General features: G+C 45.3%; 5 protein-coding genes and 1 long non-coding RNA gene across 10 annotated transcripts in view; 3 read left to right on the forward strand and 3 right to left on the reverse strand.

Annotated features, from left to right (window-relative positions):
• The first annotated feature begins 43,884 nt into the window (after positions 1 to 43,884).
• GHITM (growth hormone inducible transmembrane protein) lies at positions 43,885 to 59,919 on the forward strand. 2 transcript variants are annotated; one of them, XM_003828215.5, is made up of 9 exons: positions 43,885 to 46,362; positions 48,231 to 48,398; positions 49,427 to 49,526; positions 50,766 to 50,877; positions 51,644 to 51,785; positions 55,489 to 55,597; positions 56,809 to 56,997; positions 57,466 to 57,637; positions 59,004 to 59,919. In XM_003828215.5, the coding sequence occupies exons 2-9, from the start codon at positions 48,270 to 48,272 to the stop codon at positions 59,086 to 59,088; spliced, it is 1,038 nt and encodes a 345-aa protein (XP_003828263.1). In that variant the 5' UTR covers positions 43,885 to 46,362; positions 48,231 to 48,269; the 3' UTR covers positions 59,089 to 59,919. The 2 variants fall into 2 exon arrangements, with proteins under 2 accessions (XP_003828263.1, XP_054949059.1); XM_055093084.2 differs by having other exon boundaries at positions 46,352 to 46,604.
• On the reverse strand, positions 59,541 to 80,067 carry LOC129393228 (uncharacterized). Its single transcript, XR_008619975.1, has 2 exons — positions 79,685 to 80,067; positions 59,541 to 76,685 (listed from the first exon to the last, which is right to left on the reverse strand). It is a non-coding gene; the product is annotated as an uncharacterized LOC129393228 (long non-coding RNA).
• Positions 80,068 to 81,761: 1,694 nt separating this feature from the next.
• GPR15LG (G protein-coupled receptor 15 ligand) lies at positions 81,762 to 93,400 on the forward strand. The gene is made up of 3 exons (XM_003828214.5): positions 81,762 to 81,882; positions 84,449 to 84,538; positions 92,787 to 93,400. The coding sequence occupies exons 1-3, from the start codon at positions 81,813 to 81,815 to the stop codon at positions 92,870 to 92,872; spliced, it is 246 nt and encodes an 81-aa protein (XP_003828262.1). The 5' UTR covers positions 81,762 to 81,812; the 3' UTR covers positions 92,873 to 93,400.
• A 9,297-nt stretch (positions 93,401 to 102,697) lies between these two features.
• Positions 102,698 to 124,708, forward strand: CDHR1 (cadherin related family member 1). 3 transcript variants are annotated; one of them, XM_003828213.5, is made up of 17 exons: positions 102,699 to 103,010; positions 103,684 to 103,779; positions 104,694 to 104,839; positions 105,975 to 106,025; positions 107,218 to 107,307; positions 108,785 to 108,871; positions 109,990 to 110,103; positions 111,163 to 111,306; positions 112,708 to 112,786; positions 113,999 to 114,099; positions 116,339 to 116,542; positions 116,894 to 117,046; positions 119,168 to 119,332; positions 119,815 to 119,882; positions 120,346 to 120,574; positions 121,257 to 121,514; positions 122,247 to 124,708. In XM_003828213.5, exons 1-17 carry the CDS (start codon positions 102,956 to 102,958, stop codon positions 122,784 to 122,786), a joined length of 2,580 nt encoding a protein of 859 aa, XP_003828261.3. In that variant the 5' UTR covers positions 102,699 to 102,955; the 3' UTR covers positions 122,787 to 124,708. The 3 variants fall into 3 exon arrangements, with proteins under 3 accessions (XP_008951806.3, XP_034786902.2, XP_003828261.3); XM_008953558.5 differs by lacking the exon at positions 119,168 to 119,332 and having other exon boundaries at positions 102,698 to 103,010; XM_034931011.3 differs by lacking the exon at positions 105,975 to 106,025 and having other exon boundaries at positions 102,698 to 103,010.
• Positions 124,709 to 127,469: 2,761 nt separating this feature from the next.
• Positions 127,470 to 133,765, reverse strand: LRIT2 (leucine rich repeat, Ig-like and transmembrane domains 2). 2 transcript variants are annotated; one of them, XM_003828212.6, is made up of 4 exons: positions 133,587 to 133,765; positions 132,509 to 133,290; positions 131,004 to 131,033; positions 127,470 to 130,859 (listed from the first exon to the last, which is right to left on the reverse strand). In XM_003828212.6, the coding sequence occupies exons 1-4, from the start codon at positions 133,694 to 133,696 to the stop codon at positions 130,099 to 130,101; spliced, it is 1,683 nt and encodes a 560-aa protein (XP_003828260.2). In that variant the 5' UTR covers positions 133,697 to 133,765; the 3' UTR covers positions 127,470 to 130,098. The 2 variants fall into 2 exon arrangements, with proteins under 2 accessions (XP_003828260.2, XP_003828259.2); XM_003828211.6 differs by lacking the exon at positions 131,004 to 131,033 and having other exon boundaries at positions 133,587 to 133,720.
• A 3,283-nt stretch (positions 133,766 to 137,048) lies between these two features.
• The window catches only part of LRIT1 (leucine rich repeat, Ig-like and transmembrane domains 1), a 12,592-nt gene continuing 7,325 nt past the window's right edge, over positions 137,049 to 142,315 (reverse strand). The window contains exons 3-4 of the mRNA XM_034931756.3: positions 142,249 to 142,315; positions 137,049 to 141,080 (exon numbers count right to left, since the gene is read on the reverse strand). The exon at positions 142,249 to 142,315 is cut by the window's right edge and continues 239 nt beyond it. Of these exons, the coding sequence (XP_034787647.2) occupies positions 140,104 to 141,080; positions 142,249 to 142,315 (1,044 nt within the window). The 3' untranslated portion in view covers positions 137,049 to 140,103. The remainder of the gene's footprint in view (positions 141,081 to 142,248) is intronic.

Raw genomic sequence — 142,315 nt, forward strand, 5'->3', positions numbered from 1 at the left:
CTGAAAATGTCCTAATCTATTCGGTTTTCCAAGGAAACAGAAATCACTGTAAGTATTTAAACTGGGGGACTTAAATGGAGAAAATCAGTTGCATAAATAATGGAAGAAATGAGAACCAAACAAGGGTGAAAGGCAACACAGGCATTACAGACAGTGGACATTCACAGCCTTCCTTAGGCTTGAGGGACAAAGCAGGAGGCAATGTTAGCAGATCCCAGACATGGGCCAGGTCACCTAGAAGAAACTAGAGCCACAAAGAAGACACAGCCACTGTCGGATTCGACTAGAGGCATGGGGATAGGAGACTCATACCCTGATTTCTTCATTCCTCCTGTATTTCATTGATTGAACCCGACCAGAAGCCAGTAAAACAGAGGCCTAGGAACTGCAGCACACATGACCAGTCCCCTGCAATGCAGAGAAGAGGAAGGGTGAGGAATCATCCCAGAGAAAACAGGCTGAAAGGAAGAAACAGTTTTTCTCCTCCTACTCACACACTCAACACAGAATGCTTCTGTGACCAGATGTGTGGAGGGTTTTCTTCCCACACCAAATGTCCAGTAGACACTGTAGGAGAGAAAACATTTTTTTCTTTCTCTTTTGGATTCTTAGCTGAGACACTCTCCTGAAAGTATAGAAATCAGATTAACAAAAGAAAAACATGTAGAAGGGTATTAACACATATTGTACTCATCACACGGGAGAGGCCTCAGTTCAAGAGCATTTCTCTCACAAGGCAGTGGCTTGACGCCATGCTTGAATAGCATTTTAACAAATAACCATAAATCTATATAGTGACTAGTCATAGTAGACAGCAGTTCCAGTCTTTTAAAAGGCATTCAAATATGGGCAAATAGTAAAACCTGTTCCCAGATTCCCCTGGTGTTTGTGGGTCCTTCTCTGGGTTAATAAGCAAGTACTGTCTCCAGTAAGGAAACATTTATCCACTGGGCAAATAGAGGCTGGGACAGTGTTCCAACACCTTTTCAGTGTCTTTAACTTAACAATCTTCAATATTTGGGGGAGAAATTTTTTAGTTTCCTTCAGACCCATTTTGAAACGTTACTTTCAGAAAGTTTTACATATGAAAATCTAAGTTGGTAGCTTTGGAGAGATTTGAGTTAGAGGTTTTGAGACAAGGGATTGGCAAGTAGGGAAAAAAACATGTAACCAGAAAAAAGAACAAGTTTGGGTACAGTGTCCCATATCCTATTGAAATAATCTTTTAGTCCTGAGAACAGTCAGATTCAGTTGAACAGCTGTGTCTAATTCCAGGAGGTGATGTTGTAGGTGGGTTTTCATCACATTAGTTTTCTATGTGGTACAGGCAAACAAACATTTAGAAAGCAGTACTCCTATAGAAGCAAAAGAAAAACAAAGGTTAATGTCTGAAGCGGTCTACAAACTAGTCTGATTCTGGAGGGCAGTCAGCTGAGAAGATTTTTAGATTTGTGTTCAGAGTATCTTGTTGGAATGGAGGTAAACAAAGGTAATCTGACAGATTTTCTTGGATTGTAGTTTGTATGAGATGTTTCAGTGAACTTTCCATCTAAAAATAAATTATGTCATTTCTCTGAAGTTTATATCAAATTGTCTAACTTTAGCTTACATGGCTTTAGGAAAGGTGTAGTTTAAATTTCTAGTGATTTTTAAGACAGAAGAGTGGGAGAAAAATTAGAAATGCTAGTTTGGAGAGTTGTAGCCAAATATTGGAGAAAACTGAAAGTTCAGGATTTAGTCTAGATAATTAAATTCAAAAATGACAGGGCTAAAATCTAATGACAGATGTACTATAGTTTTCTTTTGAGTTATAACTTTTTACAATTATCCCCATTTTTACTAAAGATATTTATAATAAGACTAATTTAATTGTAAAACAAGTTGTAGTCTTATTCTACTTGGCCTGATTATTTGTATAAAGTGGAACAAGAGTAGTAATTAGCTATCCAGGCTCTTTTTAAATCTGCTTTGCTGAAGCTTATCATAAGGAATCTCAGATAAGACCTTTAAAGGCCCCTCCAGGCTAGGAAGCCAAGCCATGAATTCACCATTTGATTTTACCTGTAGTACCTGGGTTAATTTTTTTGAGGTCCCCAAAATATTCTGGGGTTCCTTGGCCTGTCAGAAAGTGACATTTTTACTTACCCCAAGGCTAGAAACCTTGAAAGGGAATCGTGGAAACAAGGTCTCAGGAGGGTTCTTCTAAGAGCTTCAATGGCTCTTTAAAGTTGGCCTTAATTCCTTAAAGCAGTATGGTTATACTTGAAAATATGACATCCCAGTCAAAATGTTGGTAATGTAACCTGTGTTTCCAATTGTTCTGCAATGAAAAAAGCAAATATTTATTGAACTTATACAAATAACTATATTGTCATAAAACAAAAATATTCACAGATAATTTCTAAATTCTGGAGAGATCAGGTAGAAAGAAAGGTAAATATTCTAAGTTTGTTCAAAAAGTATAATTTACCCAAATTTATAACTTTTTAAAATAGCTATAAATAGCTTTAAAAAATAAAAATAAGTTTCCTTGACTATGGAAAACAAACCATAAAAGGAATCGACAATGATTTAAGCCAAAAAGAAGTCACTAAAAAAATCATTTTGGTCTTTTGTTGGTTAAGTCCCATGTAATTAACTCTTGTTTTGCTCCACATTGGATTAGTAATCTTTATGAACCCATTAGTTTCTTTCTGAAAGTTTTTACCTAGTCTAATGATATGATTTCTAAGCTTATTGAAAACTATCTTCAAGAGTACTTGTCATGACCCTTTCCTATGAATTTCCTTGAAGAAGAAGCAAATTTTAGAAAGTAGCCAACTGTAAACTGCCTTTTGAGGAAATAAAGTAAAACAATAATTGCCTGTAGATGAGAAAAGACTTAGAATAGCTATAAAGATGCAATTGACAAGGAAATTTGGTTAATTCTGTGGCACATAATTTAACTTAACAATCAGAATTATAACTGATAACATATACCAAGACATATCATAATTTTTTTGTTTTAGAAAACTCATACTTTTGTGTTTGGGAAAACATATTAATAACACATTTATGCAAATATAACTCAAAGAAAGTTAAACATTATTTGTATTTGACAATGTCTCCTGTACAATTTAACATACTAAATAATCCTAATATGTCTCTTTTGACTTCAAAGGGCTCTTTTTTTGAATGTTTAAAAGTTAGTTTGAGGTCAAAAAGATCTAATTTATAATTGGATATTTGATTTTAGGAAGCCTGTCAAATATATCAGAAGTTTAAAACACTTGATCAAAATAGGATTACAGGTTGCTGTGGAATAATAATCATTCATTTAGCCAAAGTGATAATTAAAAGGTTTCAGGGCGGGGCGCGTTGGCTCACGCCTGTAATCCCAGCACTTTGGGAGGCCAAGGCGGGCGGATCACAAGGTCAGGAGATCAAGACCATCCTGGCTAATACCGTGAAACCCGGTCTCTACTAAAAAATACAAAAAAAATTAGCAGGGCGTGGTGACGGGTGCCTGTAGTCCCAGCTACTCCGGAGGCTGAGGCAGGAGAATGGCGTGAACCCAGGAGGCGGAGCTTGCAGTGAGCCAAGATCATGCCTCTGCACTCCAGCCTGGGCGACAGAGCGAGACTCCGTCTCAAAAAAAAAAAAAAAAAAAAAAAAAAGATTTCAGAAAGTGAAAACCTTCACTCTTTGATAGAGAGGAGACTCAATTTTTTAAACAAAAGACCTAATGCAAACAGCATGAGGCAAACACTTCCCTCTTCTGTTTTTGCGGTTTACTCAAAAGGTGAACCTAACTTTTTTATCTCATTAATTATATATATATATATAAATCTTGTTCAAAAGAAGAACCTAATTTTAGCTTTTTATCCGTATATTATTAATATTAAGTCTAATTTTAATAAAACCTTACAAACAAATTCATCTAATCTTTTGTTTTTGTTTTTGTTTTTGTTTTTCTTGAGACAGGGTCTCACTCTGTCACCCAGGCTGGAGTGCATTGGCACAATAAGGGCTCACTGCAGCCTCGACTTCCCCTCAAGATATCCTCTCACCTCAGCCTGCCGAGTAGCTGGAAGTACAAGCATGTACCACCATGCCTGGCTCGGTTTTTGTTGTTGTTGTTGTTGTTGTTGTTGTTGTTGTTGTTGTTGTTGTTTTGAGACAGAGTCTCACTCTTGTCACCCAGGCTGGAGTGCAATGGTGCAATCTCCGCTCACTGCAACCTCTGCCTCACGGGTGAAAGCAATTCTCCTGCCTAAGCTTCCCCAGTAGCTGGGATTACAGACGCCCACCACCATGCCCGGCTAATTTTTGTATTTTTAGTAGAGACAGGGTTTCACCATGTTGACCAGGCTGGTCTCGAACTCCTGACCTCAGGTGATCCACTCACCTTGGCCTCCCAAAGTCCTGGGATTACAGGCGTGAGCCACCACACCCTGCCTTGTTTTTTTATTTTTGGTAGAGACAGGGTTCCACCATGTTGCCCAGGCTGGTCTCAAACTCCTGGGATCAGTCTGCCCACCTTGGCCTCCCAAAGTGCTGGGATTATAGGCATGAGCCACCACACCCAACCCATCCAATTTTAATGGACATTGACCAGACAAGATAAGATGTCTATAAACTCTTTATAACCTCTTATAAATTTTTGATTCTCTTTGTTTGTTTAACTTTTTATATCCATGTAGTTTATTTATGTCATTTATATCTATTTTATTTATTTAACAATTATGTTTGAAAATTCGTATTACACAAATCTAGCTATCACCTCAAGTTAAATTTTTCATTAACCATTTGCATATGACTGCATGTTAGGCAAATATTATAAAATCAAGAACTTTAAAAGTTAAATACATGTATGTTTTCTTGATAACCCAGAAAACATAATTATCCTTATTAACCCAACAATACTAATCTAATCTCATTTACCAAATAATTTACCTAAGTCATATGAACTTAAAAAATATTTGAGATTTTTTGTTTTTTTTGTTTGTTTCTGGTGGGTTTTTTGTTGTTTTTTTCTTTTCTTTTGTTTTGTTTTTTGAGACAGAGTCTTGGTCTGTAGTGCAGGCTGGAGTGCAGTGGCGCAATCTCAGCTCACTGCAACCTCTGCCTCCTGAGTTCAAACAATTCTCATGCCTCAGCCTCTCCAGTAGCTAGGACTACAGGCACACACCGCCACACCTGGCTAATTCTTGTATTTTTCATAGAGATGGGATTTCACCATGTTGGCCAGGCTGGTCTCAAACTCCTGACCTCGTGATCCACCCGCCTCGGCCTCCCAAAGTGCTGGGATTAGAGGCATGAGCCACCGTGCCCGGCCAAACTTAAAAAATATCCGGGTCTATTTATTTAATTTATAATACTCATTGTATTAGTCAGGGTTCTCTAGAGGGACAGAACTAACAGGAGACTTCATATATATATGTGTGTGTGTGTGTGTGTGTGTGTGTGTATATATGTTATGTCTACATGTATGTATATGTGTATACATATATTTGTATATTGTCTATATGGTACCAAATTAAGATAAATGAGTGCTTATCAATTAAAATAAGCCAAGATTTTTTTTAAGTTCAGCTGGGCATGGTGGCTCACTCCTGTAATCCCAGCACTTTGGGAGGCCAAGGCACGCAGATCACTTGAGGTCAGGAGTTATATAAAGGGAGTGCTTATTAAGGAGAATTGACTGACACAATTACAAGCTAAAGTCCCACAATAGGCTGTCTGCAAGTTCAGGAGCAAATAACCCAGTGGTGGATCAGTCCAAGTCCCAAAACCTTAAAATTAGGGAAGCCGATAGTGCAGCCCTCAGTCTGTGGCCAAAGGCCAGAGAGCCCCTGGCAAACCACTGGTGTAAGTCCAAGAGTCCAAAAGCTGAAGAACTTGGAGTCTGATGTTTGAGGGCAGGAAGCATCCAGCACCGGAGAAAGACGAAGGCCAGAAGACTCAGCAAGTCTATTCCTACCACATTCTTCTGCCTGCATTATCCTAGCCATGCTGGCAGCTGACTAGATGGTGCCCACCCAGATTAAGAGTGGGTCTGCCTCTCCCAGTCCACTGACTTAAATGTTTATCTCCTTTGGCAACATCCTCACAGACACACCAGGAACAATACTTTGCATCCTTCAATTCAATCCAGTTGATGCTCAATATTAACCATCACACATATGTGTGTACCTAAAAGCCAACGAGGTCAAGGAGTTCAATGTAAAAGACAGTGGAGCTTTAGACCTGAGAGAAATCTCTCCACTCACAACTCTTGGGATTCTATGAGGAAAAACAGAAGTTCTCCTAAAAAAGAAGAGTCTGTGGAGCTCTTTCTGTTTTCTCAAGGGGTACCAGGGCTTTTAGAATCTTCTTTAGGTCCCCTCATGTGGCACAAACGGTGGCAAGAGGAAAGAGGGACAGACAGAAGTAAATGGAAGAACAAGTCTTTGAGGCAAAAATTATATTACCAAGAGGAGAAACAGACAGAGGAAGCATATATGATTGGCAATGGTTTAAGAAGAAAGGAAGTTAGTCTACAGAGAAGCTTTTCTAGAGAGAGAACGGAGGCCTTAAGAATATATATGTATGCATATATAGTCTAAGTATCAGCTTTTAATAAAGTCAACTTTTAACTATAGAGTTCCTTAAAAAGTCTTTTTATCAGATTTTAACTGGGCAAAGAGAAAACATTCCCATTTCTTAGCTTTTCCTTTCTTAAATTAACTCTTGTTTTAAATTAGATCTCAGAAGGAATGCTGCTTAGCTAATTCCCTGGATGTTAACATTGCAAAGACATGGTAAGATTTACATCTCCAGGCCAGGCGCGGTGGCTCACACCTGTAATCCCAGCACTTTGGGAGGCCGAGGTGAGTGGATCACGAGGTCAGAAGATCGAGACCATCCTGGCTAACATGGTGAAACCCCGTCTCTACTAAAAATAAAAAAAAATTAGCCAGGCGTGGTGGCGGGCAGCTGTAGTCCCAGCTACTTGGGAGGCTGAGGCAGGAGAATGGCATGAACCCTGGGAGGCGGAGCTTGCAGTGAGCCAAGATCGTGCCACGGCACTCCATCTTGGGCGACAGAGTGAGACTCCGTCTCAAAAAAAAAAAAAAGAAAGAAAAAAAAAGATTTACATCTCCAAGGAACTGAGGGGGCTTTCTTTAAAAAAGAAAAAAAAATGCTTTTAGACACAAAAGCCTAAATTCCCAAGGAATATTTGATTTAATTGTGACTTAAAACCGGTAAGCTTTTTATGGCTTATAACCAGACACAACAATTATGTCCCCAAAGAGGGTGGAAAAATTCAGTCTCTTTCAAGATCTCAAGTTTTTCCAAAGATGGCCTAAGAAAGTAAAGACCCTCATTATTAGCAAGGCAATGAAGGTTGAGACAATTAAGACAAATTCCCAAGAGCCAGCACATTTGGACAGACGTTTTGGTCCCCCAGCTGGACTCTCAGCTGGCTGCCTGACAGAAGCCCAGGAACTTATGCTGACAGAGTGGCAGAGACTAGAGAATAAATTTGCTGGTTGCAAAGCCACACTTTTCAAGAAATAAAAGAAGACAAAAGAAGAATTTTATTATGATTTTCCTCCTCATGACAAACCACACAAAGAGACAGAGACAAGGAAAACAAAGACCATAGTTAGAAAACTAAAAACCCCGATAACCAAGTGGTATTTGCCAGTTCTCCCAGGATTCTATCCATAGGTCCTGAATTGAGTGGAGTCGTTCCTGGACAAACAAGGTTTGGCTGCTTGTTCTCCTGGTCTAGTAACAAAAAGCAAACAGACTGGGTAAGAAGGGAGTTTATTTCTGCAACTGGTTACAGGGAGAAGATCAGGGAAACTCACCAGGCCAATTCAAAATTACAGGTTTTGCTCCAATACTTATGTACATTTTAAGTTCTATGCCAACGTGTGGGAGTGCATTACAAGCAGGAGTGTTTCATTCAATCTACATCTAATCTTTAACTAGGGTTAAGGGAGGAGACCACCCCTCATATTGTCTTATGCCCAATTTCTGCCTCCAAAGAAAGAAGTAAAAACTAAAAGGCAGAAATGAAATAAATCCACAAGCAGACAGCCCAGCGCCACACCCTGGGCCTGGTAGTTGAAGATCGACCCCTGATCTAATTGGTGATGTTATCTGTAGATTACAGACATTCTATAGAAAAGCACTGTGAAAATCCCTATCCTGTTTTGTTCCGATCTAATTACCAGTGCATGCAGCCCCCAGTCATGTACCCCCTGATTGCTCAATTGATCATGACACTCTCAAGTGGACCCCCTTAGGGTTGTGAGCCCTTAAAAGGGACAGGAATTGCTCACTCGGGGAGCTCGGCTCTTGAGACAGGAGTCTTGCCAATGCTCCGGGCCGAAAAAACCGCTTTCTTCTTTAATTCGGTGTCTGAGGGGTTTTGTCTGCGGCTTGTCCTGCTACATTTCTTGGTTCCCTGACCTGGAAGCAAGGTGATTAACGGAAGGTCAAGGCAGCCCCTTAGGCAGCTTAGGCCTGCCCTGTGGAGTATCCCTGCGGGGGACTCCAGCCAGTTTGAGCGACCGGGATCCTGAGCACGCTCCTGGGTAGGCAATTGCCCTGGTGGAATGCCTCGGCAGAGCAGCGCATGGCAGGCCCCCGTGGAGGATCAACGCAGTGGCTGAACACTAGGAAGGAACGGGCACTTGGAGTCTGGACATCTGAAACGTGGTAAGACTAGTCTTTGGAACTTGCCCACTCCATTTGAGTGGAAACATGGCCTGATCACCCATGGCGTGCCTGTAACTGCACTTTGGTTTTTGTTTTTGACTTGACTTGGATTGCTTGATACTTTGGTTTTGGTTTTGACCTGGCTTGGATTTCTTGATACTCTGATTTTGGTTTTGATTCTGGTTTGGTGTAAACTGTAAAAGTGTGTGTGTGCCCTTTTTACCCGTTCTTTGTTTTGTGGTGTGCGTGTGGTGTGAGCGTGGTCTTTTGTGTCAATGAAACATGGGTCAGGCACAAAGTAAGTCCACCCCACTAGGAACTATGTTGAAAAATTTCAAAAAGGGATTTAAGGGAGACTATGGAGTCACCATGACACCAGGAAAACTTAGAACTTTGTGTGAGATAGACTGGATAGCATTAGAGGTGGGTTGGCCATCAGAAGGAAGCCTGGACAGGTCCCTTGTCTCAAAAGTATGGCACAGGGTAACCTGTAAGCCAGGGCACCCAGATCACTTCCCCTATATAGATTCTGGGTTACAGCTAATTTTGGACCCCCCACAGTAGTTAAGAGGACAGGCAGCAGCAATACTAGTAGCAAAGGGACAGGTAGTTAAGGAAGGTTCTCGCTCCACCCGCCGAGGGAAGTCAGCACCAAAAGTCCTGTCTGATCCAACACCAGAAGAATCATGGCAGGAATTGGTACCAGCAGTACCCCCTCCTAATCAAGAGGAAGGGCTCCCCACCCCTGAGCCCACAGCACCTACACCTCCACCAGATAACCACACCCCTAGACCACCCAGAGCAGACAAATGAGGAAGTGAAGCCGCGGGAGAAACTCCTCCCTTGGCAGCTCACTTACAGCCCAAGACTGGAATCCAAATGCCCCTGAGAGAGCAGTGATATACTGGGGTAGATGAGGATGGACACATGGTGGAAAGGCAAGCCTTTGTGTATCAACCTTTCACCTCTGCTGACCTCCTCAATTGGAAAAATAATACTCCATCTTACACTGAAAAGCCTCAAGCTTTAATTGACTTGCTCCAAACTATTATACAGACTCATAATCCTATTGGGCTGATTGCCACCTGCTGCTTATGTACCTCTTTAATACAGATGAAAGGTGAAGGGTGCTCTGGGTGGCAACTAAGTGGCTACAGGAGCACATCCCAGCCAATTACCAAAACCCCCAAGAATATATAAGAATTCAGCTGCCAGGAACAGACCCCCAGTGGGACCCAAATGAGGGACGAGATATGGAGAGGCTTAGACGGTACCATGAAGCATTAATAGAAGGTCTAAAGAAAGGGGCTCAAAAGGCTACAAATGTAAATAAGGTCTCTGAGATCATCCAAGGAAAAGAGGAGAATCCGGCACAATTCCATGAAAGACTGTGTGAGGCTTACCGTATGTACACTCCTTTTGATCCAGATAGCCCTGAAAATCAGTGCATGATTAACATGGCCTTAGTTAGTCGAAACGCAGAAGATATCAGGAGAAAATTGCAGAAACAGGCTGGGTTTGTGGGTATGAATACCTCACAGTTACTGGAAATAGCCAATCAAGCGTTTGTGAATAGAGATGCAACAAGCCCCAGAGAAAGCCGTAAGGAAAGCGAACGCCAGGCTAGGCAAAACGCCGACTTACTGGCCATGGCCATTAGGGGAATTCCCCCAAAAGGAGAGGGAAAGGGGGGTTCCAGGAAGAATACCCAGTCTAATTGCCCACGCTTGCAATGTAAGCAATGCGCCTATTGTAAGGAAATAGGACATTGAAAAGATTAGTGTCCCCAACAGAAGGAAAAGCAAGGTGATTCGGAACAAAAGACCTCAGATAAAGATGAGGGAGCTTTGTTCAATCTGGCTGAAGGGCTACTGGACTGAAGGGGACTGGGCTTAAGCGCCCCCAAGGAGCCTACAGTCAGGATTACAATTGGGGGCAAGGACATTAAGTTTTTGGTCAATACTGGTGCTGAACATTCAGTAGTGACCACCCCGGTCATTCCCTTCCTTATCCAACAAAACCATTGATATAATCGGAGCAACAGGAGTTTCCACTAAGCAAGCTTTCTGTCTACCATGGACCTGCTCGGTGGGGGGACATGAGATAGTTCACCAGTTCTTGTAAATGTCTGACTGTCCCTTGCCCTTGCTTGGAAGAGACTAGCTTAGCAAGCTGAGAGTCACCATCTCTTTACAAAACAGGGCTCTTTACAGCTAAAGTTACCAGGAACAGGAGTTAGCATGGCCCTTACCATCCCCCGGGATGAAGAATGGAGACTTTTTCTAACCAAGCCAGGCCGCCAAGAGATAAAACCAGCTCTAGCTAAGCGATGGCCCCGAGTATGGGCAGAGGATAATCCTCCGGGACTGGCGGTCAACCAAGCCCCCATACTCATAGAAGTTAAGCCTGGGGCCCAATCAATTAGACAAAAGCAGTATCCAGTTCCCAGAGAAGCTCTCGAAGGAATCCAGGTTCATCTTAGGTGCTTGAAAGCCTATGGAATTATAGTTCCTTGACAGTCTCCATGGAACACCCCCCTCCTACCTGTCCCTAAGCCAGGGACCAAGGACTACAGGCCAGTACAGGACTTGCGCTTGGTCAACCAAGCTACAGTGACTCTGCACCCAACAGTTCCTAACCCTTACACATTGTTAGGGCTGCTGGCCAGCTGAGGACAGCTGGTTTACCCGTCTGGACTTAAAAGATGCCTTCTTTAGCATCAGACTAGCTCCTGAGAGCCAGAAACTGTTTGCCTTTCAGTGGAAAGATCCGGAGTCAGGTGTCACTACTCAGTACACTTGGACCCGGCTTCCCCAAGGGTTCAAGAACTCCCCTACTATCTTTGGGGAGGCCCTGGCTTGAGACCTGCAAAAGTTTCCTGCTAAAGACCTAGGCTGCATCTTGCTCCTGTACGTGGACAAACTTCTGCTGGGACACTCCATGGCAGTCGGGTGTGCAAAAGGGATGGATGCCCTACTGTGGCACCTGGAGGACTGTAGGTATAAGGTGTCCAAGAAGAAAACTCAGATCTGCAGACAGCAGGTACACTACCTGGGATTCACTATTTGGAAAGGGGAGCGCAGCCTGAGGTCAGAAAGAAAGCAGGTCATCTGCAGCCTACTGGAAGCTAGAACCAGAAGGCAAGCAAGGGCATTCCTAGGAGCTGTGGGGTTTTGCAGATTATGGATTCCAAACTTTGCAGTACTCGCCAAATCTTTGTACGGGGTTACAAAGGGGAGTGACCGGGAGCCTTTTGAATGGGGGCCTCTACAACAGCAACCCTTTTGTAAGTTAAAGGAAAAACTTATGTCTGCCCCAGCCCTAGGACTACCAGATTTGACAAAGCCCTTTACACTTTATGTGTCAGAAAGAGAAAAAATGGCAGTTGGAGTTTTAACCCAGACTGTGAGGCCCTGGCCACCTGTCTCTCCAAACAACTAGATGGGGTTTCCAAAGGCTGGCCACCATGTCTAAGGGCCCTGGCAGCAACAGCCCTGTTACCACAAGAAGCGGATAAACTAACTCTTGGGCAAAACCTGAATATAAAGGCCTCCCATGCTGTGGTAACTTTGATGAATACCAAAGGACATCATTGGCTAACAAATGCTAGATTAACCAAGTACCAAAGCTTGCTATGTGAAAATCCCCGCATAACTATTGAAGTCTGTAACACCCTAAATCCTGCCACCCTGATGCCAGTATCAGAGAGCTTGGTCAAGCATAACTGTGTAGAGGTGTTGGACTCAGTCTATTCTAGCAGACTTGACCTTCGGGACAAGCCATGGGCATCAGTAGACTGGGAGTTATACATGGACGGAAGCAGCTTCATCAATTCACAAGGAGAAAGATGTGCAGGATATGAGGTGGTAACTTTGGATGCTGTCATCGAAGCCAAACTGTTGCCACAGGGCACTTCAGCCCAGAAGGCTGAGCTCATTGCTTTAACTCGGGCTCTAGAACTCAGTGAAGGTAAGACTGTAAACATCTACACTGACTCTCAATATGCCTTTCTATCCCTCCAAGTGCATGCAGCATTATATAAGGGAAAAGGCCTGTTAAACTCTGGGGGAAAGGACATAAAATATCAACAAGAAATTCTACAATTATTAGAGACAGTGTGGAAACCTCAGAAGGTGGCAGTCAGGCACCGCAGGGGACACCAGGGAGCCTCCACCTCAGTGGCCTTAGGAAACTCTTGAGCTGATCAGAAGCTTGAAAAGCAGCATCTACCCCTTACCAGGCATTGGTAGCAGCCCCCTTACTCCCTCAAACACCTGACCTGGTACCTACCTCTTCTAAGGAAGAAAAAGAATTCTTCCACCCAGAAGGGGGGCAAGTAATAAAAGGAGGATGGATCAGACTGCCAGATGAGAGGGTAGCTGTGCTACAGTTGCTGGGAGCCACAGTCATATTGGCCATGCATGAAACCACTTATCTAGGGCAAGTGTCACTTGAAAAATTGTTAGACCAGTACTTCTACGTCTCACACTTGCTAGCCCCTGCTAAAGCAGTAGCACAACGATGTATTACTTGCTGACAGCACAATGTGAGGCAAGGCCCCACTGTTCCACCCAGCATACAAGCTTATGGAGCAGCTCCTTTTGAGGATCTTCAGTTGGATTTCACAGAAATGCTGAAATGTGGAGGTAACAAGTATTTGCTGGTTCTTGGGTGTACTTACTCTAGGTGGGTGGAGGCTTATCCAACACAAACTGAAAAGGCCTATGAGGTAATCCGTGTGCTTCTCCAAGATCTTATTCCTAGGTTTGGACTGCCCTTATGAATCGGCTCAGATAATGGGCTGGCGATTGTGGCTGACTTGGTACAGAAGACAGCAAAGGCATTAGGAATCACTTGGAAGCTACCCGCCGCCTACCGACCTCAGAGTTCCAGAAAGGTGGAGCAAATGAATCAGACTATCAAAAATAGTTTAAGGAAAGTATGTCAGGAAACAGGATTAAAGTGGATACAAGCCATTCCTATGGTATTGTTTAAAATTAGGTGCACTCCTTCTAAGAAAACAGGATACTCCCCTTATGAAATACTGTATCACAGGCCTCCTCCTATACTACGGGAGCTTCCAGGCACTCCCGGAGAGTTAGGTGAAATTGAATTACAGCGACAGCTACAGGCTTTAGGAAAAATTACACAAACAATCTCAACTGATAAATGAGAGATGTCCCATCAGCTTATTCCCCCCAGTTCACCCTTTCTCTCCAGGTGATCGCGTGTGGATCAAGGACTGGAACGTAGCCCCTTTGTGGCCACGGTGGAAAGGACCTCAGACCGTCATCCTGACCACCCCCACGGCTGTAAAGGTAGAAGGAATCCCAGCCTGGATCCTCCACAGCCATGTGAAACCTGCAGCTGATGAAACCTGGGAGGCAAAACCAAGCCCGGACAACTCCTGCAAAGTGACTCTGAGGAGGACAACAAGCCCTCTTCCAGTCACACCCGGAAGCTGACTGGTCTACGCACAGCCGAAGCATGAGGAGAATCATCATAGGACTCATTTTCCTTATAATTTGGACTTGTATAGTAAAAACTTCCACTGATTTTCCCCACATGGAGGACTGCTCTCAGTGTATACATCAGGTTACCGAGGTAGGGCAACAAGTTAAAACAATCTTTCTGTTCTATAGTTACTATGAATGCCTAGGAACTTTAAAAGGAACATGTTTATATAACGACACTCAGTGCAAGGTATGTAGCCCAGGAAACGACTGACCAGATGTGTTTTATGACCCCTCTGAGCCTCCCATGTCCACAGTTTTTGAAATAAGATTAAGGACTGAAGACTGGTGTGGACTCATAAATGATACAAGTAAAGTATTAGCCAGAAGAGAAGAAAAAGGGTGCCCAAATGCATAATCTTGAAATTTGATGCCTGTGCTGTCACTAATAGCAATAAGTTACGCAGAGGATGTGGCTCTTTTAGTTGGGAAAAGGCTATATGACCGAAAATAAGTACATTTGTCATGAATTAGGACTGTGTGGAAATGAATGTGGATACTGGTCTTGTGTCACTTAGGCCACTTGGATAAAAAATGAAAAGGATCCAGTCCACCTTCAGAATGGAAAAAATAGCCCTTCCTGTACTAAGGGACAATGTAACCCCTTAGAGCTTGTAATAACCAATCCCCTTGATCCTCACTGGAAAAAAGGGGAGCATGTGACCTAAGGAATCGATGGGGCCGGACTGGATCCTCAAGTAAATATCTTGGTTTGAGGAGAAGTTTACAAACACTCTCCTGAGCCAGTGTTTCAAACTTTCCATGATGAACTAAATGTGCCAGTACCAGAAATTCCAGGAAAAACAAGAAACTTGTTTTTGCAATTACCTGAGCATGTAGCCCAGTCTCTCAATGTCACTTCATGTTATGTATGTGGAGGAACTGTAATGGGAGATCAACGTCCATGGGAAGCCCAAGAACTATTACCTGCAGACCCAGTTCCTGATGAATTCCTGGCTCAGAAGAATCACCCTGATAATTTCTGGGTCCTAAAATCCTCAATTATTGGAAAATATTGCATAGCTAGAGAAGGAAAAGAATTCACTCACCCCATAGGATGACTTAGTTGTCTAGGACAGAAACTGTATAATGGTACCACAGAAACAGTCACTTGGTGGGGTTCAAATCAAACAGAGAGGAATCCATTTAGTAAATTCCCAAAGTTGCAAGCCATGTGGACCCACCTGGAGTCCCACCAGGACTGGACAGCCCTCACTCGATTATACTGGATATGTGGGCATAGAGCTTACACCAAATTACCTGACCAGTAGGCAGGGAGTTGTGTTATTGGCACTATTAAACCATCTTTCTTCCTACTGCCCATAAAAACAGGCGAACTCCTGGGTTTCCCTGTCTATGCTTCCTGTGAAAAGAGAAGCATGGCTATAGGAAATTGGAAAGATGATGAATGGCCCCTTGAGAGAATCATACAATATTATGAGCCTGCTACTTGGGCACAAGATGGCTCATGGGGATACCAGACCCCCATTTACATGATCAACCAAATCATATGGTTACAAGCTGTCTTAGAAATAATCATTAATAAAACCGGCAGAGCCTTGACTACTCTGGCCCAGCAAGAAACTCAGATGAGAAATGCTATCTATCAAAATAGATTGGCTCTCAACTACTTGCTAGCAGCAGAAGGAAGAGTCTGTGGGAAATTTAACCTTCCTAATTGCTGTCTACACATAGATGATCAAGGGCAAGTAGTTGAAGACCTAGTTAGAGATATGACAAAACTGACACATGTGCCCATGCAAGTGTGGCATGGATTTGATCCTGGGGCCACGTTTGGAAAATAGTTCCCAGAGCTAGGAGGATGTAAAACTCTTATAATAAGAGTTATAATAGTAATAGGAACCTGCTTACTCCTCCCTTGTTTGCTACCTGTACCTCTTCAAATGATAAAAAGCTTCATTGCTACCTTAGTTGACCAAAATGCTTCAGCACAAGTGTACTATATGAATCACTATCAATCTGTCTTGCAAGAAGACATGGGTAGTGAGAATGAAAGTGAGAACTCCCACTATTGAGTGAGATTCTCAAAGGGGGGGAGGAATAAGGGAGAAGACTACCCCTCATATTGTCTTATGCCCAATTTCTGCCTCCAGAGAAAGAAGAAGTAAAAACTAAAAGGCAGAAATGAAATCCACAAGCAGACATCCCAGCACCACACCCTGGGCCTGGTAGTTAAAGATCAATCCCTGACCTAATCGGTTATGTTATCTATAGATTACAGACATTGTATAGAAAAGCACTGTGAAAATCCCTGTTCTGTTTTGTTCCAGTCTAATTACTGGTGCATGCAGCCCCCAGTCATGTACCCCCTGATTGCTCAATCGATCACAACCGTCTCAAGCAGACCCCCTTAGAGCTGTGAGCCCTTAAAAGGGACAGGAATTGCTCACTCAGGGAGCTCAGCTCTTGAGACACGAGTCTTGCTGATGCTCCCAGCCAAATAAGCCCCTCCCTTCTTTAACTCCATGTCTGAGGGGTTTTGTCTGCGGCTTGTCCTGCTACAGGGTCTGTGGTCTGGAAAGTTTTCTGTTGTTAGATATGAGTTCTAAATTTATTTTCAAAGAATCAATATGTCAGTATGTTCAATTCTTTACCTTCTACTTTTAAACTTAACTTCCTCAAAAAGTAACCTTTTTCGATTACCTGCTCCACCCTGACTCCTTTCAATCATCTGCTCCACCCTGACTCATTCCAATTACCTACTCCACCCTGACTCATTCCCATTACCTGCTCCACCCTGACTCATTCTGATTACCTGCTCTGTCATAACCATTTTTCCTGCCAAACTACTCACCCTGTCACACTCTTTAAATTAGCCAATCGGAATTAGTTTAGCCTGTGTGGTCTAACCCTATCCAATAGGGAAACAGCACAGCAGCAGGGGCCATGCACATCAAGGATGAGAACCCCTTCCCCTCCCTTGTCCAAGTGTGCATTCACCATTGTTCCATCTGTAAGGATGCACACTTCTATAGAATTATCTTGCCTTGCTGAGAATTAAAAAGAAAATTTTACATTCAGGTGCTATTTCTTTTGCAGCACTGAAACTTTATATAAAACACTCTAGAGCTTTGGAAAGTTTCTTAGTCTTAAGTGGGCTATGGTACAAGGTGTGTGTGTCAGAATGCTTTTATCGTTCAATCAGACTTCAGGGTCTGAGAAAACCCAGATGGGGTCTTAATGTGCTTGTTTTTTCATTACAGCCCTCATACTCAGGCATCAGTTTCTCTAGTTCTTTAATGTTTAACTTATGCAGTCATCAGAATTATAGTAAATGGTTAGTGGTAACTGGCCGCTCTGGTTGCTAATGGAAACCAGGCCTGCCACAGAGTTTCTCTGTTTCTCCTGGCTGGATTGCCAAATTGTAGGGGAGAAAACGTAATTTTTTTTTCTTTCCCTTTTTAGGTTCTTAGTTGAGACACTCTCCTGAAAACAAAAGTCAGATTAACAAAAGAAAAACAAGCAGAGGTTTATTAACCTCTGCTGTTAAAGAATCATAAATCCTGCATAGTGACAAGACAAAAAGGAGAGAAGTTCCAGTCTTTTAAAGGAAAAGAAAATGTGAGAAGATAGTAAAATGTGTTCCTGATTCCTCTAGTACCTGCTGGTGCCTTCTCTGGGCTGATAAGCAAGTGCTGTCCCCAGTAAGGAAAGATCTGTGTCCTGCCATCAGGCAGATAGATGCTGATGCAGTGTTTTCCTTTAACTTAACAATTCTCAATATTTGGGGAGGAAATATTTTGCTTTCCTTCAATACCAACTGAGTGTCCTATAATTCAATTCAATTATGATACTGTCTCCCTGGAGACAAATACTTCTGACTGACAAGCTATAAATTGGGCTTCCCACAACCCTCCTTCCGTGGGTTTGATAACTTGCTAGGTGACTCACAGAACTCAGGGAAACACTTAACTGTTATATATAAAGTTTTGGTGCTGCAAAAGAAAATAGCACTCGAATATAAAATTCTTTTAATTCTCAGCAAGGCAAGGTACTTCTATAGAAGGGTGCACCCTTATAGATGGAGTAATGGTGAATGCACACTTGGACAAGGGAGGGGAAGGAGTTCTTATCCCTGACGCACATGGTTCCTGCTGCTGTGTCGTTCCCCTATTGGCTAGGGTTCGTCTGCCCAGGCTAAACTAATTCCAATTGGCTAATTTAAAGAGCATGACGGGGGGAGTGGTTTGGCATGAAAAATGGTTATGACAGAGCAGGTAATGGGAATGAGTCAGGGTGGAGTAGGTAATTGGAGTGAGTCAGGGTGGAACAGGAGATTGAAAGGAGTCAGGGTGGAGCAGGTAATCGAAAAAGGTTGCTTTTTGAGGAAGTTAAGTTTAAAAGTAGAAGGTAAAGAATTGAAAATACTGACATATTGATTCTTTGAAAAAAAATTTAGAACTCATATCTAACAACCCCTCCCCTTGTATTTCCTTCCAGCTTTCTTTTCAAACTTTTTTAACATATCTTGGCTCAGTTGTTTTGCTTGATTTTTCAAAAGAAGAAGCTTCTCTGGGTAAGGTGATGGATAGTTAAGGGAGGTTTTAGTAAGTGCCATTTTTATAAGCCTCTGCATTGACCCATGGATGCATGGTATGACACAGTACCCGACAAGAATAAGTACACCCATTACGGCTGTGAGGGAAGTAAGAATTGAGGCTATTACTCCTTTCCATTTACTGAACCACTTTTTTAGCCATCCTGTAAAGGGGTCATTTACCCCTGAGTTGTTGGCTAACTCATTGGATACAGCAGTCAGATCTAGCAATGCCTTTGTTATACTTCCATTAGGGACGGTATTGTTTGGGATGAAGATGCAACATTGAGTTTTAATCATGATGCAAACCCTCCTCTGTCTATTAATATCATGTCTAAGGCTATCCTATTTTCCCAAGCCATCTGGCTAGTAGCCCTTAATTGTTCAGCTATTCCTTTAAGAGCAACTTTAGTGTAGTTAATAAATCACTGTTGGTTGTAGTAGATATAGTTTATCCAATCTACATTTTTATTAATTGTCACCTACCAAAATATTGACTTAAATCCTGTAGCTATTTGATTTCGGTCTTTAAATTCATCTGGTATTCCCCTTGGGACTCCAACTGTGTCTAAATAGACGTGAAAGTTGAAAGACCCATAAGGGGCTTCTCTAGCTTTACAACATCTTATTTTTCCTTCCTCTGGTTGATGAAATGCCAGAGTGAAAGGGATAGCCAATTGGACCAAAGCACAAATAAAGCCACTCCAGTTATTTGGCAGAGTGTTCAGTAAAGGTCCTCCACAATACCACCACACATCTGCTCGGGGACGAACAAACGCTGACTTATTGATAAGCTCTTGAAAATTCTTAAGCTTACTGCATCCCTTAAGGTCTCCAAAAAATGCTGTTTCCTCCCTGTCATGAGAGACATGAATTGAACTTAGTGTTGGGAGATGGAAGCTGGATGGCCCTCAGGGGCTGACCCTCGGGGTGCCAGACTTCAGGATATAGCAGAGAGAGAGCTTGTCATGACTTATTACTCCAGGCTGTAGAATCCTGGAAAAGAGCTATCATGCAGCCCACGCCCAGTTGACTGGAGGACCACCCTGGTGGAAAGGGGACAATCTGGGCCTCTGGCCTGCCATGCGCACAAGCATAACAATTGCTTTTGTTTAACACGGGGGAAGGAATATTTGATCCATTCCAACCAGGCATTTGCCTCTTGGTATCCTGTCTTAATTGCCAAAGTTTGTTTTAAGTCTTTAACTTTTATGATAGCTATCTTGGTCTTGTTGTTAGATGGAAGAAGAGCAATTGTTCCATTGTGAGAGGTTTTGGAAGAAGGCTTAGAGGAAGATGCAGTTGGTGGGGGATCAAAGAAACGAATCTAATAGGGTTTGTCTCTGAAACCTCAGCCCCCATACCATAAAACCGGCTTAAAGAAGGGAACCAGCTTAGAAAAGGGGAAGACTTTGGGGGTTTGAGATAATAACCTGTATAGAATTACACTGGTTTAGCTGACAGTTAAGGGGAAGGGCTGTCCCTCTAGTAAAATGAATGTATGGTTTTAGGAAATTACAAAAACCAGTTGGGACAGTCCATTCTTGCTCTTTAGTGGTCCACAGAATGTTGGACCAACTATGGCACAAAAGCACCACATCGGGGAGCAAGACTCCTGGTTGACACTGGGGTCTTTATTGAAATCTCCTCAGATTAAATGATCCTAATTCACTAATGCCCAGTCTGGGGAAAGTCAGGAGAAACAGAGGTACTTTTCTGAAGTAGAGAGCTGTCTTTGACCTGGCAAGTCCCCACAGTGTATAACAAGGCAAGCATTAAATGCAATAGTTTGAGGTGAAATTGACTTGGTTTGTTATGCCTAGACCGTTTGTTCTTCAAAGAAGACTACCAGAGTCTAGAGTCAAAGCCAAGCGGCAAGGATCTTTACTACAAGTTCGAACCTGGTCTTTCCATTCTACCGCATACAAGAGGGCCTCGAACAATGCGAGTGTTTGCTTTTTTATAGCCTGAAAGTTACAGGGGAACAAAGGAATTCTTTTGGTTCCTGCTCTTTCAGTAAAACTTTGAACGGCTGTCCCCTCATCTGTCCTCTTATCGGAGACTTTCCTGGTGGTGTTTTTTACTGGGCTTGTTTGTTTTGAGCCTGGGGGAAGTTTAAGAGATATATGGTGATATGTGGTGAGATGGGAGGATGGGATGTGTTTGTACTGGGCTTGTTTGTTTTGAGCCCGGGGCTGAGGAATGTGCACGGCTCTTTTCATTTCCTCCTTTTCTTTTCAGGTATTTTTTTAGAGCCAATCTTGGGTTTTATAAGTCTGATTCTGTTTCAGCGTTTACAGGTTGGTATTGGGCTCTGAGGACTATGAGTTGTACAGTGTTAAACTTTTCTTTAACGAAACGCAAAATTCTGTTAACAACACAAGGTCTTACGGTAAGCAGAAATAGTAGACTTAGCAGGGGTCTAAGGAAGGGGGCTAACAGAGCAAACATAGATGAGTTCTACTATTGGTCTGCAGCTGAAGCAAACTGCCGTGTTCTTACTTCTGTGCTTAACTTGCGTAACTGTTGGACTCGGTCTTCTATGAGTCCTGATTCATTTATGTAGAAACAACAGTCTTCTTTTAGAAACATACACGTTCCTCCTTTTTCAGCAGTGAGTAGGTCTAAGGCCTTCTGGTTCTGCAAGGTTACCTGTGCTAGGGACGTGAGCTGCCGCTGGAGGGAGGCAAGGGACTTAGCTGACTCTTCTATAGCAACGGCAAATTGTTGGTACAGCTTGTTACTTTCTATAAGGGTGTGACCTAGGGCTCCTCTAGCCAGTCCGGCCGCTATGAAGGATGCGGTGAGGGAGATTCCTGCAATGAGGGGGAGAAATATGGCTTGTGCAGGTCTTGGTCTAGGGTCTGGGTGAATAACAGCACTAGTCCAGTTACTGGTATACCTTAGGAACTTGCCGGCAGTAAGTAGAGTTAACCGGCGAACTAATGTGACAGGAAGACACAGTAGGTTGGTAACAGAGGGGCTTGATAGGTTTTTAGATAATGTTCTATTACACCAGAAGAATATGCCTGACGGAGCCTTTAAGGTGATGTTAGGGGGCATTGCAGTGATGTTGCAGAGGCTGGAATTAGTTCTTGAGAAACAGTAGGGAAACTTCTCTTGACTGGGGTTTAGGTATAGTGGCACGTTAGGGATAGGGGCATATGAGAGGTTTTGGTGGTTGTTAGCTTGGGCAGAGGTGGATGATCCTTATGGCAGGTGGACAGCGGTTAGCGGTGGACGCCTTAGAGAGGCACATAGAAAGCAGCCAGACAGGCTGTGAAGTCCTGTAAGGTTGGCAAGTTCTAATCTTTCTTGCAATAATTTTAACCAGGAAAAAGGACGTAAATCTTGTGTCAGGCGGTTTTCTTGTCGCTGGATATTTCCATGGACCAGGGGCCGTACCTGCACTAGACCTCGCCACAGATAGAGGTGACTGCTAGGCCATGTGGAGGCGGAGGAGTAGTATACAGCCCTGCGTTGAGGCGTGGTCCAGCGGGAGTTCCAGGGGTCTTTAACTATCTATGTATATGAAAGGTCTCTATCTCGTCTGCAATGGAAGGGCCATCTGGGATCTATCTGTTCTTCTCTACCTTACTATTGGTATTTATGGATGTTACAATAGTTATAAGGGCAGCCGGCACTTTGGTGCCACTAATAGTGCTTACAATTGTATTCAGTCTGATCATACTTGAAGCATATTATTTGTGCCACTGGTTTGGCTACTGGGAAATAGGTAAAATTTAGTAAAATTGGGCTATTGCACTCTGAGGAGGGGCAATCTGCACTGGCCACTAATTTCCTGGGCTTATGAGGTTGCCTAGGGTGGGTTTGGTTTTCATAAAGCCAGAATCTCCAGACAAAGGGATTAGGAGCTGGCTTTATGTTTTTTTCAGCGGCCACTAGGGCGACTAATGTTAGAGTTAGACTACTTAACTGCATGTTTGCAGTGAGTTATGCTGCCGGCGCAGGGTGAGTTTTAAGGGGTTGTTCTTAGCTCTGTCCACAGTCCACGTGTCCGGTGCTTCAGCCGCCGCTGCTGTGATTGGCCTCAGAAGGTCGGAGGTTGGGTCTACTGGCTTGACATGGGTGTAGTGGATCTACGACGCAATGCCTTCTACCTTCAGGGCGGTGGGTGTGGTCAGGAGTACTTGGAGTGGTCCTTTCCACCTGGGCTCTAGGGTCTCTTGTCGGTGTCGCTTAACTAGGACCTAGTCTCCTGGCTGGTACGGATGGGGTGTCGGTGGGGGACTGGTCTTATATAGTTCTTTCAGCTTGGGCCAGATTTCTTGGTGAATTTTCTGTAAGGCTTGTAAGGAAAATAAGAATTCAGAGACATTTTCTGTTTCAGACTTAAGCAGGTCATCTTTTAAGCTAGGAACCAGGGGTGGAGGTCTGCCATGCATGATTTCGTAAGGGGTGAGGCCTGGTTTGTAAGGGGTATTACGGGCCTGGAACAGAGCATAGGGGAGAAGGACTACTTAATTAGCGCCAGTCTCTATAGTCAATTTAGTTAAGGTCTTTTTTAAGGTCCGATTCATCCTTTCTACCTGTCCTGAACTCTGGGGCCTGTAAGCGCAATGTAGTTTCTAATTTGCCTTAAGGATGGAAGCCAAGTCCTGACTTACTTTAGCGATGAAAGCGGGCCTATCATCTGACCTTATCTGGATGGGGAAGCCATACCTGGGAAGGATATCTTCCAGAATTTTCTTTGCTACGACCTGAGCAGTTTCTCTTTTGGTTGGGAATGCTTCAGTCTACCTTGAAAAAGTATCTACAAAGACAAGTAAGTACCAGTACCTGTACTTTCCTGGCTTTATTTCAGTAAAATCTACTTCTTAGTAGATACTGGGCCTGGTTCTTCTGAGCCTTGTTCCTGCTGCAGCTTGAGATTGGGGGTATGCGTTGTTAAGCTGGCAGACTTTGCAACTTGTCACGATACTGCTGGCCGTCTCAGCTATATGTCTGATTTTGAGCTTGGAGCGTCTGATCAGGTCTATCATCCCCCGGGCCCCCAGGTGGGTGGTTCGGTGGATGTGTTCTAACACTTGCTGTCTTAATTTTTCTGGTAGGATGGTTTGGTCATTAGTATCAGTCCACTACCTATTCTGGATTTGTTTCAGGGGAAGTTTGTCAATCTACTGGAGATCTTGTTCTGAATATTCAGGGAAATATGGCAAGTCCCGGGGGCTCGGGTCAGGGAGCTGGAGTGCAAGGAGTTGGCTGGGAGCCTTCGCCACATTTCTTGCAGTTTGGTCTGCCAGAAAGTTGCCTTGAGCAGTTGGAGTAGTTAGTTTCTGATGCCTTGGGCAATGTACAATGGCTAATTTTTCTGGCCTTTATAGGGCTGTTAGCAGGGCTAGGATCTCTTGCTTGTTTTTTTATCTCTTTTCCTTTAGCCGTCAGTAACCTTCGCTCCTTGTAAATGGCCTCAAGTATATGCGCCGTTGCAAAAGCATATCGGCTGTCTGTATATACTGTCAGCTTTTAGGTAAGAGCTTGGGTGAGCGCTATCAGTTCGGCCTTCTGGGCCGATGTCCCCGGGGGCAGGGGTTCCGCCTAGATTACCTCAGTCTCTGAAGTTACTGCCGCCTTAGCGTACCTCTGGCCTTGATGCATGAAGCTGCTCCCATCAGTGAACCAGACGAGGTCGGCGTCAGGAAGTGGGCGGTCCTGCAGGTCTTCTCGAACTCCGTGCACTTGAGCTAGTATCTCGGTGCAGTCATGGAGTGGGGCATCTAGGTCCGGGTTGGGCAGCAGCGAGGCAGGGTTTAAGGTCGTTGGGGGCAGGAAAATTATCCTGAGAGGATTTAGTAGTAGTCCTTGGTAGTGGGTGAGCCGGGCGTTACTTATCCATCGATTAGGTGGCTGTTTGAGTACACCTTCGATGGCATGTGGAGTAACGACCTGCAATTCTTGCCTTATGACAAGTTTATCAGCATCTTGCACTATCAGAGCCGTGGCCGCAATTATTCGGAGACAAAGGGGCCACCTGGTAGCTACTGGGTCTAACTTCTTTGACAGGTAGGCAACTGGCCTCTGCCAGGGGCCTAAGTTCTGAGTTATTACCGCCTTGGCGACACTTTTATTTTCATCCACGTATAAGTGGAAGGGCTTGGTAACATCAGGTAGTCTTAGTGCAGGCGCGGAGAGTAGGGCGGTTTTAATCTGTTGGAAGGCCAACTCGGCTTCGTCTGTCTAATTAAATGGTTGTTGCCCCCGTGTTGCTTAAGAACTGGACTGGGGACCCCTCCACTTGCAAAGTTACCTTAGGTTCAGGGAGGGGGTCCGAACCCCGTCTTCCTTAGTCTTCGTCTTCGTCTTGAGTGACTAGTACGGGTGTAGACCTAGGGGGTCCGGGTCCCTGTCCTCGTGGTTTCTTTTTGGGGCAGTCTTTTACCTAGTGGCTAGCCCCTTTACAATAGGCATATTGGTCTTTGCTCAGATTATCATGCCGGGGGGGCCGCCTAGGTTGGGTGTACTCTGGCTGTAGATGCTTTTTCTGTACTACTGCTGCCAGGACCTTGGTCATTTTTTCAGTGGCCTTAAATTGCTTTTCTTCTGGAGTATCTCTGTTATTGTAAACCTGCTGGGCTATCTGAAGGAGGTCCTGAATCCGCTTTCTTTCTAAGTCTTCTAATTTCTGGAGTTTTCTCTTAATATCTGGGGCTGCCTGATTTACGAAAGACATTACAATAGCTGCCTGACTTCCTGGAGCCTCTGGATCTATGGGGGTGTACTGTCTAAAAGCTTCTATTAATCTTTCTAAGTAGGTAGCTGGGCTCTCTGTCTTTCCTTGCAGAATAGAATATACTTTAGCCAAATTAGTGGGCTTGTGAGCAGCTGCCTGGAGACCCGCCATTAGAGTCTGGCGATAAAGGTGTAGCCGTCCTCTACTTTCTGCCGTGTTGTAGTCCCACGCCGGCCTGGTCAGAGGAAAGGTTGCGTTTATGAGGTCGGGGTTGGCAGTCGGTTGACCGTCGTCCCTTGGGAGCAGCTTTCTAGCTTCTATCTGTATTCTTTCTCGCTCTTCCGTGGTGAACAAAATTCGGAGGAGCTGCTGACAATCATCCTAAGTGGGCTGGTGGGTGAACATGACACTATCTAGTAAAGCCAGTAAATCTTTGGGATTGTCTGAAAACCGAGCACTTTGAGTTTTCCAGTTATACAGATCACTGGTGGAGAATGGCCAGTACTGGAGCCTGGGGATTCCTGTGTCATCCGGGGGTCCTATTTCCTGAAGGGGTAAAGCCACCGTGGAGTCAGGCGGCTGAGGGGGGCTGGTCCACGAAGTGCACCTTCGCGTCCTCCCCGCCGGCCTTTCAAAGTTACTTTCCTTTTCAGCGGGCCCGTGAGTGCCGGCCGCCTCCCGTCCGCCTGCTCTTTCCTGCAGCTCAGCCAGGGGGGCTGGGGCCTGGGGCCCGGAGGGGTACGGAGGGGGTTCTGTGAACAGTGGGTCCTCGCTGTCAGGTAAAACAGGATGGGGGGGGCAGTTGGTTGCTTGGATTTTAGTGGTCGAGCAACTAGTGCCTTACAGGGTTCAGAGGCCAATTGGAAAGGGGACAGCCAAGGAGGCGGGTTCTTAACAAGGTCCTGCCATATGAGGATATATGGGATATGATCTAAGTGGCCTGCACGCCCAGGTAGGAAAATCTTGGACTTTACCTTAGTGATGACAGCAAGTCGGAAGGTCCCTTCGGGCGGCCACCTCACATCAAAGGCAGGCCATTCGGAGCGACACAGAGTAATTAGCTTTCTTTTCCTGATTTCTATACTAAGATCATGGCCTCTTGCTCTAACTTCTTTGAAATTACTCGTAAGGAGAGATAGAGGAGTGCTCTGGGTATTACTTATCCTGTAATAATTTGTAGTCTCTTCCTGTAAAGGAATGTGGGTTTGAATCCTTGTAAAGGAAATCTGATCTGACTTACTTATTAATGATATCTAATCGCAGGCCTACTTTGGCAGCCCTGGTCAGAGGCAGCTGCTGCCCGCCAAACCGGGGCAGTTCAGATCGCAAGCGCGCACTGGAAGCCCGGGTCAGAGTCAGCTGCCTGGATCGCGGTCGCGCTGGGGCAGCCTAGATTAGAGACAGCTGCTGCCCGCCCAACCAGGTAGCTCAGATACGGCTGCTGCCCGCCAAACTGGGGCAGCTCAGATCGCAAGCACGCACCGGAAGCCCGGGTCAGAGTCAGCTGCCTGGATCGCGGTCGCGCTGGGGCAGCCTAGATTAGAGACAGCTGCTGCCCACCCAACCGGGCAGCTCAGATACGGCTGCTGCCTGCCAAACCGGGGCAGCTCAGATCAGGGACAGATGCTGCCCGATCAACCGGGCAGCTCAGATACGGCTGCTGCCCGCCAAACCGGGGCAGCTGAGATCGCAATATAGATCAGATGAGAGCCAGGGGACGTCTCCTACCGGTCTCCGCTGGCTGTCCTATAGCGCGTCCGCCAGGACTGTGCCAGCTCCAGTTTCAGACCTCGCGAGTCACAGATTCGGATTCAGAACAGACACGGACAGACAAACGGAGACGAGCCAGCTCACCTATCAGTAGATCGATCCTAGCAGATCCATTGACCAGGGGTCTGGTGGGCTTGGGGAATCCCGGACGAGCCCCCAGATGTTATGCCTAGACTGTTTGTTCCTCAAAGAAGACTACCAGAGTCTAGAGTCAAAGCCAAGCGGCAAGGATCTTTACTACAAGTTTGAACCTGGTCCTTCCATTCTACTGCATACAAGAGGGCCCCGAACAATGCGAGTGTTTGCTTTTTTATAGCCTGAAAGTTACAGGGGAACAAAGGAATTCTTTTGGTTCCTGCTCTTTCAGTAAAACTTTGAATGGCTGTCCCCTCATCTGTCCTCTTATCGGAGACTTTCCTGGTGGTGTTTGTACTGGGCTTGTTTGTTTTGAGCCTGGGAGAAGTTTAAGAGATATATGGTGATATGTGGTGGGATGGGAGGATGGGATGTGTTTGTACTGGGCTTGTTTGTTTTGAGCCCGGGGCTGAGGAATGTGCACGGCTCTTTTCAGGTTATGTTAATAACTAGATGGTCAGCAATAGAGCAAAGAAAGAAGAAAGAGTAATAGAATAGATGAAAGTGTTAAATTTTTCTTAGCTTTAATTTGGTAGGGTTTTCCCCTGGGACTACGGCCTACAACTCTGGAGGTGGTGGCACTTTCTTGACTCAGGTGTGATGAGTCCATCCCCTTTTCACTGTATGAACAGCAGTCTTGGTAGTTAGCAGCACAAGGTAGGGTCCTTCCCAGGCTAGCTCAAGTTTTCCTTCCTTCCACCCTTTGATGAGAATGTGATCTTCAGGCTGGTGTTGGTTTACTGGAAGTTCTAGGGGTGGTACCTGTGCTAAAAGACTTTTAGTTTTGAGGGAAAGGAAAGTGGAAGATAAACCAAGTATATAATTTCTAAGAAATTGACCTTTTGTTTTAAATGTGGGGACATCAGCAGTGGACTTTATAGTCCTTGGTGCCTTCTTACTGAGAAATTTCCTTTAGCACCTATTTTTATTAGTTTTTAGACTAAAAAAAGTCAAACACCATTTTATATTCAACAATGGTTCCCGTATGATTTTTATACCAGATAAGCTAAATTTCAACTTTATATTAGTGTGTTATTAATGTTAAACTCAATTGTAATAAAACATTGTAGACATATTTATCTAATTTTAATGTCTGACCATAAGGTAAGTTTTTATAGACTCTTTTTAACCTTTTATATTTGTGTTAAAGAGCAGGTTAGTGCTTTAAGAAAAACCTGTTGTGCTTTTATTTTAATGTCCAGTTCACAGAAAAACTGGATGATATCTCTTTAACTTTAGCCAATATGTTTACACACAGAACTTCCTTTACAATTAACATTTTAAAACTTGTTTAAACCTTTAAAACAAAAAATTTTTAACCTTTTAACGTAGGTAAAAATCCACATTCTTATGCCTCCTTATAATCCTTTTACCAAAGGTATATTTTACTTTCCTTATACACCTTGCACATAAACTGTTTCTTCAATAGTTTTACATTCAGGAGGCCTAAATACTTTTAAATTATACAACATTTCTTGCATAAATTCCCTTTTATAATATTTTTTCACGACTTTTACAGACAATTCTTTGACATGCACCAACTTTCTGACTTGTTGCAAACATCCCTTTTTTTAAACAACCAGTTAATTTATTTTTAGGACAAGAATTTACCATATAACATTCCTTTTTACATACATTCTCCCCCTCCCCCCCACCTTTTTTTTTTTTCTCAAAGATGATAAGCATTCTTTTCCAAAGCGAACTTTCTTCATTTCTGTGGACTATACTGTCTAAGGCCAAAAGATGAGAAGTTAGGATAATATATGTTACACTGTTAACTTTTAGCAAACTTTACTTTTGTCGAAAACCTTGTAAGTTTGGGATTTCAATTATTCTTTGCTATTAATAAGACCTTGTTCAGTCCATATTAACTTAGTATTGGTATAGATGGCTCCTTCCTGATTCTGTAAGTACTTTAAGGTTTGGATGAGTGCAAACAGCTTGCATGTTTGAGCAGCCCAATTATTAGGCAATTTTCCTAACTCTGCTTCTACAAGAATTTCCTTATCACTCACTGAATACCTATTGTGTCTTTTTCCCTCAATCGCCCGGGAGGAACCATCTATTGTCCTGTCCTGAAGGGAGTTTCTCCTAGGTCTGGTCAGACCTTTGTATGGTAATTAATTAAGATTTAGATCCCCTGGGCCTGGTGCAGTGGCTCGTGCCTGTAATCCCAGCACTTTGGGAGGCGAGGCGGGCGGATCATGAGGTCAGGAGATCGAGACCATTCTGGTTAACACGTTGAAACCCCGTCTCTACTAAAAATATAAAAAATTAGCTGGGCATGGTGGTGGGTGCCTGTAGTCCCAGCTACTTGGGAGGCTGAGGCAGAAGAATGGCATGAGCCCAGGAGGCGGAGCTTGCAGTGAGCCAAGATGACGCCACTGCACTCCAGCCTGGGCGACAGAGTGAGACTCTGTCTCAAAAAAAAAAAAAGATTTAGATCCCCAGTTAGGAAACCTGCTGAGTTAAGGGAATTATCAGTGGTTAATGTTAAATCATCTTTTTCTAACAGAATAGCCCCATACTTTAAGATTTTGGGGTTAGTAAGCTACCTTTTTGCCTTTTTTTTTTTTTTTTGACTTAGGATAGTTCTGAACTGGTGAGGTGTGCTCACAATGAAGTTTCCTCTAAAAGTTATTTTTCTACTTTCTTCTGCTAGGAAAGCAGATGCCGCTACAGACTGAATGCATTTGGGCCATCCGTGGGTTGCTGGGTTAAGGTGGTGGCTTACTTTGATAGGAAGGCTATGGGTTGTCAGTGGCCTCAGTGCTTTCGGGCTATGCCCTTGTTTACACTGACAACAAGGTGGTATTGGATTGTTATAGTGTCATGGAGAAGACCTTCAATTATCAATTATAGGTTTTAAATTTACCCAGGCTTTTAAAGGAATAGGGTACATTGTTTTCTCTTTACCACTTCTCTTTCTCTCTTCCTTTCTCTCTTTGACTTTCTGTGTCTTTCTCTCTCTCTCTATTTGACTCCTTCTTTGTCTCTTTGTCTCTTCCTCTCTCTTTCTGCCTTTTTCACTCTCTTTTTCCTCTCTCTCTTTTCCCTCTATCTCTCTCCCTTTCCTCTCTCTTAGTTCTGGGATTCTTTAACCCTGCTTCCCCATAATTTTTAGGGGGCCTGGTAGACAAGGACCTTGGTCCTCCTGATGGAGGCTGGGGTCGTTTAAAAGATGGTTCGGACTCTTTATAGTTTCTGGCTCCCTGGAAACTCTGCCTAGAAGTACCTGGGTTTGGAGCCATCTGTTGGAAGGTGGAAGACATAAGTTTTGTCTTTTGTTTCTGTTTTCCTTCATCCCTTTTCACGTATACTTTCTGAGCTTCCCTAAGAAGCTCACTTAGGGGATGGTCTTCCCAATTATCTATCTTTTTTAACTTTTTTGAAACGTCTGGCCAACTTTTAGTGACAAATTGGAGTTTCAACATTCCTTGCCCAAGGGGATCATCCAAATTGAGGCCTGCATATTGCCTCATTTGCTCCCTCAGTCTGTCTAGGAATCTCATAGGCCCTTCATCCTTTTCCTGTTGTATATCAAATGCTTTAGAAAGATTTCAGGTTCAGGGTACTGATTCCCGAATTCCTTTTATTATTATCTCCCTTAGGTCCTGCATATTTTCCCGGTGATCTGCATTGTCATTGTCCCACCAGGGGTCTTGGGAGGGGAATTTCTGGTCCATGGTAGGGACATTTATACCGGGAGGGTGCTCACATTCCCAAACTATCATAGCAGCCCTATGAATCATACTCCTTTCTTCTCCCTGAAAAGAGGATGCCTAAGATGGACATTAACTTGACCCAAGTGTATAACTGAGAGCCTAAGAATTGGTCAGTTTGGTCTGCCACTCTGTAAGGGTTATCTAGTAGCAGTTTAAGCTCCTTTTTTAAAATTCCAGACTTCTGAACTGGTTAAGGGAGCATTTACAAAGCCAATGGCCCCCGCTTCTTGTAGTACCTCTTTCAAAGGGAAGAGGGTCAGGGCTGACCTCTTAGGTAAGGAGGGGAATGGGAAATTCTGAATATCTTTTTTACATTGTTCTACCTGACGCTGGAGTCCTTTTAGAGAGGAGTCTTTAGGTTGGGAGGGGAACAGGCTGGTGGAACAGTAATTCCCAACAGTCAGGGTTATAAGGAGGAGGGATAACGTGAGTAGAGGGAGAATTTGGAATGGGATCTGTGGTGGCAGTGGCTGTCTGAGGGGAAAGATTGGGGACACTGAGTGGGGGAAGGTAGCCTAGGGGATCCCATGTGCTGGAGTCTTTAGGCATGAAAGCTGGCTCCTCTGACTTTTCATTTTGAGATGCCAGATTGGATTCTTCCCAATTTGTTTTTAAGGGAAAAAGGAGGGCAGGTCCTCGCCTCCAAAGAAGAGCATAGCCTAGTTCTTCTTGAGACACTGGACTTTTATCATTAATATATCAGATTACAAGCTGAGACATAACATCCTCATTCGACCTAAACTTTGGCTGAAAGATTGAGGGTTTGAGGATGGGTCCCTGAGTCCAAATAAAACAGCAATTTTTATCATTTGTTGCTTTTTCCTATGTTTAGTCCTTTCTTTATCCTTCCAGTGTTTTAGCATGAGACCTAGGGGGGTACCTGGGGTGATATCTTTGTTACCATCTTTATCCCCTTTGTTACCTGTCTTGCTTGGGGTATTTCCCATCTTGATGGTTTTGGGGTAAGGTTCAAGGTTCAATTTCCCTTACTGGAAATTTCTCACCTTTTGGGGTGAGGCTCAATTTCCCCCACTGGAAATTTCTTGCCTTTTGGGGTGAGGCTCAACTTCCCCCACTGGAAATTTCTTGCCTTTTGGGGTAAGGCTCAACTTCCCCCACTGGAAATTTCTTGCCTTTTGGAGTGAGGCTCAATTTCCCCACTGGTAATTTCTTGGCTTTTCTACTACTGGAGGTTCGTGTGAGGTTCAATTCCCCCCAGTGGGGATGTCTCGCATCTTTTTAACCTCTAAACCACCCCAACCAAGGAGTACTTCACCCCCCCTCCACACCTCCTCGCCGCCCCCCCACCCACCCCACGACTTTCTTACCTTGGTCCAGACCACCAAGGAAATACTTTTTTTTTTTTTTTGAGACGGAGTCTTGCTCTGTCGCCCAGACTGGAGTGCAGTGGTGTGATCTTGGCTCACTGCAAGCTCTGCCTCCAGGGTTCATGCCATTCTCCTGCCTCAGCCTCCCGAGTAGCTGGGACTACAGGTGCCCACCACCACGCCCAGCTAATTTTTTGTATTTTTAGTAGAGGCGGGGTTTCACCATGTTAGCCAGGATGGTCTCGATCTCCTGACCTCATGATCTGCCCGCCTCGGCCTCCCAAAGTGCTGGGATTACAGGCGTGAGCCACCGCACCCAGCCCACCAAGGAAATACTTTACCAGCTCCCATGGCTTCTCCTTCCGTGGTCTGTGCACAGAGTTGTCGCCACAGTATGTGAGGATCCTTTAAGCTAGGTCGCTGGCCAGTTTTTTTTTCCGCATTGCTGAGAGCTTGGGTTATTCCTCACACTGGGTGGGCCTTGATTTCTCACCCCTGAGGCCGCCACAAGGGGGCAGGGCACACCTCCTCATGAGAGAGAACCAGAGAGTGTCCCCAGAGGAGAATGTAATCACGGGCGAGCCCCCAAATTGTTATATATAAAGTTTCAGTGCCACAAAAGAAATAGCACTCGAATATAAAATTTTCTTTTAATTCTCAGCAAGGCAAGGTACTTCTATAGAAGGGTGCATCCTTCCAGATGGAGCAATGGTGAGGGCACACTTGGACAAGGGAGGGGAAGGGGTGCTTATCCCTGATGCACGTGGCCCCTGCTGCTGTGTCGTTCCCCTACTGGCTAGGGTTAGACCACACAGGCTAAACCAATTCTGACTGGCTAATTTAAAGAGAGTGACAGGGTGAGTGGTTTCACGGGAAATATGGTTATGACAGAGCAGGTAATCAGAATGAGTCGGGGTAGAGTAGGTAATTGGAATGAGTCAAGGTGGAGCAGGTAATGGGAATGAGTCAGGGTGGACTAGGTAATTGGAATGAGTCAGGGTGGAGCAGGTGATTGAAAGGAGTCAGAGTGGAGCAGGTAATCAAAAAAGGTTGCTTTATGAGGGAGTTAAGTTTAAAAGTAGAAGGCAAAGAATTGAACATACTGGCATACTGATTCTTTGAAAAGAAATTTAGAACTCATATCCAACATAAGTTACATTTACTGGTCTGTTATAAAGGATATTATAAGGAATGCAGATGAACAGCCGGATGAAGAGATACATAGTGTGAGGTGTGGTGGGGCAAAACTCTCACATCCTCTCTGGGTGTGCATCCTCCCTCACTAGCACCTCCAAGTGTTCAGCAACCTCCGTGTGTTCCACAACAAGGAAGCCCATCAAGTCTTGCTCAAGAGTTTTTATAGAGCTTGATCTCCACCCTCCCCGACTCCTACCTGCATCTCTGCCCTTTCCAGAGAGTGGTAGGTAGAGCCGAAAGCTCTAACTCTCTAGTCCTCTTATCACTTGGTCTTTCCAGTGACTGGGCCTATCCCAACTAATCTCATAGCATAAACTGAAGAGTCATCACAGGGGCTCATTAACAGTAACAAAAGATACTCCTATCATTCAGGAAATTCCAAGTGTTTTAGGAGCTCTATGACAGGAATGTCGGACAAAGACCAAATAAGTATATTTCATATTATGCCACAGAGGCCAAAGACTGGCATGCCTGCTTGTATTCTTGCTTGTTATACAATTCTAGGTTCTCAATTCTATTCCTTGAAAGTTTTGAAGGCATTGCTCCACTGACTTTTAGCATCCTATGCTGTGGATAAGAAATCTGACATCAGTCTGATTCTTCTTCCGTTTTAGGTTGCTTGTCTTTTCTCTTGCCCATCAAACTACCAGAGAAAAGTGGAAATCCCAAGCTACCTTTTCCAAGCAAGATATAATTCCTATCAACATCCATTCCTTCTCATTCCCCCTCTACCCACACAGCCTATCACACTGCTTTGCCTCCAGAACAGAAAGAAGCTTGGAGCACCTCTAATTCCTGGGGTTCCCAGGAGGATGCACTTGCTTACCCTTTGGCCACTAAACCATTCATATCCATATCAGAGCCTCCTCAGAGTAGGTATTTAACAAATATGTGTTGAGTAAATCTACTAGACACCCCCAATCCTCAGGGAGGCATGTTCCAAGACCCCCAATGGATGCCTGAAACTGTGGATAGCACCAAACCCTGTATACAGTATGTTTTTACCTATACATACATATCTATGATAAACTTTTCATAAATTAGAGACAGTAAGAGATTAACAATAATAACTATTAATAAAATAGGTCAATTATAACAATATGCCAGCTTAACTACTCTTGTGCTTTGGGGCCATTATAAAGTAAAATAAGGGTTACTTGAACACAAACACTGAGATACTGTGACAGTCAATTTGATAACCTAGACAGTTACTAAGTGACTAATGGGCAGGGGGCATTTACAGCATGAATATGCTGGAAGATTCATGTCTCAGGCAAGACAGAGTAGGAAAGCTTGAGATGTCATCATGCTACCCAAAATGCACCCAATTTGAAACTTATGAATTGTTGCCAAGTGCAGTGCCATGCACCTGTAGTCCCAGCTACTTGAGAGGCTGAGGTGGGAAGATGACTTGAGGCCAACAGTTTGAGGCTGTAGTGTGCTACGATCACACCTGTGAATACCCCTGCACTCCAGCCTGAGCAATGTAGCAACACCCCATCTTTTAAAAAGAAAGATAAAAGTATAAAGTGTTGATTTCTGTAATTTTCCATGTAATATTTTTAGAATGTGGTTGACCTCAGGTAACTGTAACCTTAGAAAGTGAATCCACAGATAAACAGGGAATACTGTAAATGAAACTACAGTACTTGGAGCTAAAAGACCCTCTGGGCTCTTACCTCTCTCCCTTGTTTATCCAGATACAACCAGAAACCCAAACTCCCCAGGTTCTCTATCACCATAGTTCTATGGCTACCCTAATCTGATTAATTTTCCACCCTTCCCAAGTCTTCCACCATGACCCCTGGGACTCAACTGTAAAATTCCTTCCTCTTTCTACAACCCCAGTAACATTTCAGTGCAGGGGTCAGTCATTCCCTCCTTAGTTATGTCATCTACCACCCGTGCCATCCCTACTACCATCCCTCTCCTTATTGATGATTCTATAGTAATACCTGCTGTATTGCTGCTGTGACAAATTATGACACACTTACTGACTTAAAACAATATAAAGGTATTATCTTACAGTTCTGGAGTCTAAAATGGTTTCAGCCAGGCCATGTTCTGGAGGAGAAGAATCATTTCTGTGCCTTTCTAGCTCCTAGAGGCTGCCCACATTCCTTGACCCAAGACCCCACATCACTCCAACCTCTGCCTCCAGGGTCACATCTCCTTCTCTGACTCTAACCCTATTGCCTCACTCTTATTAAGACCCTTGTGATTAAATTCCCTCTCCTCCTTCCAGGTAAAGCCAGGATAAACTTCCCATCTGAAAATCTTTAACTTAATCACATATGCAAAGTCCCTTTTGCTGTGTAAAGTAACATTCTCAAGTCCTGAGGATTACAACATCTTTAGGGGGCCAATATTGTGCTTACCACTCCCAGCTTTTCTTTCCACCCTGGCAGTGTCACCATTCTCTGCTTGAAGATCCTTCCAACACCTAGACCTCTCAGCTATTTGTTCTGTATAATTATCTCTTCCTCTATTGTACCTCACTCACCTATCCCTTGGTCATACCCAAGATCTTGCCATTACCAACAACTACACTTCTTCCAAAATCTGAATTTCAGACATCTAATTTTTGTTTTTACTACAACCTCATTTCATTGAAATCACCAGCTCAAGCAATTATACAAATTTGAAAATGTCCAGTCCACCCACCAAACCAGCTTTTACTTTCTCTCATCCTTCTCCCCTCCATTCTGACCCAGCCTAGACCTGTGGTCCATCATTGTAATTCCTCCCTTGAAAATCCTTAATTTGGTGGCCCTTTTTGCCCACCAATGCACATACCTAAAAAAGCCCTGTCCCTGGTTAAATAAATAAAGCCATTTAAATTCTTGTAGAGGTGGACAACAGGGGAAGGGCAAGCCTCTGAGACCATCTTAGAAGAGTACACAATATAATAAACGCAAAGTGACCAATGTACTAGTAATGTCTGCCCAGAGTGGAACTCAATCACCCATAACTATGATTAAACTACTCTTTTGGCCTACTTCCTGTACTATTGCTAAAATGGTGTAACCTAATAGCTAACAAACTCATCATTATTATCCTTTTTATTTTTTGTAGAGATGGGGTCTCATTATGTTGCCCAGACTGGCCTTGAACTCCTGGCCTCAAGCAATCCTCCTGCCTCAGCCTCCTGAGTATCTAGGATTAAGGGCATGAGTCACTGCATGCAGCTACTACTATCCATCTTTTAAAGATACTTGCAGGCTGGGCGTGGTGGCTCACGCCTGTAATCCTAGCACTTTGGGATCCCAAGGTGGGTGGATCACCTGAGGTCAGGATTTCAAGACCAGCCTGGCCAACACGGTGAAACCTCATCTCTACCAAAAATATAAAAATTAGCCAGTCATGGTGGCAGGCACCTGCAGTCCCACCTACTCAGAAGGCTGAGGCAGGAGAATCACTTGAACCCAGGAGGCAGAGGTTGCAGTGAGCCAACATCGTACCACTGCACTCCAGCTTGGGCTACAGAGCCAGACTCTGTTTCAAAAAAAAAAAAAAAAAAAAAAGATCCATGCAGTTCCCACACTTGTGCGTCTCTGATCATGTGGCTCAGAACTGAAATGTCCAGATGACAGTGCTTTATTACAAGCACACCCACCATTCCAGTACATCTAAAGAAGTCTAGTGCTAAAATATATGAAATTTTTTAACTAAAAAGATTTTCATTTTTTTAAAAATTATCAGTGTGCTTGATGCTTAAAACCGACATATAAGGTAATATAAAATGAGTGCTTTCCACCCATAAGCATTTATGTACTAAAAAGACAAGCAAGGCAAGATGTAAAACATAGAAGTTAAAAATGAAAATAGTGTTGGGGCTGCTATTTGACAAGAACATTTTCAAACATGGCAGGTGAACTTCAACAGGGACTGATACAAAATAATTCACTCTGAAAATAAATATATAATCTATATTTACAGAGTAATGAGCTCAGAACCATCTGTTATAAACCAGTAAGGAAGACATTATAAACTACTGAAATGAGACACTAATTCAATATGATAGAGGGTGGAAAAAGTGAGACATTAACAAAAGCAGATTACAAGTAGAATATAAAAAGGTATCCTAGACCACATAGTATCCATAATGTATAAAGATCTATTTTATTCACCTCAAGAAAGATAATTGAATTTATAAAAAGAAAAAACAGAGAGAGGGGTAACTAAAAATCATGAAATGAGACTCCGGTTGTTTAACTCTGAATGCCAATAATAAAAGTAATAAATATTAGCAATTATCATGCACGTACTGTATTTAGAAATCTAATCCATGTTATTTCATGTAATCATCATAGGAATCTCATGAGACACATGTTACAGTCTTCATCTTATAGATGATGCATTAGTCTGCTCAGGCCGCTGTAACAAAATACCACAGACTGGGTGATTTAAACAATATACATTTATTTTTCTCACAGTTTGGGAAGCTAGAAGTCCAAGATCAAGGTGCCAGCCAGGTTGGTTCCTGGGGAAAGGTCTTTTCCTGTCTTATAGAAGGCCAACTTCTCACTGTGTCTTCACATGGCAGAGACAGAGAGAGATCTCTGGTTTCTCTTCATCTTCTGATAAGGACACCAGTTCTATTGGATCAACCCCCAACCTTATGATCTCCTTTAACCTTAATTCTATCCTTGGAGACCCCATCTCCAAATTCAGTCACATCGGGGGTTAAGGTTTCAATATATGAGTTGTCTGGGGGACACAATTCAGTCCACAACAGATGAGAAACTTGAGATCTACTTCTCTACCCTACCCTGGTCCCTGGGAGGCTGACCCCTGGGAACTGTATTGTCCTAGCTCCTTCTGTGTTAGAGTTGGGTTCAGCCATCAGGAGGAAATTAGAGGGTGAGAGGTTGAGATATTTATCCCTTTGGTTCCCATCCTGCCATGCCATGGTTGAATGGTGGCTATGGCACCTGTTTGGTGATCCTTCTCCTATACCTCCAATCCCTGCCAGGATCCACTAACTGTTCCCACCCATTGTTCCTCTAGGACCAACATGGTAATGGCTTCCCACTGCTGCTAATTCCAGGGTGCTTTACTATCCCTTCTGTTTCTGTTATCCCAGCATACACATTTGTCAATAGTGATTTTGTTAGACATTCTTCAATCGCCTCTTTTTGATGTACCATCTGTTTCCTACCAGATGCTAATAAAGTAAGTGGTACCCAGGAGAAAAACCTTCAAAATAGGATTCTAAAATTGCTCACACATTTGATTAGAGGACAGATCACCTCTTTTGCAGACATGTGGTGCCATCATAATTACCCAAATTGTTACTGGTAGTGACGAGGGATGAAGTGTAGGTCCAGAGAAATTAATTGGGAGATAATTGTGGCATCTAGTTGCCAAGGCAAAAAGGTGGCACCTGTTTGGTAAGGCAGCAGAGGTCATGAGTACATGGCCAAGGAAAACCAAGTGACTTCAGGACCCAGGATCATAAACTGGGTGTTGCCTGATCCTCCAAATCAATAAGATTGGACATTCTCAACATTATTCCTTTGTTAATGGAGACAGTATTTACAGGAACAGTCTCAAGCAGGTTTTGAGGACACAAATAACCGCTTGGGTAAATGCCTGAGACTCTCATGGTACCTTTTGTTACTGCTTTGCCACCTTTTTCTCAACCCAAATCTATGATTTCATGGACCTTTTTCTATTACCAGTTAACCTAAGAGCATAAGCATGGGCCTAACCTATAGTTGGGTCTGCATGTTGCTATATTACAGCCCTAACTCAGGGACAGCCTTGAAAGACAGTGATGAAAATAAGTCTTCCCAGTGGGGAAGAAAGAGCTTAGGAGAAAAGACCATTTGAAAGTTCAATTTGCACTAAAGGAGATAGGGACTAAAATACAGGTCTATACTGACTCTTGGACAGTGGCTACAAGATTGGCCAACTGGTAAGAATTTGAAAAAACAAGATTGGCATTGGGTGATCTGGGAGAGAGGTATAAATGGACTTATAAAAACTGGCTCAGAATATGGACATATTTAAGTACCATGTGTATGCCTACTAGAGGACTCTCTCAATAATCAGGTTGATGTGATGTCTTACTGTATCGGTGGTTTTCAAGATGAACTCCAGATTTGAAGATTCACTAGAAGGACTCACAGGATTCGGAAGGCATTATAGTCACAGGTATAGTTTATACGCAAAAAAGATACAAAACAGGGCCAGGTGCTGTGGCTCACGCCTGTAATCCCAGCACTTTGGGAGGCCAAGGCAGGTGGATCACGAGGTCAGGAGTTCGAGGCCATCCTGGCCAACATGGTGACACCCCATCTCTACTAAAAATACAAAAATGAGCTGGGTGTGGTGGTGCACACCTGTAGTCCCAGCTACTCAGGAGGCTGAGGCAGGAGAATCGCTTGAACTCAGGAGGCAGAGGTTGCAGTGAGCCGAGATCATGCCATTGCACTACAGCCTGGTGACAGAGTGAGACTCCATGTCAAAAAAAAAAAAAAGATACAAAACAGGATCAATAAAGAAAAAAATCCCTCCCTACATGGTTCAGAGTTAGGATTGGCTGCAAGAGAAACTTGATAAGACTTAGGAGGCAGAAGGAAGGCTGAGTAGGTGACGCTCACCATTGATCATCATTGATCAAGGGCCATAAGGGAAAGACTCAGAGGTGCTAGTGGTTTCCAAGTCATCCCTGCCTGTTCTCGCTCCACATCCAGCTCACCTTCCTGTCAACCTTGATAGCACCAAGTCTTGTCAGTGAATTTTCTCTGATGCATTTTGGATCTTTACTTCCTCAGATCCTGCCACAATTACATAAGGTTTTATTTCTCTCATGTATTCCTTATTTCATAATATTAATAGTCCAAATTCTCTGATTAAATCAAAGCTGATACAGGGATTGTGTTTCCTGACTTTCCAGTTCTTGACTTGAGTCTTTATGGTACCCAGCTGTACTTCCTACCCTTGGAGTTTGAGATATTTCCCAGTAATAAGTGCTTTCTAATCCATTTCAGATTCCAGGCTATAATTTGGTTTCAAATATGCTAGATAGAGATGTCCTCAGATATGTTAGATAGAGATGTCCTAATGTAGTTAGAAATATGATACTGGGGCCAGGCACGGTGGCTCATGCCTGTAATTCCAGCACTTTGGGAGGCCAAGGTGGGCAGATCACCTGGAGTTCAGGAGTTCGAGACCAGCCTGACCAACATGGAGAAACCCCGTCTCTACTAAAAATACAAAAATTAGCTGGGCGTGGTGACACATGCCTGTAACCCTCCCTACTCAGAAAGCTGAGGCAGGAGAGTTGTTTGAACCCAGGAGGTGGAGGTTGCGGTGAGCCGAGATCAGGCCATTGCACTCTAGCCTGGGCAACAAGAACAAAACTCCATCTCAAAAGAAAGAAAAAGGAAAGGAAAGGAAAAGGAAAAGGAAAGGTGATACTGAAGCACAAGGGATATAGTTATGGAATATTTATCAAGAGGTTGTAGGACCCAAGGGAAGATTCTTCCTTCACCCTCTGAAGTTTTGCTGAAAAATAAGATGACAAAAGGCAGATTAATAAAGAGAAAAGACACACAAGTCTGTTAACACGTATGGGGGAAATCACAGAGGGATAACCCCAACCCCACAATGGGGTACAAAAGCTTATACATCATCTCCAGGTTACAGAAAGAATGGGGGCTCAGGGTATGGCCAAAAATAGATTATGGTGGTAAGTCAGGTTACAGCGGCAAGACAGGTTATGGGAGAGAGAGAAGAGGAGGGTTGGCTAGCAACAGCGATCCTGTTATGCAGATGTAACTTCACAGGTAGTAGCCTTCAGAGAGAAAGATGGTAAATGTTTCTTTCAGACCTTTATGGTGCCGGACTCTCAGTCTTTCCTAGATCAGACAACAGAAGACCTTCGGAGAATGCAGGACTTTATCAATGCAGACTTTTTCTACAAATGCTAATCTCTCCCACAAAAGACTGCTTTTAAGCTATTATTTTATTTCCAGCCTTTCTGAATAGTCATCTTGAACGATGTCAAGAAAATATATTTGGGGGTGAAATATTTTCATTTCCTTCAAGATCACAAAATCACCTCAAATAACAACTCACTGATAGAGTCATAGAGGGTAACACCAAAAATTTTTCTGATGAGCCTGACATCAGAGTGAATCACAGAAATCCTGTATTCTAGGCCAGTGCTCCTCAGCTTTTTTTTTATTATTGCTTCCCTAAGAATTCATTTCAGATGTTTTTGCCTGATTCCCTCCCCCATGACATCTTAATGTCATAGCTTTACTAGCACATGTGCTGTCTGCATATCCATGCATTATATATTAAAAGAGAGATTTTTTTTAATCCCTCAAGCACCAGCTTTTGCCTCTATCGCATGTTCTAGACCCAGATCTACCATTTACGTTGCTATGTTTTTGATATAGTTTGTATATTTGTCCCCACCCAAATCTCATGTTGAACTATAATTCCCGTTATTGGAGAAGGGGCCTGGACAGAAGTGACTGGATCATGGGAGTGGATTTCTCATGAATGGATTAGCACTATCCCCTTGGTGCTGTCCTTGAGATAGTGAGTTCTCAGGAGATCTGGTCATTTAAAAGTGTGTGGCCCTTCCCCGCCAACTCTCTCTCTCTTGCTCTTCCTTTTGCCTGTGATGTACCTGCCCCTCTTTGCCTTCTGCCATGATTGGAAGCTTCCTGAAGCCTCCCCAGAATCAGATGCCACCATGCTTCCTGTATAGCCTGCAGAATCATGGGCCAATTAAACCTCTTTTCTTATAAAATACCCAGCCTCGGGTATTTCTTTATAGCAGTGCAAGAACAACCTAATACCTTTTTCTTAAGAAAAGCTACTACAATTTCTGAGTGTTGGTTTCCTCTTGGAAGCCTGACCAGAAAGCATGACACTAGTCTCAATTTTCTGCCAATATCTGTCCCTCCACAGATACTACCCCACTAATGACCTTGTCCTTTGGCCCACTTACAGCATTTAGTTGCACATATGTGAGGGGTGTATATAGTCAGTTAGGTGAATGCAAAATTGAGCTACACTTTTCTTTAAACTGCCATCGATGTCACTTTCAAGGCCCCAGTCAGTTTAGAGCAGACAGCCTATTTATTCCATTTTGCAAGCTCAGAACAGTCTGACAATTTATCTGTCAGTTTCAGGATTTATCACCATCAGTCACATTGGAGTTCAAAGTCCTTTCTCCTCTCCTGGGCCACAACTGGATTAGAAACATTTACATTAAACAGGAGGGGAAAAGTGTAGCTTCTCTGTCCTTCCACTCTACCTCTTAGTCATTGCATTGTCATGCAGCTGCCGTTCAGCAAAATCTAAAGGGAGTAGTCCCCATGGCTTCATTGTCTTTCTGTGGCTGGCAGGATATAACTTTTGAAGTTGGCACAGTTTGATCTCTCACCCAAGCAGAGTCAAATGGCTCTGCCTTGTCGTACACTAAATGGTCTGTTGGTGCCCATCTGGGCATCTCACCCACACATACTTCTAGTGTCGCCTCACTACTGAGCAGCATCTCGAAGGGTGCAGACAAGCAGGTGCGTGCTCACAATCACATTCTTGTGTTTATCTAGGCCTTGGGGATTCCAAGGGAAAACAAGGCCAAGATGGAGAAGATCTTGTAACTTTCCTACCTGCTCTGTTGTCTGCCACTTAGCAACCACATGAGAAGCAGGTGCCAATTGGTCCCTACATTCAGAAACATCTGCAACCTTTCAGGAAGAAGCACCTTCCCTTTGTTGGGAGACTCCATCAGGGAGGGCAGAGGTTAGAGCCCCAGCAAACTCCCTTTCCAACTCTGTTTCATTCATACCACATCTTCTGATGCAAAAGCATAGTAGGGCAAGGTGAGAGCATTTGTTTTAACTGAAAGTAAATAAAATATTTTATCTTTTGTCCTTGGCTCTGAGTTTTCTCCACTATAATGCAGCATATCTCACTTAGCCAGCAAGTGGAGAATAAGGAATTCATCAGCAGCCTATAATAAAAACTGTGACATATATATAGTATTGGAATTTATGAATCATGTCTTTTCCTTTTTATTTACTTATTTATTCTTTTATTTTTTATTTTTTATTTTTTTGAAGCCGAGTCTTGCTCTGTTGCCCAGGCTGGAATGCAGTGGCACGATCTCGGCTCACTGCAAGCTCCACCTCCCGGGTTCCTGCCATTCTCCTGCCTCAGCCTCCCGAGCAGCTGGGACTACAGGTGCCCACCGCCATGCCCTGCTAATTTTTTTTTTTTTTTTTTTTGGTATTTTTAGTAGAGACGGGGTTTCACCATGTTAGCCAGGATGGTCTCGATCTCCTGACCTTGTGATCTACCCGCCTCGGCCTCCCAAAGTGCTGGGATTACAGGCGTGAGCCACCACACACAGCCTACTTATTTATTTTTAAAGACAGCATCACCCTATGTTGCCCAGGCCGGCCTTAAGCTCCTGGGCTACCTCCCCAGTAACTGGGACTACAGGCATGTGCCACCATTCCCTGCTTGTCCTTTTCTCTCTCCTACGCTCTAAGAACTTAGAAGCAGAGAACTTAACAATTTAACACTTCAAACTAAGTTTTATGTATCTACTTCCCCTCACTTGTATCTCTCCCTGTATCCTATTGCTAAATTAATGATAAAATTATCCACCCAATTCAGAAGGATTACTCAGGGAGCCTTCCTCATTCTTATCAGCTATATTTGACCCATCATTCAATCCTGCAAACTCCACTTCAGCAATATATCTCTGTCATAAACCCCTCTGTGTCTTTCTACTGACTTAATTCCAGCCTTTATCGCCTTTTGGTTGAACAACTACAATAAATTCCTAATTGGTCTCCTGGTCCATGGAACCTCTCCCTTCCTACACTGCCACAAGAGCATATATTTCCCAATGATATGACCAGATTCCTCCCCTGCTTCAAAATATTTGACCCCTGTGGAAACAAGAATACAAGCCCTTTACTTGAGAAAGGAAAATATGAAATCAGACATTTTTCTTCCAATATGGAGAGAATAAGCTTTAATAGAAATCTTGAAGAAAGCTTGAGTCATTGACTTCGAGATCTTTATTCTGGTACTGTGTTGTAAATCCTTTCTCTTTGCTGATAACAGAAGCTCTAGAAAAAAAGACTATCACTGAAGGAGCCAAACAGAAAACCTATTTGCTAGCTAATAAAATTGGGCATAGATCAAAATAAAAATTAAACTGATCATGCTTGATCTGTTCAGTTTCGTGAGATTTCTCTAGTGTTTTCCTGCCATTCTCAGCGTAAAGAGATAAGAATTGTGTTGCTGCCAGACTCTTTTATTATCCACATAGAAGGCAAGTCTTTATATTTGTCAAGGTTTACATGATTAGGAATCATAAATCACAATTAACTACTGCTTAGGAGATAAAGGTTCATGAATTTTGCATGTTGTTAATCACCTTATCACCCTTTCAGGGTTTTAATCTGCTCTTCCTTCATGGTATTAAGTTATCACATTATATTTTTTCTATGTTCTGTCTCTACCAGAAAGTAAAGCCACAGAGCAAGGACTTTATTTTGTTAAAATAGTGGTAGCACGCACGGGTTTAATTCATTTGTTGTTTTTTTGTTTTTGTTTTTGTTTTGGTTTCTTTTTTTTTGAGACTGAGTCTCCCTCTATTGCCCAGGCTGGAGTGCAGTTGCGGGATCTGGGCTCACTGGAACCTCCGCCTCCTGGGTTCAAGTGATTCTCCTGCCTTAGCTTCCCAAGTAGCTTAGATTACAGGCACCAATCACGCCCGGCAAATTTTTGTATTTTTAGTAGAGACAGGGTTTCACCATGTTGGCCAGGCTGGTCTCGAACTCCTAACCTCAAGTGATCCACCCGCCACGGCCTCCCAAAGTACTGGGATTACAGGCTTGAGCCACCACGCCCGGCTGATTAATTTGTATATATTTCTAGAACAGAGCTTGGTACAAAGTTGAGCATTCAGTAAATATTTGTTGAAATAGAGGGAGAGTGAAAAAGAAAGTAACTCCCTCGCGTATTCCACAACTAGCTCTTCACCTATCAAATTACGCGCAATGGAAACATCTTAGTCCTCAGAGCAACCCTGGGCGCAAAGCAGAGGCGGCTGTTATCAGGCCTATTACACAGGTTTAGGGTGAAACTTGAAAATGTGGGCGGGAAAGTCACAAAGCAATGAAAAAACCATCTAGAAAAAATCTTTTCTGGATATCACCATCTAACCTTTGGCGTGAGACCCCAGAAACCGGATGACTCGGCTCAGAAGCAGACACATTTGGAAAGATATTTATCTCACGATAAATTAAGGGACAAAAAGGCCTTCAAAAAGAAAGGAACGGAATAAACGGAATAATTTTTAACTCTAACATTACTTTCTTTCAATTTTTACATAATTCTTATAGCTGCGGCGAGTGAAACGACTAAAACAAAAGCAAAACAGAGCTCCACTGCCCAAAACAAAGATGGCCGAGACGACTCCCATGCCCACACGCAAAATGGACGCTGACTATGACGTTCCCTGCAACAATCCTCAACTGGCCCCGCCCCACCAATTTGGAACCCCGCCTCCGCAACCCGGAACCCCGCCTCCCCCAGTGTGGCCGCTTTTCCGACAGAGGCCTGCCCGTGATTGGCTGCTCGTACTATTTACCTCCTTTCGATGTTGCGTCATGCAGTGCGCCGGAGGAACTGTGCTCTTTGAGGCCGACGCTGGGGGCCCGGAAGGGAAACTGCGAGGCGAAGGTGACGGGGGACCGAGGTACTGCTCCGGCTGGCCGGCGGGCGCCCGGGATCCCCGGTGGTCCTGACAGCCGCCCTCACGGGACCGCTGGGTGCGGGGGGAAGGGCTGGAAGCAGCGGTGCTGCTGGCTGCGTCAGGGCCGGCCTGCGCGTTGGGGTCGCAGTCCTGTGGGTGACCTGGTGGAGAGGGCGGCGGCCACAAGGCCCTGGTCAGGCGGGCAAGGGCTCAGTGTAGCTGTGCTTCTGTCCTCGGGCAACAAGGTGCTGAGTCATCCTTGCAGCGAGGCCTTACAGCCGCTGCGCTGGTAGCGGCACCTGGGGCAGGGGCAGAGGTGTTGTGGGTTGACAGGGAAGTTTGCTGCCGGGTTCTCATCTGAATCTAGCGGGCTGGGTGAACTTTCTCGGGGCCAGGCACCCAAACTCATCAATGCTCACGGAGGCATAAGCCCTTGGATTAGGGTCGGTAGTATTTTCCCCATTTTATAGCAACGACATCTGAGTCTTAGAGATCCACACTCCTCACAAGGTCACTTCTAACGTGTCAGAAGCGGGATTCCCACGCTGGGCTGTTACGCCACATGGAGGTCACTCTGAGCTGGACCTCTTCGGCCCCAACCAGTGGACTGAGTACTGAGGAAGATACAGGACAGCCATAGGTTGAGATGATGTAATGGCACGAAAGTTCCAAAAGCGCTGGGTGTTTTCCCAAAGGCCGGGTGCCGAATTTTAAGACCCTTAATCGTTCAGTTGCAGAGCTCGGAGGACGGTTGGATATCTTAAAGCAATAGTTCTTAGCTTTTGGAGTGTTCGTTAAAACACATATTCTTGGTCTTATTCCTAGGGGTAGAATCATTAGGAGCAAAGAAAGACCCAGGAGCCTACATTTTAAGATGCATCCGGGGCACTTTCAAGCAGGTAGTCTAAGGGTCAACGCTGTAGTCTGAGCACGGAATCCTTATGTTACAGATGGGGAAATGGACCCAGAAATATATCACTTGCCTAGAATTCGCTACAAATCATTGGCAGAGATGGGCTGGTAGCCCCAGTTGGTTTACACTCGTCATTTCATTCTGACCTATCGTAGTCACCTCACCTTAGCATTACAGAAACACTGTCTGCTGACTTCTGGTTGACCACCCATCTAGTATAATGTGCCCTGGAGCTAAGATAATCCAGTTTTTAGCATGCTTTTCTTTTGAAGACACCATCGAGGGAGTCTAATGTAAGGGAAACCTGGTTGGTAACTGAGTTTACTTGTTTACTTTGAAAGACTAAATGTCCTTTACGCATTATAGTAGGACATATAGAATAGGTTAACTTAGAATATTTTTATATCTCATGTTGAAGGAAAGTAATATTTGGTATGATGAGCTGAAATTCATATAGTTGGCTTCTTTTAATACCTTTTAGCTTTGTAATGCAGTATAACCTTGAAGAGCTATTCATGTCTTCTTTGGATGACGCTATTCCTTTGCCCAAAAGTTATGTAGATTCTTTTAAATTTTCCCACTGGATGCTGGTATAAATCTTAAGCCAAAACTACATTTGTAAAAACCATCACAAACTCTGTAATCACGTCCAGTTATTAACAGCCATTCTGTGTTACACATAATTTTTGCAGTCATCTGTTTTGATTGGTCAAACTGGGACTTAAACCTAGTTTGTTCCTCCATCTTCAGCTGTGTTCTCTGGGATGGGTTTCTTGCATTACAGTGGATGGTTGGGCAAAGAATTCATCGCTGAAAATTAAAAAGGTCGCTTTATTTCCTGTTCTACTAAAAAATAGTTTGTTCCTTGACTCTGACTCTCATATGTCCTTCTCTTAATTGGTTAGTAGGTTGTTTTACTTATGTTTTTTTGGTTGGTTTTGCCTTTTTTTTAAACTAGCATTTCAGATCTGCTCGGTAGACCTGGTGCACCACCACCATGTTGGCTGCAAGGCTGGTGTGTCTCCGGACACTACCTTCTAGGGTTTTCCACCCAGCTTTCACCAAGGCCTCCCCTGTTGTGAAGAATTCCATCACGAAGAATCAATGGCTGTTAACACCTAGCAGGGTAAAGATAATCTGAATGTTATTATATTGCTGCTTTTTCCATTTGTGCGCTTTCTTTTTGGCAGAGTATGGCTGCTCTGCCTTTAGTGTGTTATACGTCAGTTAGCCCTGATAATATCCCCAATCAGCTCTTTCTCCCCATTAGTTTTTGTATCATTCTGGTCCCTCCTTATCCCATATGAAATAGAAAATGAGTTTCTGTAACTCTGTCTTGGCTTACAGCTTCTGGAGTTTCTCATTTAGAAAATTTAGAGTACATTGTGAGGGATTGAGAGTTACATAGCGTAACGGAGATCTTGCAGTACATAGTCAGAAGTTTAAGAACCCAGGGATATTACCAGTTGGCCAATAGCTTATTAATAAATTACTAAATATATTATCTCTTATTTAGAGATTGATAATATCTGTCAGGTTAGAAAGAAACCCATCTTTATAATAGATTTATCTTCTGGCATTCAGATCATAAGGTTTGAAGTGTGAGGTAATGAGGACAATATACAGAAGCTAGGAGACATTTTCTCTTTTAAATTAACTGTTCCACTGTTGAAAAAGAGCCACAATGGAAGTAGTAGTCTTCCCTCTTCTTGGCTTCATGTTAAGGAAAGATGCTGTTCTTGAGTCCATATCCCAGATGACAAAATATAGCTAATAATGCTTGTAGAATGCATATCTTAAAAATGCTAATAGATTCTCACCTTGGTATTTGGTTAGGATTTAAAATATAACAATTCTAGGTATGTAAATCTGTAGTTTGTGAAAGAAACAATTTTTCTGAAATTGAAACTAAGAATAATATAATGAATTACTAACTTCCAAAGGTGGAGCACAGGTAAGGTCTACATTTATTTATTTATTTTTACATTTAGTTTTTTAAGTTGGCTAATAAATTTCCATAGTGAAGTTAGGTATATAGAAAGTACCAAGTTTCTTTAACTAGAGTTTTCTAGTGTAAAGGGATCTTGCATTTTATTTTATTAATGTTCTGTTTTCATGTGGGTGGTACGTGTCTTTGTTTGCCATGTGTGTCAGGAATATGCCACCAAAACAAGAATTGGGATCCGGCGTGGGAGAACTGGCCAAGAACTCAAAGAGGCAGCATTGGAACCATCGATGGAAAAAATATTTAAAAGTAGGTGGCTATCTTTAGTTTTTAACCTAGAACCTATGGATATGTTTTAAGAGGTCCATGAACAACTTCCTAAAAATATATGTGTATTTGTGCATTTTCTGGGAAGACCACATTATTATTCTGAGATCTGACGACCCAGAAAAGATTGGTACTTTGCACTGGATTCAGTGGTTATCAATCATATTTCTTCCGGTGGAAATTTTACTTTCCTTTTTTTTAAAGGATTATTAATATGCCATGGTCCAAAAGGTATACTCTGTTGAGAAAGTTCATTTTAAGTGTGTAGAATCCTCATTCAAGCATATAATATTTGTGTATGTTTCAGATTAAGAATAAATCACCAACACATAGATGTTAATAAAAGCCTAGCTGTCCAAGAAGAATCCTTTAACTCACTGCTCACATAGGGCCTCAGGAGGGCAGTACTTTAATATATTGCCAGTTTGGTTCAGTTTGGATATCAACTTTGCAAGTTCAGAAACTAGATTGTTAATCATCCTAAAGCTATTCAAAGAATACCACTGCTCCTTAATAATCTTGCAAAATGTCTTTACAGTGGGAGACAGCCCTAATCAGTATCCTTCAGGTCATTTCTTTCTGATTTGACCCTAGAGACCAAATCATGCAAATTATGTAGTGACAGCCTAGTAATATTCTTAGTAAACGAATTAGACTAAAAGAATAAGATGCCCTTTATGAATACCTCTATTGAGTTAGAGTTGATTAGTTGCCTCTCAGTACCCTAAAACGGGAGCCTCCTCTCACTTGATTCTGCTGCATAAACACTGATTATATTTTCTTTCTCTTTTTTCTTGATTTCCACGTAAAGCATCATTTGTGTTAATACCATGCAGTATGGTATGACTGTTAACATTTCCTTCTCATTTTTTACTTTCCATGAATGTCATGTGAATATACTTCAACCTCTTCTTAGTTAAATAATATGTATCACAGAAGTAGCTCCACGTCTACAGGTATACTGCTCCCTCAAATATTGTTGGAGGGAGGTTGAAGATTCACCAAGCCTGATCCTTTCTTTTTTGTACTGATTTTTACACCTTCGTTTCAGGAGTGTTTGTTTCTACTGGTTACCTAACATTGAGGCAATTTCTGTACCCCATATGCACTGATTATGGCTTCTATTAAATATGGTACATGATTTGATTCCCTTCATAAATATTTTAAAGGCTTTGTCCAGACGTGCCAGTACTAACCTGCATTTCCTTCTGTGTTCTGCAGTTGATCAGATGGGAAGATGGTTTGTTGCTGGAGGGGCTGCTGTTGGTCTTGGAGCATTGTGCTACTATGGCTTGGGACTGTCTAATGAGATTGGAGCTATTGAAAAGGCTGTGTAAGTAAATTGTTTTAAGTAAACTGTTCCTAAACAACTCCAGCCTTAAAACAAAAATTCCAATTTTCTTCTCATTCCTATCTTTAGTCACTTTGGAATGTTTTGTGTCTAATCTTTGTGTATATACACAAATAGAGAATCTCTTTTTGCTTCTTTGACATTTATTTATTCAAATCTAAATAAAAATCTTTTAGCAAGGTTATATGTGTTTAAGCAAAGAGAAAATATGAAATATGTTTTTTGTTTGTTTGTTTGTTTTTTTGGAGAGAGAGTCTTGCTCTATCTCCCAGGCTGGGGTGCAGTGCCGCGATCTTGGCTCACTGCAACCTCCGCCTCCTGGGTTCAGGCAATTCTCCTGCCTCAGGCTCCTGAGTAGGTGGGATTACAGGCACATGCCACCATGCCCGGCTATTTTTTGTATTTTTAGTAGAGACGGGGTTTCACCATGTTGGCCAGACTGGTCTCGATCTCCTGACCTCAGGTGATCCACCCACCTCAGCCTCCCAGAGTGCTGGGATTACAGGCATGAGCCACCGCACCCAGCCAAAAATATGTTGTTTTTTATATGTGCTTGTATGTTTTATCTCATTTAGTCCTTACAGTAACTCCCAAGTATGCATAATTATCATAATTATTTCCATGATAAATGAAGTGAATAAGATTTAAAGTGTAAAATGATTTATCCCGAGGTCGCCCAGCTAGTGTGTGACTCAACCAGAAATCAAATCTGTAATTTCATAAATTAATCATGTCATGTTTCTTACAGAATTTGGCCTCAGTATGTCAAGGATAGAATTCATTCTACCTATATGTACTTAGCAGGGAGTATTGGTTTAACAGCTTTGTCTGCTATAGCAATCAGCAGAACGCCTGTTCTCATGAACTTCATGATGAGAGGCTCTTGGGTGGTAAGTCAGCTGTTTTTGTTTTCCTTTTTCATCTAAAGATCAAAAGGTTAGATAAAATATATTGGAGGGAAGGGTTATTAAATGGAAAGCATACTGTATTGAACAAGTTTTTGTTCAAATAATGTATGAATTACAGGTTGAGCATCCCTAATTTAAAATCCAGAAATGCTCCAAAATCCAAAACATTTGTAGTGTCAACATGATGCTCAAAGAAAATTGTAGCATTTCACATGTTGGGTTTTTGAATTAGGGATCCTGAACCCTAACAACAATGAAGTGTAATGATAAATAGTCCGAAATCTGAAGTCTGAAACACTTCTGGTCCCAGACATTTCTGATGAGGGTTACTCAACCTGTATTAGTGCAGCTGAGATAAAAGTAGGAAGTTCATTCTAGGTAGGTCAGCTATTATTCTTTATTAAACATGTATTCGAATAATACCAGAGGAGTTAGAAATCAAACTTACAGGGACAACATTTTTGTCTAGCAGCAGAGATCAGACAGCCTCTAATTTGTAGCAGTTTACTAAAAAAATAAAGCAAATGCAAAATCATCTTAGAAGTCAGAGGGAAATGCCTATGCACTTAAGAGCAGAATAGTGCTGCTACTATTATTCCTAAGATTCTTGACCTTATAGAAGATTTTATATTTAATCGGTTTCTCTGGAGCCCTTGTTATTTTGCTAGATAAGAGATTTTGAATATGTGTGCCCTATTCTCCTGCTATTTGGTAGAAGAGATGAACTGGAATAAGTGGCACAGATACGCAATAAGAAAGTGCAAAGTCAGTTGAGAGTTTCTGTCTTGGACTGTTAGGCAAGTTCTATGAAGGAGACATTTATTTCATCAGGGTTGTTGAAGGCTAACATGTCTCATTTATTTTAGAAGTAGACAAGAGGGCCAGGTGCAGTGGCTCACACCTGTAATCTCAGCGTTTTAGGAGGCTGAGGCAGGAAGATTGCTTGAGCCCAGGAATTTGAGACCAACCTGGGCAACATAGTGAGACACTGTCTGTAATTTTTAAAGAAATAGAAAATTTTAAAAATTAAAAAAAATTTTTTTTAAGTAGACAAGGGCGGTCCAATTTTACCAAACAGTTTAAGGGAAGAGGAGGTAGGAAAACCTAATTTCAGAGGTGACTTACAATCCCATTAGAGGGAAATTCAAGTGTTTGAGGTCTGGAGGGTAAAGAAGACGTGGTTAGAAAGGATACAGTTGTCAAGCTGAGGAGAGAACCTAAGCAGTCGGAGGCCATTGGAGATACTGGAACAACAAAAGCGTGATTTATATTTGAGTTTTTAGAACCAATGTGGAAGAGACATGGAGCAGGTGTACCAGCTGTGCCTTTGTAAGATCTGAAATGAGGGATGATAAGAACCTGAACTAGAGCAGAGTGTGATACTGGAGGGGAAGGAGAGTTCATGTAACACTGATTCCTCACATAGGGACGAAAACCATATTATTTTCACTGTGTTGTACTTTACTAAAGGATAACCATTTACAGTAGCAGCCATTTGGATATTTATATATTCTTAGGATCATGCTTTTTCACATAGACATCATGAATCTCCCAGCCCAGAGGTTCACAAAGGCACAGAATGTTTCACTGGGGATGTCAGTTTTAATCAGATGCAAATAATTTAAAACAATACTTTTGTAATAAACATGACAATATTTACCTAAAATTTTAGGCCCTAAAATGAGGCTTCAAAGAAGTTTTGTGTTTGGGCCATATCCTCAGTCCCTTCTGGGCAAAAGATTACCCTCTTCCACTGTTAGTAATATAGAAAATAGGAAAGCCAAAGACAAGTGCTACAGAGATGAAGATGTAACCTTTTGGGTGTGACAGACATATATACAAACACACACATAGACACACAGATAATGTCAAAGTTTGTCCCAAGTGCTTCTGAGGAGAGGTATCTGATCTTGCTCTTGGGCAGCCAGGGTACCTACTAGAAAAAGCTTTTGAGATGAGACAGTACCAGAGTAAGTCGACCAGATATGGAAGGAGATATTCTTAGGCATGATGGATTGAATTAAGGAGGCCTGAAATTTTGGGGCATGTTGGCAGCTGTGCCAGTTCGGTATAGTTGGAATGCAGAGTTTGGAGTGAGACTGGATCATAGAAGATCTTAAAAAAATTTAATTGCTGCTGTCCACAGAGGATGTGTGAAATAGTTTGTAGTAATTATTTCTCGTTAGAAAATGGTGGAGTGGAGCTCGATATGCTTTTCTTTTCTTTTTAATGTTTTTTAAAAATAGAGACTAGATCTCTATGTTTGCCTAGGCTTGGCTTGAATTCCCAGGCTCAAGTGGTCCTTTCACCTCAGCCACCCAAGTAACTGACATTACAGGTCCATACCACTGCACCCAGCTCAGTATGCTTTTTCATGTTAAGGTTTTCCCATTCTTGGCAAAACCAGCTATTTGGTTTACCTGTACTTTATATTAGAGGTTGAATATTTTGATGTTCATAGGTGAGACAGATAATACAGATGAGTGAGGAGGCCTAGTGTGTCACACAGGAGATTGTTGACATCTAGAGGTTACTGACATCTAGAGTAACCTTTTCAACTAAAACCATTCACCATGTTCTTTTTGTTTGTTTGTTTTTTTAAACATAGTTTGCCAAACAAAACATCTGTGGCCTGATTCCAAGGGCTACAAGTTTGCAATCTCTGATTGAAATTTCTTGGAGATTAGCACCGTCTTATTTCCATTACATGTTAATACATTCTTCTTGTCATACACAAGCAATATTTAATTATAACACTGGAAATCTAAGATAGGCAAAGAAAAGGAATGAGGACCAAATTAGCCATAAACCTGGAAGGGTAGAAGTGTAGAATCTTATTTCTCATTTTTCTTTTCCATGTGCTGTGATAATCTACTTTCTATTTTTCAAGTCTTCATTTAGCAAATATGGAGTTCAAAGTGATGTGCTATATATATTTTTTTAAAAAATTACTAATTTGTAAGCATCACTGATTTTAAAGAAAATGCTATTTGTGCTATACAAAAATATATTTTTTAATTAAGAGTTAATTATCTTGGGATCCCTAAAGGGTTTTTGTTTCACCTCTGTCCAACAAGAGTAAAATTGTTAAAAGATGTGTTGCCAGTTCAAGCTTAAGACATGCATTTGAAGCTGTCTGCAAAACCTCATATATGGCAGTAGGGGGCACTCGTGCTAACTTAGCCAAAACTCTGAAATAAACCCAGAGCTTTTAATGTGCCAGAAAAATTAAAGTTTTTATTTTTTATTTTTTATTTTTTTATTTTGAGATGGAGTCTCGCTCTGTCGCCCAGGCTAGAGTGCAGTGGCACGATCTTGCCTCATTGCAACCTCCACCCCCCGGGTTCAAGTGATTTTCCCACCTCACTCAGCCTCCCAAGTAGCTGGGACTACAGGCGCGCACCACTGCGCCTGGCTAATTTTTGTATTTGTAGTAGAGACAGGGTTTCACCAGTTAGCCAGGCTGGTCTCAAACTTCTGACCTCAGGTGATCCACCTGCCCCAGCCTCCCAAAGTGCTGGGATTGCAGGCGTGAGCCACCACGCCTGGCCTTAAGCTTTGATTTATTATCTTTAATATTTTTACAACTAGTTTATTAGAAGTAACTAATTGTACTTCAAACCTGTGGGTTTCTGCTTTGTTTTCATATAAAGCTCAGTTTTTCTTAATAGTACTTGTCTTTCAGACAATTGGTGTGACCTTTGCAGCCATGGTTGGAGCTGGAATGCTGGTACGATCAATACCATATGACCAGAGCCCAGGCCCAAAACATCTTGCTTGGTTGCTACATTCTGGTATGTTCTGTTTTAAATTGTTACGAGACAACCTTGACTACCACCTTTTTTGGGTGGCTCTTCACAGTTGTAAATGACCTACATGGAATTTAAACCTCATGTTTAGAAAACACCATTTTCTTCAGTCATTACTGGCTGCATTATTGCCAGACCTTTGCTTTGAAAAGTTGATTTTGCTAAGACCATGGACATCTTCAATACGAAACTTGTATCTTCTGACAGTCTAGTATATGCAGAGATTTACTTTTGTGTATTTTGTTCAATACCAGGAGGGTTTTATATCTAGTATGCGTCATTTGAGAGTTGTTTTTGTCTGGTATGTTTAGAAAAATTAAAAACTGAGGATAGAGAAAGTTGTGCTAAAAATGTTGCTGCGAAATAACAAAAAACTGAGAGGAGTCCTAATAGAAGTGTTCTGTGTAGAAATTTCACCCACTGTTTTGCCTAGAGCAAAAAGTATTTTTAAATTATTCATCATCATGAGATAGTATACCTTATTAACCATATAACTTGATCTAGCTAGTATTGAAAATTCAGTGTAAAGATAGCTTTGTGCCTAGTCTATGAGGTAAACGACATTTAAGAAAAAGGTAACTTATTCTGCTTAGCACTGAAATGATGCATTATCTAAGTTTTTTTTCAATTAAGGAGTTCCATTTACCTTTGTTGAATTACTGGTAAATTTTTTACTGTAATTTTTATGAAATTGTTTATAAATATCTGACAACTAAAATTACTTATTTATAAGCTGTTAGCAGTCCTTACTACATAAAGAAACAGCAGTGTCTGTCTTAGAAGTTCCCACATTTTAAGTTTATCATCATGTGCTTTCCCTTTTGACAGCAGTAGGTTTGACCTTGAGTTATTTGTTTTAAGCTTGTTTATCTCAATTATTATATGAATGTTGTAGAAACTAGTGGTAAGCTCAGATTCAAATAGCTACATGGAATTTGATGGTTACTAAATAAGTAGATTAGTGTTTGCTTGTGAGTGTGATTGATTAGGAATAGTGTTAATGTTGTGATATAGAATTTGAGTAGTCACCAGTTTGGGCTGTAGAATTTGGTGGGGGTAGTATTATCTAAAGGCAGAACTTTTTGAATCATAGTGCTTAAACAGTAAGGTATAATATAAAGTGGCATGTTAGCAGTGATATTTTCCTTTTGCTTGTTATTTAGTAAATACTTAATGAGCACTTGCTCTTTCTCCAGGTGTGATGGGTGCAGTGGTGGCTCCTCTGACAATATTAGGGGGTCCTCTTCTCATCAGAGCTGCATGGTACACAGCTGGCATTGTGGGAGGCCTCTCCACTGTGGCCATGTGTGCGCCCAGTGAAAAGTTTCTGAACATGGGTGCGCCCCTGGGAGTGGGCCTGGGTCTCGTCTTTGTGTCCTCACTGGGTAAGCTGCTGTGTTTTAACACTTAATTCTTGGTGCATAGTTTCCTGTAACCTGAAATACTCCAATATCCTAATTGATTGAGTCATTTATTTTTAAAGTTTTTTTAAAGATTTATGCTAATTTGACTGGATTTTACTACCTGACATCATATAAAAATCATGGCAACATGGTCAACCGTTATTACTGGCTTTACCAAACACATCTAAAATGGGAAAGTTGGTCTGGAGAACATGAATATTGCTCTGATGCAAGAACCTTCCTGTGAAATGGGCAAGTGGCTCATTGGAGGAATGAGTATCATGGATTTTGAACTAATGTAAATAAGATTAGACAGTACATGTACCCAGATGTCGTCTTACCTACACAGTATACCAAGGAGATTTTTTCTTAAGTAATATAAATCATAAACTCAGTTATCAGAAATCCTTTTTTAAAAAAATCTTAATTGTTTTCGCATTTTGATTTCAGGATCTATGTTTCTTCCACCTACCACCGTGGCTGGTGCCACTCTTTACTCAGTGGCAATGTACGGTGGATTAGTTCTTTTCAGCATGTTCCTTCTGTATGATACCCAGAAAGTAATCAAGCGTGCAGAAGTATCACCAATGTATGGAGTTCAAAAATATGATCCCATTAACTCGTAAGTAATGCTTTTTATTTAACACTGTTACTCTGTCACGTAAGGATGCTTGTGTGTATTTGACCTGTTTTGGTTTATGGCTGTATTAGTTTTCTAGGGATACTGTTAACAAAGTATCGCAAACTGGGTGGCTTAAAACAAAACTGGATTCTCTTGTAGTTCTGGAGGCCAGAAATCTAAAATCAAGGTGTTAGCAGAGTTGTACTTCTGAGGGCCCTGAGGGAAAATCTGTTCCCTGCCTCTCAGCTTCTTGTTACTGCTGGCAGTCCTTGACATTCCTTGGCTTGTAGATGGATCATTCCAGTCTCTGTCTCCATCTTCACATGGTGCTCTTCCTGTGTACCAGGGATTAGGATTTCATCATATTTTGTTGGGGGGCAGAGGAGGGTCACAGCTTAAACCACACCAATGGCTTTGTCAGATTTCCTGTTTTACTTCTGTTGCAGTTTTGTCTGTTCTCTCTTTAGTAAACTATCCAAAAAAACCTCTTGATTTTATTGCAACTTAGTGTAATACTTAGGTATTCATTCCATTATCAGAATATTTTGTCTATTTTTGTGAGCCAGTGTCAGGGTGCAATAAATAATGTGCTCTTACTGCTCAGTTAATTTTTTTGGTAGTGTATTTTGCAGACTTTAGAACTGAATCAAGTATTATTTATTGGAAAATGTATATAATTGACATGGAATTTTTAATAGAAAAGCCTATTTTATACTTCTAGAAATTAGAAACTCTTCAGTATAAAGATTCTAGTTTCAGAGATATGCAACTTTAGTTGGTATTAATTGTTATTATGTTTTTTTCTTTTTTCTTGGAGTCGACCAAAGTGGGTTATTTAAACAATTTTCTTGAGTTTCATTGTGTTTGTCACATTTTTTTAAAGTAATTTGATTTTATCTAAAAATAAAACTTAATGTAATGGTTTAGGGGGAAGAAAAAGTTGCTGTACTGTAAAGCTTACAGATTTGTAGAAGTTTTCTTTAGAGGGGTGAAGTGGGTCTTTTATATTAAAAAATGCTAGACTTGTGTCTAACAGGTTTTCATAAAGGTGTTTCTTTGGTCTTGTTTTGATTATTTCATTGTCTGCCACCTAGTTTTCTTTGCAAGTTGATATATGCAGAGTGTCAGAGAATAAAATAATGATTTTTTTAAACTGCTCTTTAACATTTAAAAGATGAGTCTGCCAAAAGGAAGACCTTAACTATTTTCTAGTCTAGGACTTCATTAGTTGGCAGTTAAACATCTTATTTTTAATTTCCATTTTATATCACTAAGACAAATAGTATTTTTCTTCTTTTCTATATTAAGAATTCAACATCGCTATTAGAATTGCATCATATATAATGGGCATAATTTTCTTTTCTAGGATGCTGAGTATCTACATGGATACATTAAATATATTTATGCGAGTTGCAACTATGCTGGCAACTGGAGGCAACAGAAAGAAATGAAGTGACTCAGCTTCTGGCTTCTCTGCTACATCAAACATCTTACTTGTTTAATGGGGCAGATATGCATTAAATAGTTTGTACAAGCAGCTTTCGTTGAAGTTTAGAAGATAAGAAACATGTCATCATGTTTAAATGTTCCGGTAATGTGATGCCTTAGGTCTGCCTTTTTTTCTGGAGAATAAATGCAGTAATCCTCTCCCAAATAAGCACACACATTTTCAATTCTCATGTTTGAGTGATTTTAAAATGTTTTGGTGAATGTGAAAACTAAAGTTTGTGTCATGAGAATGTAAGTGTTTTTTCTACTTTAAAATTTAGTAGGTTCACTGAGTAAGTAAAATTTAGCAAACCTGTGTTTGCATATTTTTTTGGAGGGCAGAATATTGTAATTAATGTCATAAGTGATTTGGAGCTTTGGTAAAGGGACCAGAGAGAAGGAGTCACCTGCAGTCTTTTGTTTTTTTAAATACTTAGAACTTAGCACTTGTGTTATTGATTAGTGAGGAGCCAGTAAGAAACATCTGGGTATTTGGAAACAAGTGGTCATTGTTACATTCATCTGCTGAACTTAACAAAACTGTTCATCCTGAAACAGGCACAGGTGATGCATTCTCCTGCTGTTGCTTCTCAGTGCTCTCTTTCCAATATAGATGTGGTCATGTTTGACTTGTACAGAATGTTAATCATACAGAGAATCCGTGATGGAATTATATATGTGTGTTTTACTTTTGAATGTTACAAAAGGAAATAACTTTAAAACTATTCTCAAGAGAAAATATTCAAAGCATGAAATATGTTGCTTTTTCCAGAATACAAACAGTATACTCATGATTGCTAAGTGTTTTTTTATTTTTGCATATTTATTGAACTGTCTAATTGAATACAGCTTGCTCTTGTCACCTCTTCAAGCTTTCAAGCCTTTATAGAAAAGCTTCTTTGTGGCTTACACTGGAAATTATGAAAGCAGTTTTTCTCCTAAGACTTTTGGTTTCTCGCATTGCCTCTCAGACTAAGCACTAAAAAGCAAAGCAAAACAGAACTAGTTCTGTCTTAATGAAATATATCAACCCAAAAGTGTAATGAGGAAAATGCTTCATTAGTTTCCCCTAGCAGACTTTTACTTCTCTTACACTGCTACACCATTACTTTCTTGAGACATTTGTAAGTTTTTTGATAACAGAAGAGTTATATTTAGAAGTCTTTAATGAAGGGAAAGAAGTCTGTATGATGTCTGAGGTGATTGCTCTTTTTGACAAATGTTTATTACAGTAATCCAGAAATACTGTTAATCATCTCAAAGTATATAGGAGGCTTATTTCTGAAACAAAGGTTTCAGCCAGATGTTGATTCGTCTAATTTTTCCAAGTGAATCATATGCATGCCATTTGAATAGGGATTTCTTCAAGAAAGCAACTTAGTTTCTTGCCAGTATAGTATAGTGCAGTGTGATAAGTACATGATACTTGTAGCTAGACTACCTCTATTTGAATCTCAACTCTTATTTCTTATGTGACCTTGGGCAAATTACTTAACCTCTGTGTGCCCTGTTTCCTCTCCTGTAAAATGAATATATTGGAACCTGTCTTACAGGTTTATGGTTAAACCTGCAGGCACTTAGTAAGCATTACATAAGTCTTAGCTATTGATGCTTTTTTTTTTATTAGTAAAAAATGTAAATGCCAATTTTCTATTTTTCTTCTCCCCATCCTGATACCCATATCAGTGTGATCTTAAAGTGCCTGTTTTCCTTAGTCACCTTTTAGAACCCAAAGTTTATGTCTTTTTTAAATTAATATCACACACAAAATGATATCATTTCAGTGATGGTATCAGGCAGTTTATCTAGAAAACCAAGGATTTTTTTACTGTTTTACTTTTTTTTTAAATAGAGGGGTTCAGTTTGGTCTTAAATTGGGTTCAAACAATCCACTCACCTTGGCCTTCCTAAGTGTCGGCATTACTAGCTTGAGCCACCGCCCCCATCCTGGGTTGTTTTGTTGTTGTTGTTGTCATTGTTGTTGTTAATTTAATGACATTATGTTATTGGACTTCTTCTGACTTTGCTAAGACAATGAAGGCTATGCAAAATAATATATAAAATGTGGCCGGGTGCGGTGGCTCACGCCTGTAATCCCAGCACTTTGGGAGGCCGAGGCAGGCAGATCATGAGGTCAAGAGATGGAGACCATCCTGGCCAACATGGTGAAACCCTGTCTCTACTAAAAATACAAAAGTTAGCTGGGCATGGTGGTGTGCACCTGTAGTCCCAGGTACTTGAGAGGCTGAGGCGGGAGAATCGCTTGAGCCAAGGAGGCAGAGGTTGCCGTGAGCCAAGATCGCGCCACTGCACTCCAGCCTGGCAACAGAGCAAGACTCCGTCTCAAAAAGATAAATAAATAAATAACATATAAAAGGTAAGCTGATATATAAAATGTGATCATTTGTAAAATATACCAGTTGTAAATGGTAATAGAAAAAAATCACTAGTTTCTTGGCTCTTAACATACCACAGAGTTTTTGTTTTTGTTTTCGTCATTCACAGCGAAGAGTAATGACCTGCAGAGTGATAGGCTTTAGGTAAAAAAGTAAATGTCCATTTTTCATTTTCTGACATCGTCTGAAATACTAAAGGATAAATGAAACGTGTTTTAAAATAATCCCGAGAAAAAAGGCCCTTTGAGTTGTTGCTTAAAATGGCATCTACTGAACAGTCAGAAAACATGAATTTTTTATGTAACAGGTGCCATGCTAGCTGGGCCCAGGGGAGACAATGATGAATAAAAGTAATTGCCTTCTAAAGCATATCAAATCCGTGTAAACACGGCCATAGGCCATTGGATGAGTGTCACAGAAAGGTAAGCAAAATGGAAATGCAGACTGAATAATAAGTTTCTAAGATGGCCCAGGAGGAAATTTTCAAGAGTAAGCATAGTAGGTAAAGCACACAGAAAAAGGTAGTATGGGCATTTCATACAATGGATGCTTGATGGGGGAGGGTTGCAGGGAGAGATGGACAAAGTGGAAAAAGATGGTAAGAAATGGAAATTCTCTTGAAGCTGGATTTCCCACTTGCTGCGGGTGTGTGCTTTGCTTAACATGTTAAAACCTCCAGGCGTGGTGGCTCATGCCTGTAATCCCAACACTTCGGGAGGCTGAGGCAGGAGGATTGCTTGAGCCCAGGAGTTCAAGACCACTCTGCACAACAAAAAAAACCCATCTCTACCAAAAATTTAAAAATCAGCAGGGTGCAGTGGCGCATGCCTGTAGTCCCAGCTACTCAGGAGGATTGCTTAAGTCTAGCATTTCGAAGCTGCGATTGTGCCACTGCACTCCTGCTGGGCAAAAAAAAAAAAAAAAAACTAGGAAGACAGGCAGGCATGTTTACCTTGAAATTGTATCTGGGTAACGTGTCCAGGTTAAAGGTACTAAAACTGAGTGATACCCAAGACATATAATTCCAGTGGGGTAGGGTGGCCCAGCTACACTAGTAATAGCTGCTGTTTGAATTGAACTCTTTGCCCAAAGTTTGATCTTTGCACAAGGTCATATGGCTGGGAAGAATAATGAGACAAACTCCCTAACCAATTATGCCGGGAGGATAGATGATAGATCTAAAATCGTGTTTGACATAGCCATATAAAAGAAAGCAAGCTTGTCCTTATAGAGTTAGCTGGAGGCCATCATCCTGTTACAAACAACAAATTAACCCAGGAACAAAAAAACAAATGCCCCATGTTCTCACAAATGGGAACTAAACATTGGCTACTCATGGACATAAAGATGGTAATAATAGATACCTGGGATTCCTAGAGGAAGGAGTGGGGCAAGGGTTGAAAACCTATTGGACACTATGCTCAGTATCTGCGTGATGGGATCATTGGTACTCCAAACCTCAGCATCATGCAATATACACAAGTAACAACCTGCACATGTATTCCATGAATCCAAAGTAAAAGTTGAAGAAGTAGAATTTTGCTTGAGAATCACAAAAGCACTATACAAATTAAATAGGTTGAGATTGTATTAAAGTGTAAGTCACTTTTAAAATCTTGGGAATCAGTATTCTGAGTAAATTAAAGGAAATAGAACAGGAACATTTTAGTTTTTTGTGAAAAAAAATTGACCTCAGTGAAGGATACTGGAAATCATCGTGCCTTCCTCACATCTATTTCTTATGGTACAAAATAGTCCTTTTTTGTATTGCCCAGTTCACTCCGAGCTACAAATCAAACCATCTTTTAAGGTCAATTTCATCAATAAGATGAAATCCTAAATGCATTCCATTTTTAACTAGCACAAAATGGAAATGACTTTTCAGGAATAGATTAGAAAGCTATGACCTTGAGGACTTTCCACCTTTAAAGTAAGATTCTTTTGTGAAGCAATTCAGGAAGATGGACAGTGAACATTCAATTCATTAACATCTGAGAACCATGAAGAGAGTATTTTTTGCCACAAGCAAAAATGAACCTAAATAAAAGACTGGTGGGGGAGGAGAATCATAACGACCATTGTGGCCCGCATCTCATGGGCTGCTGCGCAGTTAGCATGAGGGGAGGCCTTGCACAAGCTCTTCCCCTCAGCCTCAGCATCCTGTTCTGCCTCATTTGTGGCTTGCGTCAGACTGAGTCACCCAGCGCAATGTCACTCTTCCTCAGGGGACTTCTCTCAACTTTCCACCTTCCACAGAGAGCTTGATGGATGGTGAGGTTGTTGCAACCTCACTGGATACAGATAGTAGAAGTGCGAGGATCCGTGTGGCTACACTCAAGAGATAAAATTAATGTGTTCTGGCAGGACTGAATGGACGTTTTTCCTCACAACCGTATACGCAAGTTTAGTAGTTTTTAAACATTCAATTTATGCTTTCCACTGGGCAATTTGTAAAAGCAGCATGATGACCCACAGGTATGGTGTCAGTGGGCCATCATTCCTCCAAGTTAACCCTCCATATGCCTGACATGGATTTTCTCACCTGTGTCCCCAGAGTGTTTTTACACAGTCAACAGAGAAAACAGGTCCATGGCCATCTCATTGGAGGAATGTTACAGGTTTATTTTATTTGCTTAGTAGTTGAATTATCTCATTTCTAAGATACAGCATTTTTTGCATTTCATTTCTGAAGTGCATATTCTATTTCAGGATTTTTTTTTTTTTTTTTTCAAAACTAGCATGTCTTAAAGTCAGTGGCATTTTAAAATGGAAAAAAATTTGCCGGTGGTTTTCTTTTTCCCATGATTTTCTAATACTTCACTGTCCTGTAAGAACAGATATCTAAAGCATTGTCTTTTGATAAATGACCTCAGTAACTAATTATTACTTATTTATGATTCAGAGGGGATCTTCTGAAGTACAAACAAGCTCACCCCACCCAGTTATGTACTTTTTTGAAGATTTTTTCTTTTTTCTTTTTTTTTTTTTTTTTTTTGCTTAAACAACAAAAATTTATTTTCTTACAGTTCTGGAGGCTAGAAATCCAAGTCCAAGGTTCCAGCATGTTCTGTTTTTGGTGAAGGATCACTTTTATTTTTCTGAGACCGAAGTGCTGGGATTACAGGCGTGAGCCACCACACTCAGTCAAGGATCACTTTCTAGCTTGTAGATGGCAGCCTTCTTGCTGTGTCCTCACATGGTGGGGTTGCGGGAGGAAGAGAGAAGGCCCAGTTACATACTTTTAAGTATGCAGGCTGAACGGACTGAGGTCAGCAACACAGAATGACTCCCAAACAGGAATATAAATGGAAGTTAAGAGAGGGCACGTTACTGGTTTGGTAAGATCTGTTAGTAGAGTTAGGGATTTAATAGGTTCATTCCATTTGGTACACCTTGAGGGAATGAACTGTTAGCACCAGCTGTGGGGAAACACAAGGATGAATGGCTGGAAACCCATCATTCTAGAAGACAGCATCCAATGAGCAGTGGGAGTGGGTAGTTGCTAGGAGGATCTAATTCTAGTGAAAGAAGGCAGTGCTGGAGGCAGAAGCCTTTACTGTGGGTGGGGAATGTTAATCATTAGAAGCCACTGTTTTAAGAGATTAAATCAACATTTATTAGACACTCTAAAGTACGAGAGTAGTTAAATGATAAGAAATAGCAACACACACTTCAATGATTCAAGGTAATTATAAAATCATTATCCAGAAATTACAAGAGGTTTATTCAGACTAATTGCCACAGGAGTTCAGAGGACGGAAGCAAATATGAGGAGTGCATATAGGGACATTTGAGTCCAAACGCGCCAGCCCAGAAGGGTTGGTACTTTGTGGAAAGGGGAATGTCTGGCCTGGCTCGCATGTGTAGCATCATGGGGAGTTCCTGATCTCCTTTGCAGAGAACCTAACCTTCTCTGCCTGCAAGACCCTGACAAAAATGTGGGTATTCTTGAAAAGCTATAAAATGTCCTTCAGGACTCTGCTGTGTGACAATGAAATGACGCCACCCTTAACCACACTGTTTCTCAGAAGATGCAAGCATGATTGCCTTCCTCATTTAAATAGAACAGTTATTTAAAAAGAAGTTGGAGACATTATGACAAGACTTTCACTGTTATTAATTCTGAGTGGCAGAAAAAAATGGGCATTTGATAAGAAAATGGGGCTTTTGGTATCTTTTTTAGTACATTATAGCTGCCCTTAAGTAATTTTGTAAAAGGCAAAGGACACATGGGGAGAAAATGAAAATTATGGAAACACTTTACAAGGAGCTTTCCAGATCTTGGAACTAGTGGAATGGCCCAGGAAAGCAGTCTCTCCGCCCTGCGGAACTGAACCCAGGGCCTTCAGGGTCCTCCTGGCCTGGCTCCTTCTGTGAGGTTGAAGTTTACCCCGGAGTACATGGCCCTAGCTGCACCTCCCACGTCCCTGCCCTTTCCTGGGGGTGCTAGGTGTGGGGTTGAAAATGCGGAGGCAAGGTGACACATGTCTGCTGGGAAGCCTGCTGTCAAATTGCAAAGTACAGAACAGACGCTGACAAACAGGATCCATCCCAGCCCTACCTGCGGTTTTCCAGCTCTAAGCACCTGCAAAAGAGGAAAGCTTTGGCACTGCTAATCCTCCTTTCTACACAACCTCCCTCCCTCCTGCCCGAGTTCCTCCTCGCACTTGCTCTGTTTGTCCTCTCACCTTTCTCTGTCAAAATCTGCGCTTGGATATGGGCCTAGGATCAGTCATTTGGACCTAAATTTCAGTGTGTGTGCTTCCTTTGCCTCAAATTGTGGCAAGAAAAATAGTCATTCCTCATTAAAGCAGTATCAGCTATCCTTGAGCACAAGTGGGAGGTTGGGTATTTTTTGGAGACAGATTGCTGTTGAAAAAGAAAGGAAGATCAGCAGTCCCACTACTGGCTATATATTCTAGGGGAATTTAATCAGTATCTCGAAGAGATATCTGTACTCCTGTTTATCACAGCACTATTCATGATGGCCAAGATGTGGAATCAAGCTAACTGTCCATTAACAGATGAATAGATAAGGAAAATGTGCTATATATACACAATGGAATGCCACTCAAAAAATGCCTTTAAAAAGAATGAAATTCTGTTACTAGCAACAACAAGGATGAACCTGGAGGACCTTATGTTAAGAGAAATAAGCCAGGTACAGAAAGACAAAAAATGCACATTTTCATTTCCATGTGGGATCTAAATCAAACTCATACAAGCGGAGAGTAGAGTGGTGGTTACCAGGGGCTGGTGGGTGGGGGGGAATGAGGAGGTGTTATAAATGATGTGTATTTATGGTGATGGATATGGTAATTAGTTTGATTCCATGATTCCACACTGTGTACATATAACATCACTGTGTCTGCCATGATAATATATTATTATAATTTATCAAAAAATTAATTTTAAAATATACTTCATTATCATATTATAAATTAAAAATGAGAATTCTGCAGTAACTGGAAATCTAAGCCAGTGGTTACGACGTTAACCAAAAAGATCCAGAAGTTTAAAAAAAAAATTCCTGGGGAATAGTATTACATTTTGGATCAGTGTTAAGTTCAATTTCACTAGAATTTCAGGGTCAGAATGGCCTTGTTAGTTGAGTGTTCTAAACTCTTTTATCTGTAGTTAGGTACGATGGCATGTGCCTATAGTTCCAGCTGCCTGGGAGGCTAAGGTGGGAAGATCACTTGAGCCCAAGAGTTTGTTGATGAAAAGAATCCAACTCTGTAAAATATTTGAAGAGATTTATTCTAAGCCAACTATGCATGACGATGGCCCATGACAGAACCCAGGAGATCACGAGAACATGTGCTCAAGGTGGTTGGGCTATAGCTTGGTGTTGTACATTTTAGGGAGACTTAAGATTTCGATGAATGCAGGTAAGATGTATATTGGTTCAGTACGGAAAGGTGGGACTACTCAGAGGGCTGGGGGACTTCCAGATCATAGGTGGATTCAAAGATTTTCTGAATAGCAATTTGTTGAAAGTTTATCTAAAGATCTAGAATCAATTGAAGGGATTGTGTGGGTTAAGATAAGAGGTTGTGGAGACCAAGGTTCTTCTTATGCAGATGAAGCCTCCAGGTGGCAGGCTTCAGAGAGAATCGATTATAAATGCTTCTTATCAGACTGGGTACTAGACTCTTAGTTAATTCTCTCCTGGATCTGGAAAAAGACCTGGAAAAGGATGAAAATCAACTCTACAGAATGTTGATTTTCCCCTCGAGACAGCTTTGCAGGGCCATTTCAGAATATGTCAAAGAAATACATTTTGGAGGTAAAATACGTATTTTTTTCAGGGCCTGCTAGCTGTAATATTGCTACAAAGAGTCTTTTGTCAGTCTTCAGGTCTCTATTTTAACGTTAATGCTGGTCAGCTGTGCCTGAATTCCAACGGGAGGAGGGGGTAATGAGGCCTGTCTTCCCACCCATTCCCATCATGCCTGAACTAGCGTTTTAGGTTTACTTTAGAGTGTCCTTGGCCCAGAGGAGGAGTCCACTCAATTGGTTGGGGGTGGGGCTTAGAATTTACTTTTGGTTTACAAGTTTGAGGCTGCAGGGCACATAATGTTATTGCACCTGTGAATAGGCACAGTACTGCAGCATGAGCAGCATAGCCAGAGGAGACCCTGTCTCAAAAAAGTAAAAGCCTTTTATCCTTAACTATTGTAATACTCAATTATAATAAACGTGGGGGGTAAGAAAAATTGAGAAAGGAAGGGAAAGCTATGTACCCCATTTCTGAAAATTGGCCACCTAAAATAATAAAAAATTATGTTCATATTGCATGGCACTTTTAACATTACACTCTCATCCAGTGAATCTGTTCCTCTCCAGCTGCATCTACTATTTTACATCGAAAATAACAAAGGCACAGAGAAGTTGAGCAACTTGTGCAGGTCACACAGCTAAAACATAGGAGAGCGCTGGTTAGAGCATGGATCATGTGGCTGTAGAGCCTGTGCTTTTTTAACAAGTGTAGTGGAGGTAGAAAGACACCAAATACAAGGGTCCTGAGTCCCCCACTTTAGGCTGAAACTTGGGCTGGGTATGAAGGGGTGGGGGCAAAAGACAGAAACTCCAGAGAGAGAGAGAGCAAGGCCAAACATGAAGGGGGTATGCTTATCAAGAGCTCAGGGACTGGTTTCACACATGCTTCAACACCAACCTAGAGTGGCCATGGGAGAATGAAAGACATTGCCTTCTAGTCTCATCTTTGTGGCATAGTGGAGATCATGACATTTCAGCACATTCCCTGCGGAGGAGTCTGCAGGCCTGCTAGCTGCTGCCATAGTGAGGCAGGGTAGCCCTACCACCAATGCTATGGTGGACAGATCAACCCAGGGTACAGGGAGACAATAAACAATGTAAACCCCAAATAATATTATAAGCCCCTCAACTGACTGATGGACTCCTTTGCTCTTGGCCAAGGGAATTCCAAAGTAAACCTGAAAAAACTAGTTCAGGCCATGATAAGAAGAGGAGGTCGGATATGCCTCATTATACTCTCCTCCTTTGGAATTCAGGCACAACTAAACAATATTAACCTTAAAACAAATCCCAGCATTTTGGGAGGCCGAGGTGGGCGGATCACAAGGTCAGGAGATCAAGACAATCCTGGCTAACACGGTGAAACCCCGTCTCTACTAAAAATAGAAAAATTAGCCGGGCGTGGTGGCAGGCGCCTGTAATCCCAGCTACTCAGGAGACTGAGGCAGGAGAATGGCGTGAACCCGGGAGGCGGAGCTTGCAGTGAGCCGAGATCGTGCCACTGCACTCCAGCCTGGGGGACAGCGTGAAACTCCCTCTTAAAAAAAAAAAAAAAAAAAAAATTAAAACAGAGATTTAAGACTAATAAAACAGACTTTTTATAGCAATAAGATACCAAATTCCAGCCTGACTCTAGTGTAGTATCACATGACAGATAGTAAGCCCTGAAGGAAATTGAAATATTTTACCCCAACATATACTTCTTCGACGTATTTTGAAATGGTTCTGCAAAGCTGTCTCTTGTGTGGAAAATCTACCTTCTGTAGAGAATCCCCACCCTTTCCAGGTCTTCTCCCTGATCCGGGACAAAATTAACTAAGAGTCTGGTGCCTTTAAAGGTCTGACAAGAGCTCCGAAGCCAGCTACCTAGAGACTTCATCTGCATAATAAGAACCTTGGTCTCCACAACCTCGTATCTTAACCCAGACATTCCTTTCGATTAATCCCAGGTCTCCACCTATGACCTGGAACCACCACCCCTTCGAATTGTCCCACCTTTCTGTACATAACTATTACTTGAAAGCGGTCCCAATCCAGACTCCAAGAGAGGGTTCTTGGACATCGTGCAAGAAAGAATTCCAGGTGAGTCCACAGAGTAAAGTGAAAGCAAGTTTATTAAGAAAATAAAGGAATAAAGAATGGCACCACACCCTGGGCCTGGTAGTTAAAGATCGACCCCTGACCTAATCGGTTATTTGCATAAAAAAGCACTGTGAAGATCCCTGTCCTGTTCTGTTCCATTCCAATTACCTGTGTATGCATCCCACAGTCTCGTCCCCACTGCTTGCTCAATCGATCACCACCCTCTCACATGGACCTCCTTAGAGTTGTGAGCCCTTAAAAGGGACAGGAATTGTTTACTCGGGGAGCTCGGCTCTAGAGACAGGAGTCTTGCTGATACTCCCAGCCGAATAAACCGCTTCCTTCTTTAACTCAGTGTCTGAGGGGTTTTTTTCTGCGGCTCTTCCTGCTACATCCCTAAAATGTATAAAACCAAGCTGTAGCCCAACTACCCTGGGCACATGTTCTCAGGATTTCCTAGGGCTGTGTCATGTGCTGTTGGTCACTCATATTTGGCTCAGAATAAATCTTTTCAAATATACAGAGTTTTACTCTTTTTGTTGATAAACAGTGGGAAAATTCACAGCACCCACAAGAGCCAAGGGTGTCCTCAAAAGGATCGGGGGTTGAGGGAACAGATACTGGACAGACATACCAGCTTTGACCTCAGCAGCAGGATGCCCAGAGGCGGTAGGCTGGAGACTTACAAGGAAGTTCGGACTAACTAAAAATAGAGGAAACTATTGGGTTTTTGTACAGGTTGTGGCGAGTGTGTGTACACTGAACATCAATGTTGTGAGTTATTCTCAATTGTGCATGAGCTCTCACGGAACTCTGGAAAGAAACTTTGGAGTCAGACAGATCTGGTTCCAGTTGAAAAATTCCCATAACCTTTTTTATGGAGTGAAGGGAAGGTTCCCTTTCCCTGTTGAGTAAGGTAACAAGTAAATGCCTGTCTCCCTGAAGTGGGGAGATAATTAAATGAGGGGACAAGCAAAGGATGGTGCCCAGGCCTGGTGCCTCCCTTCATTATAAGCTGAGCTGCAGTTTGCTAAGTAAATAAGGTGGGAGAGTCATTTCTGATCAATGTTGGGGTCTATAAAACACTTTTGAAAGAAGAGCATGGTGACTGGGAGTGAAGTGTGGGACTCATGCCCAGAGTGGTTTGCCAGTAAAGGGTGGAGATGCTCCAGGCAATTTCCTAACTGGCCTTAGAAATTACAAATTAAATTGAAAAAAAAAAAAGTCTTCCTTACAAATTCCCCAGGGTGTCAGGTGTGTCTCTGGAGAACTTTTCTTCTCAGGAAGGGAGGCAAGTTTTCAAAATCACCTTTGGAAATCATCTAAAGCCTCAAATTTGAGTATTTTTTGTACCAAAACTGCTTATGCTCAAAACTAACAGGTGTTCCTGTTAAAATGCCTCTCATTTTCACCTTTCTCAGCTCAACATGAGATTTTGAATTTTCTAAAGAGCCCGAGGTGTTTCTTCCTTTTTTAAAGCAAGAATTTGACAGCTCTCTTTGAAATGTTAAAAGCAGGTGAAAATCTGTGAACAGTGATTGTCCCTGGGGAGTGGAGTTGAGGCAGAACTTACACTTTACGCCCTGTGTTATTTAAATTAATGTGGCATGGATTGCTTCAGTCATTTTTCTGTAAGTGTTTTAAAAGCAGGTAGAATTTTTTGACATCTGAATCTTTTCTTCCTTAGAAATATATGGTCCTAGGAAAACCTGCAAATCTGTGAATTGTATGTGTGAGTAGGGAAGGAAGAGAGCCCCTGAGATAGGAAATTCTTCCTGCTCTTAGCAGAGACTAGTGCCCTTAGTCTCTGTTCTTCAGTGAGAAGAAGAGCTGTGTTGAGAACCTAAAGTCTTTCTGACTCCATGGCTGAGTGGTTGAGGGATCTTGAGAAAATGACCAAAGACCTGGTTCAGTTGATCAGTGGATCCAGATGAATCTTTCTCTTCACTAACCTCAGAGTCTGCCCCTAATTCCTGCACCACTGCTAAGCGATTACCGTGAGCTTTAAGAGTTGGCCTAGTCCGTAGCTGAACTCTGTCAGCTAGCTTGTTCTTTTCCCCTCTGATAATGGTTTGCCAAAAGCAGCAAGGAACTATTTCAACAAAAAACAGGTAACAGGTGAGTGTTAGCTGAAGATGTGATGCTGCCCAGAGAACTCATGACAACACCCTCAAATGAGCCCTGAGAAAAATAAAATTGTGGTGCTGATCCTTGATATGGAACATGGATGTAATTCTAACCTTAGGAAGCACCGTTAGGGAATGTTGCTGAGTTTATTAACCCTTACAGGCATTCCAAATAAGAGCAGTGTCCCAGCTAGCAATGCAGCCTCAAGAGGAACCCCACCTCTTCCTCGCCCTCAAGCCTCTCTTGGGCTCCAGCTCTGCAATTGTCCCTGGTAGACTCCTGGGGTCTTCCTGCCCCTATCCTCTGCTGTGGCTGCTGTCCACTTCGCACAGATATCAGGACTCAGAGCATAGTCTGCAAAGAGTCTCTCTGGGGCCAGTCAGGTAACTGACATAGCATGATGTGTAGTTCAAAGAAACCAGTTTATTTATGTGGATCAATTTTAGTTTTTGCAAATGCATAAAAGCATGAGGGCAGCCCATCAAAATGTCTCCTGCCATTGATTTGCCCACTGAGCAGCCTGAGCACGTGGTTTAAATTGCTTCTCTAATCTGTGACAAAAATAGAAGACCAATGAAGTGCACCATTGGCCAGTATCTGGCAGTGGGCAATGTCTGAATTGGCTTCCAGGAACCAGGGAGATCCTGAAGTGTTGAACCAGGTACTGGCATCTTCCCATATGTCCTTCAAGCTTGGAACAAGCATCAGATTTTTTGGTTAGAAGTTCATCCTTAGGCCGGGCGCTGTGACTCACACCTGTAATCTCAGCACTTTGGGAGGCCGAGGCGGGCGGACCACCTGAGGTCGGGAGTTTGAGACCAGCTTGACCAACATGGAGAAACTGTCTCTACTAAAAATACAAAATTAGCCAGGCATGGTGGCGCATGCCTGTAATCCCAGCTACTCAGGAGGCTGAGGCAGGAGAATCTCTTGAACCCGGAGGGCGAAGGTTGTGGTGAGCTAGGATCGTGCCATTGCATTCTAGCCTGGGTAACAAGAGTGAAACTCTGTCTCAAAAAAAAAAAGACGGTCATCGTTATTAAGGCAAAGGACAGGTGGGCACCACATTGCAAGGGCAAACGCAGTTCTGTGCATGACACAAAATTCACATTTTTTCTTTTTCTTTCTTTCTTTTTTTTTTTTTTTTGAGATGGAGTCTCGCTCTGTCACCCAGGCTGGAGTGCAGTGGCATGATCTTGGCTTACTGCAAACTCTGCCTCCCGAGTTCAAACAATTCTCCTGCCTCAGCTTCCTGAGTAGCTGGGATTACAGGCACGTGCCACCATGTCTGGCTAATTTTTGTATTTTTAGTGGAGATGGGGTTTCACCATGTTGGTCAGGCTGGTCTCAAATTCCTGACCTCATGATCCACCCACCTCAGCCTCCCAAAGTGCTGGTATTACAGGCGTGAGCCACTGCACCCAGCCAAAATTCACATTCTTTCTTCAGCCAGGGGCAATCCCCAACCCATGCTCAACAACTTGGAAACAACCTCCCACACATCTTAGCATTGTCATTGCTGGAAGAGAATTTGCATGCTCCTCAATTCTTATATCCTCTAGGCATTGGGCTTGCTTTCCTCCTCTTGCTCAAGTCTGACCTTCCGGATGACAGCTTGCTGGGGCCAGGTGGGCAGGTGTCACAGTGGACCTTCAGCACACCCAAGACATTGCAGAGCTCTGCACTGCTCAGAGCTGACCAGAGAGGCCCGACCATGCATAAAGGTGCAACAGGCCCACATGGCCTGCCCCTACCCACAGGGATCCTGCCCATCATTTCTCCTGGGCTCAGGTCTTGAGTCTCCAGCAGCTCACTATCCAGTGGGAAACAACAGGCTGAGGTAAAGGTCATAGCATGCATTAACACTACCTGTACCAGGGGCCAGGGAAGGCTTCAAGGCAGGGAGATTCTTGAGCTGGGGCTGGAAGCATGAGCAGAGCTGGTTTTATAGCAGGATGAGCTGCAGACAAAACCTCTCAGACACCGAGTTGTGGAAGGAAGGGCTTTATTCAGCTGGGAGCATCAGCAAGCTACTGCCTTAAAATCCAAGCTCCCCAAATACTCAATTTCTGTCCCTTTTAAGGGTTCACAACACTAAAGATTTCACATGAAAGGGTCGTGATTGATTTGAGCAAGCAGGCGGTACATGACAGGGGCTGCATGCACCGGTGGTCAGAGAGAAACAGAACAGGGCAGGGAGTTTCACAGTGTTCTTCTATACAATGTCTGGAATCTATGAATAACATCAGTTTCTAAGTTATGAGTTGATTTTTAACTACTGGGTTTAGGCCAGACAGGCCCAGGCCTGGTTTCAGGCCTGGCACCAGGCTGCCTGTCTTTGGTTTTACTTCCTTGTTTTTTCTTAAAAGAGGTACTGAGTATAAAACAACATAAAACAATATGAGAGGGTCTCTCTCTCTTCCCTCATTTCCCCCCTTTGAGACTCTCAGTTTTTATTAGTGGGAGTTCTGAGTCTTATTTTTGCTACTTATGTCTTTTTGTGCAATAGATTGATAGTGATTTATATAGTATGCTTCTGCTAAAGCATTTTGGTGAACTAAGGTCGTGACGAAGCTTTTTATCATTTGGAGAAATACAGGTATCAGACAAAGGAGCAGTAAGCAGGTTTCTATTACTATTATTACTCTTATTATAAGAGTTTTAAATTCTTTCATTGCCGGGAACCAATTTGCAAACATGGCTCCCGGATTGAGCCCGTGCCACACTTGCATGGGTACATGTGCCAGTTTTGTTATATCTTTAACTATATTTTTGACTACTTGCCCTTGATCATTTATGTGTAGACAACAATTAGTAAGGTTAAATTTTTTACAAACTTCTCCTTCAGCTTCTAGCAAGTAGTCAAGAGCTAGTCTATTTTGATAGCATTTCTCATCAGAGTCTCTTGCCAGGCAAGAACAGTCAAGGCTTGACCGGTTTTATTAGTAATAATTTCTAAAACCACTTGTAACCATATGATTTGGTTGAGCATGTAGATGGGGGTTCGATATCCTCATGAGCCATCTTGTGCCTAAGTGGCGGGTCTATAGTATTGTATGATTCTTTCAGGGGGCCATTCATTATTTTCTAATCACCTATGGCTATGCTTCATTTTTCATGGGAAGCATACACTAGGAAGCCTAGAAGTTCACCTGTTTTTATTGGCAGTAAGAAGAAAGATGGCTTAATGGTGCCAATTACACAGCTACCTGTCCAATTACACAGCTACCTGTCCACTGATCAGGCAGCTTAGCATAAGCTCTGTGTCCACATATCCAGTATAACCTGGTGGGGGCCGTCCAGTCCCAGTGGAATTCTGGGTGGGCCCAAACAGTCTGCAACTTTGGAAATTTACTGAATGGATTTCTTTCTGTGTAATTGGAACTCCACCATTAACTGTTTTTGTGGTACCATTATACAGCTTTTGCCTAAGACAACTAAGCTGCCTTATGGGATGAGTTAATCCTTTTCCTTCTGTAGCTATGCAATACTGTCCAATAATTGAGACTTTTAGAACCTAGAGATGATCAGGGTGATTTTTTTGGGCTGGAAATTCATCAGGAACTGGGTCTGTAGGCACTAATTCTTGGGCTTCTTATGGCCATTGATCTCTTATTACAGTTTCTCCACAAACATAACATGAGGTGACTTGTAGAGACTGGGCTACATGTTCGGCTAATTACAAAAACCAATGTTTAGTTTTTCCGGGAATCTCAGGTACTGGCACACTTAGTTCATCATAGAAAGTCTGAAATATTTGTTCTGGAGAGCGTTTTTGAACCTCTTCTTTTATTAGGATGCTTACACTAGGATCCAGTCCTTTTCCGTCAATGCCTAATGTTACATATTTTTCTTTATTCCACTTTGGGTCTGAGGGGTTTGTGATTATCAATGTTAAAAGGTTGCAGCTCCCACTCATGCAGGAGGGGCTGACTTTTCCTTTTTGGAGCCAAACAGGTTCTTTTTTATCTTCTTTTTAAGTAGCCTAAATGACACAAGACCAGTATTGACACATCTCACATAAATATGATTTTTGACAGATGTACTTATTTTCTGCTGTGTAACTTTTTTCCCAATCTAGAGAACCATATCCTATCCCATGCTGTTTACTATTAATAGTAGCACAGGCGTCAAATTTTAAAGTTACATTTTTGGGGACCCCTCTTTCTTCTGCTCTAGCTATTACTTTACTTGTGTCACCTAGAAAAGGACCAGTCCTTAATTTTATTTTAAAAACTGTGATCACGGGAGGCTTAAAGTGGGTCATAACATGCATCAGGTCGGTTATTTCCTGGGCTGCATACCTTGGATACAATAGCATTATACAAACAACTTTCTTTTAGAGTCCTGGCACACTTATAATAACCATAAAATAATAGGACTGTAGCAATCTTTTGTCCTACCTCAGTGACTTGATGTATACTGAAAATAGTTCTCAGTCTGAGGAAGGTCAGTTGAAGTCCTTACTGTACAAGTCCAAATTTTAAGGAAAATTATTCCCGCGATGAGTTTCCTCATGCTTCGGCCATGCATGAACCAGTCAGCTTCCGGGTGTGACTGGAGCAGGGCTTGTCGTCTTCTTCAGAGTCACTTTGCAGGGGTTGGTGAAGCTGCTCCCATCCACGTACAGCTCCAAGTCTACTGATGTTTAAGGGTGGTCTCGGTGGTTGGGCCTACGAGAATAAACTGAGTCCAATACTTCTACACAGTTATGTTTAACTGGGCTCTCTGATACCGGGAGCAAGGTGGCAGAGTTTAGGGTGTTGCAAACTTCAATGGTTATGCGGGAATTTTCACAGAGCAAGCTTTGGTATCTAGTTAGTCTAGCATTCATTAGCTAATGGTGTCCTTTGGTATTTATTAAAATCACCACAGCATACGAGGACTTTAGGTTTTGCCTAAGAGTTAGCTTATTTGCTTCTTGTACTAACAGGGCCATTGCTGCCAGGGCCCTTGCACATGGGGGCCAGCCTTTGGAAACCCCATCAGTTGTTTTGAGAGATAGGCCACTGGCCTTGGCCAGGGCCCTACAGTCTGGGTTAAAACTCCAACTATGATTTTTTCTCTTTCTGACACATAGAGTGTAAAGAGTTTCGTCAGGTCAGGTAGCCTCAGAGCTGGGGCCAACACAAATTTTTCTTTTTAATTCATGAAAAGCTCATTGCTGTTGGTTGTAATAGATGTAGTTTATCTAATCTACATTTTTATTGACTGTCATCTACCAAGATATTGATTTAAATCTTGTAACTAGTTGATTTCAAGCTTTAAATTGATCTGGTATTCCTTGCGGGGCTTCAATTGCATCTAAATAGATGTGAGAGTTGAAAGACCCATAAGGGGCTTCTCTCACTTTATGATGTTTTATTTTATTTTATTTTATTTTTTTCTTCCTCTGGTTGATGAAATGCCAGGGTGAAAGGGATAGCCAAATGGACTAAAGCACAAGTGCCACTCTAGTTATTCAGCAGAGTGCCCAGTAAAGGTCCACCACAATACCACCACACATCCGCTCGGGGATGAACAAGGGCTGACTGATTGATAAGCTCTTGAAAATTCTTGAGCTCGCTGCATCCCTTCAGGTCTCCAAGGAATGCTAAGTCTCCTCCCTGCCACGAGAGACATGAAGTGAACTTAGTGTTGGGAGACGGAAGCTGGATGGCCCTCGGGGGCTGACCCACAGGGACTTCGGGATATAGCAGAGAGAGCTTGGCATGACTTATTACTCCAGGCTGTAGAATCCTGGAAAAGAGCTACCATGCCACCCACGCCTGGTCGACTGGAGGACCACCTTAGTGGAAGGGGGACAATCAGGGCCTCTGGTCTGCCATGTGCACAAGCATAACAATTGCTTTTGTTTAATGTGCAGATGGAATATTTGATCCATTTCAACCAGGCATTTGCATCTTGGTATGCTGTCTTAATTGCCAAAGTTTGTTTTAAGTCTTTAACGTCTATGATCCTCCAGTAAAAGGAATGTTTCCTTTAGTACCTATTTTTATTAGTTTTTAGACCAAAGAAAGTTAAACACCATTTTATATTTAATAATGCTTCTTGTATGATTTTTATACCAGATAAGCTAAATTTTACCCGTATATTAGTGTGTTATTAATGTTAAACTTAATTTTAATAAAACCTTGTAGACATATTTATCCAATTTTTCATGTTTGACCATAAGGTGAGATTTTATAGACTCTTTTTAACCTTTTATAATTTTTGTTAAAGAGCAGGTTGATGCTTTAAGAAAAACCTGTTGCATTTTTACTTTAATGTCCAGTTCACAGAAAAGCTGGATGATACCTTTTTAACTTTAGCTAATATGTTTATACACAGAATTTTCTTTACAATTAATGTTTTAAAACTTGCTTAAACTTTCAAAACAATAATTTTTTAACCTTTTAATGTTGGTAAAAATCCACATTCTTATGCCTCCTTATAATCTTTTTACCAAAGGTATATTTTACTATTTTTATACACCTTGCACATAAACTGTTTCTTCAATAGTACTCAGGAGGCTTTTTTGCATAAATTTTTTTATAACATTTTTTCTTTCACGACTTTCGCCAACAATTCTTCAACATGTCTCAACTTTCTGACTTATTACAAACATTTTTTTTCTTTAAACAACCAGTTAATTTATTTCAGGACAAGAATTTACCATATAACACTCTTTTTACATAAATTCTGCCTCCCCCCCCCCCTTTTTTTTTTTTGAAGATAACCATTCCTTTTTTTAAAGCGAACTTTCTTTATGTCTTTGGACTAGACTGTCTAAGGCCACAAGATTAGAAGTTACCACAATATATGTTATGCTGTTAACTTTTAGCAAACTTCACTTTTGTTGAAAACCTTGTAAGTTTGGGATTTCAATTATCCTTTGCTGTTAATAAGACCTTGTTTAGTCTAAATTAACTTACAATTGGTATAGATGGCCTCTTTTTTTTTTTTCTCTGCTGGTCTTTCCTTGCCTCTCCCAGCTGCTTATGCTGCTGTTCTTTTAACTACTGTGGAGGGGAAGGGGGTCTAAAACCAGCTGTAACTGTCTATGTATGGAAACTGGTCTGGGTGCCTTGGCTTACAGGTTGCCCTGTGTCATACCGTTGAAACAAGGGACCTGTCCAGGCTTCCTTCTGATGACCAACCCACCTCTAATGCTGGCCAGTCTATTTCACACAAAGTTCTAAGTTTTCCTGGTGTCACAGTAACATCGTAATCTCCCTTAAATTCTTTCTTGAAATTTTTATTTTTTTTAACATAGTTCCTAGTGGGGTGGGCTTATTTTTGCCTGACCCATGCTTCTTCAAGACAAAACACCATGCTCACACCACACACACACCACAAAACAAAAAACAGGTAAAAAGGGCACACACACAATTTTGCAGTTTACACCAAACCAAAATCAGAGTATCCAGAAATCCAAGCCAGGTCAAAACTAAAACCAAAGTATCACACAATCTAAGTCAAATCAAAACCAGAACAAAAGTGTCAATGAGGCATGCCGTGGGTGATCAGGCCATGCTTCCACCCAGATGGAGTAGGGCAAGTTCCAAAGACTAGTCTTACCAACTCAAGCCAAGTCAAAACCAGAACAAAATGCCAATACAGGCACACCGTGGGTGATCAGGCCACGCTTCCACTCAGATGGAGTGGGGCAAGTTCCAAAGACTAGTCTTACCAAGTTTTAGATGTCCGGACTCCAAGTGCCAGTTCCTTCCTGGTGTTCAGCCACTGTGTTAATCTTCTGCGGGGTCCTGCTACACGCTGCTCTGGCGAGGCGTTCCACTGGGGCAATTGCCTACCCGGGAGCGCTCTTTGGATCACGTCACTCAGGCTGACCGGAGTTCCCCTCACGGATGCTCCACAGGGCAGGCCTAAGCCGCCTAAGGGGCTGCCTCGGCCGTCCGTCAGTCACCTCGTTTCCCAGTCAGGGAACCAAGAAATGTAGCAGGGTGAGCCGCAGACAAAACCTCTCAGACACTGAGTTGTAGAAGGCAGGGCTTTATTCAGCTGGGAGCATCGGCAAGCTACTGCCTTCAAATCTGAGCTCCCTGAATACACAATTTCTGTTCCTTTTAAGGGCTCACAACACTAAAGATTTCACATGAAAGTGTCGTGATTGATTTGAGCAAGCAGGCGGTACATGACAGGGGCTGCATGCACCGGTGGTCAGAGAGAAACAGAACAGGGCAGGGAGTTTCACAATGTTCTTCTATACAATGTCTGGAATCTATGAATAACATCAGTTTCTAAGTTATGAGTTGATTTTTAACTACTGGGTTTAGGCCAGACAGGCCCAGGCCTGGTTTCAGGCCTGGCGCTGGGCTGCCTGTCTTTGGTTTTACTTCCTTGTTTTTTCTTAAAAGAGGTACTGAGTATAAAACAATATAAAACAATATGAGAGGGTCTCTCTCTTCCCTCAGTTTGGGAGTGGAGGTTTGAGAGCAGCCCAGGCAGAGGCTCATCAGGGTGCATGGGAAACATCCTAGTTTCTTCCGAAAAATATTCCTCCTACCCACCATCTCTCATAGGCCCAGGGGCTCTGAACCCTCTGACACCATCTGAGGCCAGAGCCTAGCAAGTGTTCAGGCACCCGTGCACCATTATTAAAGGGAACTCAGACCCGCTCTGATGGAAAAGGAGCCCAAAGCATTCCTGTCATCAGTCTCTACCTGGCTAAAGGACCCCCGGCCTCCCTTTTGCCAGTCTGATTCCTCTGCTGGTCCAGGAAGCCCACCATGACCTGGCCTACCATGCCACGCCATCTCCGACCCAATCTTAGTCCATCTCTGCAGAGTTTCCCCTCCCTCCCCCACCTTCTGACTGAGCAACCTACGTCCCCTTCCTTCAGTATAGACAGCACTTACAATGCTGTGAGACAGTCACTTGTCTGCACAGCTTCCTCCACCAACAGGAGCTCCTTGAAGCGAGGCACAGTATCTTCTGTGTCCCTGGAGCCAAGCGCATGGCTCAACCCAGGTCACGTGTCCAGTGAATGGGTGGCATCTGAGCCTCCTGCACCTGTGGTCAGACTTTCCCCCATGCCTGCCCTGGGCAGAGGCTCCTCTCTTCCAGGCCTTGTTCAGGGTGACCCTGTACTTGAAGTGCCTTCTCATTTCATCACTGTCTTAAACATCAAAGTCCACCTGTGGCCCCACCTCCTTTAAGAGCTGTGTGAGCACCTTGGTGCAGATGGCTTCTCATACATGCCTCAATACAGGCTTGTGAGAGAGATAGTCCTGTGCCCATTTCACAGATGGGAAGCCGATTCAAAGACATTCAAGGACAAGTTTGATGTCACACTGCTAAGTGGCAGAGCCAGGACTCAACCCAGGTCATCTGACTCCAGGGCCTGTGCTCTCTACATCTCATTGGTTACTCAAGACTCATCCTTGGATCAGAGCCTGCAAGGGTTTTATGATCCTTTTCCCAGACACAGCTGAGGAATGAGCAGGAAGAGCTGCATTTGATAGGATTATTACTGACACTAAAAGTTAACCTTCAACTCTAGACAGTGGCTCTTCCTGGGCAGTTGGTTCCTGCTCTCACCACTGAAGCCAGTTCTGAAACCTCTCTGGGCTGGGCATTTACAGCTTTCTGTGTTACAGGTTACTAAATGCATCTTGAAAGGCTGGTTTTCCTCTTGGGAGGGGCTGACTTTACCCTTTAGGAGAATTGCAAGGCTACTAGGGCCCTGCCCATTGGGAAACGCCTCTCTATGACTCTATAAATGTCCAAGGTGGCCCCAAGGGAGGACTTCTGCAGCACAGCTCCCTTCTCAGGACGTGAAAATCTGCCTTCTCACCATGAGGCTTCTAGTCCTTTCCAGCCTGCTCTGTATCCTGCTTCTCTGCTTCTCCATCTTCTCCACAGAAGGTAGGGCAGCCCCCAGGGTGCAGGTCCCTGAGCAGGATTTCAGCATCTGGGAAGACTCTGATCGGGATTTGTTGGAGGGCAGGCCTTGGCGGGCAGGCCTTGGCAGGCAGTCCTGAGCCCCGGAAAGACGGGCTCTTTCTCCTGAACCTATAGGTTTGGGGCTCAGGACTGCCTGCAGGTGGCTTGGGGGTTCCATTCACAGCCCCTGCACCCCCAAATACATACCCAGCCTAAGTAAAGTGGTGTGTTCGCCATGCAAACACACATACAACCTCTCAGCTAGATTACTGTGCTTAAGTCCTACCTATCTAGAATTTCTGGAGCCATTCTCTTGTACTTGTGTCATGCTTGGAACAGAGTAAATTAGTGTTGGGCAAATGAATACATTAATTAGTAGACCATCTAAGTCTGAACATCCCAAAACCTCATGCCCAGAAAATATCCATGAGCAGCTGAAATGAAGGTGTGTGTGGTGGGGAGGTGGGGTATGTTTATGCATGTTTAGAAGGGGACACCATCTTTTTACCTCTATAGATATGAATATTTAGCTCTCTTGCCCTTTTTCTTCCTTTCTTTTTCTTTTTCTTTTTTTTTGAGATGGAGTCTTGCTCTGTCACCCAGGCTGGAGTGCAGTGGCGCTATCTCAGCTCACTGCAATCTCTGCCTCCTGGGTTCAAGCAATTCTCTGCCTCAGCCTCCCAAGTAGCTGAGATTACAGGTGCCCACCACCAAGCCCAGCTAATTTTTGTATTTTTAGTACAGACAGGGTTTCGCCATCTTGGCCAGGCTGGTCTTGAACTCCTGACCTCATAATCCGCCCACCTTGGCCTCCCAAGGTGCTGGGATTACAGGCGTGAGCCACCATGCCTGGCTGCCTTTCTTGATTCAGATAGCTGAGTGTTTCAATCCATTTTTCTCTTGTCTAACCCTCTAGAAACTGCCTACATTTATTTTTTGTTTTAGTGGTTATGGTTACTCAAACTTTTGGGTGGGGGGAGCTGGAGCTATAGAAATATATAAAGAGAAGAAAAACACTGAATTCCATGATTCAAGAGTAGCCATGTTCAACATTTTGTTTATTTCCTTGCATGTAGAATTTTTAAAAATTAATTGATGTACCTCTATATGTTCAAGGTTATATCTTTTTTATTTATCACTATATATATTGTTATAATCACCCAAAATGCTTATGATTGAAGATATTCTGGAAGCATTTACAACCCAGTGTCAGCAGCAGCCATCTCTGAGTAGTGGGATTATAACAAGTGTTTGTTTTACAAAGTTTCTGTGATGAAAATGTGCCACATATATAATAAGGAAAACAGTGATTAGAATTCCTCATAAACACAGCCCGTGACATGCAATTTATCAGACCTCTATTTTTGGACATGTTGGAGGTTGCCAGTGATACCCTAGTGACAATTAAATGAGGATAGATATCTTCCCCCATAAAGTTTCCTATCCATTTAGGACTATCTGCAGCAAACTCTTGAAGTAGCATTAATCAACTAATATTTTCAGGTATAACTTGCTACAAGTGAACGTACTATGATGAATTTACATGCTTAGACATTTAGATAGTTCACAATTGTATGCTTTTCCTTTTTTGAAGCAAGATCTTGCTCTGTTGCCCAGGTCGGAGTGCAGTGGCATGACCACGGCTCAGTGCAGCCTTGACTTCCAGGGCTCAAGCAATACTCCCATCTCAGGTTTCCCAGTAGCTGGGAAAACAGGTGCACACCACAATGCCCTGCTAATTTTTAAAATTTTTTGCAGAGACAAGGTCTCTCTATGTTGCCCAGGCTGGTCTTGAACTTCTGGACTCAAGCCATCCTCCCACCTTGGCCTCCCAGAGTGCTAGGATCACAGGCATGAGCCACCACACCTGGCCTACTTTGCACATTTTAATTATGTGGTAAAAGGTATATGTGTACATAAAGTATGTCCTTTATTCAGGCTTTTTTTCTTTTTTTCTTTTCTTTTTTTTTTTTGAGACGAAGTTTTTGCTCTTGTTGTCCAGGCTGGAGTGTAATGGCATGCTCTTGGCTCACCACAACCTCCGCTTCCCGGGTTCAAGCGATTCTCCTGCCTCAACCTCCTGAGTAGCTGGGATTACAGGCATGCGCCAACATGCCAGGCTGATTTTGTATTTTTAGTAGAGATGGGGTTTCTCCATGTTAGTCAGGCTGGTCTCGAACACTCGACCTCAAGTGATCCACCCACCTCAGCCTCCCAAAGAGCTGGGATTACAGGCATGAGCCACCACACCCAGCTCAGACTTATTTTCTTAGGCTAGATTGCCAAGGGGAGAATTATTATGTCAAAGAAACTACTTATTGGAAAGGAATCTGAAAAGGAGGTGTTTTGGGGCCATGTGTCTCCCAACATTGTTATTTCTGAAAAGTAAATCACAACAAGGCCCACTCTTTCCCTGGGACCTCTCGTAGCCTGGCTCATCCTGAGTTTCTCTGGATAAATATTCCTGAGCCCTGTGCCTTGGAAGGGGAAGCTCACTCACAGACAAGCCCACTAAAGACAGTCTCTCTTCCTTTGTGTCCACCCTCAGGGAAGAGGCGTCCTGCCAAGGCCTGGTCAGGCAGGAGAACCAGGCTCTGCTGCCACCGAGTCCCTAGCCCCAACTCAACAAACCTGAAAGGTAAGTACCCCCACCTCGTCCAGACTGTGGGGCAGAAGTTCTACAGTGGCCATGGGACCAGCCACACATGCTGATCAGCCCCCACCCATGGCTGGCATCAGGCTCTGGCTGGGAGGACATCTTTGTTTTGTTGATTAATTTGTTGACTCCCCCCCAAAAGTCAACAAATTAATTATTTTAAACTGAATACATTCTGCCATGCAAAAAAAGCAGGATGCAATTAGAAGATGTTATGTGGAAACACACTTACTTTAGGTGGGAGGTGTCTGAGGAGGTGACATTTATGAGACCTGGCTCATTTATGAGCCAGGAGCCTGGCTGAGGACTGTGGAGGTGGGGGATGCAGGCAGAGGAGGCAGCAAGGGTGAAGGGCAAGAGTGGGGTATGGAAGACAGATGGAAGCAGGGCTTGAGAGGTGCTCCCAGAAGCTAAGGAACAAAGCTCCCTGTGAACCCTGTGGACCTGGGGCACAGATCAGCATGCAGGTCACCAGCAGGGGAGTGGGCCTGAGGGTCCAGAGAGCCACAGCTTGGCAGGAGATAAGGCAGCCCCAGAGATGCCAGCAGGCAGCATCCAGGCTGCATGACCAGAACGAGGCCCAGAAGAGCAAGGCTGCCCTCTCCCTGAGGCCTGGGGACACTGGGAGGCCTGTGGCGGACAGGCCCAAGCTCAGGAGGGCTGCGGGCACCCAGTTCCCTGCACAGGGGCTGCAGGCCCAGAGCAGATATTCACTGGAGTTGCCCAGCCCAGGTGGAAGGGTCAGGCTGCTGGAGCTTGGGTAGGGCAGGCAGATCCCCAAGGGGAGACTGTGGACCCTGAGTCAGACAGCCTGACACCAACCTGGGGCTCCTGCCTGGACTCTGCAGCCCCAGTGCCCACTCTCAAGAGGCTGAGGAGGTCCCGGCCCCACTTGCTCCTCTGCGGCCATGGCCCATGGGGTCCATGACCAGCGTCGGAGCCTCTGTGCCTTTCCCAGCTACCAAGGGGATGCTCAGCTGTGATGCAGGAGAGGGATAGAGGGAGGAAGCAAGACAGCATGACTCCAGCCGCAGACCTTCTCCCGGAGATGCTGACAGCCCCTTCTTCCAAACTGGCATCACACCCAGCCGGCCAGGATAAAAATAACCAGCTCTCACACACCTCTTGCTGAACCAGTGTGAGGTGCCAGCCCAGGCAGGATGCAGGGTGAGCGCAGGCTGTGGCTCTGCTCCCCCAGGCCCCTGGTTCTGTGAAAGAAGGTGAAAACCTTCCAGAGAGAGGTGGAGGCGAGCCCCAAGAGCTCACACCCTCCCCCTCCACTTCCCCTCTCCTGCACCAACTGCTCAGAGGCAGGAAGTTGAGGGGGTGTGTGAGCCCCCACCACAGACACACACACAACAAACCAAAACACACAAACACAAATACCTACACACATAAGTAGATACACACCACACAACCACACACACAGACACACACAAATACATGCGCACACAGACTCACACCACACACTACAGACACACAGACACATACACACTACACAACTACACACAGACACACAGCATATACACACAACACACAGTATAGTGATACACACCTAGACACATATATACAGCACACACACCACACAACTACACACACAGACACATACTACATGCACTCTACACACACACACCACGCACTATACATACAGACACACGGACACATACACACTACACAACTACACAAACAGACACACACTATACACACAAACACACTACATGCACATACACACTACACACAACCATACACACATACATGCACACAGCACACACACGTATACCACACACAGACACATACACAAGTACATCTACACACAAACACATACCACACAACTATACACACAAACACACATAAATACATACACACAAATACACAACACTACACAACTATACACACAGACACACACACAAATACATGCACACACAGACACACACCACAATACACTCACAGACACTACACATGGACAAGCAATTACACACACACTACACAACTACACACACTACACTCCTATGCTACACACAGCACACACACACTACACACACAGATGGACAGATATACACCCAAGCACACACAGTGCATAGGAGACGTGGCCATATTAACTCCCGTACAAGTACACGTGCATCCGTTTTTTCAGTTTTGTTACTTCTGGAGAATAAATCTAGGTGTGTGGCTTCTGTGCTGAGACTGGATTTCTTTTTGTGTGTATATTTTTAAAATTCCATTGTTGAAATTTATGAACAACTTAGAACAAGAAGAGCAAAACAAACATATGTATTGGGTCCTTGCCATGTGATCTCATTTAAATCCTTGAGACCACCGTGGGGAGGTCTCGTCACCATTATATAGATTGGGAAACTGAGACTGAGAAAGAAACTGAGGCAGAGTCAGAAACTAGGATCTTTCCACCTCTTTCCACTACAACAAACTGCTTCCCCTGTAGACAGAAAGTTTTCTGTAGCCTGTGTATGAAGACATGCGCGTGCAAGCCAGACGGCTGACTTCCCAGAAGGAAACAGCCATCTGGGCTGGGATCTCAGCTCCACCACCCGCTGGCTGTGTGCCTTGGATCAAGTCACCCAGCACTGCTAAGCCTCAGTCTCCCCCTCTGTGAAGAGGGAGTTATAATAGAATCTGCCTCACTGGACCATGATGAGCCGTTGATGGGTTCATGTCTATACAGGACTTGGCATCAAGCTTGCCACATGGTGCCCCGTAAACATGTCCTGCTGTTGCTATGGAGACAGACCCAGCCCTGCCAGGGCTGCTGGCACAGGAGATGAGCAACTCCAACACCAACAACCAAAGCCTGCACGTTCTTGTCCAGGCTTGGTGGTTCCACCTTCTGTCTTATGGACTGATGCTGGGATTCAGCAAGGAGGGAGATGAATCAGTGTTCCCAGGGTGTTGTGTAAGCAATGCCAGGATTGCTGAGTGTGCCAGGCTCCAGAAATCTGGCCTCGTGTGCTCCAGTTCACTGACGTACGACAAAGCCCGTGCATCTGTCTGTAGAAATACAAATTAACTCAGAGTTGCCTAGAGGGTGTTCCTGAGCCAACAACACCAGCTATGACACACACTTGCTGAATACTGACTACTCCTCGTTCTATGGTGTCTTTCTTGAGTACTGCTTTATATCTCAGCACTGTGGTAGGCCCATGGGGATGACAATATGTGGAAGGCCCAGGACTCTGGGTCAATGTGACAAAACCATCTTCAAATATCAACATGCTAAATGGCTGATTTGCTGAATTTATTACATTTACCAGTTTGCTTTAAAAAGGCTTTTTTTTTTTTTAAGTATTTATTGATCATTCTTGGGTGTTTCTCGGAGAGGGGGATTTGGCAGGGTCATAAGACAATAGTGGAGGGAAGGTCAGCAGATAAACATGTGAACAAAGGTTTCTAGTTTTCCTAGGCAGAGGGCCCTGCCACCTTCCGCAGTGTTTGTGTCCCTGGGTGCTTGAGATTAGGGAGTGGTGATGACTCTTAACGAGCATGCTGCCTTCAAGCATCTGTTTAACAAAGCACATCTTGCACCGCCCTTAATCCATTTAACCCTGAGTGGACACAGCACATGTTTCAGAGAGCACGGGGTTGGGGGTAAGGTTATAGATTAACAGCATCCCAAGGCAGAAGAATTTTTCCTAGTACAGAACAAAATGGAGTCTCCTATGTCTACTTCTTTCTACACAGACACAATAACAATCTGATCTCTCTTTCTTTTCCCCACATTTCCCCCTTTCCTATTCGACAAAACCACCATTGTCATCATGGCCTGTTCTCAATGAGCTGTTGGGTACACCTCCCAGACGGGGTGGCGGCCGGGCAGAGGTGCCCCCCACCTCCCAGAAGGGGCAGTGGCCGGGCGGAGGCTGCCCCCCAACTCCCGGATGGGGCAGCTGCCAGGCGGAGATGCTCCTCACTTCTCAGATGGGGCGGCTGCCAGGCGGAGGGGCTCCTCACTTCTCAGACGGGGCGGCCGGTCAGAGACGCTCCTCACCTCCCAGACGGGGTGGCGGCGGGGCAGAGACACTCCTCAGTTCCCAGATGGGGTCGTGGCCGGGCAGAAGTGCTCTTCACATCTCAGACGGGGCAGGGGGCAGAGGCGCTCCCCACATCCCAGACGATGGGCGGCCGGGCAGAGATGCTCCTCACTTCCTAGATGGGATGACGGCCGGGAAGAGGCACTCCTCACTTCCCAGACTGGGCGGCCGGGCAGAGGGGCTCCTCACATCCCAGACAATGGGTGGCCAGGCAGAGATGCTCCTCACTTCCTAGACGGGGTGGCGGCCAGGCAGAGGCTGCAATCTCAGCACTTTGGGAGGCCAAGGCAGGCGGCTGGGAGGTGGAGGTTGTAGTGAGCCGAGATCATGCCACCGCACTCCAGCCTGGGCAACATTGAGCACTGAGTGAGCGAGACTCCGTCTGCAATCCCGGCACCTCGGGAGGCCGAGGCTGGCAGATCACTCGCAGTCAGGAGTTGGAGACCAGCCCGACCAACACAGTGAAACCCCATCTCCACCAAAAAATACGAAAACCAGTCAGGTGTGGCGGCACGCGCCTGCAATCCCAGGCACTCGGCAGGCTGAGGCAGGAGAATCAGGCAGGGAGGTTGCAGTGAGCCGAGACGGTGGCAGTACAGTCCAGCCTTGGCTCGGCATCAGAGGGAGACCGTGCAAAGAGGAGGGAGAGGGAGAGGCCTTGGCTGGGCATCAGAGGGAGACCGTGCAAAGAGGAGGGAGCGGGAGCAGGAGCGGGAGAGGGAGAAAGCCTTTTTTTAAAAATTAATTTTTTTTTTTTTTTTAGTAGAGGCAGGGTTTCACCATGTTGACCAGATTGGTCTCTATCTCTTGACCTCGTGATCCACCCACCTCAGCCTCCCAAAGTGCTGGGATTACAGGCGTCAGCCACCACGCCCAGCCTAAAAGAGTATTTAGAAAATTTATAGCAATCTGTATAGCAGCAAGTCTTTTTGTTGTTGTTTTTTAAGAAACAGGATCTTGCTCAGTCACCCAGGCTGGAGTGCAGTGGCACAATCATAGCTCACTGCAGCCTCAAACTCCTGGGCTCAAGTGATCCGCTTCAGCCTCCCCAGTAACTGGGACTACAGATGCATGCCATCACACTCAGCTAACTTTTCTATTTTTGTAAAGACAGCGTCTTACTATGATGCCCAGGCTGGTCTTGAACTCCTGGCCTCAAGCAACCCTCCTGCCTTGGCCTCCCAAAGTGCTAAAGTGCTGGGATTACAGGCGTGAGCCACTGCATCTGGCCCAGTTCTTTTAGAGGAAGTTTCAATGTGCTGACTCTATTGGCTCTTTACGGGCGTCAAGCACTATCCCCAAGCCCAGGGGCTGCCCAGGCTTAAGCTGGGGTCAGACTGATGGCTGTGAAGGCCCCACCAGCCAGGAAGTGCTGTGGTCCTGAAGCTTCATTCAGGCCACCTTCCTTCTACGCATCCTGGGGCCACGGTGAAGCTATCTGGGAAGACTGGGGAGGTCCTGTGGGAAGTCTGGAGCCTGAGAGGCTGCCCAGGTCCTGAGAGCTCCTTGCCCCCTCACTGTTTTTGAAACCCAGCAAAATGGCTGAGCCCATAGTGGGAGACTCAGGCTGGAAGGGGCACAGAGAGATTCCTCCCTCGCCATAGGGTTGTCTCTGCCTTCAGGAAGGAGCTCGGACTGCATGAACAAATGTTACCCATTGAGGACATGAGGTTTTCAGCAACGACGATACCAGGATGGACATGAGGGCCCAGAAAATAGACCCTGGAAAGGAGGAGGTGAAGAGGGCTGGCAGCCCATCCTTCCCAGTGGCTCAGTGAAAGGGGCCTCAGACCCACGGTCTTGCTCCTTGTGATTATATCTGTTAGCCATAGCTGCAGAACAACCCACTCCCAATGTTAGTGACCCAAAGCAGTGTTTACTCTTTTCAATGAGTCTACAGGTCAGCTGGATATTTCTTCTAGTCTTGGCTGGACTCATTCTTCTAAGATTTGGATAGGCAGCTCTGCTGATCTTGGCTGGGGTCTCTCATATTTTTGATGTCTGTGAGTCTAGAATGGTCTTGGTTGGAACAACTAGCCTCTCCTCCATGTGGTCTTTCATGCTCTCCGCAGGAGAGCCCAGACTGTTCACGTGGTGTCTGCAGAGTTCCACTTATGTAAATGGAAACACGTAAGGCCTCTTGAGGTACAGGCTCTGAGCTTCCCTCCTTCATCTCTACCACATTCATTCTGGCCAAAACAAGTTGCAAGTCCAGTCCAGATTTTAGGAGCAGGCAAATAGACTCCATATCATGATGGGAGAAACTGCAAAGGAGAGATGGAGAATTGCAACCATATTTGCAACCAGTCAACCACAAAATTTACTGTAGGAGCCAGAGAAGATAGTCTTGGGATCTGAGGTGAGGAAAGGAGGTGGAGGAGGATCAGGGGTCAGGAAAACATGTGTCTCCACCAGAAATGCTGGTGGAAAATGCTCATGAAATGGTAAGTTACGGAATGGAAAAGAGTAAGTTACGCTATATATTACTAGGATTATCACTATGGGAAGATCAAAGCACTTACCAATAGAAAAAAAAAAACAGAAAAACACACCAATATTATCACTTATTTGTGGTTAAGACATGAGTGGATGGATGAATTATAATTAAATTTATTTCTTTGTATAGCTAGTGCTTATATAGCAATTACTAGGTGTGGGTGGCACTTACATCTGCTAACTCATTTGATCCTTACAATAATCCTAAAAGTTAGATACTATTACTATTCTCACTTCTACAAATGAGGCACCAAGCACAGAAAGGTTAAGTAACTTGTTGAAGGTCCCACAGCTACTAAGTAAGTGATAGATTCAGGCTTTGAATTCAAATAATCTGGCTCGCTCCAGATTTCATGATCTTAATTACCACACCACATTTCATATAGTAATAATCTGAAAACATAAGGAGAAAGAATAATCTCATGACCATAACTTAGTAACCCTTCTCATTCACTTGTGTGTCCTTTGTTTTTCGTACAAACATGTTTACCTGGTTTTATTTTTAATTAATTATATCTCATTTTTTAATTTTTAAACTTAAGTCAGAATCATTTTTCTTCTTGTTGCTACGCAGTGTTCATAACCACAGGGTTTTGTCCCCATGAAACATTTCCATCATCATGAATTATCATTAATTTTTTATTTTATTATTTATTATTATTATTTTTTCGAGACAAGGTTTCACTTTGTCACCCAGGCTGGAGTGCAGTGGCTCAATCATGGCTCACCACAGCCTCACCTCCCAGGCTCAGGTGATCCTCCCACCTCAGCCTCCTGAGTAGCTAGGACCACAGGCGTGCGCCACCATGCCCGGCAAATTTTTGTATTTTTGGTAGAGACGGCATTTCATCATGTTGCGCAGGCTGTTCTTGAACCCCTGGGCTTAAGTGATCTGCCCGTTTTAGCCTCCCAAACCGCTAGGATTACAGGTGTGAGCCACTGCACCTGGCCAAATTATCATTACTAATTAACAATTTCTCTATTACAGAATATTCAGATTGTTTCCAGACACTTTTTTTTTTCTGCAATTAAAAACAAAACTATGGGCCAGGCATGGTGGCTCATGCCTGTAATCCCAGTACTTTGGGAGGCTGAGGCAGGAGGATAGCTTGAGGCCAGGAGTTCATGACTAGCCTAGGCGACATAACGAGACTCCCATCTCTCTTAAAAAAAAAAAAAAAAAAAAACTATAAAAATAGTTTAATGCATGCAGCTTTTTCTTTCTTGTGGATGATTCCTCCCATAAATGGGACTGATTTGTCAAAAGATGCAAATGTAGTTTTGGGACACATTGCCTGGCATGTGCCATCTGGAAGGAGACAGCCAGAGGGCCCAAGGGCACACATCCATGTGCAGACCCTCCTACCAGAGTCATTAGAAACAGGCCTCCCAGACTTAAGGCAGCTTAGGTGGGCTCCACTTAGGATCAGCCACCTTCTCTTCCTCTTCTACCAATCAATTAGGTTCCCTCTGATGGGACTGAAATAATCTGGGCTGGTCTTGTTTGCCATGAAAAGCCCCTTCTGGGCCTCCAGGGAAAAGGATAAGATCTAATTCTTGCTTTGAATTTTTTTTTTAAATGTGTTTGAAAATGCAACTTAATTGTGTTTTCCTCTCTCTCCCCCTAACCTGGCTCTGACCTCGCCACCTTCCTGTCCTTGTCCCTCTTGTCTACTCATTGCTCCTCCCAGGACATCATGTGAGGCTCTGTAAACCATGCAAGCTTGAGCCAGAGCCCCGCCTTTGGGTGGTGCCTGGGGCACTCCCACAGGTGTAGCACTCCCAAAGCAAGACTCCAGACAGCGGAGAACCTCATGCCTGGCACCTGAGGTACCCAGCAGCCTCCTGTCTCCCCTTTCAGCCTTCACAGCAGTGAGCTGCAATGTTGGAGGGCTTCATCTCGGGCTGCAAGGACCCTGGGAAAGTTCCAGAACTCCACGTCCTTGTCTCAATTGTGCCATCAACTTTCAGAGCTATCATGAGCCAACCTCACCCCACAGGGCCTCAGTCGCCACCATGTGGGCCTCTCCAGTGCAAACCAACGAGCATTCCACCATGACCGGTCACAGCTACAAATCCAGAGACCATCAATCCTGCTAGGGTGCAGGGTGGCAAGCACCCAAGGGTGGCTGACCAAGACTGCAGAGTCTCCTCCATCTTCAGGTCCATTCAGCCTCCTGGCATTTAACTACCAGCATCCAGTGGTCCCCAAGGAATCCCTTCCTAGCCTCCTGACATGAGTCTGCTGGAAAGAGCATCCAAACAAACAAGTAATCAATAAATAAATAAACTCAATGCAGACACATCCTTGTTTGACAAGGTCAGTGATAGAGCCTGAGGCACAACTTTCTGCTAGAAGAAACCTGTCCCTAAAGCCTTCCCTGCAGGCCACTGTTTGTCACAACACTATGTAACTGTGTGAGGAGCAGGGACAGAGGCCCTGGGTCCGGCACAACAGGGCTCGAAGCCCTGCCCTGCTAAGGGTGTTCTGTGTGAGCTGGGCATGTTGGGTCTCTTCTAGAAAACTGAGATTACAGGACCTACTCAGAGGGCAAATAGCCAGGTGTGAAGTGCCCACAAAGGGCCTGGCACACAGAGGGACTTGGTTCAGGGAAATCCTTGCCTCTCCTTCCCCATCCTGGGGGAGGGTGTTTATGCCCACGGTGAACACAATGCTGCAGGGCTGAGGCTCAGAGGGCACAGATGGCTCAGGTCTGAGCAGCTTATCTCTCAACAAAGCTCCCTTCTAATCCGATTCTCACAGCAAGGTGAGAAGCCCCACCGCTGCACCCTCCACAGCTGCGTAGGAGAACGCCAGGCCCCCTCTGGGCTGATGGGCGTAGGAGAACGCCAGGCCCCCTCTGGGCTGATGGGCGTAGGAGAACGCCAGGCCCCCTCTGGGCTGATGGGCGTAGGAGAACGCCAGGCCCCCTCTGGGCTGATGGGCGTAGGAGAACGCCAGGCCCCCTCTGGGCTGACGGGCGTAGGAGAATGCCAGGCCCCCTCTGAGCTGACGGGCAGAGATTCCCTGGCCCAGGGCTCTGGGGACAGTGGTGCCCAGGGCTCTGGGGACAGTGGTACCCAGGGCAAGTCAGAGTCTTTTTCTTGTCACAGGCCAGACTTTTCACATCTCTTCCATATGTTCCACTCCCAGGCTCACTCACTCGTTCCCAGGCTCCGCAGCGTTCTGTTCACCATGGGCATAAATACCCCTTCCGAGTGGGGCAGGGGAGGCGGGGACTTCCCTGAACCCAGCCCCTCTGTGCACCAGGCCCTTTGCTGCACTTCACACCTGACTATTTGCCCTCTGAGCAGGTCCTTTAATCTCCATGTTCATCTATCCCGGGGTAGTAATTGTCAGGCCCTGAGCTGCATTCTGAGGCTCAGAGATGAACAAATATGGTCCCCTGATGTCTGAGAGGCAATCATTTCTCCACAAAGCTGTGGGCACCCAGGTAAGAACAGAGGGCTGGGACTGCAGGAGAAAGAGTGGAAGACGAGGAAGGAATGAAAAGACTGCTCAAACTCAGCAGAAGACGCCAGCCAGAGAAGGGGCGCAGGATGTGTGTGTGTGTGTGGTGTGCAGAGGGGTGTGGAGGACATGGGAGGTGGGGGGGGGGGTTGTGTGGTGTATGTGGTGAATGGTGTGTGTGTACGGTGTGTAATGTGTGTGTGTGATGTGTATGTGAGGGTACAGGATTTGTGCATGTGTATATGTGAAGTGTGTGTGATGTGTGGTGTGTGTGTGAGGGTATGGACTTTGTCTGCGGTGTGTGTGCCATATGTATGTCTGTAGCATATGTGTAGTTTATACAGTGTGTGTGATGTGTGTTGTCGATGTGTGGTGGATGGCGGATGTGTGGTTTGTGGTATGTATGGTGTGTGTGTGGCATGTGTGATGTGTGGTGTGTGTGGTGTATGTGTGTAATGTATGTGTTGTGTGTGGTGTGTGTGATATGTGGTGTGTGGTTGTATGTGTGGTGTGTGTGATGTGTATGGCGTGTGGTGTGACTGATGCACTTGTATGGTATGTGGTTTGTGTGTGTGGTATGTGTGTGTATGCATAGGGTGTGTGGTGTGTGATGTATGTGTGTGTTGGGGCATGTGGTTTTTGTGTGTGTGGTGTGTGTGTGGTGTATGTGTGGTATATGGTGGATGTGTGGTTTGTGGATATTGTTTGTGGTATGTATGATGTGTGTGTGGCATGTGTGATGTGTGGTGTGTGTGGTGTATGTGTGTAATGTGGTGTGTGGTGTGTTATGTGCAGTGTGTGATGTGTTGTGTGGTATGATGTGTGATGTGGTATGTGGTTGTGTGTGTGATGCATTTGTGTGGTGTGTGGTTTGTGTGTGTGGTGTCTGTGTGATTGTGTGTGTGTGTTGGAGTGTGTGGTGAGGGATGTGTGTGTGGTGTGTGTGTGTGTGTGTTGGGGTGAAGTAAGGATGCAGCAAGGGCCAGGCAGGAAGCTTGAGTGTTGAAGGAGAAGTCAGCAACTGGACAGCAGCATCAGGACAAAAGGGAAGCAGAGGGTTCAGCCGGGGCCTATGGAAGGGCCTGGAAAGTCCTCAGTGTTTGGGGTTTATCTTGAGAGCAATGAAGAACCAGAGATTCAGTAAGCAGGAGAGAATGCCATGAGAGAGGGCCATTAAGAGACAGAAGGAAGGGAGCTGAAGCAGGGGTGGCAAGTGCAGCACCAAGGGCCAGGGTTGGGGCATTCAGAACAGCAGTGGAGAGGCTTTGGAGATGTGTTAGCTGCGGGGCTAACACGTCCACAGTGGCGGCTCCGTGCTGTGTCAGACCCTCACCAGGAACTCCTTTGGCAAAGTGAATCAACTAGCAGCAATGCAAGAGCTGGCCATTTCTGTGTCCTTCTCCTCTCCCTTGTCTCTTCTCCACCCCAAGCCCCAAAAAAGGTAAAGAAAAAAGCCACACACACAAAAATTAAACATGCGTGCTGAAGAGTCAACCAAAAGGAAGACTCAAAGACCGTGTGCCCCACTGATAAGCTGACTTGCTTCTGGGAACCATGGAAAGGAAGGGGAGCAAGAGTTCTGGAAGCCTCAGCCTCTGTGAGGGCTGTGAGGAAGACTAGATATGTAATACACACAAATAAGAGGAAGACACAGCCTGGCCTGTGGGAAAGAAGGAGCACCTTCTCTGAGGGCCAGGATTGCAGGGTCACAGCTGTGAGCCACAGCTATGAGGACACGAGGCCCTCAAGGGACACCAGCCCCTCAAAACAGCCTAGGTCAAAGATGAGAACATAAAAGGAGCAGAGGACCCTCCACTTGCTCCGCCCTAGCCTGTCCTATCTGTCCTTCTGAGGAGGGAGGGAAAGCCTGTGGTGGGTTCCCAGGCCAACAGAGACGCTCACACAAAGCTAGAGGTCCGTGGCTCCTTGGGAGCAGGTGCTGCTTCCCTCAGAGATACCAAAAACTTTCCTTCCCACTCTCACTGACCACCTTCAAAACTTGCAACATGCACTTTTAAACTTTCTCAGCAATCGCTTGAACCGGGGAGGCAGAGGTTGCAGTGAGCTGAGATCACACCATTGCACCCCAGCCTGGGCAACAGAGCAAGACTCCGTCTCAAAATAAATAAATAACTTTTTCATCAGTGGAAGAATTTCGCTCTCAAAGGGAGGTTGAGACTAAAGGGAAACTCTTGTGAATAACACTTTTCCAGTTTGGGGAGAAAACCCAAACATCTGGAAGTGACTTTAAAATAATAAAACTGGAATTCTTATGTTGCCCTAATTGAGTCTTGAAGAATCTAGACCAGTTTGCAGGTTACAGTAGCATCAATAGAGGAAGTGTACAGTCTCCATGGCAACTAAAGGGGTCGATACTCCCTGAAAGGGTGGGACCCCGCTGTAATTGATAGAGCATGAGCTTCAAAATCAGATTTGGGCTCACATGATGGCTTTGTCATACACCCACTTTGTGACATTGGGGAGGTCAGATAACCTCTCAGAACTTCTCCCCGTCCGTAAAATGAGGCTGAAACTGCCTATCACACCTCCCAGCTCATCTCTGGGCAAATAGCCCATGGTAAACCACCTTCTGGAGCCCTGCGGGGGCCATACCCTGGCCGGTTAATGCTCACACAGTGACTCCCGTTACAGACTCTGCAGCATTTTTCCTGCTTTGGGAGCATAGGTGTGTCCAGGGCTCAAGTCTGATCTCCCCAGTGGTGGCTGGACCTTGCCCATTTACTAGGAGCCTGGCAACATGTAGGTAGCTCTAGAAGCAATAAGCAGACTCAGGTTATCAACAGCTCCATCTCAGGAAGAGGTCTTTGGCACCCATCTGCTTTTTAACCTCAGTTAAACTACACTGCCCCTCAGGACATGCAAAGTATCAACCAGAATGGGGGGGAGGGTGTCAAATTATAAGATGTCCACTCTGAGAAGTCCCTTTCCACATTAAATGCAAGAATTTCAACTCAATGTTTAAATATGCTGTGCATGTAAACATTTATATATGTGCCATAGTCTCCACCACTCCCTATTGCCTTTCACCCAGCCATTTCACACATTTCCATTTCCTGCCTGGTTCAGCATGGATTTTCAGTGTATACCCCTGGCTTCTCCACTCTGCCAATTTATGGATGGATGGATAAGGAGCATGACAATGGCCATGACCAGGAATCAAGGCTTATGACCTTGTCAGATGCCTCTTCATTCATTCATTCAATATTCCTCTATTTGGCCGGGCGCAGTGGCTCACCCGTTTAATCCCAGCACTTTGGGAGGCTGAGGCAGGCGGATCACCTGAGGTCAGGAGTTCAAGACCAGCCTGGCCAACATGGCAAAACCCCATCTCTACTAAAAATACAAAAAAATTAGCCAGGCATGGTGGCACACAGTTACTCAGGAGGCAGAGGCAGGAGAATCACTTGAACTTGGGAGGCGGAGGTTGCAGTGAGCAGAGATCATGCCACTGCACTCCTGCCTGGGTGCAGAGCCAGACTTCGTCTCAAAACAAACAAACAAACAAACAAACAAAAATATATATATATTCCTCTATTCCTTCAGCCAGTCAATAATTACCCATTGAGGACCTATTTTGTGCCAGACCCTATGCTAATGCTGAAGCAAACTATGAATGAAACTCAGCCTCTTCCCTGGTGCACAGCCTTCTAGGGGAGACACAAAAGCAGACTGCACAAAAGACTTTTTTTTTAGACAAGGTCTCACTGCGCTCACTCTGGAGTGCAGTGGTGCAATCATGGCTCACTGCAGCTTCAACCTCTCAGATTCAAGCAATCCTCTCACCTCAGCCTCCCAAGTAGCTGGGACTACAGGTGTATGCCATCACACCCAGCTAATTTTTTTTTTTTTTTTGGTAGAGACAGGTTTTCACGGTGTTTCCCAGGCTGGTCTTAAACTCCTGGGCTCAAGTGATCTGCCCACCTCGGCCTCCTAAAGTGTTTGGATTTTAGGCATGAGCCACCGAGTCAGGCCTACTAAAGTCTTTTAAAGGCTCTGTTGAGGTTCCAAATAGGGAGCAGTTCTGCTTGGAGGCAGAGGTATGCTGGGAAAAAGAATCTTCTGGGAAGAGAGAGATCCTTTGATGTGTTCTTCTACTCAGTCTCAGCCATGTGGCAGGCTGAGAAAGCAAAGGAGACTACTGTAGGCAAAGTCAGGGTTAGAGGAGGCTCTGCCCACCCGTATGAATGCCCATACAAGCCAGAAGTCAGAATGAGTGGGCAAAATGGTTACTGGAGCCACTAACCTATTAGATGGGTACAAGGAAACAGGTGGCACCACAGAGTCCCTCAGTTAAAGAGATAGGCAAGGTCTCAGATAGGAAAGGGACCCCATCCTCATGTCAGAGGAAACTGAGATAGCCACTCTACACCTGGCCTGGGCACAGCAAGGGGGCAGGGGAAGCCACATGTCACAGTAGATGGGTATCCAGGCTCCCCAGGCACACTGAGCCCACAGCTGAACTACTAACCTCAGAGCTCACTGCGTGGGGCGGGACTCCCAGTTTCCAGCCAGGGGAGGACATCCTGGCCCAGACCTGGCCCAGACCTGGACTGGGACAGTACCTGACGGAATTGTATCCAGAGACGGTATGTCCAGTACACAGTTGATACATCCAGGCCTATTCAGATCCCCTGACCCTATTCCATCAGACTCAGTACCAAACTCTGCCTTGGGCCAGGACTTTCCTATCGTGAGCAATCATTTTGTTGAAACTTTGGACAGAGCAGCTCAGGATGCCAACACACCAGGACAGAGGTCAGTCTGTCAAATGGTCTCACCCTCACTGTCTCAGACTGCTGGGGCAGAAGCAGGGCACTAGAAACCTATTGCGACTGTCTACCCGACCTGGCTCCCCCCTCATATTGTCAGGAAATGAGCCTGAATCGCAGGCACCTGCTGCTCACCACAACCTCACTACCAGATGGAGCCTGGAAGGCACCTGGCCCAACTGTTGTCAGTGCAGGTATGCACGTGTGTCTATGCGTGGAGATAAGATGTGAGTGGATTCACACATTGTTGGATATGTGTGTATGTGTGTACAAATGGGACTATGACTCTTGTGTATGTTTGTGGGCAGCTGTGTGAATTTGTGTCTATGCACATGGGCAAGGGACTGTGGGTTGGCACACTCAGGTAGATCAGATAAAGGCAAAGACATGGATGTGCACGTGAGCCTGAGTTGGCATATTGGCAGACTTACAACACATGCATGCCCAGGCTAACAGCTGACATGCCAATTCTCGCTTATCAATAGCTGGAGCAGCTGCCATAAATCCACCAGAAGAAGAGCTGTCAGAAGCTGACTTTAAGATGAACTATGTGGTACTGCACTGCAGGTACCATGGCAAGGAGGCCCCAGGAGACACGGAGCTCACCACCCTTCAGGGGTGACGGGCATTTGGAAGACAGTGTGACTGGTGTGCCTGAGGCTGCCCAGGCTCTGTAAGTGAGGGCCAGGTCCCATGTCTCATGGCAGATGAGTCCTACTGAGCCTTGACAAGCCAAGACCTTCCATACTGCAAGGTCAAGATCAGGGTCCATGGTGAGAACCACCATGAAGAGCTGCTGTTTTCCCAGGTCCTTAGGTGATTTGAGGACAGGATTGTATCTAGGGTGACCACCAAATACCAGGTTACCCTAGGCTTTGCTGGTTTTAGCATTGAAAGTCCTGCATCCCTGGAAACCCCTCAGTCCCAGGCAAACTTGGGCAGCTGGTTACACTAGCAGATCTGAACCTAAAACAGCTGAAGAAAGCAGCAGGAGTTGGAGTGGGGGGTGTGGAGGGTCTTTCTCAGACCCTTCTACATCAGAATAGAAGTCAGATGTAATGGTGCTGCCTGTATTCTCAGCTGCTCAGGAGGCTGAGGCAGGAGAGTCTTTTGATCCCTAGAGTTCAGGGCTAGCCTGGGCAACATAATAACACCCTATCTCTAAAAAGAAAGAAGAAGAAAATACAAAGTAAAATACAAAACTGGGGCTCTGGAAGGAATGTGTGATGTGTGAGTGAGAGGCCCAGAAGCTGAAGCTTCAGTAGATTCAAGATCATCTACTTCTGCCATGAAAAGGGTTTGAACCAGGCGGGCACAGTGGCTCATGCCTGTAATCCCAGCACTTTGGGAGGCCAAGGTGGGTGGATCACCTGAGGTCAGGAGTTCAAGACCAGCCTGGCCAACATGGTGAAACCCCATCTCTACCAAAAAAAAAAAAACAGAAAAAAAATTTGCTGGGCATGGTGGCATGCACCTGTAATGCCAATATTTGAGAGGCTGAGGCAGGAGAATCACTTGAACCTAGGAGATGGAGGTTGCAGTGAGCTGAGATCCGCCATTGCACTCCAGCCTGGGTGACCGAGTGAGACTCCAGCTCAAAAAAAAAAAGAGTTTGAACCTTCTTTGGAGCCAACCCAAACTGTATGTGAATCCAAGCTCTGCACCTCAGAGAGAATAAGTCACTTGCTTGGTCGTACACAGCCAAAGAGGAAATCTCCTTCCTCTGCAAAGCAGAGAAAATCACATTGGGAGAGCAGTGCAGGTCAAATAAGATAATATGGGCAAATATACATAAGCACACATACAGCACATGGCATGTAGGCTACTCCTTCCCCTTCCCTCTCCAGTGCATGGCTGTTGACTGAGGGAACTGAGGAGAGAGAAATCAACAGCCCTAGATTGGTGAGGAGCAGGGCTAACAGGACCCAGGGAGAGCTGGCTTTTCTCGGCACACCAAGACATCTGCTCCAGGAAACCTTGGCTCTGCCTCTGGCTCCTGGGAAATCCACGGCAAGCCTCAGTCTCCACATCCCTATATGGGACTTGCAGAATATTTGCCTTAGCTTTGTCCCAGCACTTTGGGAAGCAGATTCAGAAACGTCTGTGCAATTTAAAGTGTGTCTTTTCAGCAAAAGAGCCAAGCCTAAGGAGACTCAACAAGGGTTTCAGCCAATTAGGCCTGAAAACTGCTGCACATTCTGAGACCATTGATTCATCTTCCTTCTTCTCTGCAAATCCCTGACCCTTGCTCACAGTAGATCATGTAGGCCTAGACCAAGGGATGGGGGGTGCTCTGTTCCCTCAAAGGCCCCTGGCAGGGGGAGGGGGGGAATGCTGAGTCCTCAGCTGTGGAGACCTCTCCCAGGAGCACACAGAGGAGGGATCTCCTCTATCTGAGAACACATCCACCCAAGGGCATCCTGGGAAGTGGCCTGGCTTGGGCTTGAAGTGACCACCCTGTACCCCCATAAATGGCCCAACCAGGAGAAGGAAAACAGTTTGCATTTCCAAGCACCCTCCAGTGTCAGATCAGGAGAACGAGGAAGCCCAAGGAGCTTTACCAGCAGCCAAAAAGGTTCCTGGGCTTACCTGTGTCTTCAAGTTATCAGCATCCAGGACCCCAATAGCAGTGCCTTGCTTTGTGTAAATACCCTCTAGGAATGAGATCTCGTGCCTCTCGGGCAGTTCAGATCTATCTTGGCCAGCTCCGTGCAAGTCTGTCCTAAGATGGGGCTTAACTCTGCCTTCAGGCCCTTCACTCTTCCTTGGAAGGTTTGAAGAGTGGGTCAGCTGCCCCTTCATGGTCCCAGACTGGGCACTGACTGGGGATGGGGAGCAGAACTGCCTCTCACCCTGGTGGACACCTGAGGGTCCTCCCTGCTGCCCACCACGCAGATCAGACCCTTTGGGAGAGGTGGTCCAGCCTGGGGAACAGGGCAGGAATGGGTTGAGATCACAGAGAGGGGGTCCTGATAACCCCTTACCATCTGCTGCCCATCCATCACCCTTTCTCTTTGCCTTTGGTCTCACGCAGCTTATAGAACCTGCTTAGACTGCTAAGGCAAGGCCCTCTCGGCCGCTCCACTAATTTTTCTTCTGGAATGCTTAGCTCAGAGAAGACGGCTAAGCCCCTGAAAGTCACAGAGGAAGTTGATGAGAAGAGAAAACTCCTGCGAAGCCCAAGCCCCACCAGGACTTAGGTGCCCTGGGAAAGCCTCAGGACAACTTGGGGGAAAGACACTCCTGTCCCCCATGGTGTCCTCCTGTCCAGGACCCGGGGCCGCCGGCAAAGGGGGCGTGGTGGGCGGGGAGTCCTCTTGTCACGCCCTCCTGCCCCCGCCCGCGGCTGGGAGCCTGTCGCTCCGCTCTGCGCCGCTAATTGGTCTCGTCAGGCGGCCGGCAGGAGCAGATCCGAGCCGTGTCATCCTCTTAGCGCCCTCACGCCACCCGCCGCTCCCGCCCCGTGCCCCCTCCCGCCGCGGCTGCAGTCGCCGCTACCCCCATTGTGGTCTCTGCCCTCCCCGCGGGCCCAGGGCATGCTCCGTGCCCCTGCGCCCGGTCTCGGCGGCGGCAGGCGACACTCCGCGCCGGCGAAGACATGAGGCGCTGCCGGTGGGCCGCCCTGGCCCTGGGGCTGCTGCGCCTCTGCTTGGGTGAGTGGCCGCTGGGCCGCGCTGGCCGCGTGGATGGCGAGGGAGGTGGGCGCTGGCGTCACCCAGGTGGCCAGAGGGACATGGTCCTGGACCACTTCCAGAGTGGGACTCGGGCTGGTGGACGGGAGCGGAGAAGTCCTTCCATCTTCCTGGCCCATTCGGTAGTGGGGAGTGGGGTAGCGGAGTAGTGGGGAGCTCCAGGGCGCTTCTCCAGAGCTGGCATCCTAGAGCCCCAGGGTTTGGCGTCCGGACCCCCGCTGCTCTCCGCTTGCTGGGAACCAGAGCTGTAGGCTTGGTGGCAGCTCCGATGCTGCGTGGGGCAGGAGATAGTGCCCCGACTCGCGGCGTGACCTTGGCTGGGGCACTGCCCCTCTCTGAGCGCGGGTGCAATCTGCCCATTGATGAAGGAGGGGTTGGATTGCTACCTGGGTTCTAAGCGCCCACATGCTACGTGTCCCTGACAAGCCCGAGCCCACCGGGGGCGGAGTGGGGGTCAGGGGCATCCTCTGGGCGGCGCCCCAGTGGGGTCCCTCGGTGCACTTGGGTTGGGGAGGCGGAGCGCCCTCCTGCCCAGTAGCTGGGCCTGACGCGAGACCGCGCTGGTGCGAAGCTCCCTCCTGGTGTCTGGGTGTCCTTTGCCTGGGTGTCCGTCTGTTCTGTGTCCTTTTTCCAGCTCAGGCCAACTTCGCCCCGCACTTCTTCGACAACGGGGTCGGCAGCACCAACGGAAACATGGCTCTGTTCAGCCTCCCAGAGGACACCCCTGTAGGTGAGTAGCCCTGGCACTTGCTCCCGATAGGTCTCCCTGAGGGGTGCAGGCAGACTTAGAATACAAAGTGCCCCAGGCATCACCCAAGTTGCTGCGCGCGCCCGGGGGCTCCTTGTTTGCTCTCCGAATTCCCCTGGGCAATGGCAGGAAAGAAGGTCATTGCTGCCATGGCGACTTAAGTCTGGCCAGTCCTGGAGAGCAGGGCTCCCCCCCACAGACAGGGTCGCCCCGCGAGGCAGGCAGCTACAGCGGCCCCTTATGGCTGTGTGACCTTGAACAAATGTATTTACCTCCCTGAGCCCCAGGTCTCTAGGCTTTAAAACGGCCTAAGAACATCCAACTTGCTGAGATATGCGGAGAGAGGGGAGGAGAAAGGGGAGATTTCACACTCCCTCTCCCTCACTTTGTGGGCAGTGGGAACCTGGGGAAAAGGGAGAGCAGAGCAAAGCAGGCACCTGGCTCAGAAATCCCTGCAGAACCAGGTCCAGGCATCGGGGACAGTGTGCACTGTGGGTCACCCCTCCTGCCTTAATGGCTGCTCCCATTTCCCCTTCCCTGTACCCAGGAGCCCCTCAATCTTGGATCCTGAGAGAGGAGTTATTACCAGGCTAAGCAGAACATAGGCACTACAGTTAGGCACGGCAGACCTGCACCTGCTCTGTAACCCGTGTTATAGATTACAATCTGGAAAGTGGCTGATCATCACATCCACCCGCTGTGAAGAATAAACATACAAAGAGGGAAGCAGCCAGCAGGGGTGAGGCCAGCAATGAGCACCAAGTTCAGGGCGGTACCTTTGGCACTGAGTTGAATAGTCACTTTATAAACAGCTGAATCGTTGGTCCTGAGCATCTGCCACTTTTAGGAAAAGTTGGGTCTCAGATTCTATGTCTCTCCACTGTGTTTCCTTCCAGGCTCTCACGTATACACCCTGAATGGGACAGACCCTGAGGGAGATCCCATCTCCTACCACATCAGCTTTGACCCCAGTGCTAGAAGCGTCTTTTCTGTTGACCCCACTTTTGGAAACATCACCCTGGTTGAAGAGCTGGACAGAGAGGTATGGGGAGGTGTGGGGATTGCTGCAGGGCCGCTGCCTGTAGACAGACCTCGGTGGGCTGAAGTTCCCCTGGAGCACATTGGTTAGAACCTCTCCGCAGAGTAGGGGATGAGGGGGCACACCCCAGGCACATCCACTCTGTGAGATCTCTGGGCCACTTCCCATCAGCAGAGTGGGCTTTACTTTCATGCTCCTCCTTCACACAGAGCGAAGAGTGGGCTCCTTTAATGAGCACCTGCCAGCCCTGCTAATCTTTTAAGCATGTTCCATTAAAAATAAATCCATTTGCACTTTGAGGTTTCTGAAAGAAACCTCACAAAGTGATTTTTCAAGCCTGTCCTGGGAGAGGCACAGGAACTCAGAGCAGGTCAAGGCTGGAAAGGGTGGTTGGGAGTGAGTCTGAGTTTGGCAGACCTCCTCCGCTCTACACACTTGAGAACTTGCAGGCAACAGGGCATGGGCTTTTTCAGACCGCATAGCAGCCTGGTGTGTGGCTAACTGGACCTCAGCTGTGGGGATGCTGCCAGCTCGTGACAGCCTCCACTAGCTGCAGGACAGGGTAGAGAAAGGAAAGGGAGGTCTCAGGGACTGCTGCGGGGACACAGCAGTGGAGCCTGACTGTGCTGCCAGTAACCCACTCCCTGGCACCCGCGGGATCTGGCAACATCCGATACCCTTCCCCATTGAGGTCTCACCATATCCTGGGAGCGCTGAGACACCATGAATGTGAGCCTCTGCAGAGCCCTGGAATGTGGAGAGGTGTGGAGAGAGAAGGGGAGAAAAGGGAAAACAAAGAGGGAAAGTCTTTATGGGACCTTGAGCACACTAAGGTTGACATCTCGCCTCACTGTGGCAGGAGAGTATTTTCTGTTGGAGCCCCAACTGACCCTCTGGGTCTCTGAGTTTATAAGAACACCGGACACAAAAGTCCCAAAATAAGGTCTCAAGCATGGGGGGAGGCAGCTTTCTACTCTGCCAGGCATGCTGTCACCACCACTCACCCTGCTCCAGGGATCTATTGGCACGCCCAGACCTCCTCTGATGGGTGCGTGGGGCAGGGAGAGCTCCATCCAGCCACGGGGGTCCTATGGCGTGTCAGACTCCTGGACACTCACTCAGTCCCTGTGCTTCACAGAGGGAAGATGAGATTGAAGCCATCATCAGCATTTCTGATGGCCTGAATCTGGTGAGTGCACGTCCAAGGCAGTCCCTGGCAGCCTGCAGTATTTGGGCCTGAGAAGGGTGAGGCTGGCACGATTCCTCCCCAAGCCTTCATGGGGGCTTTTCTGCAAGTTTAAGCTAGGGCCCAGCAAGACCTGCCCAAAGTGCCCACAGGAGAGGGCTGCAGCAAGGCCAGGGGGAAGGAAGGAAAAGAAGGAATGGAGAGATCAGGCTCTCTGAGCTGAGCTTCTAATGGGTCTAACCCACATTCCACAGCATCTCCTCAAACTTGCCCTCCCCATCTGCCTCCCCCACCCAGGTCTTGCCCTCCTGCTCAGTCACCTGAGCTGAACACCCCACAGCAACCACTTTCTCTCAGCGATCATCAGTGCTCCCTGGATAACTCAACAAACCCCAGGGGCTCACTGGCCTCCAGGCTCCCCGACCCCAACTGCCTCTGAAGTTGTCACTATGGAACAGAGTCAGATCTGCCCACTCTGAGGCTCGGAAAGCACTAACAGCTGGCCTCCGCCACTGGCGGGATGAAAATTAAGCTTCTGTCTGGTGTTCCAGGACTCCTCGTTGGGCACCATCTGCCTCGCTGCCTTTTCTCTCACATCCACCCCACCCAGGCCATAATCTAGCCATAAATCTACTTCCATCCTCAGCTCACCATGCATTTCACTCCTCTTTGCCTTTGCACATACAACCCCTTCTTCTTGGCACACCTTTCTACCTCTTTCCTTCTGGCAAACTGCCTCATGGATTAATTCTCACTCCTCTAAGAAGCCCACCTGCTCTCCACCACCACAGCCCAGAACTCTCAACCCCATCGGATGCATTTACACAGGCCATGTGTGTGCACTGGTGCAGTGCAGGGGCCCCGCCCTCAGTGCCTGGCATACTGCTGCTATCACCTTGAGGAGATCATAAAGTGTTTTTTAATATGCTGATCTTTTCCCTGATATCCCAGCCACCCTGACTACTGCAAAATAACACATCATCAGACAGTCTTCTGCCTCCAGGATGAAACACAGTGTTTGGTACTAAGAGGCTGCTTAATGTTTATTGCATTAATGAATAAAAGAAGGAAGAGAGGGAGAGAGAGAGAGGAGGGATGGGCAGAGACATGTACATTGGAGTGATAGAGGTCACTATCCATTCATCCATCAGAAGGTCTCATTGCACTGGCTCTTGACCCCTCTGCCCCTTCTCAGGTGGCCGAAAAAGTCGTGATCCTGGTGACCGATGCCAATGATGAGGCGCCCAGGTTCATCCAGGAGCCTTATGTTGCCCTGGTTCCCGAGGTAAGTGAGGAGCCACTAGAGGGGCTGATTTTCCCACCCAGGCCCATAGCCTACCCCTGGGGCTGCCCTGTGGCCTGGCCATGGCTCACTGCCCTGTGGAGAACCTCTCTGTCACCACCTGCTCCCTCCAACATTCGCTTTTATTCCAAAGGAATGTTCATTTGCTTTTTTCCATTATACATGTTCAGTGTAGAATTGTGAAATGTGTAGAAAAGTAAGAGAAATTAGAGTCTTCAAAATCACCCTCGCTGTCTCCAACTTGAGACATTGTTAAATTTTGGTGTATTTCCTTCTAGTCCTTTTTGTCATTATAGAGTTTTGTTTTGTTTTTTCTGTTTGTTTGGCATAGTTGTGATTATACTAAACATATGCTTTCTATATCCTATTTGCACTTAAGTTATAACATAAGCATTTTCCTCATTAATTGTAAAGTTTGGGTAACTATCGTTTTAATAGCTTCCATAAGTGAACAGTCTATCATTTACAGAATCATTGCCTGATGTTTGGATATTTAAGGTGCTCTAAATTTTGCTATCATGAGACACATCAACTTCTGAGCATCAATTTGTTTTTCGTTAATTAGGATTCTTTCCTTAAGATACAGTTCAGGATTTGAAATTACTGCATCAAAAGCACACATGCCCACAGGGTGTTGCCAGATTGCTTTTCCAGAAGGCACCTGTTTGCTCCCTCCCTGCAACAGGAGGATTTTTCTCCTCTGCCCCTTGACAATACTGAATTCTCAAAGTTTAAAATGTTTGCTAATTCAGGCTGGGCACGGTGGCTCACACCTTTAATCCCAGCACTTTGGGAGGCCGAGATGGACAGATCACCTGAGGTCAGGAGTTCGAGACCAGCCTGACCAACATGGTGAAACAGTCTCTACTAAAAATACAAAATTAGCCTGGCATGGTGGTGGGCACCTGTAATCCAAGCTACTCGAGAGGCTGAGGCAGGAGAATCGCTTGAACCCAGGAGGCAGAGGTTGCAGTGAGCCAAGATCACGCCATTGCACTCCAACCTGGATAACAAGGGCAAAGCTCCATCTCAAAAAAAAAAAAAAAAGTTTGCTAAGTCACTAGGAAAAAGATGTCTCATTCTTGCTCTAAAATGTAGGTATATGGTCCCTGGTGATCCTAAATATGTCTGTGGTTATGAACCATCTCCTCCTTTTTGAATTGCTGTTTCATAGGTAGACCTTTTATCTGTTTGGGGTCTTGGTTTTTTCTTCTCCCACTCTCCTTGAGCGCATACCCCAGCCCCTCACCACGTCTTTTTGCTCCAATATCCCTTTCCCTCTTTCCTGCACCCTCTCTGAGCCCAGCCCCCACTGGTTGCTCACACATTTTATCCTCAGTTGTTCACCTCTTTTTGACACTTCACTCCCCGACCCCACTGCTGCATGCCCCTATGCCTCTGTCCCCCTGAGAATGCTGTCACTGTCTCTGACCCTCCCCTGTGGCTGTGACCTCCTCAGGACATACCTGCTGGGAGCATCATCTTTAAGGTCCATGCGGTGGACAGGGACACGGGCTCTGGAGGGAGTGTCACCTACTTCCTGCAGGTAAGGCGGGACACGCAGGACCTAACCTGGGGCTGGGCCGGAGGGGACACCTAGATGGCCCCTACCTCCATCGCCCAGGCCCTTAGGTCGGTGCCTCTTTGATTCCCGAGAAGTACATGAAGGGTTGGGATGGGCAGGAGGGGATGTGAGAGGGACAGAAGCCTTCTTCCCCTGATGGGCCCATCCTGGCATCCTCTAAGTCAGCCTGTCCCCTCCCTCTTCCGACGTCCCCAGGACCCTCAGCCCTCCACATCCCCAGCCCTTTCCCCAGGGGCTGCCACATGGATGGAGAACCCCGTGTAGGCCCAGAATGGTCAATAGAAAAAAGAGCAGAAGAGACAACACTCAAAAGAAGCAGAGCTCTGATTCCCCTAACAACACAGGCCCAGAAGTCCCCTGGACTGCACGGGTGCTGGAGAAACCCCACCCCTCACCACTCCCGTGACCTTCAGCGCGTTATCTAACTTTCCCAGCTCAGTTTCCTCATGTATCACATGGGAGTGACAAAAACACATCCTTGTTGCATTGTTGTGAAAACTACATATGTGTAAAGTCCCCAATAACAGCACCTGGCACAAGCGCCTGACACTACCCAGCCAGAAGGGCCCTCAAGGACCCTACCAGAGGCCGGTGCTCCCTGCCTGCCTCCTTCAGGCTGCACACCCTCTCCCCCGATGCCAGGCTGCCTGGGACTGGCCCGCAGTCACTTGCTTGGTGTAGGGTTTGAAGGTCCCAACGTTTCTCTCCTTCACTGTGACTTTTAACCCCTGGCTCCCTCCGGGTTAGATTACTCCACAGACATTGCCATCTGCTGGACCCTCCAGGCCAGAACTAAGCCCAAAGCTGAGCCCAAGAAAATTTGCTTTCCAGCTGAGCAGGAGGAAAAACAAAGGCCCAAAAGGGAACCTTGTGTTTTTCACTGAGGGTGTGGGAGGGAAAGCCCCAAGTCCTATGAAGGAGAACCTGGGACCAGAAAAGCTGAGTGCTCTGAAGGAGGAATCTCAGCCCTGAGGCCCTGTGGTGAGGGGCAGTGAGGACCCCCTTCAGAAAGCAGAGCGGGCATTCCTGGGGCTGGCCTGCATTCTTGCTGAGGTCCAGCTGCCCCCTAATTCTTATAGAACCTGCACTCCCCATTTGCCGTGGACCGCCACAGCGGTGTGCTGCGCCTCCAGGCTGGGGCCACTCTGGACTACGAGAGGTCCCGGACCCACTACATCACCGTGGTCGCCAAGGTAACACATCAGGACAGGGGAGCATCCAGTGTCTCCTCAGCCCTTGGATTGGAACCAAGTTAGGTTCTACAGGGGAGTGGGGGCAGTTTGGAGAGCAGGAGATACGATGGGCGTGGGGAAATAGGGAGCAGCTGCTCGGAACTTTTCCTGCCTGGACATATTCTCCAGGGAGGCTGGGGTCTGTGGGCTGCGGGAGGGCATATGCCTCCTTGAAACTAATGGGCCAGGATCCCCTGGGTAAGACCAGGTGGGATCGCCAAGAGAATGGCGTCCCCCTCAGATCCTCAACAGCATGGCCTCCGGGCACCTCCCTCTCGCTGGCCAGGCTTGCTCACCCACCTCCTCCTCTCTGTGTGCCCAATCACCCTTTCTGAGCCTCAGTTTCCTCATCTGCCCACCCCTGAAGCTCAACTAAGTTCCTCATATTTCAGAAGTGTGTGATGTGGGAAACATTGGAAACCAGCAGGTGCCCACCAAAGCTTCTTCCCCCACAAAGAGCGCAAAACCCTAGCAGTCCCTCTAGGCCCAGCACTTTCTTTTGCAGGCAAGCCCCTGCTGGTCACAGCCTGGCTTACAGGCCATCCCACTGCAGCCTGTACCAGGAGGCCCGAGTCAGCCTCGCCTGCCCATAGCTGCACAGGCTGGGCTGGTTGCACATCTCCATTATGATGCTCAGTGCGGGGCCCAAGTCCTGCTGTTGTGGGTCCCTGACACTCAGCACAGGCCAAGCACAGAGTAGATCCTCAGGAGGTGCTTGAGGCTTGGTTTCTGGCTGGGAGGGGGAATTTAGCTCTGAATGCCCCCTCTCCTGCCACTCATCTGATATGATTTCTCTGAAGACAGAACTAACCCCACTTGCAAAGGAATGGTGGCACTTTAACATTCCCAACACTCCTGTGAGAGAAGAATTATCTCCGGGTGACACAGAAGCAAACAGAAACTTGGAGAGGACAGCTGGCCTCACAGCCATAGGGGGCAGAAGCCAGGTTCTCACGGATTCTGTCCAATTCCACATCTCAACTTGTCTTCACTCTCCCGTGGCCCCCGATTCTTCTGCAGGATGGCGGTGGGAGGCTTCATGGGGCTGATGTGGTGTTCTCAGCCACCACCACGGTCACGGTCAATGTGGAGGATGTTCAGGACATGGCCCCTGTCTTTGTGGGCACACCCTACTATGGCTATGTGTACGAGGACACCCTTCCGGTGGGTGGCTGTCCCCCTCAGCCAGCGTCCCCTCCAAATGCCTCCTGCCCTGACCCTTGTGATTTTAGGGACCCCCTGCTGGAGATGGCTGGGCTGGCCCCGGTTGCCCTCCTCACACAGAGGCCAGCTCTGGACTCACCCAGCCTCAGGCCATGAACTGGCCCTTTTGCCCCCAACTAGACCATGAGCTCCCCGTGGGCAGAGACCAGGCTGGAGCCAGGCCTCGCTAGGCTACAGCTTAAGAACTCTGTGCAATTGAATTGCTTTCTCAATTTGCGTTTGTCTGATTATTCTTGACTTTTTTTTTGGAAACGGAGTCTCGCTCTGTCGCCAGGCTGGAGTGCAATGGTGCGATCTGGGCTCACTGCAACCTCTACCTCCTGGGTTCAAGCAATTCTCCTGCCTCAGCTTCCTGAGTAGTTGGGACTACAGGTGCACACCACCATGCCCAGCTAGTTTTTTGTATTTTTAGTGGAGAAGGGGTTTCACCATGTTGGCCAGGCTGTTTTGGAACTCCTGACCTCAGGTGATCCACCCGCCTTGGCCTCCGAAAGTGCTGAGATTACAGGTGTGAGCCACCGTGCCCGGCCTATTATTGACTTTACAAAGCAAAATGAAACACTTTTTGAGGACCCAGTGGTGGAGACGGGCTCAGAGTGAGGGAGAGAGATGCCGGACTGCTCTGGATGGGGGCTGCAGGGTGGGCCAGGGTAGGCCCAGGCCATCCCACTGAGGAGCTAAGGGGAGGAGGTGGTGCTGAGGGACAGGGCTCAGGGTAGGCTCCAAGGGAGGAGGCAGCACCTGGGCTGGGTTAAGAAGTAGCCTGGAGTTGACCAGAGAGAAAGGCTTGTGTAGGGGGGCTTAAGAGGGGACAACAGGCAGAAGTCAAGCAAGACTTATATAGTTGGGGCAGCCCTACGCCCTAACCCTTCCAGCAGCACCAAAGGCCCACAGGATAAAATCTTAATTCTGGGACCTCGCATTTGAGGCCTGGCCTCTCTCCCACCTCTCCCTTCATGCACCTCTGGGGTGGGATGAAAGCAAAAGATGGAGAGGGCAGTGAAAGTAAGGCTAGAGGTTAGGGAGCAGTAGAGGCAAGGGCTGAGTGTGGTGTGTGGGCCAGAAGTTGGTGCAAGAGGCCTGAGAATCCCTGGGAAGCTCAGGTACTGACCCCTACCGGCGAGGAAGAAGCAGGGGCTCAGGCTATCCCTCCAGCCCTGGAGGCCAGTGGGTGCTTCGAGCCCCCTGCAGAGGAGAGCAGGGCTATGCTCCATGGCCACATAGAGGCCTGACACTTTCCTAGGTGGGGGTAGCACCTCCTTTTCATCATGGGGACATTGTTTGGGGAGGGGAGGGCCCCCATATTGTCCACCAGGCAGCGGCTGTTCCTGTTTCCCCGAGGGCTCGGAGGTACTGAAGGTGGTTGCCATGGATGGAGACCGGGGCAAACCCAATCGAATTCTCTACAGCCTTGTAAATGGTGAGTCTGAGCAGCTTTGGGGGCTGCAGCTTTGACTCTCTAGGTGACCAGAGCAAGGTTCCTCAACCTCTCTAGATTCCAGCTCCCTCACCTGTAGGACCAGGATTACAAGATGTATGGAGAGGAAGGGCTGTGCCCAACACAAGCAAGTCTCTGGGTTGTGTGCTTCGGTCCCTGCCTGTCATGATATCCAACAGCCAAGAGAGCATGGGGCAGGGGTGCTGAGAGCAACACGGAGGTGCTAACCCATGCTCCTCTCCCCCTGGGTATTTGCTCCTTGATGGGAATGCGTGGCAACATTTCTCACACTTTTTAAGTGGCTATGTATTTTCCTCATTCTTTTTAATTGTTATCCCACAGCATATAGATGAATTAAATGAATCAAATGCAGTGGTGATATGGCATCTCTCTAGTGCTAGCCCTATATATGGACAAGAAGACTGAAGTTCAGAGAAGCTAAGTAGGCATCCCAAGTTTCCATCATTGTATTTGAACCTGAGCCTGCTAGCTCCACAGTCTGTGCTCTTCCCACAGCTGGGCAGCAACTGAGCCAGATGAGCTGTCCCTGGGCCAGGCCAGGGCATCGCATCTGGTGCCTGGTACCAGAAGTGTGCAGGTCTATATGCCCCGGCCTTTCTCTAGGACATGGCTGTGCATACTCACTTTCCAGCAGCTCACATGTGGGCTGCCAGCCTCCTTTCCCCAGCCTCACAGGACCTCAGCTGCCTTCCCTCCCATCACCACTGCAAACCTTTACCCAGTCCTTGAGCACCCACCCCATCTCCTGCCTTTCCCACTACACACCCTCCCTCTCCTGTCTTTATTCCCTCCCTCCTGTCCCTTCTTTCCCCCCTCCCCTTCCATGTCCGTCTCTCTCTGTATGTCCTCCTGCTTCCTTTCTCTTTTCTTCACACACACACACACACACACACACGTGCACACATGCACATATAGTATGCATAAGAAAAGGGACACAGTATGGAACGTGGGAGCTGGACAGAAGTGAGTTCAAGTCCCAGATCTGCACTAGCTGTGTAGCCTTAGACAAGTTACTTAGCCCCTCTGAGACTGTTTCCATGTTGACAAGACACAGATGACAGGATTCCATTCTATGAAGACTTCCCTAGGCAATGCAGGAGTATCCTGTGGCACGACTCCCCTGCGCCTCCCTGTGGTCCTGTGCAGAACTTCAGGGTGCATCTCTCTTGACAGGGAGCGATGGAGCCTTTGAAATTAATGAGACATCTGGAGCCATCTCCATCACTCAGAGCCCGGCCCAGCTCCAGAGAGAGGTGTATGAGCTGCATGTACAGGTACCCTCCCTCTAGCTTTGTCTTCCCTGCCCACCTTTGGCCCTGGAAGGCTATAAAGACACCCAGGCCCTTTTTCCTGGGGCCCATAGTCTGGGGAGGGGGCTAGATGTTGTTCTAAAGAGCACCTGCACCAGACGTGAATCCACAAACAGGGAGTCACAGAAAGGCAAGAGGAGATGCAACTGAAGCAGCAATGCCTGAGCATGGGTGGGATCCTGCAGGTGCATGCTGCCAGAGGCGGGCATTGGGTGGGTGGGGATGGAATGAAAGCATTCCAAGACAGGAAAGTGCAGCAAGCCCAGGCTGGAGGGGAGAGAACTGATATATTGGGGGAACAACAAGGAGTCAGGCGAGGCCAGAGCAGAGAAAGATGGGCAGCCTGGAGAAGGAGGAAAGGTGGACTCCCAGGCTGGGGCCAGAGGAGCAAAGGTCCTGAATGGGAGGTATGGATCTGTCGCTAGAGCCGGGCATGTGACCTGTGAAGTCACACAAGGACTATACTTAGGAGGATCCCACACTAAGCTTAATGCTTGCTGTTTGCTGTCTTGGAATTCTTAATAATTTCACCAAGGGATCCCATATTTTTATTTTTCGCTGGGCCTGCAAATTATGTAGCTGGTCCTACCCAAGAGCAGTAAGGAGCCATTGGAAGGTTTTCAGCAGGATTACAGCCACTTGAAAAGTTCACCTGGCTGCTCACCAGACCAGTGGAGTTCCCAAATTTGGAGAGTTGGGCCAACCAAGATTTTCAGGATCCACTCCCGGGCATAGGAATTCAGTGTGTTTGGGGCAAACCCAGGAATCTGCGTATTATAAGCACCCAGGTAATTCTGGTACCAGTCCCAGCCAGAATTTGAGAACTCTGGTCTCAACTTGGGTTCAGAGGGAACTAGATGAGAGGTAGAGCCATCGGCCAAAGTAACAGAGGAAGACAGCCTGTGGGGCTGAGGGTAGGTGGGATGGAAGAAAGGGACAAATTGAAAAGTATGCATGAGGCAGATTGCACAGAATGAGGAAATTGGCTGATCTTGAGGGAAAGGGATGGGAGAGGGATAGATGAAGCCCAGGTGGTCCCGTGCCGTCAGGAGTACAGGACAGCAGGCAAGTGAAGTAGGTGAGGAAGGATGCATTTGAAGGCTTGAGGGACATGCAAGTTCAAACATCAAAACTTGGGCATACAGGTTTGGAATTGTGGGAGAGAATGTCAACCTACAGGTAGCTGTGGAAGGCATGAGAGGGAATAAAGGCACCCAGAGGAAGAAGAAAAGAGAGGACAATTGGCCAAGCACAGCTGTGGGAGCTGTGTGAAGAGGCTGAGAGTGAGGAGGAGGAGAGGGGCAGGTAAAGGAAACCCAGGAGGGATCAGAGAGGTTGAGGAGAAGATGTAGAGAGCAGAGTCACATTGCCGTGGGAATAGAGCACTTGGGAAGGAGAAAGAGTAGCAGTGCCACATACAGTGTGGAAGTCAGGGTGAAGAATCTGAATGAGGGGTGGGATGAGAATCAAGAGGGATAGCAGTGAAAGTGTCAAGGAGTGGAGTCCAGGTAGGGTTATTTTAGGATACATAAGACCAGAGCATGCTTACAGAACAAGGGAAAGGTGGTCTTGAAGAGGTTCATAGGATATCTGCCACATGGTTCACAAGGTACCTATGGGCTCTTTGCCCTGGCTTTGTCAGCTGTATTAGTTATCAGCTGCAAAACTAATTACCCCAAACTTAGTGGCTTAAAACAATACACATTCATATCTCATAGTTTCTGTGGTTCAGGACTCCAGGCTCAGCTTGGCTGGGTCTTTGGTCTCCAGGTCCCTCACGTGGTTGCAATCAGATTGTCAGCCAGGACTGGGGTCTCATCTGCAGGCTTGACTGGGAAAGGGTTGGTTTCCATGCCCACCCAATTACTGGCAAGACTCAGTTCTCTGTGAGCTGTTGGACTAAGAGGTTCAGCTCCTTGCTGGCTGTTGGCTAGAGGTCACCATTAGTCTCTGTTAACTGTAGCTTCCTGCTTCATCAAAATCGGCAAGAGAGAGAGTTCACAAGACAGACGATACTATCTCTTGTCATGTAATCATGAAGTGATAGCTTGCCATCTTTGCCATATATTATCAGTTAGAACCAAGTTGCTAAGCCAGGACACACTCAAATGGAGGGGATTATACATTCTGCAGGGGAGGTAGCAGCTGGACCATATGAAGGGTCCACCTGCCACACAGCCATAGCCACTTGTCCCCATCCCAGGTGACCGAAATGAGCCCTACGGGGAGCCCAGCTGCCCAGGCCACCGTCCCAGTCACCATCAGGATTGTGGACCTCAACAACCACCCACCAACATTCTATGGAGAGAGCGGACCCCAAAACAGGTTTGAGCTGTCCATGAATGAGCACCCACCCCAGGGAGAGATCCTGCAGGGCCTCAAGATCACCGTCAATGACTCCGACCAGGTGTGTGGTCCTGCCCTCCGCTCTGCCTTCTCACAAACGGTATGAAGCCAAGGTCCCAAAGCTAAGTGGGTCTGCATCAACCTGCTCTGCGTATGTAGCCGGGGCCAGGTGGGCCACAAAATGAATGAAACAAGAAGTTGTAACCAAGGGGGAGAGGAGGGAGAGTAACCAATCAAAGACTATCTGCTTAGCCTAAAGGTGCTCACAGTCCATTCACAAGGAAAAGTCAGATGCAGAAACTCTCTTAATAATATCTCCCAGGGTTAAGGGCACGTGAAGACTTCTATATAGCATGATTATGAATTTCTATCATCATTCATCTTCCTTGTTTCCACTCTCCAAATTCTCTAGGGAGCCAATGCCAAATTCAACTTGCAGCTGGTGGGACCCAGGGGCATCTTCCGAGTGGTTCCACAGACAGTCCTGAATGAAGCCCAAGTCACGATCATCGTGGAGAACTCAGCTGCCATTGACTTTGAAAAGTCCAAAGTATTAACCTTCAAGGTAGGTGGTGCCCTGAATTCACTGCCCTGAATGGGAGGGTCCCAGGAATTCATACCAGCATCTTGGTTCATTCCTGAGGGGTCTCTTGTCACTCTCTGCCCTTCCTGGCCCTACTCTTTTCTTCTCCAGCCCTCTGCCCCTCCTGCAGATTGCTCACAGATCCAGCCTCACTGAGCTTCCTGGCTTCCACACCACAACCAGCCCCAGGAATGCAGGTGGTGGTGTGGGATCAAAGGAAAACTACCAATATAATTTGCCATGTTAATAGATTGAATAAACTATTTTATTATCAAGATAGATGTTTTATCATATGCCTTGACATTTGTCATCTCTTCTGATAACAATCTTAGCTGAAGAGGAAAAAAATACTTCTGTGATATCATTTGTAATTATGTAAAATCATAAATGTATTATAAAATGCATATCATATATGAACATATATAATATGTTAATAAGAAAAGTAAATACTTCATTGACACTATTAAAATTATCTTATTTATAATTATACACATATACACATACTCTCCTATAGCCTGCATCATGCTTAAAAGTGAAATACTATTATAAAAGCAATCCATGAAATTAGGAACAAAGCATGGATGCCTGCTATCACCACTACTATTTAACACAATTCCTGAAATAACATTGTTCCTGGATAAGGAAAGGAAGTAAGAAGTTCAAACTTTAGAAAGGAGGAAAAAAGACAGTCATTATTTGCAGGTGATAATTGTTTGCTTAGAGAATCTGAGAGAAAAGACAAAAAAAAAGAAAAAGAAACTCTTAGAAACTCAGCAAAATTGCCAACATGGCTGATTACAAAGTTAATGCACAAAATCCAGTAGTTTTCCTACATACAAAAAATAATAAGAAAATATGGGATAGAAATTATCTTTTACAATAACAACCAACACATAAAATTTGTAGGAATTACCATAAGAAATATGGAACATGCAAATGATGAAAAATGCTAAATTTCACAGAGACATAAAGAAAGAGATGTAAAGGCATACCTTGTTTAAAAAGTTCAAACTCTCCTTAAGTTAATAAAGAATTTGGTTGGGCGTGGTGGCTCACGCCTGTAATTCCAGCACTTTGGGAGGCCGAGGGGGACAGATCGCTTGAGCCCAAGAGTTTGAGATCAGCCTGGGCAACACGGCAAAAGCCCATCTTTACAAAAACTACAAAAATTAGCCAGCCGTTGTGGTGCACGCCTGTAGTCTCAGCTACTTGGAAGGCTGAGATGGGAGGATGGCTTGAGCCTGGGAGGCAGAGGTTGCAGTGAGCTGAGATAGTACCACTGCACTCCTGCCTGGACAATAGAGCCAAGACTCGTTTTTTTTGGTTTTTTTTGTTTTTGTTTTTGTTTTGTTTTTGTTTTTTGGTTTTGTTCATTTGTTTGTTTTGAGACAAGAGTCTCACTCTTTCCCCCAGGTTGGAGTGCAGTGGCGCAATATTGGCTCACTGCAAACTCCGCCTCCCAGGTTCAAGTGATTCTCGTGCCTCAGCCTCCCAAGTAGCTGGGATTACAGACACACACCATCACACCCGGCTAATTTTTGTATTTTTAGTAGAAATGGGGTTTCACCATGTTGGCCAGGCTGGTCTCCAACTCCCAACCTCAGGTGATCCACCCGCCTTGGCCTCCCAGAGTGTTAGGATTACAGGTGTGAGCCACTGCGCCTGATCTATTTTTTTGTTTGTTTTTATTTTTTTAAAAAAAGAATTTAATGCCCCCAATTAACTCTTCCCTAGAATGTCCTTTGGACAGGTGGCAACAAGGCTTGACAAAATTAAACTGGTTTTTATATGGGCTAATAAACTTATAAGAATAGTTAAGACAATTGGAACTGGAAAGGATATGCAGCTCAGTGGAACGAAATAAACTGACCCCAATACAGATGGGAATGATAAGAAAGCTGGCATTACAAGCCAATTGACGGGGTAGGGGAAGATGCCAGGCCTTAGAGGTGACCCTTACAGGAATAGCTGGTTGGCAGCTGCGAGGAAGATCGGGAGACATGGCAGATGAATGCCACATCAGTCCTGGGGAGATGAGGTGGGAAGGCTCTCCGCAGCGTGAGTGCCTACCCAGACAAGTCCCCATTTCCCCCCCCTTCCCAGCTCCTGGCTGTTGAAGTGAACACCCCAGAGAAGTTCAGTTCCACAGCGGATGTTGTGATCCAGCTCCTGGACACCAATGACAATGTCCCCAAGTTCGACTCCCTCTACTACGTTGCCAGGATTCCTGAGAACGCCCCAGGGGGCTCCAGCGTGGTGGCTGTCACAGTGGGTTGGGCACTGGCCCAGGGACTGGGTGGGATAGGAGGCCTTGTGAAGCCAGACAAATCTGGAAGATCATTGCAGTTTGAGTGGCAGAACCCACACTCATTAGCTGTCCTTGGACAAGCTACTTGCCCTCTCTTAGCCTCAGTTTCTTCATCCATATGATGGGTATTACAACACCTCACAGGACTGTAATGAGGATATATGTGTAAACAACAATCACAGGGCATGGGACCCATCCCCTCTTCCTCATTTATAAAGGAGGGATGAGTGTTTTCCAGATCTAAATCTCTTGGCTGTTTCAATACTTAAAACTTCTTGGAGGAAAACTAAGGATCCCGGGCATGTCTCTCCACCAATTTCTCCCCAGTTGGGCAAACCCCAAATCCCCTTGCTTTGTGGTTGAAAGCAACCCTCAGGGCATGGGAGCTGCCAACATGCCCTGACAAAGAGGCACGTGCCACCCAGGGCTCTTTCTCTTCCAGGCTGTGGATCCAGATACAGGACCCTGGGGTGAAGTGAAATATTCCATCTATGGAACTGGGGCAGACCTGTAAGTAGATCCAGAATCCAGGACAGGGCCTTGGGCAAGGGGATTGGAAGGCTGAGGGTGGAGGAGGTCTGTGGCAGAGGCAGGAGGGGCCTGGGAGGGACAGGAGCCTGGGTGAAGAGAAGTGGAGAGAGGCAGTGGAAAGCTGAAGCAGAGGGTGAGGAAGTTCAGGGCCCAGGACCTCAGGAGCCAGGCAAGCAGGGCTGGCTGGGGAGGGGGCAGGCCATAGGAAGAGAGAAAGACCATAACTGGAGTTGCTAAGCTGGATAGTGATAGATGGGTGAGTCCACATGTGGATCTACCTCACTTAGATTGCAAGGATAGGAGGGAGCAGGTAGGACACTTTGGAGGAGCTGCATGACACCTCACTGCTGCTTCAGGAGGCAGCTCATTATTGCAGGCATGTGTATGTATGCACATATGTGTGTATGCGTGCACACCCATGCCTATGTGCTCTGCCTGGCAGCTTCCTGATCCACCCATCCACTGGGCTTATCTACACCCAGCCCTGGGCTAGCCTGGACGCTGAGGCCACTGCCAGGTACAACTTCTATGTGAAGGCAGAGGACATGGAGGGCAAGTACAGCGTAGCTGAGGTGTTTATCACACTGCTGGATGTCAATGACCACCCCCCTCAGTTTGGAAAGAGCGTTCAGAAGAAGACGATGGTGCTAGGGACCCCAGTGAAAATTGAGGTGAGTTTTGGAGGCAGCTGAGCTCCCCTAAAAGCCTGGGTCCAGCAGCTGCAAGAGATACTGGGGCATAAGAATTTCATTGAAGATACAATTTTTTGGCTTCCCACCATGGACAAAGGACTTTAAGACATTTTGTGTATCCCCATCCCCACCTCAACAGAGAATTAAACTCTGAGAAAGAAGACATTGCTATTCAACAAATGAAAAAAACAGGCCAGGTGGGTTAAGTGTTTGGCTTGCCTTCACATAGCTGGCCTGCCTGCTTTCAAAAGAGTGGTTTTCTCACTGCACTTTGTCATTTTGCCAATGTGGCAAAAAGGATGAACTCTGAAACCCAGCAGACTTGACTTTGAATCCTGACTCCTTTTCTTATACCTCTGCATCCATGGGAAAGCCACTTTGCATCTAAGCTTTCGTTTCTGCATCTGTAATATGGATTCACCAATACTTGCTTCCTAGACTTGTTCTGAGAATGGAACCGGCTAACCAATGTGTAAGACCTACATAGACCCTGGCTTATAGGAGGGCATGCATTCTGTTCCTTTCCCAACTCAATCCTCTCAAAATAGGATCAGGACCATTTCCCATCAACCCAGCAAGCCCCATATGACGTGCTGATTTAGCCAGTGTACACAAGGATTGTCCCCAAAGCTCAGCTCTGTCTGTCTCTCCGTGTGCACAGGCCATAGACGAGGATGCAGAGGAACCCAACAACCTGGTGGACTATTCCATCACCCATGCAGAGCCCGCCAACGTGTTCGACATCAATTCCCACACGGGGGAGATCTGGCTCAAGAATTCCATCCGCTCCCTGGATGCCCTGCACAACATCACACCTGGAAGGGACTGCCTATGGTCCCTAGAGGTGCAGGCCAAGGACCGGGGCTCCCCATCCTTCAGCACCACAGCCTTACTCAAGATTGACATCACAGATGCTGAGGTGAGTACAAAGCCATGGTCAGGAAAAAGGGGTCAGCAGGCCGGCTCAGACCTCTCTGCAACGTGGGCAGAGCGAGAAGGACCATCTCCAGGCTTCCTCCAAAAGACACTCAACGTTATCAAAGGCAGCCTGTGCCATCAAACACACAGTCTTTGGAAGCAGGTTGAGTTTCTAGTTCAATACTTATTAATGGTGTGACTTTGGGCTTTGCTAAGCCTCTGTTACCTTTCCTGTAAGATGGGATAAGGATGCCTCCTTCACACGGGTGTTGAAAAGCAGAGTGAAGTCATTATGTGTAGCTCTTAGCTCAGTGTCTGGCAGAAAACTAGTCACTTAAGAGATTCCTGATACATCTGGGCAGATGGACCCCCTCCCCCACTTGCCACAATCAAAGGCAAGTGATCTCCTCCATCTCAAGGACAGACTCCAGCTAAAGCAGGAGTTCTGAATCCAAAAGAGGTTGCTCGCATTGCGTTCTGTCTGAGCATATTGTACCAGAGAGTGGTCTGCACCATGCTGGGTCTGCGTGCATTTTTCTGGAGAGCTGCATGCATCATGCTCTCTCTGTGTGCATTTTCCTGGACAAAAGCCCATAGTGCCTATCAGATTCTCAAAGGGACTCCTGACTCCAGAAAGTTTAAAAACTATTAGCCTTAAGGAAGCACATGCCTACTCTGTACTCCAGGGACCAGGTGGGAACAGCTGAGTGCAGGGAGTGGCTTTCTCTTTCAGACCCTCTCCCGGAGCCCCATGGCTGCCTTCCTGATACAGACCAAGGACAACCCCATGAAGGCCGTGGGTGTGCTGGCCGGCACCATGGCCACCGTCGTGGCCATCACTGTCCTAATCTCCACCGCCACCTTCTGGCGCAACAAGAAGTCTAACAAGGTCCTGCCAGTGCGGCGGGTGCTCCGCAAGCGGCCCAGCCCTGCGCCCCGCACCATCCGCATTGAGTGGCTCAAGTCCAAGAGCACCAAAGCCGCTACCAAGTTCATGCTCAAAGAGAAACCTCCCAATGAGAACTGTAACAACAACAGCCCAGAAAGCTCTCTGCTCCCGAGAGCTCCGGCTCTCCCTCCACCACCCAGCGTGGCGCCCAGCACTGGCGCAGCCCAGTGGACCGTGCCTACAGTCTCTGGCTCTCTCACTCCGCAGCCGACCCAACCCCCACCAAAACCCAAAACTATGGGAAGCCCCGTCCAGTCAACTCTGATCTCTGAGCTCAAGCAAAAGTTTGAGAAGAAGAGTGTGCACAACAAGGCTTACTTCTAGTGTGTGCCCTATGACCCCCCATCTTTCCTCCGCCCCTGACCCCCACCACCCTGCTGCTCGGACTATGCTCCCCTTCCTCTGCTCCTTAAGGTCACTGACCCCTGTTTTGCACAATGGTGTAATCCCCACTGTCGTCATCTCTACCGCCACCTTCTGGCGCAACAAGAAGTTGCGCTCTGACAGGGCTCTAGTCAGGGCCTTGGGCAAGACATTGGGCTATAGGATGCAATTGGCAAATACGTCCCCGTTACTCAAATCCTTGGCACTACTACAATGCCCTCCATTCTTCAGGGCTGAGAATTGACGAGAAGCCAGCTCTATGTGTCTTCTACTCACCCATCCCAGACCTCACAGTCCCTCAGGTTCTACTGGGATCTCATCATCATCCTTAGTCAAGCAGCAGGGCCCTGGCCACGTGGAGCAACACTGACTAGAATCTGGATCCTGACGCCTGCAGCTGAGAGCAGGAGCAGGAAAAGGAGGCTCAGCACTGTCTCAGGCTGGAGGTCAGCGAACCTCGTGGGCTGTAGGAAAGCAAATGTAGGTAAGGGGAGAGCAAGGATGCACAGAAAATACACTGACTGTGGGACTGTGCCAGGATGCATTTGGAAAGATAGAGCATTCTGTCTGGGCAGAGACTGTGGACCCTGGTATGCCCACGTGGGACAAGGGACACAGAGGTGGAAGATGGGCCTTGCCAAGAATGAGGGCAGATGTCTCCAGCCAGGACTGCCCTGAGCCCCAAAATGTCAAAGCTGGAGCTATAGAGGTAGCCCTAAAGGCAACTAGAAGAGCATCAGGGCTGCTCTCTGAGGAGCTGCCTCACCAGCCATCCTTGAAGAGACAATTCAGGGCAGTTGATGAATATCAGGGCTGAGATGTGGGGAGACTTCCGTTTTTATCCAGCTCTTCTGCTCACATCGCCTAACCTTGGGAAAGCTGTTTAAAGTCGCTGATCATCCTCTTCCTCATCTGTAAATGAAGAAAGTAGGCCCTGTCTACCTCACATGCAGGTCTAGGGTGAGGATTGAAGAAAATAGTGGTGATGAGGGCTTTAACCAAGTGCAAAGCGGCATGAATGCAAAGTATTTTTCTGCAGCCCAGTTCTGTGGGTACAGCTCTTCCAGAAAGTATTAGGAGCCTCACAGCTACTCTGCCAAGCGCCCCAGCAGGCACTGTGCTGGGCTTAGGGGCTACCACTGGATGATGGCATTGCCGTGACTCACACACCTCTCCTTCTGTTCTTCCCTCACTCCATTCCCGCTACCGTCCTGGCCAGCTACCGTCAGAGAGAACCAGAGCTCCAAGTCTTTAATTTGCCAAGATGAAGAAAATGAGTTCCCAAGGAGGGAATGCTTTGCCTGAGGCCACACAGCAGGTTGGTGGCAAGGATCTTGTCTAGCCAGGGCAGCCCTCATCAGCTTGTGACAACCTTCCCCAGGACAGAAGTCATACAAGGCCTCTGGGGTTAATACAAATAGGTTGTGCCCTGCTTTAAGGAACCTGCTATCAGGAAATCTACATGTGTGCACAGAGAGAGAAAAGTAGAACAGTTCTTTGCATTTGGCTCTACTTACTAACAACCCCTCTAGAATACATTGGTGATTTCATTTAAAGAGATTGTATGCACTTGTGGCTTTCCTGATTTCTGAGTCTGTGTTTGGAGGTGTTACTGAGATGTGCCAGTGTGCAGAATCCTTGCTGGGGTTTCTACAGTCCCCAATGTGAACAGTATTAAGCAAGAGGTGGACTCGAGCAATCCAGGAGCCCAGACTGAGCGAATAAGTACTTTCCAGCCTGTGTTTCAGGAGAGGACTGTGCTGGATCATGCTTGCCCTCCATAGGGAATACAGCATCCTTACAGCTTGCATGCAATCAACCTCTTTTGTAAATGGAAAATAAAGTCTGTTACCCAAAGGCCATGCCGATCCCCTGCTCCCTGCTTTCATTTATGTTTGCTGACCTGTGGAGACCAGTCTTTCTGACACACAGTGAAGCTCAACTTGCCTCCTGGCTGCTTCAGCAGGTGGATCCATTCTTTGACCCCCAGATCTGACTCTAAAGAAGGCTGAAAATTTTTGTCCAAATTGCCATGCAGATATCTTGAACAGCAGAACATTTGCAGGCCTTGTCTACTGGACTTTTCTCCCAGACAGGACAAGCCCAGGCAGGGCTGCATGGAGAGGAATGGAACCTGGAGCTAGAATTAATTGCCCACTCTCCCACCCTACCAGTGCAGCCCGGCAAGGGCAGGAATTGGGAGGCCTAGGGTGGGCATGAAAGCTTGGGAAGCACTGTCGTCTCTCAGACAGGCGTCCTAAGACCTCTAGGCTGGAAGCTCAGGCTTGCAAATGGATCCGGGACCGAGGGTGGTCTCTTGGACAACCCCAGGAACTTGGACCAAGGGAGAGCCAATCTTGCAAACTGGCCATGGATGGGGAAGTGCCCAGTAGCCAGCATGAGCCACACTAGGAAAGAGGAGGAGGGTGCAGCCAAACTTAAGGCACCGGCAAGTGTTGTCAGCACTGGAGGAGACCCCGCCAGTGGGGTGAGGCCAGCCAAGTCCCTGTGTTACGAATGGTGGGCCAAGGGGCTGTCTGCTCGGTCCCAGTAGGACAGGCAGAGCTCCAGGCTGGTACCATGGTAGGCCTCCAGGGAAAGAGCTGGGAGACAGGAATGGCACACTGGGCAGGCTTGCCCATTCCTGGCCCTGAGAATGGAGCTGTAGCCTCATGGACAATAAATGGATGTGACACCAAATACTCTGCAGAGTCATTTTCCTCCTGCGGCTGAGCTCAGATCTTCCAATCACATGAAATAACAAAGTCCTTTACAGTTTGACAGCCCTAGGTCTGAATTCTGGTTCTGCCATTAATTGTGACTTTGGGCAAGAGGTCAAGTCCTCACTTTCCTCATTAACACAGGGTGCAAAGTATGGTTGCAGAGAGGATGAAAAGAGCTAATATATGTAAAGTGCCTAGCACCGGCTTTGTATCTACTTACACAAGCTCAGTAGACACTTGCCGTGACTGTGGCCCACATACTAGAACACCATGTCCTGAAAGAGAGGACCCCCTCCATGCATCCTCACCCCCCAGGATGTTTCCACCCACCTGTAGGTCCAGAAGCTTTTACTTCATGCTAGAAAAAGAGAAGAGAGTGGATCCAGAGGGGAGTGGAGGACAGGGCAGATGCCACAGCATCTGTGGCCGGTGCAGCCAGCAGCCTGCATTTGGGCGTTGACATTCCAGGGGAGTTAGGAACAATGAGAGGTCCCTAAGAACTTGTGGAACTCTGTCCTCAAGCAGCTGTCCCTCAGAATCCTGCTGGAAAAGTGTGATCAGAGCTGGGAAGGAGCCACCATGCTCTGCTTCTCTAAGGATTTCGGTGATTCTATTTTTAGGGACTGAAGGCGTTGAGGGAATCCAAGGCCAGTCCACCTGCCAGGGGTGTTGGCATCTGTCGACAGGCAGTGGCACATCCTGACAGTCTTCAAGGGCCTTGGCCACCAAGGGATGGAGAGGGAGAATGGAGAAGATGCCACATGAGGAATGAGGCAGGAGACTGGCATGTGCCACATGGAGGACCCCTTAGGAAACTCACAAACAACCTAGGGAGGGGTTCTCTGAAGGGCCTAGTTTCCAGAATGAGGCGGTCATGGCTTAAGCGACCATCATTTGATCAATAAAGCAGAGTAGCAACAGGCTGATGTTGGGGACATCGGTTTGATGTTATAAAATCGTGCACATGTACCCCTTTTGAGGCCTGAATGAGGTTTGGTTATTTATTCATTTCTCGATAATTTACTCAGCCATTCCTAGGGTGACAAGTTTGGAGTATATCTTCTGTGCCAAGCTCTCTTCTAGGTGTTAGGTGTATGTCTCTAACAAGATAGAAGGAAAGAAGAAAAGAAAAAGAACAACATTCCTCTCTTTAATTGCTAATCGCCCGGGCCTAGGGAGTCTTCATTTTAAAAGCAAGTAGCCCTGCTTACAAACGTCTCCTCAATCAAAGGCATTTGCCTTAAACTTGTATGGTCTAAACTCTAAATAAATAAGCTTCTCAAGGGCATGACAACTATATCAGAAACTGTAGCATCTTTTCAACATGAATTAAACAGAACATGTGAAGGATATTAGCCTAGATATCATGTTATTACATATATATATTTATAAGTATACACACATATGTAGTCTTAATAAGATCTGATATTCCAAATGGCCCTATGTGCTGAGTCACATTCAAAGAAAGCACAAACTGATGTAGATGCCTGAAATGATGGTAACATTTATTATTGTGACATTTACTGAGGGTTTACTATGTGCCAGGTATTGTTCTGAGAACTTTATATGTTAAAAAAAAAAAAGCCTCGTATAATTACCAGAATAACCCTATGAGGTAAGGACTGTTATTATCCCCATTTTACAGGTGAGAACACTAAGGTACTATTATTATTCTATTTTATAAGTGAGAAGACTAAGGTACATGAAAAAATAGTAACTTCCCTGGTACAACAAAGTCAGTAAGAAGACCAAAATTTAAGCCCAAGAAACCACATTCCAGCCAGGGTCTATTCTTGCATCCCCACTGCGAAATTGCCTTATTCAATCTGAGTAATGTGAATCTTTACTCTAGGGTTTTTCAAGGGGCAGCCCAAGCATCTTAAAAAGTATCAGATTCTCAGAAATCCCCCCTAGACCATTTTCCCTCTCCCTAAATTTCTATGTTTACAGAAGCGACTGAATACTTCCCTACCCACCAACATGCTCCTGGCTCTCCCCTGCACTGCTTGCCGCTCTTCCACAGCCCTTCTCTCGTCCTGACCCCTCTGTCTCATGTGCACCACCAAGCTTCTTTTGCTTGGCGTGAAGGTCTGAACATCCACTCTCACCTTCATGGTAGCCCAGGCTATTTCATGATGGTGGCACCCTCAAGATCCGTAGACCACTGTATTAGTTCGTTCTCATGCTGCTAATAAAGACATACCCGAGACTGGGTAATTTATAGAGGAAACAGGTTTAATTGACTCACAGTTCTGCATGACTGGGGAGGACTCAGGGTGGAAGGGGAAGCAAACATGTCCTTCTTCACATGGCGACAGGAGAGAGAAGAATGAGAGCTGAGTGAAGGGGGAAACCCCTTATAAAACCATCAAATCTTTTGAGAACTTACTCACTATCATGAGAATGGCATGGGAGAAACTACCCCCATGATTCAATTACCTCCTATTGGGTCCCTCCCATGACATGTGGGGATTATGGAAACTATGATTGAAGATGAGATTTGGGCGGGGACATAGCCAAACCATATCAATCCCCCTTGATGCTATGGAAGGAAGTACAGAGAGGCCACGAGAAGTACAAGTTCTTTTCTTGCTCCAATCACTTTTCTTCAAAAATTTATCATAGGAAATTACACATTAATAAATTATCTACTACATTACATGTATGTGTGTGTTTTACACATGTGCATATCTAAATATATATATATGTCCATCTAATTTTAAAATATATGCTCTTAGGAGTGGCAATAACATTGTGTTTATGTTTTTTAAAACTTCATCTGTTAGACCTCAAACTAAAACATTTACAGGTAAATTGGTGTGAAGCTTTGTATTTGTTTTAAAACACTCCAGTTAAAAAAAAATGTTGAGGGCAAGGACAAGATGAAATAACCTTGGGAAATGTTAAAACTTGCTGAAGGTGACAGAAGAGGAGGAATGAGATTCTCTCTACTTTTGGCGTGACTAAAAATTTTCATTTAAAAGTTATTTTTGCCAGGTGTAATCCCAGTACTTGGGAGACTTTGAGATGGGAGGATAGCTTGAGGCCAGGAGTTTGGGACCAGCCCAGGCAACATAGTGATCCGTGTCCCAATTTTTTTTTTAATTTAGAGTTTTTTTTTCTAATGCCCAGAAGAAAACAAATGAGTAGAACCTGAAGAAATGAGTGGACAATTAGTCTGAAAACGAGAGCCATCTTCAATTTTTTAAAATTTATTGTTAACTAACATTGATTATGAACACAATCCAGGTATTAGACAAGTGCAGTGGCCATCGTGAGGAAGGTCAGTCTTTGCCTGCAAATGTCTCACAACCAATGGATACAATGTGCATACTGTCCTTTTCCCCAGAGGTGTGAAGTCAAGGAAAGCTCTGTGGAAGACGTAATGTACACACTTGAGAGAGGCCTAAAAGGATGATTAGGAATGGGTAAAAAAGGTGGGAAGGAGGAAACGTGTGGAGATGTCACAATGAGGCTAGTTCATGTTTACACTCTTAGAAAGGTTTGCATGTGGCCAGTGAGGGAAACGGCAGGGAGACAGATGTGAATTAAATCCTGGGAATGGTCTCCCCTAGAAGGGCTGTTCAGTGGGACGATGAGCTGATGTTGGGATTCTTGGGGCCCCTCCATTCCACATGGGTCCGGCTAAGAGGAAATGACCACCTCTCATGGATTTCATAGGAGGGCTTTAGACATTGACTAGGGGAAAGCAGCGGACGTATGGGTGCTCTTCCTTCTGGGTATGGCCCTGCAGAGTCTGCTCTCTGCCAGACCCAGGGCTGCAGCCAATCCCCTGCTCTTCCTTGGTGCTGATGGCTCCAGCCTGCCCAGCAGCACCAAGGGCTGTGCTCACAGGGGAACAGACACCTACAAAAAGAGACTCACATTACCCAACAGCTCTCATCACCCTGATGGGCAGCTCTTTGGAACATCACATTTATGTGATCTCATTAGGAGTTTGTCATGAAGAGAGAGGGTCACACTTTATAAACAATGAAAGACACAAGAATACTGCAAAACAGGCATTGAAGGAAACGATGGAACTGGAACCTCTTTTGAATGGGGCTTCTGCCTCCTGCCAGATGTGGACTCTGGGTGTATCATTGAACTGTCCAGGCTGCAGTTTTTCACCTATAAAAAGTGGGTAGAAGTCTACCTTCGTTTACAGGATAATATATGTAAAATATTATACGTAGACATTACGTATAAGCATGTAAATGTTATAAGGCTAAGTATATGCAAAGAGTAATATTTAGTGATTTCTAATCACCATGTATAATAAAATGATTAATTTGATGGACAAATCTTCATTGACTTTAACTTTACGAAGATAATGACTATGTCCCCTTCATCATGAAGATAAAGACTCTGTTTCCCTTTTTACTCTTGAACCCCCTGTGTCAAGTTCAGTGCTTGGAACACAGTGGGTGCTCAATACATACTTGCTGGATAAATGGATGGAGCTGCTGCAGAGGGTTGGCTTCAGAGGCTTGAAGCCCAAGCCGTTTCCACCCCATGGCCTGGGTTGTTCAGCTGTTGTCTTCCGTTCCTCCTTTCTCCTTGTCCCCCTCAGTGTCTATGTGCCCTTCACCATCATCACAGACAGCTGGATGTTCTCTAAAGGAGCCATCCTTGGACTGCGGGGCTGCAGGGGGGCAGCTGGGGGCTTTCCTGCGATGAAGACAGCAGCGCAGGACCCACTTGCTGCAGCTGCAGGGGCCCTGGGCTGCCCAGGCATAGGCACCCACAGGCACTGCAAGCAGCACCACACACAGGACCACTGTGACATGCAGGAGGCGCTCACGTGCCTCTAGCCCACCAGCATCTCTGCCTGTTACAAAAGCTACACACTGGCCCTGGTGTGGAGGCTGGCCCTCTAGGCTGAGGCAGGCCTCATATTTTGTGCCAGGAAGGAGGTCATCCACAGCATAAGTATTGATTCCAGGGCCAATGTGAACCACCTCCTTCCTGAAGGCTTCATCCGATGCAATGTAGAGGGTGAACCACTCCTCCTTAGAGGTGTCGGCCACTGCAAGCCACTCCAGCAAAATCCCATGCACTGTCTGCTTGACAACCCGCAGGTCAATGTAGGCATTGCTCTCCGAGGAGATGGAAAGAGAATCAGGTGCATGTAGGGCCTGGGCAGGCTGGACATGGAGAGAGATTACAAGGCTGCTCTTGCCAATGGAGTTGGAGGCCATGCAGGTGTAATTACCACTGTCTACCAGGTGGGCAGCAGGTATGGCCAGCTCCGACAGAGCAGTGTCTTCTCCAGTAGAAGATGTCAACACTGAGTGGAAAGAAAAACAAAACAGCTGTGCATTTATCTGATAGACTGCTGGAAAGTGTCTAGCAATGCCAGTTTTGTTTTGTTTTGCTTTGTTTTTTGTTATTGTTGTTAGAAGATGGTGGTAACCTCTTATGAACCTCGTACCTGGTGTCAGGTGTTTGCCTCCCAGCAATCCTGTAAGATAAATAACTGATCTTTACACATAGGATATTGAGGATTGGAGCAATCCATCAACTTTCCCGTAGTGAGAGTTGTTCAGAAGCAACAATTGATATGGGACCTGGCTCTTCAATCTATGAAGACCATACTCTTTCAACTTCACTAACTGCACCCACCAAACCACCTTCGCCTTGCTGAGCCATGGCTTTCAGGAGAGTTCTTGCAACTATGTGATTGTACGATATTATGAGCTTCAGGAAGTGCCTTCTTACCTTCCAGATGCACAGTTCCTCAGAGCCTGGAGCCACATGCCTGGGCTGCTATCCCTAATGGAGCTCCTATCCAGTGTGGTACTGGGCAAGTTGCTTAAATTCTCTTGACAATTTTCTTGTCAATAAAATCGGATGATAAGCAATCACCTACCTCATTAGTTTGAAAGTAAGTGTTCAGTGCTTATATTTCTACTGAGAGATTATATAACACGTTGCCAAACAGTGATTATAGAACACCACGAAAGACAACACCTGTATGCATTTCTTGGTTTTCAAAGAGGCTACAACAATAAATCCTATATTTTTCTTTCATTGATATTGAATGCCAAACCAATAAGGTATTATCAAAACAATACAGAATGTGAAAATTCAGTTAATTGGGTATTTTTAAACCATCCAGAGTTTTGTCATAATGTATAACAAATACCTGGGCAAATGACTATATTTCCCAAGTTTTACCCAGCTATTCCTAGTTGTCTTCTAGACAGAGAACAGAAGACAGGACACGAGGAATGTACGAAGATTTTTCTTTTCAGCTTTGGGATACCCCCAGGGAGGCCATCCCCGGCTTTGTGATATGCCCAACCCTACAGAGTAGCATTAAAGGTAATCCCAGTTGAGGTATGAAAACAGAGCAGAGGGTTCCAGGAAGGAAGAGGCAGGTTTGAATTCCAGCCCCAGGACCCACGGAGGTCACTTCCTTTCCCTGGGTCCCAGTATTACAAATTCAAGCCAATAAGGTCTGAACAATTTTATGTCAGTGTTATTTCAAACAACCAGCCCAGGTGATTCTGCTCAGGCAAGTTAAGGAAATAACTAATAGATCATCTCTAAAATCAATCCTAGTCAAAAATTCTAGAATTCTAAAATACATAGTCCAGTGTTTTGCATCTAGAAGATTCCCAAAGACTATATCTGCTCATATAAAATTTTATAATATTTGCATAAGATATTAAATTAGCCCTGAAATATGTGTTTATATATGTGTATATGTTCTGTATGCAAAGAGATCTGTATGCAAACATTTAAAATAATGCCAATAGTGGAACACTACCTTGAAATCTTTTCTGTTCTAGTGAGCATAATTCAGGGCTATCCCAATCTTACTTGCACCCACCCTTCATGATTGACCCAGCTTTGAACCTCTCTAATGAGGATGGGTTTGCTACAGACCTCTCCATTCCCTCCAGATACACTGAGAGGGTGCATGTGGCTTACCATCAAATTCTCTCCACATACTCAGGGGATAAGTCCATGCAATGGATGGTGAGGGGCTGGCCTGTGCCAAGCATCGCAGGGTCACATTCTGTCCCACCCGGATGGTGATATTGGCACTGGGGGTTGAGATCTGTGGCTTCATGCAAGCACTAAGCTCAGTTTCATGAAAAAGCTGCCCTGCCTTGGACAGAGGGCCCTGGCATATCAGGTAGGAATTCACCAGGATGACTGGGAGGGTAATGGACTTGACAAACTGGACAAGCCCCCTTAGGCGACAGTCACATACCCAGGGGTTGTCATGCAGGGCCACCACCAGGCTGGAGAGAATCTCAGCCCCACAGTCAGGCTGCCGGCATTTCTGGTAGGCTGGCCAGTTCAGGAAGACACTCTTGGATACAACTGTAAGCCTATTGGAGGATAGGTCAAGGTAGGTCAGGCTGACCAAGAATTGAAGAGCCAGCTCAGGGAGTGCATCAATCTTGTTGCGTTTGAGATCCAAGACCCTCAGGAGAGGGGTGGCACGGAACGCTGTCCATGGTACTGAGCAGAGCTTGTTCCCCTCCAGTCTCAGCTCCCTCAGTTCTGGCAGGTGTTCCAGGGCTCCTAGGTGGATCACACTGATATTGTTAAAATTGAGCCAGAGGTATTCCAAGGTGCTCATGTTGATGAAAGACCCTTGGGGCATCTCAAATAAGGGTGAGTTTTCAATTCTCACTTGCTTGAACTCTTCAGAAAGGTTCCCAGGGATCTTTCCCAAGGAGACAGATGTGCACTGCAGAGTCCTGTACAAGAAACCAGAACAGCTTTAAGATAAACAATAGGGGACTGGAAAGTGGGGTCAGGCTGATCCTGGCATTAGACATGTGAATCAGAACAAAAATATTATTATTCATTGAAATAAAAGAGTTAGACTCATTTTGGTAAAAATGCACAGTTCAGCAAAGTTCAGTCCCAACTAGAATGAGTCTCATAGAGTTTTGTTGATTTCCTGCCAATTCTAAGCCTGCTTCCACTCCACATCATCCCCAAAGAAAACCCATTCCCCATAACCCTCTAACATCTGGCCAGCAGAGCGCACCTGCCAAAACTCTCCTCTGAGCAAGTGCATCCTGGCAGACAGAAAGGCTGAGCTGCGTGTGTATCCAGAAAGACCAGAACTAACAGGAAGTAATGAAAAACTGAAGCCATATTTCTCTGTAAGAAAATACGTTGTGAGTTTTGAATAAGTATCGCCCCAGCTTCCGAGTGGCAAATCCTATTATTGGTAATCCATGATGATGTAAGTCACACAGCAGCAGGAAAGCCCATGGGAGCTCTGAGGTCTGTTACAGCCCAGACCACAAGTTCAGTCAGAACACACGAAGGGGGATCAATGTCTCTTAACTAGGGTCAGGAAATTCAACATTTGTGTAATTCTTGAGTCTGAAAAGCAAACTCCAAGTCAGATGTCCAATTCCATACAGATTCTACATTTCTTAGAGTCTTAAATAGAAGTCTGAGAAACAAGCAGCAGTGCTATTCCGAGCACCACTGTTCAGGGGATGTGGCCAGAATCCATCTAATGCTTCATCATTTGCAGTTGATTCCTGAAACCTAGAATTTCCAATCATTTTCTCAAAGTGAAAATAGGTAATGAGTAACAAAGTAATTCTGTGTTCATTCCTATCATTTGTTCTCTTCCCAACACCACGGGTGGTGTAGTCATGCTCCTACTGCATCAAGACAGCTGCTTCTGCAGCTTGGGTCACCAGTTTCAAATACAAGATGGTATTTTCTGATTAAACCAAAAGATTGTTTTCTTGGACTTCACAACCTTTCCTTAATACTGTGTATTTCACTTCATCAAAATGGGCAACCTACATTTTAAAAAGAGATGTATACAATTTTATATGCTTGCTCTTTCACTCTTCATTTATTCCACAAATATTTGCTGGTCATTTGCTTTAAGCTATACTCTTGCCCAATAAAAGGAACAGGGTCAAGGGCAAACCTATTATAGACCCTGTCCCAAGGAGTCTTCTCTCTTGTTTGTGCTTCTGAATCTTGAGATCTTTGGAATGTAATTTAATCTCTGTGAGTCTTTTCTGTATCGTGAGAATATTAACAAATACCTCATAGTATTTCCAGGAATTTATTTCTCATTATTTTTTAATTTTTGTATTTTTTCAGAGACAGGGTCTCACTCTGTTGCCCAGGCTGGTCTGAAACTTCTCAGCCTCCCAAGTAACTGGGATTACAGGTGCAAGCCATTGCATCCAGCCATATTTTTAGAAAAGTTTGAGATTATGTTAAATACAACACCTAGCACACAGTTGGTGCCCATTAATCCTCCTCCCACTGACAAACTCTTTAAGATCCGAAAAGTCTACATCCCTATTAACTAGGGCACTTCCAGTTGAATATTGAAATTCCATGAGTTCCTTTAAGACTCATGATATACATTGTACCCTACAAAAGGCCTCAGCAAAGAAAATCCGCTTAGCTAACCAGTGAGGGGGGAAATGGGTCACCAGCTAAGCTGATTACACTCCAGGCTTTCCATCCAAGCCAGAAATATTTGCAGGAGTTTCCAAACAGTCTAACTCTAAAACCTGGGGGGACCACTGGGTTTGTCTAAAGGTAAAAATCCAAAACAAAGAGAGAGCTATCGGCACAAAGTTTGTCATACATATGGCTATGTGCTTCCTAGATCCCCCTTCAAGGTATAAGTGGATGTTCAGCTGCAAGGAGTGCTTGCATGAGGTCATGTCCTTCCCAAAGCAGCCACATCCCACATTCAGTGACTGAGGGTGGTGAGGGCCTGGCCAGTTTGCCCTGATGGGGGAAAACTCTGATGAGCAATTATCACTCCAGAGTCCCCTACCAGCTTTGCTAAGGGTTTGTCAGGCTTGTTTCATGGAAATATGTGATTTAATTCATGACTATTCCAAACCACTAGTGGATTCCTTTCTCTCCCCTTACCCCAAAGGATAAAGATCTTAAGAGTCCTCCATTCCCCCACAATTTCCTCTCTGTCCATCTCATGCCAGCCTTTTCAAATGAATCCAGCTCCATCCAACTTTCAAGAAGTTTGCAGGAAGCTTGTGAAGCACACCCACTGGCATGCTATCTCTAGAATCATCTAGGCCACTTCTCTACTGCCCCCCACTCCTTTCCTGACCCCCTCATTCTCTGGTTTCCTTATTTGGCATATGAACAGAGGGAGTGGCTCTCTTGGAAATTGAGGCAGGAGACCAGGATAATTGAAGTTAGCATGGGTCAAGTTATTTATGTTAAACAACCTGTGGTTCAGTGTAGTCCCTAAACTCAAGAGACCCTAACAACAATGGCAAGAGGGTCTGGAAATATTACAACCCATCTTCCCTCTTGCAGGATGCTTTTCAGAACTAGGGTCTTAAAATTCTCCATAGAGACAGAGTCATGGGGGAGGAATTACTCTGTGCTTGTGAAATGCTTAGATATAAATGGCTGCAGGGAGGCAGCTCCCTGGCTTGTCTTAATAGAATCTTAATAGGAGAGTGTCCTATCTATTCAATTGGAAAATGCCACTCACCTTCCCAATATTAGTAAAACACTGGGATACCTCAGACAGAGAACAGGGCATCCTATCAGGGAGCAGACACGCTGTACTCCGTTTCTCTGAAGCTAGGACTCTTTCCCACCCCCATCGTCTGCTGCCAGCATGTCTGAGATGCTGCCTCAGCTACCCACGCTCTGAGGTATGCCTGTGGCAGACACACAAAAGACCTTTTCAAGCCTCCTTGAAATAGGTGGGCTACAAGACTCTTGATCTAGCTAACGAAATGTTACAAGAAATGAGGTTTGAAAAGCCCTAACATGATCTTCCAATTTATCTTTTTCCTTGTTGTGGCAACCACTGACATTCCAAATGGTGGAGTCTTCCCAGCCATGTCCTTGAGTAAATTAGTGAAGCAGAGCCCTCCCTCCTTCTGTATTTCCCAAACTTAAGTAGAGTCTGTGGAACAGGAATACATTTTTCTGTGTTAAGCCATGGAAATTTGGGAATGGTTGCCTAAGCATAAATCTAACCTATCCTAACTACAATGCCCTTGTGAATAAATATGCTCAGGTACTTGTATGTTGATTTTTGCCTTTGTTAGATTATATGATAATTAAGACAAAAATTTCCAGCTCTTGTCCTCTAGACAAACTGCTCACTGAATCCCTCGATTGATAGCCTAGGTTTGATAGCCCACATCCACTTTCCAGAGCACAATTTCTGTATTTGCCTTTTTGTACCCAGCAACTTCAATGGGCAAGTGACCTTGGACATATTCTCTGCTTAATCATGAGGAATAAAACCATGTTGCAGTCATCAAAAGACATCATGAAGATGCTATGATTCCAACCAACCTACAAACCAGGCTTCCAAGGCCAGCTATGCTGCAGCCTCGCCATGGCCCAAATTGGTCTTCAGCATTGGAAGGCCAGAAATTCTTTTGCCAGGATACTCAGAGGGCATTCAATTTTCAGGGACTAACTCATACTCATCAGACTCACATACTAAAAGACTAAGGTAAGCCAGACATCATTTTATTTTTTACAATAAGAATGTGTTTCTTCCCATGACTTGAATATTCATGAGCGTAATCCAGGATGATTCTTCTCTACAAGGGCAAACCAGGGAAGACAGGATACACAAAGGAAGGTTGACAGATGAGTTTTGGGAGGCTTATCATCTTGGAGGCTGTATTAGTCCATTTTCACACTGCTGGTAAACACATACCCAAGACTGGGTAATTTATAAAGAAAAAGAGGTTTAGTGGACTCACAGTTCCACATGGCTGGGCAGACCTCACAATCATGGCAGAAGGCAAGGAGGAGCGAAGGCATGTCTTACATGACATCAGGCAAAAGGATTTGTGCAGGGGTACTTCCATTTATAAAACCATCAAATCTCATGCGACTTATTCATTACCACGAGAACAGTATGGGGGAAACTGCCCCCGTGATTCAATGATCTCCACCTGGCCCCACCCTTGATTCATGGGGATTATTACAATTCAAGGTGAGATTTGGGTGGGGACACAGTCAAACCATATCAGAGGCCTTTCCATCCAGACCATGAAAATAGGTCCCAATAAACCATTGGATCATTGGCAAGATTGAATTCTCTCTCTCTTTCTGTCTCTGTTAACATCAGATAAATACTACAGATTTCTTGCTTTTAAGTTCCTGATTTTTCTTCAAACAAGACTCAATAAAACTGGCTAAATGTTACTTGTCTTTAGGTCAATAACTGTCCCATCATGATTGGTTCAGACAATCATTTAAAGGCAACATCCTGATCACTTCAACAGATGACTGCTTTCATCTACTGCATTTACATTTGTCCTAATTTTGGGGGTGTCTATCACTCTCATTTATCAAAGAGTCAGAATTGAGTCTTGGGTCTCCAAAACTCACCAGAAATATCTTTCTAAATTTTCATAAGGGGTAAACAAACTACAATCTCAGGGTCAAACCCAGCCTGTCACCTGTTTTTGTAAAAAGTGTCTTATTGGAAGACATCCATACCCACTAATTTACATATTGTCTATGGCTGCTTTTGCATCCCATCGGCAGAGTTAAGTAGTAGCAACAGAGCCTAAAATATTTACTATTTGCCTTTCTTTACAGGAAAAAAGTTTGCTGGCTCCCAATGTACACAGTGTCTTTGTCATCTTACAACAAAACAGCCTCTCTTACCAATGTCTATGGTCCACAAGTCATAGTCAGGTGCACCCTCCAGGTGGTGGCAGAAGATATCCAAGAATGGAAATTCCACGCTCATGTGCATGGGTGCTCTCATGGTTCTGATCCCAGGTTTCAGTGATTTTTAAAAAGTTAATTTCTATAGTGAACCTGCTGTAGACCACATTGCAGGGATGGATACTGAATAAAGACCCTCAGCCTGATAAGAAAGTTGTGAAAGAACTAGATTCTGAAAGAGAATTCATCACTTCCTTGTATAAATCATTCACCTCTTTGGTCCTCTTCTGTAAAATCAAACAGCCCAGCCTCCATAGTGGGTTGTCATGAATATCAAATGTGAGAAAACTGAGTGAAATATGTTGTAAGGTCTTTTGTAAATGTGAGGGGAGTACAGTAACTTTAGGAAGCACTGCATCACACTGGCTTATGTCTAATAAATCACATGACATAATACAAATACTTGGAGTCTCTTGCATAATACTAGCAAAACAATTTTCTTGGATCACTTGCTGTCCCAAAATTTCTTCAGTTGTTACCCAAAGGACTTGGCACAGGTACCCTGGATGCTCCTCATGCCAGAGATCGGCTCTATAAATAAGGAACAAATTGAGCCTTCTGCTGGGAACATTCACTTTCCCCAGTGCACAGAGACAACATCTCAGTGGTTTCCTAGCTCCAAGAAAAAGCAAACAGCAATTTTCCTTTGAAGTAACTTGATGAGCAACCAGGAAGGCTCCGAGACACCCTCAAGAACCCAGGTAGGTTTTGGTAAGAATCACAAAGGCTGCTGCATGGGGCAGAGGTGAATGTGCCAGACAGCATAGAGTGTAATGAGGTCTCTTGGATCCCTCCAGCCTGACATTCTGAAAGCAAATGAGCAATGTTCTCTTGGGCATTGTCTTAAACTCTAGCATTTATCGAAAAATCAAATGATTGTCTCTAGGCAGAATAGCACCCAGAGAATAAATATTAGAATTCACTGAGGGCACAGTGGGTTATGAGTGTAGTGTGTGTGTTAGTGAGGATGGGTAACTACCAATATGGCTAATGCATAGAGAGATGGTGTGTGTGAGTGCCTATGAATTAGCATAAATGTAATCAAGGTGCAGTATAGGAGGATGGTAAGGACTTTTAACCGTGGATCCCAACTATGTGGTCCAAATCTCAGAGCCACCTAAATTTGCCTAGCTGTGTAATCCTGGGCAATGCAGATTAAATCACTGTTCAGCACATATTCCTTGCTCTACCATCACCTCCAGGGGAGAAGTGTCCTTACTTGCCCCGTCAAACTTGGGTTTGGCCATGAGACTTGCTTTGGCAGATAGAATATGGACAGAAGTGGCAGTATACCAATTCTGAACTAAGAACTTAACAGGCATTGCATGAACAATCATTCCTCTATTATCATTCAACCTCACCACGAGAGAAATCTGCCCCAGGTACCCACTGCTACTCTCCAGCCCAGGCTCCAAATGAAACACACAGAGCAGAGCCACCCTAATCAACCCACAGGCCTGTGAGTGTGAAAATAAGTGTTCACTGCTATACATCACCAAGATTTTGCTTTCATTTGTTATACAGCAAAAGCTGACTGATACAGGCAAGTTTCTTAACCCCCCACCCCAGGGAAATGGAGAGAATAGTGATGCCTGCTGCAAATGATTGTTACAAGAATTTAGCACTTAGAACACTTTCTAGCCTGTAGTAAGTGCTTAACAAGTGTTAGCGGTTGTTGCAGTAGCAGCTGCTGCTGCTGTTGTGTGTAAGTATCTGAGTAAGCAGGTACCCGAGCAGGTAAGAGTGGGTGATCATGTACTCAGGTGTCAGAGCTAAAGAAGGAGCGTGGGCGGGCAGGTGTGTGAGTTGCGCAGGCATATCCCTCAGCAGAAGTACTCATTGATTCTCCTGCCCCCTTTGACTCCAAAGGCCTGAAAGTCCACACTGGAACGAGCTGAGAGAAGCCTGTCAGCCTCGCTGACACTGTGCCGGGACAGCTCCTCCAAGCCGTCCTCGCTGTGGCCCAGTCTCTCTAGGTTGACGTAGGTAACTGTGGCCTCAGTGGAGTCCCTGTTGAAGCACTTTCGGCAGCGCTTCTGAAGAGCACCGCAGCAGACAAGCAGCGTGAGAGGCAGGGCAATGACGATGGCCACACTGATCACCACCACATTGATGAGCTGCTGAGTGTTCTCAGCATCCACCACTTCATTGGTGGAGAAGATAACACACTGCTCCTTCCAGGGCACCAGGCCCTGCACGCAGACACACGCCACATACTTGGTCTTGGGCAACAGCCCAGTGATGGTCACTCTGGTCTTCCCAGGCTGCACAATCACCCGCCGCATGCTGTGCTGCCCAAAGACCGCATAGAGGACACTGAAGGCAGTTGTGTTCTTAGCCTGGGGTGCCTTCCACACCAAGGACACGCTGTGGTAAGTGTCCCCCACCACCTTCACAGACCTCACCATTCGTGCCTCTGAGGGTCCTGCCCGCCCATCAGAGAGCTCTCCCAGGGCATCCATCTGGAAGTGCTCGAGGGTCAGCTCCTCCTTTGTGCTGGGCACAGAGGGTCCAGTGGCCAGGACAGCGGGTTTGGGAATCTGGGGGACATGCCTGGCCACCAGCTTGTTGTTGTAAACTGCGGCTTCCCCTCCGCCGCCTGTCCTTGCCCATAGTGCCCCTGGGCTCCCACTGTGTTCTGTGGAAGTCGGCGGCTCAGTGACAATCAGGGAGATAACAGTTTCAGAGGCTCCCAGGAAGTTCTTGGCTTGGCAGATGTAGTCTCCGGAGTCAAGGTGGGACACTGCAGGCAGGCCCAGCAGAGTCCAGCTCGTGCCGTCACTGGAGACTTCCTGGTGCACTAGGAGGAAAACAGGCATGTGTGGGAGAACGAATGGGCCCATCTGCCCCAAGCTGCCTTTCAGGGCCAAGTTCACAGCCCCAGGTGGTACACACTCAGGTGTCATCGTAAGAAAACACTGGCAGTCACTCAACGTTTCTTAGACCAGCCAAGGGGATCAACATTACCTTGGACTCAAATGTGGTGAGCCTCTGGAGCCCCAGGCTGAGGCAGAGCCTAAGAATGATGCCTTCCAAATCTGACAAGTTCACACTATAGGTTTTTTTGTTATTGTTTGCTTTTTTCAGACAGTGTCTTGCTCTGTCACCCAGGCTGGAGTGCAGCGGTGTGACCATGGCTTACTCCAGCCTGGAACTCCCAGGCTCAAGTGATCCTCCCACCTCAGCTCCTGAGTAGCTGGGACCACAGGCACATGCCACCATGCCCAGGAATATATATATATATATTTTTTGCGACAAGGTCTCACTATGGTGCCCATGCTGGTAACTCCTAGACTCCAGCAATCCTCCTGCCTCAGCCTCCCAAAGTGCTAGGATTGGGTGTGAGCCCCCAGCCAACCCACTATGTTCTTAAGGGCCCTGGAATTTTGCAAAGGTGATCAGCTAGATTGTGCTGGAACCCCAGCTCCTCCATGTATGAGCTGTGTAATGTAGCATTTAGCCTCTTAGAGCCTCAGTTTACTTATATGCAAAATAAGAAGGAAAATCGGGTTGCTCTTTGAAGTTCAATGTCATTATGTGCATAATACACTTAGCACTGTGCTAGACCCACATGAAGAGCTCGATAGATGGTAGCTCACATCATTAATTACTCCAGGTAATTCTGGTTTAATATTTACAACTGGGAAATTTATTATAAATATTAACACACTAAAAGAGGGTCTTCCACCAAAAAGTCAGCTTTTTGTTCTCTCAGGGTGGGCCCCAAGTCTCTATAGAGTGTCTGGTGGGATATGATAGGACAGGTCAAGAGCCACTGTCATTGTTGAATCTGTTGTCACAGTGATTTGCCTCACCTCTGGGAAGCCCCTGTCAAACTCAACTCAGACAGGTGGAAGCCCAGCTTTGCTTAGACAACTTCCCTCTGGCCCTGCCAAATCCCCATTTGGGGAGCTGCTTTGCCCTCCCCAGTCTAGGTTCTCAGTGCAGCATCCCTGTAGCTCACATACCTGTACCGTTAAGGGGCCTGCCATTGGCCCTCCTCCAGCTCATCTCGGGCCCAGGGACTCCAGTAGC

The sequence above is a fragment of the Pan paniscus genome, chromosome 8 (genome assembly GCF_029289425.2).
Source record: "Pan paniscus chromosome 8, NHGRI_mPanPan1-v2.0_pri, whole genome shotgun sequence".
NCBI classification, from domain to species: domain Eukaryota; kingdom Metazoa; phylum Chordata; class Mammalia; order Primates; family Hominidae; genus Pan; species Pan paniscus.

Coding starts and splice junctions, on each gene's coding strand:
- GHITM (XM_003828215.5), top strand. CDS start 48,270: ATGTTGGCTGCAAGGCTGGTGTGTCTCCGGACACTACCTTCTAGGGTT. Junction 48,399..49,426: donor GGCTGTTAACACCTAGCAGG/GTAAAGATAATC, acceptor CATGTGTGTCAG/GAATATGCCACCAAAACAAG. Junction 55,598..56,808: donor TGCTTGGTTGCTACATTCTG/GTATGTTCTGTT, acceptor CTCTTTCTCCAG/GTGTGATGGGTGCAGTGGTG.
- GPR15LG (XM_003828214.5), top strand. CDS start 81,813: ATGAGGCTTCTAGTCCTTTCCAGCCTGCTCTGTATCCTGCTTCTCTGC. Junction 81,883..84,448: donor CTCCATCTTCTCCACAGAAG/GTAGGGCAGCCC, acceptor GTCCACCCTCAG/GGAAGAGGCGTCCTGCCAAG. Junction 84,539..92,786: donor CAACTCAACAAACCTGAAAG/GTAAGTACCCCC, acceptor TGCTCCTCCCAG/GACATCATGTGAGGCTCTGT.
- CDHR1 (XM_003828213.5), top strand. CDS start 102,956: ATGAGGCGCTGCCGGTGGGCCGCCCTGGCCCTGGGGCTGCTGCGCCTC. Junction 104,840..105,974: donor TTGAAGAGCTGGACAGAGAG/GTATGGGGAGGT, acceptor TGTGCTTCACAG/AGGGAAGATGAGATTGAAGC. Junction 116,543..116,893: donor CCGTCAATGACTCCGACCAG/GTGTGTGGTCCT, acceptor CAAATTCTCTAG/GGAGCCAATGCCAAATTCAA.
- LRIT2 (XM_003828212.6), bottom strand. CDS start 133,696: ATGGCTTCAGTTTTTCATTACTTCCTGTTAGTTCTGGTCTTTCTGGAT. Junction 133,291..133,586: donor TCAGAGGAGAGTTTTGGCAG/GTGCGCTCTGCT, acceptor TTTCTTGTACAG/GACTCTGCAGTGCACATCTG. Junction 131,034..132,508: donor TATGTGGAGAGAATTTGATG/GTAAGCCACATG, acceptor TTTATCTTACAG/GATTGCTGGGAGGCAAACAC.